Here is a 114,344-nt window from a genome sequence, read left to right as displayed (position 1 = left end):
TTAAAATGTCAAAAACGCATCGTTTCTCCTCTCCAAAATGCACCATTTCTGATTTGGCTTTAAAATGCACCATTTCTACGTCTTTAATTTACCAGAGCTCCGATAGCCACGTGGAATAAACTTCATCGGAAATCTCATTTATGTATCGATTTGAAAAAATTGATAAGGTCGTGCATGACATTGTTACAATTAAAAACACGTGATTAAATAAAAAAAAACGCCAAAAGTCAAGTATTCTTTTGTAATTAAGCCAAAATAAAATATAAAGAGTTTATTAGATTTAAATAAAAATAATTTACTTTTTATATTTGAATATTCCTTAAGATACTCTTTATTATATAACTTATGCTCTTTAAAATAAAGAGTACCATTGTGGATGCTCTTAAAATCACTTAAAGCGTCTCTGATACACTTTTTATATATGTCAAAAATATTTATTTTAAAAAAAATATCATAAGAGCATCTCTAATGAACTCTTTATATATACATCAAACTCTTTATTTTAAAAAGTCATATTATAAAATGACACTCAAATGCACTCATTTATTCTTTAAATATAAAATAGAGAGTTAATTTGACTCTCTACATTTGAAGAGCTAAACTTCACTCTCTATATATAGAGAGTCAAATTTTACTTTCTACTCTATATTTAATAAATACATTACAAGTTTCTATTCATTTGATTTAATTGATATTTGTAAATTTTATTTTAAAGAGAAATTAAAAATATTAATACTTAACAGTGAAAGAGAACGAACTAAGGAAGAAGAGAGAGAGAGAGAAAGAGAGAGAGCCATCGAAGAAATGTGTAAAGTATATATTGACTAAGTTAATACAAGGCATATATAAGAGCCTTTATATTACAGACTAATGAATCTAAAGTTGCCACCTCAGAGGATAGTTACTAATTAAAGAATAAGTTACAATTACACAACTAATCAATCTACACCAGCTATTAATTCATTTAATTTCCCTTTTTGACACTCCCCCTCAAAATGAACATATATATTGCTTATGTTCATCTTGTTTAATAGGAAATTAAATCATCTAGGATGTAAAGCTTTAGTAAGTATGTTTGCAATCTGTTATGTAGTCTTTACATAGGCCAATTCAATGATTCCTGCAACTATCTTCTCCCTTACATAATGATAATCCAATTCTATGTGCTTTATCCTTTCGTGAGACACTGGATTTGGGGCAATGTGCATAGCTGATATATTATCACAATTCATCACAGTAGTTTTGTCACATTTCATATTGAAATCATTCAGCAAGGTAGTCAACCAAAATAGTTAATGATAATAGTAATGAAATTGCATAAAAGAGTTTAATTGTTTCGTATTATTTAATTTAAAGACTTAATTGTTCTAACCTAAAATTTAAGAGTTTAATTGAGATTTAGCTAAAAATTTAAAGAATTATCCGTACTTTTTATCTTTAATATGCATTTCTAATAGTCATTTTATATTATGTATATAGTCTTATATAGTCAAAAAATGGAAACAAAGCACAAATTTGTTAAGCCAGGAGTCCCTTTTTTCACATATAGGATTCTTAATTAAAGAACGTATTTTCATGTATAAATCTTCTTAATTCCTTTTTTAATTTATCATGAAATCAAGCTATGATATATCTATCTATAATTTATAATATAATATAATTTTTAATTCTAATAGAATTAATTAGAATTAATATTTTTAAATTATAATATAATTAATTAGTAATTAATTTAATACAATCCTAATTCTATCATAATTTTATATATACTTTTGATTCTATAAGAAATTGACAAATTACTCGCACTATAGATGTATCTATTTAAATAACTCAATATAAATTTTTATAAAAATTAAAAAAATATATGATACTTTAATTTAATTTTATTGATATATTAATTTATATATTTTTATTATTATTATAATATTATATTAATAGAATTATTGTAAGATAATTACTTTATGTTATTTTCATGAGAATTCACTATAAGACAAATATTTTTTATAAATATTATACTATATATTTAATTTATTAAATATTTTTATATCATAACCTTTATTATAATAAGTTATTCGGTTACAAAAAGTTATTTTACCTTAACCCCAGCCCAGTTACAATTGGAAAACCCAAAGAGAGGGCCTAGCCACCAACGGAAGAGATGACTGTCGACTATATCGGAAGCCAACACAGGCAACACTTTCCCGGTTTCGTTTCCTATTCCAATTTCAAGAAATCTATATTAGTCCCAATTTCAATCAATCAAACCCTAACTTGGCTTAAAGGTCTCTTCTTTTTCCACGGACATAGCTCAAGCTCTTCCCCTCCCACTTGGCCTTCATCGATTAGTCCCTTATGCCGCAGTCAGCGTCCTTCTCCACATCCACGCATCAACACGGTCTCGCCTCGCCTGAACCGAACCAATTATGCTCTGCCCCAGCCGTAAGTCCAGTTTTATTTATTTTTAGCAAATTATTGATTTTTTTTTTTTTATATTTTGTTTTTGTGATTTTGGTGGTTTAGGAAGAGGAGAATATGGGGAATTTGAAGAAGCAATTAGCCAAATTGATTGCTGTTTCACTTAGAACAACACTGCCTACTCAATTCGATATTGACCCGCTCGTTGCTTCCTGCAGAACAAAATTTGGTGATTACCAATGGTATTAAATCAGCTTCATAAATTCTTTCAATTATGAGTTCTTGTTTCTATTTTGATGTCTTTCCAATTATAAATTTTTCTAACATTCTGTTTTTGTTTCAATACAATGCCATGGGTTCGAATACTCATTTAAATTTTTTCTTCTGAATGTCTTAGAAATATAGTAACTTCATTGTTATTGTTGCAGTAACAATGCCATGGGTCTTTTCTCTAAATTGAGAGGAACAAATAGCAATTATCAAAATCCTGTAGCTGTTGGACAGGTAATATTGGATAATGTTCATCCTTGTTAGGTTTTGCATTGATTGATGACATGATGATTTGATTTTGGAGCTTTTGCAGGCTATCATGAGAAATCTTCCGTTCTCTAAAATGATAGAGTCCTCTTCGGTGGCAGGACCTGGATTCGTGAACATTGTTTTATCTAACAAGTGGATGGCTGAGGTGCTTGCATATTCCCAGATTTCCTATGTTTTTCAAAATCAACTGAATTGTTTCTTTTCTAATTATATCTTTGCTTTTAGCATGTGCATTTTTCATTTTATTTTATCATTTTATGGATGCCATCCTTGCAAAATTTTATACATTATGTTCTTGTGCCTGCAGAACATTCAAAAAATGCTTGTCAATGGTATTGAAACTTGGGCACCTAAGCTTTCAATCAAAAGGGCTGTGGTTGACTTCTCATCTCCCAATATTGCAAAAGAATTGCATGTTGGCCATTTAAGATCTACCATTATCGGTGACTCGCTAGCTCGCATGCTTGAGTTTTCAAATGTTGAAGTTCTTCGACGAAATCATGTTGGTGACTGGGGGACGCAGGTATCTTTGGTTGCCGTATTAAATGTATATTTACTACAATTTGTGTTTTTCTAAAGTTATATATGAGATTCTGAAATATTATCACCTAGCTTCTATCATAATTGGTTTCTTATATGCTACAAATGAGTTCTATACATTCAATAAAATCCTGAATTCTTTAGTATAATGTACTGTGTATAAGGTTTGTTTAGTCTTCTTTCAACATGGTTGAAGTCTGGTTTACATGCTGTTTTCTAGCTATTTTACATGAAGTGATTTACATTGTAATGTTGTAGGAGTTTTTCTATATAATTGTATATGTAGTTTATCAAGCTTGAATGACCTGGTTTGATTTGCTAATTCAAATCTAATTTAAAATAGATATTGATAACTTATTCTGGTTATCTATTTACATCTGAAGGTTAAATCGGTTCATAATGTCTTTCAACTTGATTTCATTGTTAATCAGCTATTCTAATCTAACAAATTATTATTCATTTTGCAGTTTGGTATGTTAATTGAATTTCTCTTTGAAAGGTATCCAAACTTTGAAGATGTCAATGAATGCGCCATTGATAATCTACAGGTGAGTCGGGACTTTCGATAAACTCAAAAGCTGCTAAAATCTGGTTTTCTTTAGTCATTGCCTTTTTATTTAAAATATGTTGGCGACATTTTGCTGTTTGCATTAAAATTTCAATGTAAAAAATTACCAGTATTTTGGTTTACTTGCATTTTGCTTTATGTTTTATTTGAGCGGACAGAACATGTTATAATGTGTTATAGGTAACTGCAGTTGAAGTATCATTTTCCCTAAATGTAAATAGTTTTCCCTTTTCTTAAAAAAGAAAAATCCAAGTAGACATTATTAGACTTGCTGAAGTTTAAATACTTGACTCAACTAAACTTTAATTTGAGTTCAGTTGGGGTCAGTTTATGTAGAACCTTTTTCTCCATTACACGCGATTATGGTCTACATCTTTGGAGAGATGTGAAACCACTAGATTCTTTATATCACTTTTTCCTAGTTATTTTAGGTTTATCCTTCCCTTTCTTCACTTTGTCCACCTGATACTCCCACCACTATATTCTACTTTGTATTCCTTCTGAGCCTTCCTGACCACCACCTACATTTTGACATCTAAAACCACCGAGCTATTCTAAATTGTAGAGGCCTCATCTGGGTTAACTTTTGATCCTTGTATAAAGCTTAGATTGTCTTCCTCAGTTCCTTGTGAGAAGGAAATCATGTTGGCTTCTATTTTGCCCACTTTCAAAGGTCACTTGATGTTACTACCTTTCATAAAACAACTATCTGTCAGCGGCAGGTTGGTCCTGTTTAGGATTGTTGTGGATAAAAGTGCATTTCAAAATTTATATATATAAATAGAACTACTTTTGAAAAGAAGCTGGTAAATTGGTGCTTTTCCAAAAATAGGTTTGATATAAGGAGTTTACATTAAAAAAAATAAATCAATCTATTAAAATAAAAAAGTGTTAAACCTGCTTTTTCAACATAACAACAATTCCTAACAGACCCATCGTGAAGTCTGAATTATTCTTCTATTATAGGACTTGGATATTTAGTCATAAGTAGGCATTGAGCAATTGGTTCTTTTAGTAACAAGTGGTTTGTTAAGCTCCTCTCACTTATGCTACTTAACATATTCTTTGGCTCTAGATTAGTAAAATAGGATGCACAGATTCTAACATGACTTGTATTTGTATAAGGCATCAAATAGATTCTAATGGGACTTGTATCTCTAGGCATTTTATAAGGCATCAAAACAGAGGTTTGACATTGATTTTGAATTCAAGGAGAGAGCACAGAAAGCAGTGGTCCGCCTCCAGGTAACTTGTTTAACTTTTAACTGTAAGTTGGAGGGATCTTAACATTGACTTTTTTGCGTTACCTCATGTTTGTATAACTTGTAATCCTTTTTAATTATTATATGTTGAAACTTTTTGTTACACAGGGTGGAGAACCCAAGTACCGCCAAGCTTGGGCACAAATATGTGATATCAGCAGGAGGGAGTTTGATATGGTCTATCAACGCCTTAGGGTTCAGCTAGAGGAAAAGGTAGATATTTAGCATTTGCACAGTAGATAGAATGAATCATTGGATGAATAGATATTTAACTACTCACTAAAGAATCTTTTTATGTGGATCATGCCTTCACGTACATCACTTTTGTAATTAGTCATTATAACACTATTTATATAGTGATTCATAACAACGGTTATTTTCCTTAGTATTTTATATACAGTGGGGCTGCAAATGCTGTAAATTTTGTTATGCTGCTATATGAAGAACCCTATAGGCATAGTGAATAAAGGCGCGCCTGAGACATAAGGCGCACATCTCTGCTCCTTAGTACCTCAAAAGTGGGCCTTGTCTTAAAGGCACGAACCTAGGAATAGAGGTGCACGCTTTTTTTTGTAATTTGCAAGGCACAAAAAGGCATGTCTCACTTAATTAAAAAAGACATGCTTTTTTTAAGAAAAAAAAAAGAAAAATCTAATCTGAGCCTTTGATATAACAAGAGAAAACATTCACCCATCCACACCAGATTAACTAAAAAAATTAAAAAAGGTTTTAATGTTTCAATTAGAGAAAGAAAGGACAGTTTCAACAAAACAAGGGTTTTTCTCAGGGAAAAAAGAAAAGAGAAAAAACAGTTGCTGCCTAGAATAACACAAGTTTTTGAAGTCTTCTAAACTTTGTCCTAAAAGTTTCTTTTGGATTTGGAACATAGTTATTATTGGCGCACTTGAGGTGCAAGGCGCACTAGGTTCAAGCCCTTGCGCCTCATTCCACAAAAGCAGGCACTGTTACAAAGGCATGCGCCTTAGTGTGCCTTGACTTGCAGGCGTGTCGCCCTTAAGGCATGCCTTTGTTATAAATTGACTATTGTATATGTATATTCTTTAAAAAAAGTGGTGGAATAATCTGAGTCATTCATTTAAGTTTAAAAATAGCTTATGATAGGCCTAACCACACTGAATTATCTCAAATAAAATGGAAAAAAAGGCCAAGAGAAAAAGAGGACTGGTTTAAAGCAAAGAAGGAACAACCAAACATTTTCTTTTTTCTTGAATCTCAACTAAGCTCTCTCTCTCTCCTCTGCTTTAAGCTCCTTTTCTTCTTTCCCTTTTTTTTCTCCTCTACCTCTAAACTGCGATTCTCATTTCCTTTAAGCAATGCTGTGTGTCCTTTTTATTTTAGTTTTGATAATTTTGCTGCTTCTATTAGAGTCCATTCAACCCCTTTGAGCCTTGCCAGTGCTGTGTGATTTTATAGCATAATTGTTAAGAGAATTATAAGCAGCAAGCTTTTACAATCACATGTATGTTTATATGCTACTCCTTGCTGACAGGGAGAAAGCTTTTACAATCCATACATTCCTGGGGTTATAGAGGCACTAACCCAGCAAGGATTAGTTGAAGAAAGTGAAGGTGCTCGTGTGATATTTATTGAAGGTTATGATATACCTCTTATTGCTGTGAAGAGTGATGGTGGTTACAACTATGCTTCTACTGATCTGGCTGCTCTTTGGTTAGTTGGTCTTGTCTTCATTTTTACTTTAGATTATTAGACAGTCTATGCAATCTCTATAACCACTTCTTAAATTGGTCTTTGTTGTGCATTGGGGTTAGAATCATCCTATCGTTGTATGGATTCTTTTATTATGCCTTTCTCTAGCAATCAAAATTTGGGTTTGGTGATGGATGGAGGGTGATGATCAGAATTAGAAGATACATGGATTGTTCTTCTCTATTGTCCTTTCACTTTGTTTTTGTTCCTGGTTCACCATCCAAATTAATAATTTTGTTTGGATGTTTTCTGGATCCCAAATAAACTCAGAAAATTTTTTGTTATGGTTTCCGGGCATATGAATATGGAAGGCGGACATTGGTGGGATTTGTTGCATATGGTAGTGACACTAATTTTGTATCATTATTTCGTTTCACTCAAGTAAGAGGCATATCTATGTCCTTTGGCTGCTAATGAACATATAAAAAACAGAGTGCTGTCTTTGCTTCTTGATTTTTGACATTTGTTTCAAGGTAGATTTTTGTTTAACATATATTCAATATAAGTGGAGATGCTTAGTGTTTTCTTTTTGTGTCAAACTATAATTACTCTCAAATCTGAATTGTTGAGCTTCATTTGATAACATCTTTTTATATGCATTTGGGGATTGATTGCTCAAGAAAAAAGAAAAATCCAGAGGGTAAGTAGTTGTAAATTTTTTCTGATTGCTAATGTTTCTTGCTCTAGGTATCGCCTTAATGAGGAGAAAGCCGAGTGGATTATTTATGTTACTGATGCTGGGCAGAACCAGCATTTTGAAATGGTTTTCAAAGTACGTATTTGCTTCTAGTTCTTGTATTAACTTATCTTCCTCTCAATGCATGGTTTTTTTTGTTATAGAATTATTTTATCTTTATGCGCTGGTAGCTCTTTTTTTTTTTTTTTTTTTTCCCTGCTGTCTTCTAACCACTTTTTGATGGAGAAGTGCTATAATGATAATTAAAATCTGGACATATTTGCTTTATTTCATTTATAGTATTTCTAACTTGTATTTTATTTGAATTCAGGCTGCCAAACGTGCAGGTTGGCTCCTATCTGCTGATAATTTGTACCCAAAAGTTACTCATGTCGGTTTTGGCGTTCTTAAAGGGGAAGATGGAAAGCGCTTTAGAACTCGTTCCACTGAAGTGGTTCGATTGGTCGATCTCCTTGATGAAGCCAAGATGCGTAGTAAAACAGCACTAATTGAGCGTGGTATAACAGCTTGAATGATTTATTTGTCAGTTGTGATTGATGCACATTTAGTATTTGCTGCAAGATTTTATTTATGGGTGTCTTGTACTACAGTTCCTGGTGAAGTCTTATTTGATATATTCTTATCAAGTACGTATGTATAATAACTCCTTTACTCTTGATAGGTAAGGCTGAAGAGTGGACTGACGATGAGCTAGAGCAAACAGCTGAGGCTGTTGGTTATGGTGCTGTTAAGTAAGTTTCTCTCTATCCTAAGTCTCTCTTGTTTCCTTATTTCAAATCCTGTCATCATATTGTTAGGTGTAGGTTGTTTTTTTTTTTCCTATGCACTTGTTGGCTTATTTGAATAATCTGTCATCATCTGCTTGTGGGGCTGCTAAACTTGGGAAGTTATGAAATCTAGTGTTTGGATTGAAGAAGACAGTTTAGTATAAGCAATCATAATTGAGCCTGGTCAAGCAATACAATCTGGTGGCAGGAAAGTGCAGATTAAATTGTTTGTTGCAAGAAAATTTCAGCTGGCAAGACATTTTAAAGGGTTGTGTTAAATACTGAAGCAATGGGATTAGTTGAGAATTAGTATGTACCTTAAAATTAGACTGATTATGGTGGGCCATGTGAATGGTTTCTCCAATTGGGTTGTGAGTTCTATCTGATGGACCAGATTAGGTCTATTTGTTGAATCGTATGAAATGTAGTTCGATTGGAGGAAAAAGAAGATGATATGGTGATAAAAACAGAGAATTCAGAGTACACATATATCGACAAAAATATCTTGGCATGATGGCCTTACAACTAAATATATAATTGCTTACATCCAGCCAAACCAGTGTCCAAGCGAGATAACAAAGGGAAACTGACTAATACTACTAGACCCCTTAGAAATGCCAGTGAAAACCGGCACTGGTAGAACTCAACAAATAATTGGTTGAGCATGCTTATGCAACCGACTAAAGGAGATTAGAATGGTCTGATGCTATCTTGTGACTCGTGGCAGCTTGACTGAATGAATCAAGAACAATCCAGAGTGGTTGCCACTTGCCAGCAGTCCAAACATTTTTTAGCATCAAGCAACCCTCTCTATGGAAAACGATACTGCTGGCAACATTAGCTCTATCTACAGAATTCCTCACAAAATCCCTATTCTGTATCTTACTTCTATGCCTCTACAGGCAAAACCTCCTGATGTCAAAATCTGGTCTTCTTATATCCAGACTGGTAACAGCCCTAATTCCGCCCTAAGCCCTCTTCATCTTGGGGAAGAGGCAGTTTATCCTTATTTCTCTTCTCCATTTTCTTCTAATTGTAATAGTCGGATATGAGCATCAACACAAGGTGACATGCTTCAGATACTAGCAAATGTTTTATGGATTGTGTTGCTAGTGAAAACAGTAATGTAAGCAAACCTCTGATGACTGGATATTTAAGAAAACAATAAGAACACACAGATACTGGCATATTGTAATAACTAGCAAAAATAACTTGGATTTATAGAGTACATCTTTTCCTTTTGTGTGTGCTATGCATGCAGGGATGGAGGATTGAACTCAGGATGTTTCCCAAATTTAATGGTGCACACCCACTGCTGGGTTAAGCCTGCAGGTGCAATCCTATAAGACTTAATTTTGGCCTAAATAACCTAAGTACCTTAAAATTTTATGAAGGGTAGAATGAAAGTGTTTGCTTGTTCAAATACGTACTTATAATTTTTTTTATTCTATCAATCAGATATGATGTTTGCTCTTAATCTAAATGGCACAAGTTTCACACACTAAGAATATCTTAGCAGGGAAAATCTGAAAATTATTAAATGTATCTTCTGCCATGACTGCATCATCTAAACTTTGTCTAATACACTTGTAAATATTTGGTCCTGAGATTTGTATGTTGAATTGTATATTACTACATTATCTGCTTTTATTTGGATTAAATTTTCTTGCTGGTGTGTGAATGTAAATTCTCTTGCATTCACTTGTTAACTTGTTCTGGCAGGTATGCTGACCTAAAGAACAACAGAATGACTGATTACAAATTCAACTTTGATCAGATGCTTAATGATAAGGTAGGCATGCATGTGCTGCTTTAAAGCATACTATACAAAGATTTTACATTAAGTTTGCTCATTTCTAAGGCGATTGTACTAGTATTAAGATTCCTCATGTTCTCCTCATTGGCATGTGTATATTACCTTTTCATTATGCTATTTGCCCTTCTTGTCTTATGTAGGCTGTTATCTTATTATGTTTTGACTACCATAATCAATGCATATAACTTGTAACCAGGGCAATACCGCTGTTTACTTGCTGTATGCGCATGCTCGTATCTGTTCAATCATCAGAAAATCTGGTAGAGACATAGAGGAGTTGAAAAATGTAAGTTCTATTATGATGTGGCTTGCCTGATGCTATTTTTTCCTGTACCGTTTTGTTTTTCAGTTAATATATGTTTCATGTGACTAAACTGTCATGATTTCATCATTTTTATGTGCCTCTGTTTTAATTGGAGGCTACACCATTACAATCTTCTTCTTTAGTTATATATGGTCCTGGTCATGATCTAAGAGTCTTTTTTTAACACCTTTTTTTAAATTTGTGTATTGCACCCACCCATAATTGTTATCATCTCATGATGATTAAATTATATGGAAGACCCAATTAAGTGACTGTTACAACTTGTATGTTTCAAATAATATGCATCTAGTCTTGAAGATTAGTTTGTAGTGATGTTTTCTTACATCATTTAGTTTACATCTGTTGTGTGCTTTTATGTTCTTCTTAGCAAGTATTAAGTTGTCAAACTGGACTTGGTAGTTTCAAACATGGCCCAATAATGGAGCTGCTAGACAATCATATCACAATTCACAAGACCTTCTGCAATAAAATCTCAGTGACTGAAGTTCAATGGTATATTTTGCATCTAATGTCTTTTTTGGGCTATGCAGACGACTACACTAGTGTTGGATCATGCGGATGAGCGTTCCTTGGGGCTTCATTTACTACACTTTGCTGAGGTATGTTATTTTCTGCAGTTGCCTATTTATTTCTTTGGCTTGCTTGTTTTTATAACACAGCTAGCTAGTCTAACTACTGCAATCAAACATTTCAGACTGTTGAAGAGGCCTGCATCAACTTGTTGCCGAGTGTTTTATGCGAATACCTCTACAGTTTATCTGAATACTTCACTAAATTTTACTCTAATTGCCAGGTATGCTTCAACTCTGGACAAATCTTACTCTAATAATAAAACATTGATAGCATAACATGGTATCAGTTTGCTATCTAACCATATATATGTAAAAGCAACTGGTTAATATTTTGGCTGCCGGCATGCGAATCATGTAAGAGAGCTGGTGGGACTCCTCTCTCTTGCAGATGCATGCGTGCAGCCATTGCTTGTAGGAAACATGGGTTTCGTATAAAGTTATCCTTTACCCTTAGCATTGCCGTATGTATAGTGTTGGTTAGTATCTTCAGACAGATGCAATGGAACTATGGAAGACACAAGTATTTGATGGCAGATTGCAACTTAGATTTAACTTTTGTATGTTGGAAAATGGAGCAGGTTGTTGGATCAGGAGAGGAAAGAAGCAGACTCTTGTTATGTGAAGCAACAGCCTTGGTCATGAGGAAATGCTTTTTCCTTCTTGGAATTGTACCTGTTTACCAGATATGACATTGTTACAAAATAATTTATAATTGTTATGCGACTCGATTAGTGATTTTTTGTTTGGCACCTTTGAGAATTGTATATAAATTAAAATTAGTCTTGTTTTTTCTTTTGTCAAGATTTATAAGTGCCAAGAGCATCTAGAAAACCCTCCATTTCCTCGCCTAATCCTTTTGTTGGAAGTTTGACATTATAGCCCACCAAATATCGCAATAAAAAAATGAATCCCTGGCCTCATAGTATCAATATGACCAAGCTAATTAGGCATTATACCCCGTATGACAATATTGAATATAATTATGTCAATGTGAGTGCTAGCAAATAAATTAAATAATATAAAATAACAAAAATGTAAATGCAAAAGACGAGAAAAGAAAATGAATAAATGAAATATATGCATCATCAGCAATAAAAGAAGTAACTGGAAAGATAAAAGAAGCCTGGAACCATCATGTCTCGTAAGGGTGATGAGCAGTTATATATGAAGGCCAACATGTACGCTTCAATCCTATAAGGTGACTGCAAATGGTAATCTCACATACGACATTCACATGCATCGCTGCCTGAGTCTAGTATGTAAAATTAACCAAGCAACAACACTATCCAAATTCATGGACAAATTTCTAAATGGAGTTTATCAAGCAACGTAATTCTTTAAAGTTACATATAGTATATAAAGAAGCTCTTTATAACCTTTAAAATTTTAATTATACCTTCCTATATATATATATATATTTTGAGACAATTTTTTTGAAAGTCTAATTATATTTTGACACGTAGAATTTTTAGTTTGATATGTATATTTATTTTTGATACACGATGTTCAAATTTATATGTAATTTTATAGATATTTTTATTAATTTATAGATTAATAAGTTATTTTTTTAAATTAAATAATAATCTAATCATAAAATAATAGCATTTTAATGGACTTCTTACTTGAATAAGAAAAAATATTCCATGGATACACTGGATGAGGAAATATTTCCTCAGCTATGTGTTACTTTGCCACGTGGAGGGGAGTGAAATCATAGTACAAATGGCCGAGATTCAAAGCGTCGACCAGTGTATGGTCGGCACTATAGTGTCGTCTATACGCAAAGAATCTCACACCTGATGTATAGACAAGAATCTCAAGCCTGTTGCATAGACAAGACTGAAGAGCGTCAGGTTGAATGACAACACACACGATCGACACTATGACTAGCGATCATGTTGAAAGCTTCACCTCAGATTCCTGCATCAAAGCCTGCCCACCTTTTATATATATTGACTTCTCCTTTCTTTTGGTTTTGTTCAGTTTCTTTTGCTTTTATGACTTCTCTTTTCTTCTATAGCACTGTCGATCAAGAGGAAAAAGAAATGGAGAGAAGGAAAACAATGCAGAGCATAAAAGGAGAAAAAGGGATAGCAGGAAGAAACTTATATGAGGTGTGAGGTATGTCTTTTTTATTTTCTTTCCAGTTTATTAAATCATAATAATATATTTATAATCTTATAATATTTTTTTATATTTTAATTTATATGTGGATTGTTAGCACAAAAAAATAGATAAAAAGAAAAGGGTTGCGCGAGATATGTAGAGATCTTTTTACGTGAAATTATTTGTGTATATATTGGATTTTATGATGTTTTTATATTTTTAGTATTTGATTTTATTTTTTTATAGTTCATTATAGATTTTGATGTGTTGTATTTGTTATATGATGTTATGTAATGTTAAATCTTTTAGTTAAATAAACAAAAAAGAAAAAAATTAAACTAGAAGTTGAACTTAAGGTGGCCTTACTAATCAACAAATGCAGATAAAGAGACTATCCATTGCTATACATGTGCATTCATTGATGGGATCTTATTTGTTAAGTGAGCTTGAAAGGTATATTTGATTTTCCTCCTTCTTATAGAAGACTTAACTAGAGTCCATCAGTACTGCTGAAATAGAGATACTACATGTCCCAAAATATTTAAGGCCATAAAGTTGACTCTTTTTTTCTTCACCCAGAATATCAATAGAAGAGGTTGTTATCGTCCATAATCTCACTAACTTGTCCGTATGCACACGCCTCATTATTAAGTATCCTAAGAAGATTTTATATAACACCAAATGTTCCATATTTTTTAGCTATAAAATAGTAAAATGCACATATTTTAAAATAAACATATTATCACTTTTAATAATATTATTAATAAAAAAATTTATGTTGTTGTTCTTTATAATATTTAACAGACATGAAGTTACTAAATTTTTTAATTTTTTATTAACAAAATCAAATATTATAATAATACTTAGAGTTTAATAATAATTGTCATTAGCTGAAGGAGGCTGGAAACTATGGTAAGAACGGAGGAAAATAGCAACACCAGTCGCTGTAAGAAAATATGGATTTACCTATGTCCTTTAGTGACGGATAATTATAGTTGCTAAATAGTGACAGTATAACACGGTTTGGAGGTAGCAAATTTTAGCCACGCTTTTGCAACGGGATGCCAACGGTAGGTTAACGACGGGCAATAGGCCGTCGCTAATTATGGTGCAAATATCTAGCGCCAATTTAGCAACATTGTGCCGATAGGTTTAATGACGGGCCTTAATGACGCTGTTGTTAATTTTTACGGGAATTATGGCACCAATGTTTCGCATCGGGGCTCAAGCGTTAGTGATGAACGTGGCGTCACTATTTTGTTAGAAATAGCGACATTATTGAAGCCGTCACTGCCGATTCTATCGATGGTGCTGCCATTGCTAGTTGTTTATGTTAATCTTGCTTTGCCTTTAGCAATGGACATATTAATTATCGCTAAATGATGTAGTTGAACGACGGTGTTTTATAGGGTTGTTAAGTTAACCCTAAAATTTAGCGAACACCATGTTCGTCAATAAATTTTAGAACTAAATTAAATAGCCCTTTCCTTCTCTCTCTCACACACCCACACTTTCCTTTCTCCCTCACTGCTTTCCTCCTTCCTCACTGGTCGGCTCCCAAGCCTTATCACCTCCTCCGCTCGTCTCTCTACCCCTATCCCTCTCTCTCTCCCTTTCCTTTTCCGTCTCCCTCACTGCCATACCCATCACCCCCGCCCCTCGATCACCTCCTACCGACTCTAAGTGCCGCCATCAAAGCGAATGTTAGTTAATTTAATTTGTTCTATTTTAAGTTTAATATATATATATATATATATATATTGTAGTTTATATTGTTGTTTTATTTTTATATTCTTTGTGTTATGTTATTAATTATACTATGTTAATTTCAATTTGTTTTGGTTTATTTTTATATTTTATTTTAATTTTAATTAAAAAAATTTAACTTTAAATTCTTGTTTACTTTAATTTTTTTGTTTATTTTAAATTTTTATTTACTCTATTTTTTTGTTTAATTATCTGTTTATATTATCTATAAACTTACCTTTTTTTTTCCTTTTATCTTTCATAGTAGGTAAATCTTTAACTTGTTAAACAAGTTACTTTGAGTTACATTAGTCGGTGGTTTTCACTTCAACTTATCACTGTTTTTTATTATTTATTTTGGTTTTATGTATGTTTAGTTGGTGTAGATCTCATTTAGTATTTTATTCAACTATTTTATTAAAATTAAGTGGATTAAATTAATTAATAATTTAGGGTTCATGAAACTAGTGCCTTTACGAGCTAAGTAATATATTATCTAGTTTTTTAACAACACCTTTTATATATAATGTTGAGAAACCTGTATAAATCTGTCATGCTCCTGCTTATTTATCCATATTTTCAATATCCTAACAACTCATCTTCTTATAGAACTGCTTTCTCAAATTTTGTATATATTTATTATTATTATTATTATTATTTTACTGTTTCCCTTTTTTTCAGTTAGAGGTTGACACTTTGTCTTCCAAAACTTGTATATATATATCTGCGAAATTAATGAGAAAAGTGACCTAACTTTTCCAGTTTGTGTACTTCTATATTTCTTAGTGTTTTCTCACATAGTATCAAAGGAAACCATGGCCAAAGCCAATAATCAGTCAAATTCATCTCTTTTCTCTTTTGGAGGAATGTTTTCACAACTGTCATCAGTTAAATTAGATAATGATAAAATATGATATTCAAAATTCTGAGAGATCACAGACTTAGAGGTTTCTTAAATAGTGAAACATCTTGTTCAACCCAATTTGCAGTTTCTATAATCACCATTTGCGCATCTGTGGTTTCAGAAACACCAACAACAAAGAAAGAGCCCAATCCTGAATATGATGCTTGGATTTCAAAAGACCAACTTTTATTAGGTTGCCTATACAATTTGATTCAACCAAGAGTTGCAGCTCGACTGATGGATTACACAACCTCAAAGGACATATATGGAGGCATCAAACAGTATTTTAGAATGCAAGTCTCTTGTTTACCCCCAATGTTTACCCCCATGAGTGGATTGACCCTTATAGTATTTTTAGATATATATAACTGAAAAAGTAAGTCCTTTTTGTCGTTTTGGCCCCTCTACTAATTGTAGCTCCTTCAACTGAAGATGTTCGTTTTCTCTAAGCTGATGTGGCATTAATTACGGACCGTTAAGCTTGTATTGAGACCTAAAAACACTGGCATAGCATTTTTTATTCTCTTTTTGTTTTTACAGTTACTCTCTCTTTAATAATCTTCTATCTCAGCTTCAATCTAATTCTATAAACCTTAAAATTTTACATGAAAAAATTTGTTTAAGAAAAAAAAGAGAGTTATTTCAAATTAATCAACACTCTACATTTTTCTCCCTTAAGCAAATCGACATGGCTTTGTTGTCTTCATCATCTGGAAGCTCAAATGGGAAAAGTCGAACAAATATGAAGATATACTAAGAAGGATCTCAAAGTTTCTACAGATGCAGATATTTGGGCATGAAGGTAAAGGCTTATTGTTGGATATCATGTACTGAAGAAAATCCTAGCCAAAGATTTTATGGATGCCTAAAATACAAGGTAAATCTTATGCCTAATTAATAAATGAATTTTTAATTTAATTGGTTTTATGATATATAGGTTTATTGTGCTATGTTTCCATGTGCTTACTCATGGCCTGGAATGTCATCTGAGACTATTATAAATGAGGGTGAGGGAATGCATATTCAACCAGATCTTGTTGTCAGATTTCTTATTCCTAACGAGAGAGAGCTAAGACAAGCACAACAATGATCAACATATACCTCATAGAGGTCAATAAGGTCAATTAATTTCACAAGAGATGGCTTATAAGTGAGATTTGCAATAACGTTCCATTCTAGCCTCAAGTTCTGCAATGGTCAGGGGGACCAGCAATAACAGCTAGGCAATTGCTTAAGAAAGTTGAAAGAAGAAAGTCAAGTTTGCCAACAGAAACAATCAATTTTAGTATTTTATATGTAATTGCTACATATGAGCTATTACTTAGCTCTAATTTGGTTGCAAAGCCTATTTAACTATGGTAGACTCACAACAAAAAGAATTTGCAATATAAGTTTTTACCTTAAAAACTCTAGCTTTACATTGAGTAATCATGCTATGAGTTTCAACATATTGTTTTTCTTTTCTTCTAAGTGCAGAAACTGACACTTGAGAACTCATTTGCTCTTTAGTTTGATTGGGATTTGTAGAGTGTTATGATAGAGGTTGTTCACTCTGAATTCCATGATTAAAATTTTTGTAGTGGCTGGAGAAGAAGCCTGTGTCTTAGCTGAGTGTTCTGTCGATTCAGTTTTGGAGCCTGTGAGCGCGGCTTTTCAAGGTCTACCCCAGGTGTTGAGCAGCCTTATCACTGTGTCCAAGTACTATTCTTCGTATTAGGCTAGTTTCAAAATGAGCCGTTCGGTTGAGAGTCCTAAGGGATTACGAAGGGCGTTAAGATCGATTGGAGAAGGAGTCGACACCCATGAGATCGAGATAGGTTTAGAAGTGAGGATGACAAATTTGTATTTTTTATGGAAAACTTAAGTTTCTCCTTCTTAAAATTAGAGATTCTAAGTTCGAAAAGTTAGGTACAAATAAGGAAGGTTTACAAAAGCACCCCTATCCACCTAAACGGTGAAGTATAACCTCTATTAGAGCAGACGAGCCTTTTCCTATCCTAATAACATTATCTTAGCCTATTTTACCCTATATTTATTTTATACACCAACCCATTTTTATCTTTCTTACCATGTGGAGTGAGAAATCAAGAGACTATACTAAACGGAGGCACTTGGGTACCTTGACTATTTCCTAGAGGGAAGCACATTGGTGCTTTTGCTAATCCTAGTCGGGAGCACTTTGGTGCCTTAGGTTCTATCTTAGCAATGCCATGGTGTTCATAACTTCCACAATTTTTTTTTGCTCCTATTCTAGGCGTTAGATTTATTTTAGCCTTAACATTTAAGGTGAACGCATGTGAGGCGCAGGTTACTATGTTAAGCTTTAATTCTTTTTAATATCTTTACATGCAGGGTGATCAAGATAATTGCTAAGTCCAATTTTATTCATTATTTACATGTGGGATGATATTCTAAACATAAATTAAACATACATAGAAAGGAGAAGGAGAATAGAAACTAGAAAGGGATTAAGAAAACCAAGGGTTAATAAGAGGCCTACACATGCAGACAGCCTTAGAGGCCTTAATACAAGTTAACACAAATCAAATAATTATTCTTCTTAAAGGCGGTCTGATCCTTAGAGGGGATCCTCTAAAAATTATCAACTCTGCATTTCCGAGTTAGTAGTTAAACATAAAACAAATAGAATGCGTATAATGAATTAAATTATGCAAGAGGGAAATATGATTAATTATATGGCGAAATTTAAATAGGACAGAATTAAAATAAGGTAATAAATTAAATATATTAAAAATAAATAAAGTACCTTTTGCTTTTATCATTAGGGGTTGACCTCATATGGGTATAGGATCCACTCGCGAGAGGGTAGTCCCCTCAGGACATAGAGGGCTCACGATGTCATTTGAGGTGCTAACCTTACATTCTAGAAGAAAGAGATTGAACTCATGCAAATATAGGGTCCACTAGCTTGAAGACAGTCCCTAAATAAAAAACAATTAGGAGAAATAATGTCATTTTCACCTAAAAACTATTGTTTAGGTTCATGTGGTACCTGGACCCACGCAAGCAGAGGGTAACCTGGCATGAGCTTAGGGTCCAGGGTCTAGAACACACCAAACACAACACATTAAGCTAGACGATGTCGTGTTTAAGTCTCGGGCTCCCTAACCTCGCGTATATAAAGGGTGACCTCGCGTGTGCTTAGTGGCTCAAGTCCATGTGGCCTAAAGAAACGACCCCATTTTGATAGAAACGCAAACCACAAAGCATAACACGACTCAATTTATAAGGGACAGAGACTGACCTCATGTAGGTATAGGCTCCACTCGTGCGAGGTCAACGAGCCCAAAAAAATATTTAAAATAAAATTTCGAGAAGAAACATAAAATATATATGGATTAAACAAAACAACATAATAAATGCAAAGAACGTGAGAAAACGAAAATATGAATAAATTGAGCCTTTAAGCGGCTACTTTTTACTACTTGATTGAAGAAACAAATTAATTTTTTGAGGGAAAGGGAAGAAGAAAAAAGATTGTTGTCCCTTTTTTTGAAAGAAACCCTAGAAGAAAGTCCCCTAAAAAGTATTCTCTTGTTTTTCTTAATAATTTCTTTTCTAATAAATCACCATTAGAATTGATTTTCCAACCCCTCACTCATGGGACAAGGTCAAATATTTATAGTAAGGGATTAAAAAGCTTATCAGAGGGAAAAATCCAGCTCAAAAGTCCCTCAAATGGATGATCAACACGTCACCCAAAGTTGACCTATACCAGTCTGAATGCGCACGAGGCTAGAGCGGGTCCTCGCTCTATCCTTGTATGAGGTTAGTCTATACTCGTGCAGGCTCATCGTGAACGAGTGTGAGATTAAGGCCAGAGGCCCATGCTTTTAGGTCAACGCTCGCCTCGCACGGGCTTATCTTGAGTGCACGCAAGCTCGCCTTGGACACACGCGAGGCTAAAGATACACACTGAGTCTAGGTTGACTTGCGCAAGTTCAAAATGAGCTCGCGCAGAGTCATTTTAGACTCGCGCTAGTTTAGCATTGTGACATCTTTCTATCTTTTTCTTCCTCTTATTTGTAAATAATCTTTTTAGAATTTTGAGGGGTACGATGCTTTTTTCTCTTTTTTTTTTCTCGCGGCCATTTTAAACCTTCTCATCATCGGGCTTTATATAACTTTAGATTCTAGATTTTCATGATAACATAGCCTACTGGTTTAAAGAGTTATCACTTGTTTCTTGCAAGTCTGCAGACTCGGTTGGTACAGGTCCTTCATTAATAGATACTTGTTGAGAATGTATGAATTATTGTATTAAATAACTTTAAGAAAGGAAATGACCATATAGATTGAGGTGAATATGTAATGATAGTACAATTCTTAAGTTGCCGTGAATTGTGGGTGAGGAATTTTGAGTTTTAAAAGGAAAATCGATTTCATTAAAAAAATTCCTAGACACATAAATTCTATAACTAGGACTTAGACAAAGATAACTTTTATGATTATGACTATAACCCAAGAGCACACTCTTAATGGAATAAAAAGAAATATATTTTTCTGATATGGCCTAAGACAAGGACGACGTGCACAACCAAATACTTTGAGAAAATTGTAATTTGGTTTTTGACCGAAAAGAACTTGAACAAGTGACCTAAGATTAAGAATATGTTTTAATTAAATAAAATAAGGTTTGAAAAGCATGCTACCAATATCTTAAAGGTATTTTAGCATGGGCTAGGAGAGAGACCGATTTCTACGACATGTCGGTGTTTTCGCTTCACTCGATTGTTTTAAAAGGATGTGTAAGGACATGGATTCTAGAACTCAATTATGCAATTCTCTAAAATTTTTTGTAAAACATTTCTATACTTTCCTCCCCAATTTGACTTAATCTTTATCTTTTCTAAACCTGTTTTTAGTTAATGTTTTGAATTTAACAAACATTTATATTGCCTCATCTTTAGTTTTTAAGGCACAAACTCATGTATACCTACTATGATCATCCAAGAAGTAATATTTAAGACCTTCACAAGATGGTACGAGTGCAAGCCCTCATAGATCATAATGAATTAACTTAAGTGGTGATTTTGCATGATATTCAGAAGTAGAAAAAGGTAAAAAAATGAAACTTAATGTATAGGCAGGCATCATAAAAGAAATTGTTTCCATTAAAGGACACAGACTAATAACAAGACTTTAGAGTTTCTGACAAGACTCCGTTGGAGGGGTGATTAAACCTTCCATGCCCCACTGCTTTTTTAGAATCAATAATACCATACTCAAACAAAATAGGAGAATCTTTTAACAGCAAAGAACTAAAATAATTGAAAGATATCTTATGTTTGCTAACTCCATTCAGAAGCTTCAATTAATACAAACCCTCTTTAAGCATCCCTTGAAGAAGAACCTATCTCGTTTCCTTATCCTTAACAAAATAACATTCAAGATAAAACTCAATAAATATATTATTATCAAAGGCTAATTGAGAGACACTAAGCAAATTCTTCTTAATAAAAGGCACATGCAAGACATTTTTTAATTTCAACATCTTTTTGTTTAAATATGGCATATTTATAGTTAGATATGAGTATGAGAAGTTTTGAGCCATTTCCAACCACTAATTTTTCCTTACTTGAGTATTCTCCTAGATTAGTGAGTTTATTTGAATCATTCATGACATGGTTGCTTGCCCTACTGTCCATAAACCAACCAGGATAAGGTTTTGAACCTACATCAGTTATGAATGCAGTTGTTGAAGAAGAGCCTTCTTGCTTTCCTTTTCCTAATTTTGGAGAAACTCCCATGTAATCCTCATCATATCTAGTCTAGTAATAAGGGGTTGTGTGCCTCATTTTGCTATAAATTTAATACAAGAATCTAGATATGCCATTTCTTCCTCCACAATTTCTACCTCTACTATTTCCACTTATGAATTTCCTCTTCCTTATCTTCCTACACTAATTTGATTCTTGTTCTACCCTTTAATTATATTGTTATTTCTGCCACTAGAATTGATCTTGTTGACAAATGTTATTATTGGTTGGGCTATTTGCATTGCTGCCATGATAAATGTGCAACATTTAGCTGCTCTAGCCGACTTTCATAAGTCATCAAAGTTGACTATAGTTCTCCCCAAGTGATTTATTCTCTGCCTGTAATTTAAACAGCAATTGAAGTATATTCTTCATCCAATATAGCAATAAGTTAAGTGATAAGTCCTTACTTTCAATTGGCTTTCTAGCCAATGCTAAGTTATTTGCAATTGATTTGACTGTGTTAAGGTTAGGGTATCCAAAACCCATTTAGCTAGATGGGTACCGAATCTAGGGTCTAAGGTTCAAGTCTCGTAAGGAATAAAATGATGAATAATATTTTTAATGGGTTAAGAGGTTAGGGTATCCAAAACCCGTTTAGCTAAACGGGTATCTGAACTCTCATGGGGAACAAAATGATGAATAATATTCTTTAACGGCCAAGAGGTTATGTCACGACCCGATATGTGGGTCCGTGATCGTCACTGGAGAATGGGTAGGCTTAAGGCCACCGAATCTCGTAATAAGCCTTACAGACCAATAATTCCAATAAAAAGCTAATAAAATATCATTAATTATGATTGACATGCCATAAATAATTCTAACTAGTCTTTATAACATCTCACGTTCATAATGGACTAGAATAATCACAACAAATTTAAAAGTACTCTACTACAGAAGGTCTAAAGTGTAAAATAACTTAAAATATGGAAGTACATATTATTTACACAAAAAGCCAGATGAAGAAGGAGTTAAACTGTCAGAATGCCGGACGGCGAAGAACTCTAACTGTCAGTCTCGGGAGTGAGTTAAAATCAAATAATCTTATTAACTATTGCAGTCTTCTCAGAAAAATAATTATTATTACATCAGTATAACATGCCATGTACATCAAATACGAGTCATACTATAATCATACCATAAATTTAAAAATAAAATATATTTTAACACTTGTGAGACGAGTGGCTCAAGAGAACCACCGAATCACTAAACGACTTCTACCTTAATTCCAACGTCACACAGGATAATAAGATAAGCTGAAGCTTCGACTGGTCCTTTCATCCGCTTTGCCAACACTGATTCCCAACTAAGGCTGGCTACCGAGAGCATTGCTCGACTAAAGACCTTTCTCCGACAACAATTTCACACCGAGAGTAGAGGTTACTACTCAACCATGGCAAAAATCCATAATAACCTTGTTACATGTCTTTAATCATTACCGGTGCACACGCAGTCCTGATGTAACCCATCAGGTGGCATGTTCTACTATAGGCTCATCCCAATATCACAATCAACTCATATATAATAATCATAGTCTAACAAAATCATTCAACACATAAAATAAAGATATAGAAAATCGGGGAAAGCAAACATGCAATTTATGTGTCGAAATAATAATAATGATTGTATTAATATAACATTAAGTATGATATCAAAACACTAGGGTTCAAAAGCCTCTCGGCGATGCGTCGAACTGAACGAACCGCCCCACACCTGCCAGTCGGTGCGAGTCACCCAGTGGGGAGCAAGGTCGCCCGCATTTTTTTAAAGAAAGGCGTTTCTTGGTTTCAAGGAAGTTCGAATCCGAAATCGGATCGCCGAAAGCACTCCGGTAGGAGGCCAAACTGATGATAGCAGCCTCCTCACTATTGATGACGTCGACAGAAAGAAGGAAAGGGAAGAGGGAGCTGCGGCGACACAGCCGCAGAGCGGAGGGTGAGGAGAGGCCACCATAGGGGAATGAAGAGAGGAGGGAGAGGGAGGAAAGAAAAAAGGAAGGAAAGAAAAAGGAAGAGGGAGAGAGAGGAGAGATGAGAGAAAGGAAAGAAAAGAGAGAAAAAATTTCTTTTATATATATATATATAATTACTATTATTATTATTATTATTATTATTATTATTATTATTATTATTATTTTATCTTTTTAAGAAAAACTGGGTATTACAAGAAACACGATTTACCTTAGGATTGAAACAAATGAGGGTAGAGACTTCTCATCTCCTGCTTGTTCTCCCAAGTATACTCTTCAGACGAATAATTCCGCCATAACACCTTAACCATCGGAATAACCTTAGAGCGCAGTTGGTGAACTTGAGTATCCACGATCATGACTGGCTGCTCCTCATAAGTTAGATCTTCGCTTACTTCCATACATTAAAGCTGCAACACATGCGAAGAGTTCGAAATATACTTCATTAACATTGATATGTGGAATACCGGATGCACGTGCGAGAAATTTGGCGGCAAGTCCAGCTTGTATGCCACCTCTCCAATTCGGTCAATAATCTCAAAGGGTCCCACATTATTGAGGGGCCAATTTGCCCTTCTTGCCAAATCGCATCACCCTATGCATAGGAGACACCTTCAAGAACACATATTCCCCAACACTGAACTCTACGTGCTTCTGCTTCAGATCCGCATAACTTTTCTGCCTATTGAAAGTTGTCTTCAGCCTCTCGCGAATAATATGAACCTTTACTGAAGTGATCTAAACCAACTCTGGTCCTACTAACTTTCGTTCGCCAACCACTGTAAGTTGTACAATAAGCTTCTTCCAAAATCTCCTTTCTAAGATTATCCACAACGGGAACACACAGCCTAGAGCCCATACTGAGGGTGTCATCATCATTTATAATAAAATCATTAGCTCAACCTTACTGCACTTCTTCCAAGATTTTTCGTAACTATGGGTCCCGATTCTGAGCTATCCTGATTCTATCAAAAGCACAGACCTAACCCTGAAATCTGCTAACAATGCACCTGATTCCAATATCTCCATCTCGCGGCCTTGGTCGTGCGTATCGATACAACTCTCAGTCAACTGGCCTCTTCTGCGCACCGCGATATAAGCAAGACTACCTACCGAATTCCTGCTCAAGGCATCAGCCATAACATTCGCCTTACTTGGATGGTAAAGAATATTACAATCATAGTCCTTCAGAAGCTCTAACCATCTTCTTTGCCTTAGATTCAATTCCTTATGTTGGAAAATATACTTTAAGCTTTTATAATCCATATATATCTCGCACGTCTCCCCATAGAGATAGTGCCTCCAGATCTTCAAAGCAAAAATTATTGTTGCCATCTCCAAATCGTGGGTCAGGTAATTCTATTCATGCTTCTTCAACTACCTAGATGCATAAGATACTATGTTTTCATTTTGCATCAGGACATTAACCCAAACCTACTTTGGAAGCATCGTAATACACCGTGAATCCACCAGTCCCAAAGGGTAAGGTCAACATCGGTCAAATGGAAGTCATCAGCGGTCTTCAAATCGAAACAGAAAGCTTCTTTCACACATGTCAGTCCACTAAAACCTTATCTGAGTTAGCTTAGTCAAAGGTGCTGCTATTCTCGAAAAGTCTTACACGAAACGACGGTAGTAACCTGCCAATCCTAGAAAGCTACGCACCTTAGTCACCGTGGTCAGTCTCTGCTAGTCAATCACCGCTCCACTTTCTTGGGGTCCACTTAAATACCATCTCTAGACACAATGCGCCCTAGAAAAGCAACTCTTTCTAACCAGAACTCGCACTTAGAGAACTTAGTGTACAACTGATGCTCCCTCAAAGTCTGAAGTACCATCCTCAGGTGCCACGCGTGCTCCTCTTCGCTTCTGGAGTATACCAAGATATCATTAATGAATACGATTACAAAATGATCCAGAAACTGCTTGAACACTCAATTCATCAGATCCATGAAAGCCTTAGGAGCATTAGTAAGTCCAAACGACATCACCAGAAACTCATAATGCCCATAACGCATCCTGAGTGCCATCTTTGGCACGTCTTCCCTACGGATCCTCAACTGGTGACACCCCGATCGTAAATCAATCTTAGAGAAATACACGGCTCCTTGAAGTTGATCGAATAGGTAATCGATGTGAGGAAGCGGATACCGGTTATGAATCGTCACTTTATTCAGCACCCGGTAATCGATATAGAGGCGCAAAGTACCATCTTTCTTTTTCACGAATAGAATAGGAGCACCCTTCGGAGACGCACTAGGTCTAATAAAATCCTTATTCAGGAGGTCCTGCAGCAGCTCTTTTAACTCCTTTAACTCGGCCAGTGCCATTCGATAGGCAGCAAAGAAATAGGTGTTGTACCCGGTACCACGTCGATGTAGAATTCTATCTTTCTATTGGACGGAAATCCTAGTAGTTCTTTTGGAAATTCATCAGAAAACTCGTAAACCACCTGAACGTCCTCGATGTAACCTTTTCCTGCGGAGATATCCCTAAACAAAGCCAGATATCCTTAACATCCACGAAGCATCCGCCTAGCTGTAATAGCCGACACGAGATTCGATAGAGTAGGTATCTGCTCACCTTTAAAATAGAACTCTGAGTTCTCAAAAATTTGAAAATTCACGTGTTTCTCCCAACGGGCCAACATGGCGAAATGCATAGCCAACCAATCCATTCCCAAAATCACATCAAAATCCAATACATCCAATAGAATTAGGTTAGCAACCAAATCTGGACCTCAACAGCGGACAGACACGGGCGGAAACACGACATCTGGTCTAAGGCATCACAATGGCGTGGCAACATGGAACTTGAAATCTAACGGGCTAGACATCTAATCTTAAAGCAAAACTAGGCGATAAGAAAGAATGGGTAGCCCTAGGGTCTAAAAAGATCTAGCTTCAGAATAGCATACAAGAATAGTACCTCACACCACAGCATTTGAGGCTCGCGCATCTTGAGGAGTGAGGGTGAACATTTCTTGTCATTTTACCGCAGTTCTGACCTGGAACATGCCCCCAGACAGATTAGCCTCTTGCAGATCTACCTCCAAAACCACAGCCCTATTGGCCGACATACTGAGATCCACCCTGAAAATATCCCAAAGCTATAGGAAAAGCTGGTCGGGTCGCACTGGCGGACGAGCCCTAAGGAAAAGCTGGCCGACTGAAGTAGCGATGACACTATTGAGCCATATGACCCATCTCGCCACACCTAAAACAGGCTTGGTTGGAAGCTAAGCACTCCGTCGATGGGTCGGCCCCAACTAGAAGCTTGAACTCTGCCCACTACCATTGAATTCCTGACCAGGTCTGAATCCTCGGCTATCCTTCTAATTGTGCCTACCCCTTCTATGGATACGGTGGCTTCTCTATCTAGTTCTTGGTGGTACCCCGGAGTAGCCTCCGGTTGCTCGTGTACGTACATGAATGGACCCTCAACCCTGGTCTTCTTTTTCCTACCATCGTCAGTCCCCTGACCAAACCTCGCAAGGTCATCTCTATCTGTCTCGCCATGTCAGTCACTTCTAGGAAGCTGCTCCTCCTAGACTGAACCAAGGAGACAAACTTTGGATCGAATCCCGAAATATACTTGTTGTTCTTCTGCTCCTCGGTCCCCACGTGTATTATGCCGCTCACAGGTCTCCTTTAATTAGCCTTTCAAATCTCTTTCTATACTCTTGCCTTACATTAAAAGGGATGAAGTACTCCTCAAACTTGTCTCTGAACTGCCTCCACGACAATCCATCTAGAAAGGGGTGGATATAGTCTCTGAACCACTGAGATGCTATCCCTTTCAAGCAAAATCCAGCCATGTCGATGGTCTTCCTGTCAAAATAGTGCAAATCAAATACCCTTTTTCTCAACCTCGTCTAGGAAGTCCAGAGGGTCCCCAGCTGTCCTATCAAACTCCACGGGTCTTAACTTAGTGTACTTGGACATGGGAACATTGTCTGGATTTCTGATACCGGACCCACTAGCACGGCTTCCTGAACCCTGGGCAGCCTACTGCTGCTGGAAGACTAATAACTGCTCTAAGGCCCTCTGCATCCCAGTCATACCGGTTATAAATGCCTCCACTAGGATTCCACCAGCACCATATACCTCCTGAGTCTCGCCTTGATCTGGTTGGGCTGCTGCTCGAGGCCTACCTCGCCTCCTAGTACCACGGGCTGGGGCCAGAGGGGCTGTTTGAGCAGAAAACTCATCTTGGCCTTCCTGGGCCGATGCTGTAGCTACAGTCGCTCGAGTTCTCGATATTGGCAAGAGCTGAAAATAAACAATAAGCTATAAAACCCAATAGAATCTCTAACATATAGTGCAGATACTAGAATCAATGAAAGACGCAAGGATATACTCGATTTCCTAATTTTCGTAGTAGTTAAGGAAGCTAATCTAGGTCAAAGGAAAACTAAACCTAAGCTCTGATACCAACTTTGTCACAACCCGATATGTGGGTCCATGACCGGCACTAGGGATTGGGTAGGATTAAGGCCACCAAATCCCGTAGTAAGCCTTACAGACCAATAATTCAAATAAAAAGCTAATAAAATATCATTAATTATGACTGACATGCCATAAATAATTCTAGCTGGTCTTTATAACATCTCACGTCTATCATGGACCAGAATAATCACAAAAAATTTAAAAGTACTCTACTACAGAAGGTCTAGAGTATAAAATAACTTAAAATATGGAAGTATAGATTATTTACAAAAAAAGCCCGATGAAGAAGAAGTCGGATTGTCACAATGCCGGACGGCGAAGAACTCTAACTGTCACCTGAAAAATAAAATCGAGACTGTTAGTTTCGGGAGTGAGTTAAAATCAAATAATCTTGTGACTATTGTAGTCTTCTCAGAAAAATAATAATTATTACATCAGTATAACATGTCATGTACATCAAATACGAGTCATACTATAATCATATCATAAACTTAAAAATAAAATTATTTTAACACTTGTGAGACGAGTGGCTCAGTAGAACCCTAACCCCAATTACTAGCAGCCTTTTGGCTCTCTTAATTCCAACAGCTCTGGCGCCCAGAGAGCAAAGCTCAACCAGAGTACTTTCATCCAGCCTGAACACTTAATTCCCAACTAAGCCGGCGCCTAGAGAGCATTGCTCGACCAAGAACCTTTCTCCAGCAGTCAACTTTCATACCCCAGAGAGTTATACTCGACCTGGGCAAAAATCCATAATAACCTTGTTACTTGTCTTTAATCATTACCGGTGGGCACGCGGTCCTGATGTAACCCATCAGGTGGCAATGTTCTACTATAGCCTCATCCCAATATCACAATCAACTCATATATAATAATCATAGTCTAACATAATCATTCAACACATACAAATAAAGATTTAGAAAATAGCGGAAAGTAACATGCAATTTGTGTGTATAAATAATAACAATGATTGTATTAATATAACATTAAGTATGATATCAAAACAACGATATAATATCACTGATAATAATATTAAAATTATTCTCAGTAATTAATAATTAAATGAAATTATTTGTATTGCGATACTGATAATCATATTAGACATAATTTCTAAAGCATCGTATTAAATTTAAACTTGACAATAGTGCAGAGATTATGTGACTTTAACTCACAGTTCTGGCGCACTCCACAGTCCGCTCCTATGCCTCGGGTGGAGCTGGCGAGAAGAATTGATTATCTATTCACAAAAATACTCAATTAATAGACGTTCTTAAATTTTCTTTAGGCCTAGACCCTTAGATTAAGACTGCCTAAGATTAATTTAGTCTCGAGAAATCTGTCGAAAATTCGACAAAATTTTCCCTAAATTACGGATATTTACCCCCCCTATAAAGGATACAGAACCCGCCAAGGACACAACAAATATACTACGATTAAATAACAGGAGTCGGGCTACAAGAACTGTATTATTTTCTCCGACTCCGCAACACCCTAAAACACAATTAATTAAATTCAATAGATTTTTAAATTATCCATCACATGTAATTAATAGCCACAATATTTTTTTAAAATTACAACATAATTTTTAGAGTCTAAATAAAATTATATCGAGTTGAAATTATAATATTTCGCGCGTCTGGAAAGCCGGTCATGTCAACAGTGTCGGAATTCGAATCCGAAAGCGCCTACGCCAAGCTCGAGTTGCGAAGAGTCCGAAAGTACAAGAATTTCGATCGAAAAGTCACCGGAAAGCACCGGATCAAGGTCGAAAAGATGCTGCACTGGTGACACTTCCCGAGGTTGCCAGCGGGATTTTTGTTGCAAGAGAGGTCGTTCCCGGGATTTTCGAGAGTGGGGAGTCCGAATACAACGTCGGATCACCGAAAGCACGCCGGTTGGAGGCCAAATCGACGATAGCAGCCTTCTCACTCTTGACGACGCTGGGGGAAAGGAGGAAGGGGAAGAGGGAGCTGCGGTGACGGCATGAACGAAGAGGGGTAGGGAGAGGCAGCTGTCGTGGAGAGGGGGAAAGGGGGAAGGAAGAGAGGAGGGATAGGGAGGAAAGGAAGAAGGAAGGAAAGAAAAGGGAAGAGGGAGAGAGATGAGAGAAAGGAAAGAAAAAAAGAGAAAAAGAGAGAAACAATTTCTTTTATATATATATATATATATATATATATATATATATATATATATATATATACAAGAGGAGTACAAGAATGTAAGAGGAAAAACTCTCTCTCTCTAAACTCACTCTTTTCACTCTATATTTCTTCTCTTTGTAGTGAGACTTGTATAATAGAAGAGGCTCTTCTTCGTATTATGCATTCTGCGGTCTTCTAGGGAGAACTCCTATTTATATAGCGGTCTTGAAGCTTTGGATACCTTCATTGGAGCTTTGGATGCTTTTGTTAGTGGAGTAAAGGTGGATCCACTAGTCTTTGGATTTTTGCAATAATGCTTCACGCCTTTGGAGAAAGATGTCGGCCATATCTTTGAAAGAATCTTTTGCCTTTTCTTTTTGACCTTTTCTTTTTGTCTTTTGTCTTTTTCTTTTCTTTTCTTTTCTCTTTCTTTTTCTTTTTTCTTTTCTTTTTCTTTTTGAACCCGGGCTTTTGGCCCAACACAAGGAACCTTGGGCTGCCATTTCTGGTTTTCAACCCATGGACTTTTTACGGAGATTATTTTATGGGCTTGAAAATCCCAAAACAATCATCCTTGTTGGAATCACCGTCCAGGTCTATTGCCGCTGTACTGGCACTAGAGGAGGAAAATGATGCTTTTGATTTGCCTTTAGAAGAAGCAGTCTCTGACAATTATTTAATTAATTGCAAGAAATCTTCTTCTGTTTGGGCTGCAGCAAGCTTTGGAATTAAAAAAGACTTCTGTGCCAGGAACATGGTTTGTTCTTTTGGAGGTGGCAATAAGCTATTTTTGGTAAGGAAGTTTTGAATAGCTTTGAGGGATAATTTATCTTGGTGGTTAAATTTATCCCACCATTTTACTTTGAATCTCCGGGTAAGGATGATTTTACCGTCTGGAGATTGGTTGAAATGAAAATACCAGACACATACCCAGGGGAGAAAGAAATTTGAACAAAATAGGAGTAGCGGGGGATAACGCCTTTCTATTCTGTTAGGTTTGTAATTGGCTTTGAAGAGGTTAAACAAGGGCAAGACTTCTAGAATTATGGTTTCAGGGACATTACCATAATAATTCCACTATTGTTTGAACCAGTAGGGGATCTTTGAAGTTTGAATGAGGCTTGTATCGAAGTAGAAAAGGCAATAGTGGCTTTGTCCTTCGTTTTGGAGGAGAAAGGTATTAAACTAGGCTTGCTGGTAATCCCAATAGTTGAAGGAGGTATTTAGGTTTGAAGGGTAGGTTCTTTGAAGGGATGTTGGAAAAGATCTGGGAGAGTGTAAATCCATTCCCCAATCAGAAGGGTGATGAATTCTTTGAATAGTGCATGTGCAGTATGCAGGATCTTTATGGGTTTTGTTCTTTTTGAAATGTTTGAATTTGGCGGAACCAGTTATCTCAAGGATAGACTGGTAGTAAGACTGAGGCTTTGAAACATTCCAGGGTTTGAAATACCATCTTGGAGGGAAAATCTTTGAAACCAGTTTAGAGGGGCTTTCTGTACAGAATCCTTCCTCAACTGTTAAAATATTTTGAAAACTTTGTTTTTCCAAATACTCATTGGATTTAAAACGTTTTGATTGAGACAAAATAATTTCTTGAGAATTTGGCTTTGAAATACTATTTGAACTTTGAGATAGATTTTGAGGGAAAATTTCTATCTCGGTTTTTTGAAAAGGGATAGAGAGTATACCTTTACTCTTAATGGAGGAGGAGGACGACTTTGGAATTGCTTCTGGCTTTGGAATTATTTGCTTTGAAGATGGTTCAGATAGGGATTGAACCATCTGCCTTTGAATGAATTCAGGGTCTTACTGAGCAAGCCATTCCTGAATTTGTTGGGCTTGATCAGCTTTGGAAGGATCCATTTGTTGTTGAACTGGATCTGGTTGATCAATTTTCTCCTGGATAATTTCAGTCCAGGTCCTGATAGGCTTTGAAGATGAAGGGAGAATTTCCTTCATTGGGCTTTGAGTCGGCTTTGAACTTGCCATTGATTTTTCTTCTTTGGATTTGGATTTTCGCGGCATTTTTCACTCCTGTTTTTTGAAGAAACTCTCTGGTTAGAAAGTCTGGGATAGAATTCGAATCTCCTCTAATAAATTCGATTTCAAAATCAAAAACAGAAAGAATAGCTTGCCATCTAGCAAAAATCTGTTTGGAAGCTATATTTTGAACATCTTTTTGTAAAACTTCTTTAGCATATTTGCAATCAATACTTAAAAGAAATTTTTGATTTAAAAGATCACTTTGAAATTTGAAAATACACAAAACTATTGAAAGAATTTCCTTTTTGATAGTTGAGTAATTCTTTTGCGTATCATTCCAGTGTGCAGAAGTAAACTGGACAATACATTCTTTGGAATTTTAGATTTGTTTAAGAATCCCACCATAACCTAATTCTGATGCATCAGTTTCAACAATTTTGAATGCAGATGGATCAGCTAAATGCAGGCATGGAATTTCTAAAACTTTCTTTTTTATTCTTTGAACAATTTTGTATGCTGATCGGTACAAGGAGGGGGATTTTTCCTTAGCCTATCATGAAGGGGCTTTGCAAGACAGTTTAAATTTGGATAAAAATCCATGATATAATTTAAACTACCAAGAAATCTTTGTAATTGGGTTTTTTCCAAAATTCTATCTGGAAACTTTAAAGTGAATGCAAGGGATCTCTCAATTGGGGTGATGGTGCCTCGAGAGATATAATGTCCAAAAAATCTGATTTTTGTTTGAAAAAGAGATATCTTGGTTTTTGAAACCACTAAACCATTCTTTTTAACAACATAGAAAAATATTTCTAAGTGTTTGAAATGTTGTTCAATGGAATTTGAAAAGATTAACACATCATTAATGTAGACAATGTAAAACTTTGAATAAGCATTAAAAATGTCGTTCATGATTTTTTGAAATTCAGAAGGAGCATTTTTCAATCCGAAAGGCATTACATTCCATTCATACTGGCCAAATGGAACTGTAAAAGCCGTTTTGTAACGATCTTTTGAATCAATCTGGATTTGCCAAAATCCTGATTTCATATCAAACTTTGAAAAGATGAATGCAGAATGAAGTTTTTGAAGAAGATCTTTTTTGTTTTGAATAGGGTACCTAATCCATTTTAGAGCTTTATTTAAGGGTTTTGTAAGAATAAAAATATTCTTTAAAGCAATGTTGTTATTAAGAATTGCGGCTTCAGTTTTACCAGCAATCTTAATCTTTGAAGAATTGGCTGAAGTCAGCCTTTCTTTGGTTTCTTGATGATACCTTTTAGGAACCAACTCGCAATTGATACAATTGAGATCTGCTCCTGTATCAAACAAGGCGATGGTTTCTATTTGGAAATCACCAGGGAAAACAAGCTTTATCTGAATCAAATACTTTCTTGAAGTAATTTCCTTTAAAACATTGATGAAGGTTTCAAGAACATTTTCAGAAACTTCAAGATTTTGAAAATCATTTTCCTCATCAGAATCAGAATCACTATTCTGCTTGAGGATCAGGTTTTGAAGCAAAACAGAATCATTTTGTTGTTTTTCTTTCAACTCTTTGAGTTCTGTTTTGATGGCTTTAATCTCCTTTTGAAGTTGTTAAACAGTAGGAAGAGGGTTTTTCAACTTCTTCTCTTTGTCCAAAATCATAGTAAGATCATAAGTGTTCTTACTAGAAGAGGGTACAAGGGATTCAGTTTTTAAAATCTCTTTTAAAACTTGTTTTTGGATTTGAGGATCATTAATATGCTTAACAGGTTCAAGAAGAGCTTCTTGTTGCCTAGTGAGCATATTAATATTCTTTGAAAAACTTTCGGAATCTGTTTCAGAAGACTCATATGAGGTTTTGATTTCATCAATTTGAAATTCTTCCTCACTGTTTGAGAATTCTGATTCAAAGGAATCGACTAGAAGAGCAGAAATTTTTGCTAAAACTTCTTCTTCTATTTGGAGCTCATGAAGTTTTTTGGAAAATCTACAATACTTTGAAGTGTGGCCTTTCTTACCACATTTAAAGCATGTAATTTTGGAAAAATCTTTTTTGGAATCCTTTTTTGGAAATTTGGAAGAAGATGGTCTTTTGTAGAAATTTTCCTTACTTCTAGGAGTCTTTCTATTTTTAAAAAATCGTTTTTTCTTAAAAGACTTAGAAAAATTTTCTTTGCACTTCCCTTTGCAGGAAGAAGAGGGCTCTATGGGGTTATACTCAAACTGGTTACAGAAACTACCTAGTTCCTGCCTAGTCTTTTTCATCTCCCATTTGAGCTGTCTTTGGAGCTTAAGGTCATGACATATCTTTAAACCTTCTTTCTGAGTAAGGCTAACTAGCTCACCATAAGTATAGAAATCATAAGGGATCTGACCATTATGTGCTTTTCTTATGGTATTCCTAACTCTTTCACCTAGAATCTTAGGTAAACCGGCTAAGAATTTCTCTTTCCAGAAAGGTTGGCTAGAATCTTCCCTAAGCATGACTCTGGTTAGGAAGGTGTCTTTGTAGGCTTGGAAATTGCTAAGCTTTTTGCAAGTGAGGTTGCTAAGGAGCTCAGCATTTTTGTCTTTCAGAAGAGAAGGGTCTCCTATGAAATGAAGGAAAATTTTGAGGATTAAAGTTGATACTGCATCCTTAATTGGATTTCCTAATTCATCTAATATGGGAGTTCCTTCCACTGTGGTTTGGATAGCACCTAAGATTTGGAGCTGTTGTGCTTGAGTGAGATGATAATCCCACCATCCTTTAAGCTGGCCAGAAAATCCAGCTATCAGGAGCTCAGCAATGGCTCTATTAGAGGTACCGCTTTGGGTTTTGTAAGCATTGGCTGCCATGGTCATCTGCTGTAAGAGACCAAGAATATTGTATTCAGACATTCCAAATATATTCCATTCATAGACGGAGGAGGCATTGAATCTAGACTGGGTTAGGATGTTGTTCCTATTTTCAATTCCTAGATATTCTTGACATTCTTGACATTCTTGTATTCAGACATTCCAAATATATTCCATTCATAGACGGAGGAGGCATTCCAAATATATTCCATTCATCTGCTGAACAATATTCTTGACATTCTTGTCTAGGTCTTCTCCTACCAATTTGTAAGGAGTAGCTTCTATCTCACTCTCTCCATAGGGAATAGTTATTTTCCTAAGGGGAGGATGATCAGACTGGACGGTTAGGTTTTCTCCTACCTTCCATTCAGGGGCTTTGTTCCTTACTGTGACAGGACTAATGAGCTTTTCTTTGAAAGGATAAAGGATACCATTTTCTTTGCAATAGATTTGAAACCAATCAAAAAATTTGATTAGGGCTTTGTTTTGAATGCAAAATTGATAGTATCTTTCTTGAATACTATCTTTTTCTTGCAAAAAATTTTTAAAAAACCAAAGTTTTTTAAGATAGTTTTTCTTAGAATAGAAATCTTCATGCAAAAGTTTTTTATCTATTTGAAAATCTTTTGAAATCATGTTGATCTCTGCTTCAAGATTTTGGGTTATGGCTGATGGTGATGGTGAAGATGGGGTAGAGGTCATCTCTATATCTTCTTCATCTTTCTTTGGATCATTGTAAATTGGTCTGGGGATATTGCTTTGGTAATCAACATTCTGAAGTATATTGTTTGGAACATCAGATGTTGAAAATCGAGGTTGTGTTTGAGATGGAATTGGTTCTTTGTAAGGAGCATAAATAACAGAAGGTATTTTGGATACCCTTCCAATATCTATGGTCGATGTTGAAGAACCATCATCAGAAAATCTAGAGGAAGATGATTTTCTGTTGAATGTGATCTTTACCTTTCCATCTGGGAATTGGGCTATGTGTTTGAGGTTTGTGTTTGGTTCTGTTTGCTTTGGAGATGTAGGTTGGGTTGCACCTTCAAGGATCCATTCTTCTGGAAGAGTGATGTCTTTCCATTGAATGGTTTTTGGAATGGTTGCGTGGGATTTGGATAAATCTGTTTGTAGGAACAAGGTTTCTCCTTTTGGTGAGTGAAGCTTGTGTTTGGAACCAAAGGCAGAAATCATAGCTTTGTAATGAATCTTGAAAATTAATGCTATCGGAATAGATCCTTCAAGCATTTTGTAATTGTGTGTCTTTATTTGAAGAACGATGCTCTTTAAAATATTTTTATCATTTAAAGAAATCGTGATATTTGGAAAACAGTTGAAAGAAATAGGTCCTTTATTGAGGCTCAACTCAACAGTACCTAACAAAGAATCATAGAAATTTGTAAACCTAGCATCCCTAAGGACTGCTAAAATGGAAGTATATAAACCTTCTCTGATAAGGGGCTTTATTCCTACCTAGACAAGGCCTATGTAGATATACTTATAATCCTTTTCCATATGCTTTTGGAGGGTCTTTAAGAGATAAATCTCTTCAAAAGGCTTTGAAATCTGAATGTCTCTTTCTTCAGTTTTGATTGTAAAATCAGTTTTGAAGAGAGGAAACTTTGAAAACTCATAAATTTGTTTCTTTTGAACTTTGGGTATTTCCCAATCATCTATATGCTTTGAAAAATCTTCAATAGTGATTTCTTCACTATTTACTAGACCTTTGTACCTCGATGATTCAGAGGCAGAAGAATTTGAGAAAGAAGAAGATCTACAGAAAAATGGTTCTAAATTCATTTTAAAATAAACCAAAATAACTTTTAAACAAACATGAACCATAGCTCTCAGCTTTACTGCCCTATACCCGTCGGGACTTACTACTGCGCATAAAATGAACAATGCTTATTTATCAGAAATATGATGCAGTTTAAAATGAGTTTAAAATCTTTTTTATGTAGATATGCTTCTAATCCCGAAACCCAATAGGCTCTGATGTGCAGGATCCTCAGACGAGGCAAGCACAGAGCATACGCTTGATGATAAAGAAGATGATAGATAGGGAAATAAACTTTGAACTTTTATTGATAATAACAGGCTTTGAACATGAATAAGAAACAAATATACAATCTTTGAAATAAACTTTGAAAGCTTTGAACAGAAGAAAATATAAACTTACAAGAGGAGTACAAGAATGTAAGAGGAAAAACTCTCTCTCTCTAATCTCTGTTCTGATCTTCTAAATGCTTTTTGGAATCGAAAGCAACATATGGTAGATTTACCATATGAAAACGATTTTTCTGATAAGCAAATCCCTACCAAAGCCAGGCCCATTCAGATGAATGAGTCTTTAGAAAGCCATTGTAGAAATGAGATTAGAGATCTTGAGCAAAAAGGTTTGATTTCAAAGTCTAGATCACCCTGGTCTTGTGCAGCTTTCTATGTCAACAAGAATAGCGAGATAGAAAGAGGAACTCCTAGGCTAGTGATCAATTACAAACCTTTAAATAAAGCCCTAAAGTGGATTAGGTACCCTATTCCAAACGAAAAAGATCTTCTTCAAAAACTTCATTCTGCATTCATCTTTTCAAAGTTTGATATGAAATCAGGATTTTGGCAAATCCAGATTGATCCAAAAGATCGTTACAAAACGGCTTTTACAGTTCCATTTGGCCAGTATGAATGGAATGTAATGCCTTTCGGATTGAAAAATGCTCCTGAATTTCAAAAAATCATGAACGACATTTTTAATCCTTATTCAAAGTTTTGCATTGTCTACATTGATGATGTGTTAATCTTTTCAAATTCCATTGAACAACATTTCAAATACTTAGAAACATTTTTCTATATTGTTAAAAAGAATGGTTTAGTGGTTTCAAAAACCAAGATATCTCTTTTTCAAACAAAAATCAGATTTCTTGGACATTATATCTCTCGAGGCACCATCACCCCAATTGAGAGATCCCTTGCATTCACTTCAAAGTTTCCAGATAGAATTTTGGAAAAAACCCAATTACAAAGATTTCTTGGTAGTTTAAATTATGTCATGGATTTTTATCCAAATTTAAACTATCTTGCAAAGCCCCTTCATGATATGCTAAGGAAAAATCCCTCTCCTTGGACCGATCAGCATACAAAAATTGTTCAAAGAATAAAAAAGCAAGTTTTAGAAATTCCATGCCTGCATTTAGCTAATCCTATGCATTCAAAATTGTTGAAACTGATGCATCAGAATTAGGTTATGGTGGGATTCTTAAACAAATCTAAAATTCCAAAGAATGTATTGTCCAGTTTACTTCTACACACTGGAATGATACGCAAAAGAATTACTCAACTATCAAAAAGGAAATTCTTTCGATAGTTTTGTGTATTTCCAAATTCCAAAGTGATCTTTTAAATCAAAAATTTCTTTTAAGGATTGATTGCAAATCTGCTAAAGAAGTTTTACAAAAAGATGTTCAAAATATAGCTTCCAAACAGATTTTTGCTAGATGGCAATCTATTCTTTCTATTTTTGATTTTGAAATCGAATTTATTAGAGGAGATTCGAATTCTATCCCAGACTTTCTAACCAGAGAGTTTCTTCAAAAACAGGAGTGAAAAATACCGCGAAAATCCAAATCCAAAGAAGAAAAATCAACGGCAAGTTCAAAGCCGACTCAAAGCCCAATGAAGGAAATTCTCCCTTCATCTTCAAAGCCTATCAGGACCTGGACTGAAATTATCCAGGAGGAAATTGATCAACCAGATTCAATTCAACAACAAATGGATCCTTCCAAAGCTGATCAAGCCCAACAAATTCAGGAATGGCTTGCTCAGTAAGACCCTGAATTTCAAAATAGGACAAAAATCAGAAACAGATCAGAAGATCAACAAGTTTCTGATGTGCAAGATCCTCAGACGAGGCAAGCACAGAGCATACGAAGAGTTAAACTACCAAGAGTCTAAGGTTCTAAGGTTCAAGTTTAATAAGGAACAAAATGATGAATAATACTCTTAACGGGCTAAGAGTTAGGGTATCCAAAACCTGTTTAGCTAAGTAAGTACTGAATCTAGATTTGGATATCCTGTACTCATATCTATTTATATAATCGGGTAACGGGTATCCACATGTTCAAACTCGAACTCGGCCCAAACGCGGAACAGATAGTAAAATTTAATCTCAAACTCGTTCCAAATCTGTTTATTACTACTCGTATCTGTCTCATTAGGCTTCAGTCGAGACAAATATTTAGAAACACCAGCCCAACTGTCATCCCTAGTTATAACCAATTCTATAAATTTAATGAGATAATATTTTAAAATATTTTTTATTTACAAAAAAAAATATTAACTTCAAATTGAAAAATAAAGTTTACAAAAAATTTTAAAAGAATCATTTATACCAAATATATATAATAAATAAATAAACTTATACACATATATATATATTCGCTTCAAACAGAACTACCAACAAAAAATTTCAAAATTTGCATTCATCTCCAACCTCGAGTAATTATTATTGTTTGAAACGTGGAAGATGAAACATCTGTTATCTTAACTTTTCTTTTCATAAGAGTTAATATTTTTAGGTTGAAAACAATACTTTGTCCAGTATTTTAAAGACTATATATATATATTAGAAACTTGATTTTTCTATATAATACACGAATTGACTTATAGTAACTATAAAAGTAGAAGAATATAACAAAATAGGTTTACTTCCTACAACAGCGGAAGTCCTTATTTGTTGTCAAGATTGGCTTAAAAGTTCAAATAAACCTATCCAACTAGAAGAATCAATAGAGGATATTGAAAGCATAGAGTCAGGTAACATTTCTTTACTTCTTACATATGTTTGTTTATTGTTGATGCTGTTAAGTCTTATTGACGTAATTTTTTACTTTTATTGTAGAAATTATTCAAGATCTTAAGATTGGTAAGTCCCTTATGCCAAGATTAAATGTGGAGTGCTAATTTTGAGGGGAGGTAATAACATTTCTTTGCTAATTTTAGACATGTATTTTAGTGCTATATAAAGTTTGTAAATTTATTTATTTTAATGATTGCCATCTGTAAAATATTTTTATGCTAGCAGTAATATATATTTTAATGGTTTGTATTTGAATATTGAATGAATTATTGTATTTGCAAGTGATTGAATTGCGAAACAGGTTGTTCAAGAATGTGATTGCAATTTTAATTCAGATTTTCATGCTACTTTTTTTAGGTTGGTAATCATATTTTCTCTAAATGTATTTGATTAAAGATGAGATTAAAATTGTATTTTTTAAAATTTTTAGAACCGAAAATAGCACCGAACCGAACTGTATTGAACCGTAAAATTGGTACAATACGGTATTGGATCTTTTTATGTTTGGTACGGTACTTGTACCTTCAATTTTAAAATAACCAAGGTTTGGTATGGTACTGGTGATTTATAAATAACCGAATTGGACCGATCCGTGCTCAGCTCTAGCCTTGAGCTTACAGTATGAGAATTATTAGAATAAACAGCTCTCGGCTCCCTTTTGGTATCAGAGCCATTGGTGAAAGAGAAGAGAATTGAACCAATATGGCTGTAAGTTCTGAATTCACTACTCAAACTGCTACTCTTCAACTTTTCCCATCTTGTAAAAAACCTTAGCCAATAAAATAGACAATCTTGTAGAAATATCCCACATTCCTGAAACTGTCCAAATTGATAAAACTCTTGTCCCTATAATCAACCCGTACAACATTTTCAAGAAACAAACCTTGGTGAGAAGAACCTTTAACCAATTACTACACAAACCTCCTCTTACAGTCAAGGAATACATCCAGTCTTTTGCATTATCTTAATGTTTTCTAACAGCTACTACCCAAGAATAATATATTACCTTAGAAATTTCCGAGTCTTTTATCCAGCAATGGAAGAGACAAGGATATAGTCATCTCCACCTCGGAGCCATCAGATTGGTGTTATCCTACCATGGTAGAATTTGTTTACCTGTGGATACAGGAGTTTGTATTTTCGCAAGATAGGATGGAGGAGAGACTTTTTTGGAGAGTGGTCTCTCTTTTTGTAGGATTTCTAGTGCCTTTTCATAGATAGGTAAAGGAGTCTTTATTCTTGATGCACCATCCGGGTCTTGATCATTGCGTTTGAGTTTCCTGTGTGAGCATAGAGAAATGTAGAATACTTTTGGAACCAATTTAGGCTTTTTAGGTTTAGGTTTCTGGAAACATGGTTCTCCTAGTTCTTCTGCACAGTTGCATCCTGGGTCACATTTTGAAGGATCTATATCCCAAATAAAGTGGCCGTTGATTTTGGCTGGAAAGACATAGCGTCCGGAAGGCAAAAAGACATGTACCGGAAGGCCTTTTTCAGGTTTTGGAGATGGGATTGGTTGTATAATTGATGCTTGAAAGATGGACGGAGAGGAAGATGAAGATTCTTCAGTTTTTCTGAAGATGGTCTTTATAGTGCCATCTTTTCCTTTGATAAAAAGGGGATCTGTAGCTTGGATCTACTTATCCTGAGACTGGTAAAGTTTCTCATAGTTTGTTGCCCATTCAAGAGGGATAAGCTTCTCTAAATCTCATTTTTCCAATTGTCGTGGTGCCTGCACAATTGTGGGAACTTGTCCTGCATCAGCCATGATGAACAGGGCATCTGATGAAGATCGAAGACCTGGTAGTTGTAGGTTTATTGCATGATCCTACAGCCGATATACTAATTGGTGATGCAGTATTACTGCAAGGGAATCAACCACCTGGTCAGCTCCAATGATCTGGATCTGTACTTTCAATGCCGTAGAGAGATACGGGTCATTGAGTGACATATTGAAATTAGGGAAGAAGTAAGTACTACACTTCCTGTATTGAGGGTTATGACAATTATTCCAATAACAGCATGCTCATATCTAAAATATTTGGTGTCTAAGAGTGACATCCGGGCAGTGACAAGTAAACCTATTCTGCCATGGTAGGATAACACCAATTTGATGGCTACGAGGTGGAGATGAGTATATCCTTATCTCTTCCATTGCTGGATAAAAGACTCAAAAATTTCTAAGGTAACATATTGTTCTTGGATAGTAGCTGTTAAAGAATATTGAGATAATGCAAAAGACTGGATGTATTCTTTGACTGTGACAGGAGGTTTGTATAGTAATTGGTTAAAGGTTCTTCTCACCAAGGTTTATTTCTTGAAAATATTGTACGGGTTGATTATAGGGACAAGAGTTTTATCAATTTAGATAATTTCAGGAATGTGGGATATTTCTACAAGATTGTCTATTTTATTGGCTAAGGTTTTTCTATAAGATGAGAAAAGTTAAAGAGTAGCAGTTTGAATAATGAATTTAGAATTTGCAGCTATATTTTAGTATTAGTTATTTCATTTAATAATCGTGATTTAAATATGATCAATCTAATTGAAAAACACCAAATTTATTTATAAATCAGATGCCCCACAAAATGACTTTTAACCCAGCCCTATATCTAAAATAAACCCAACCCTTTGAAGAAAGCTCGCCAACATAGAAACCCTAATAACAAAACCTAATTCACATGCAAATCACGTGAACGTGTTTTTCTCATACTATAGCGTTGACCAATCATGTACCATAAGTCTCTTTCCAAAAATTTTAAAAATTTCCACTATCTCCACTCCTCGCTTCTTCTTTATACATCAATTCTAATGTTTTACTGGAGTGGTTTGAACGGGTCGCTTACATCAACTTTCAAAATTTTGAAGTTTTACGTTTGTTTGAGCTCATTTAATTTATGTTTATCATTATTAATTACGAATCATATTTTTATATATAATTATAAAAATGATATATTTAAATTTAATTATGACTGGATTTTGATACCAACTTATCATTTACTTATATGTTAGTGAAAGTGTTGTCATTATTTCAATTGTAAACTCTTGAAATATGTTAAATAAATATAATAATCATTTAATAAATAATATAGTTAATGATATTAACATCATATTTAATATTTTAAATATATTTTAATAGATTTTCAGCTTTTAGAATTTTATTAATTTTAAAAAATAAACTCTTGAATTTAAAATTCAATCAAATAAAACCTCATAAAAAAAATCACAATCACAAAAAAAGTAAAAAATAAAACAAGCTCGATCCAAAATATAATAAAAAATTACATAAAATGAAATAAGATAATAAATCCTCGTTAATGAATTCTCTAACAACGGTAACTCATCTATGTGCCACTGAATTAACATTCCTTTAATTGATGAAAATCAACGGTCCCAATAAATAGATTAACGCATATCAAAAATAAATAAATAAATAAATAGCCGACTACTAAAAGTGAAACTAGCAAGTGGAAATAGCAAAATTTTGTCTGCTACAATACAAAATAAAATATAACCGTATCATTTTAGCGCCAAATATGCCAACAGACAGCATTGAAAAGAAAAAAAACACTGCGCGCGTAAATTAATGAAACGACAAAGAAAACGGACCCACCTTTCTTTCTTTGCAATATTTAATTAATCAATCAATCAATCATTTATCATTTCTCTCTCTTCTTTTTCTTTTTCTCTTTTTGTTTCTTTAAAGCCTCCGTTTCTTTTCTTTTAATTATTCTGTGTGAATTTATGATTAATGATTATGATTTTCAAGAACGAAAGCAGAAAGAAAACCCAAATCTTGTTTTTATGTTACAGATAATATTTCTTTTTTATTTTGCGTGTAATGGATTTGCTTAAATTGAAGTGATTTTGACCTTTGCTATATTTATTACCTGTTGACTATTACATTTTTTATTTTTCAATGTCGGCTCGTCTCTTTCTTTTTCTTGATTTATTATCAAGATTTATTTGAGAGTGACTATGTTAAATTTAAGATTTAAGATTGTTTCTTTTACTTATCAATAGGCCTTTACTAAAAGACAAGAAAACGAAGCGATTTTGATTCCAATTCTTGGGATCTGCTAATGGGTTTTCACTTGTTGAAGAGTGGATAAAGATTCTTCTTGGAAAAGGTTAGTTTTTTCTTTTCTTCTTTTTCTTTTCTCTTCTTTTGTGTGATAAATTTCTGGGTTTCTTGTAGTTTTTTCTGGGTTCGTTTTATTTTTGTTCCATCTATGTTGGTTTTGATTGAATGACTTTTTTGGTATTTGATTTTTGCGTGTACTTTTGTCAAGATGGGTAATTGTTTTTTTGTTCTGTAGTGGGATTTAATAGTGATGTTCTGTTATAGTGGCATTGGAATCATTTTGTTTTGTTATGTAATGAAGCCATGGATTGCTATTATGATTGTTGCGTCTTTTTTTCTCTCTTTTTTGTTGTGTTGTTGATTTTTGGTGATGCTATTATGGCAGTTGGTTGGTGAATTTTTATTCTCTTTGTTCAATTTGAAATTGAATATTGTTTTCAGTAGTATCTATTTAATAGTGATGATAGCTACGTTACTCACTTTACCCTTGTTTCTATGTTGTTCTAATTATTGCTTACCAAAACAAGTTCTTTCTTTAATGATTTTGTTTCTGCATGTTTGAATGCCTGCAACTTTTACTGTTTTTGCATTTAATTGTGTTTACTGTTTATGGCTTCAGGTTTGATCACATAAGTCTGTCAGTTAGATTCACATGCAATTTCTTTTCTTTTTTTTCATGTTTTTGCCTTTCTATTTTCACTTCGATATGGATAGATGATTACATATTGTGCAGGTTACTGTTTTCCAGTGTATCAAGCTTTTCCAAAAGCAAATCCAACTGTGTTTTCTGGTCCTGTTTAGGCTCATTAAATTAAATGAAAAGGGAAGGGTTGTTGTTTATTGTTTATGCTCAAAAATCAGATTTGTGTGCTTTTCTTTTTCTTTTTGGGCTATGATGTTCCCAGTATGAGGTTTCACAGAAAATTAAATTCAACTTTTGTTACTATCCTTCAATGATTGTGTTCAGAGTCAGACTTCTGTCTTATGTGCTTGTTTCTCCTGTTAATTTCTGGTAAATCTTTATCTATTTATTTTCCTAATATCACATATTTATTGAATATCATAGAAAATGGAGTGTGGGATAGTCTGAAAAGTTCGGTACCTAAATGTAGTTAATTGCTATTGCAGTATCACTTATGAAAGCAGAGCAGGTAGCTTACCATCATTTTGATTGTGGACATTTTACTGCTTACTTTTGCATAAATAGCAGATAGCTTAACTAGGAACAGGAAAAATGGAAAATAGTACAGAGTTGTATATAGAAATTCTTTTTTCTTTCTTGAAATAGCAATTGTGTTTGATTTGATGCAGGTTCATCATTGTGTTCTCTTGGGAGTGTCTTCATTTTTTGGACTATTTGTTTAAAGTAACTGAAGAAATGTTAACAAAACAGCCTGTGCCAAGTGTTTTAGCAAGATTAATGGGTCTGGATGAGATGCCACCCGAGCAGCCTGTTCAAAAGAAACCAAGAGTGCTTTCTGAGAATTATTTACGAAGAGTTGCTTCCATTGGTGTCAGAGATAAATACCCAGAACGTTATTCGTTTAGATTGACTACTGAAGAGCAGGATGAGTGTAAGAATGGCTTGCAAGTATTAGAAACTTTGTGGAGAAACAAGCGTCATGTTTCAGGGCATAAGAAACTCAATGAGATGAATGACGTCTGCTTGCAGTCAGGGCATGTTGCAGTGTTCAAGTCACCATGTGCTTCTGACTGCAGGAACATTAGCATGTCCAGGAAATTTAGGACCAAAAGTGAACAAGGATATGTTAACTCGTCAATGAATGTTCAGAATGGTCATGGGATATGTTCTTCTAGAGAAGTTAGCATTGGTGATATAAATAATTTTTGCGGATCAAATTTAAAGTTGAGCAGCAGATCTTGCATAACAACCGGCATTGTTGTTCTGAAATCTAACCGGGGAAAGGCAGATACTCCTGAAAGCTATTTTTCTTTATCTCCTCAATCTCATGATACATCTGATTCAGGCAATGGAAAGAAAAGTGAGTATTTAACTTCTCACAGTTGGAATATGCACGTGGAAATGAAAGAAAGAAAAAACATTGCAAACGACATTCGACCTGTTAGACGAAGATCTAGATTTTTGAGGGAAAGAATAAAAGATGTAGGGCAGGGTATAACTTGCACGTCCCTTACAGAGCCAAGTTCTGAAATTAGTTTTAGTAACTCTTTTGTAAAAGAACCCAGGTCAACCATACCTTCTTCTCCTATTTTATCTGATAGGAAAAGCCAAGTTTACTGTTCAGATAAATTATATGGGGCCAGGGAAGCCAAGAAGCAGATCTCTGAAAGATGGAAGACAACCAAAAGGTTTCAACAAGTTGATGTGGCTAAAACTCTGGGTGAAATTCTTTCGCTTCCTGACAAGTCTGGTAAGTATAGTCCCAGTTGTCGAGGTGTTTCTGAGATTGGAGATGTGAACTTTGGTACTCATTTAGACATAAGCAGGTGGTTTGGTAAGAAGCATGAGGACGTCAGAGACTTGCAGAGATCCAGGTGCCTTCTTGCTTGCTTTAATGCAGTTGGGAGCGCTATTACCAGGACCAGTCATGAACCTCTTGAAAATGATGGATATATGGGAGGCCTCAAGTCTATTAATTTGCTACAGAACAAGCCAAGAGAGGAAGAACTTAACCAAATAGATAGTGCAGAATATAGAAGGACAGACTTCAGCAATAGAAATTCTCAAGTTATTCCTTATTTGGAGTCTGAAAAGAATTTTCCAGTAGAAGATATATATGTGGTTCAAAATGAACAGGAAAACAATTTCAAGGAGAAGGATTCAGGCCGTCAAATCTCAGTAGTTTGCAGGTCTTCTGAACGAAACAATCAGACTTTGCTGGATACTTGGATGATGCAAGAGGGCCACAAGAATGAATTCATGGAGGAGGATTTTCCTGAACAGATTCCAATAGTTCCTGAATCTTCAATGAGAAGTTCTTTCCCTATCAGTACAGAAGTTGATGCAGCGAATAAGGCAGTGAAGATATCCCCCTTTATTTGCAAGGAGCATGAGTTAGAATCAAGAAACTCAATCTTGTTAGCTGAAAAGGAACATTCTTCTTATATCCAAGATACTCCAGTTCAACAGGTCTGTTGCTTCTTGCTCATGAAATATACATAATACCTTGAAATAGTGTTTAATGGTTAGCACATATTCAGAGAAATTTGGGCCTCATCTTACTACAATTAATTTTCTCTTCAAGATATCATGTTTTTTCACCTTATAAACATGCATAAAGCCGTGTATGGTAGTGGGTGGATGAGTTAGTATGTGGCCATTTTTTGTTCAGCTTGGCTTACAGCTCTCCTGGCTTGAATTAGTGATACGAGGGCAGAGCTGAATGACAATATAGTTTATCATAGGGGGGGGTATCTTAGAGAATTCTATCCCCATTTTTGTTTTTGAGCAGACCTACCCTCAGAGACCTACCTCATGCTATAATTTTAGAATAATACATGAGGAAATTTGGTGATGTCGCACAATCTACTATTATCATCTTGTTATGAAGATGTATCTGACATAGGAAAATGAGTTATATAGCAAGTCTGGTGCATATTATGTGCAGAATTTATTAATTTTATCGAAATTGGCTAAATGATTACTTTAAAGTGTTTTACTACTGCTTTAATAGGAATTTAGTATAGAAAAGAATTTAAGGGCTTAAGACGAGTATTATGGATGTTAATCTAGATTTCAAGGAATTCATCTTTATGTTCTTCTATGCAGAACAATGGTTAATTTATTGTCTTTTCTTTTTCCTTTTTGGTAGAGAGGCAGCATGTGGAGAATGTGTTATTACACATAAAATTGCTAAATGGATCTGTTCACCTATGAAGTTTTTAGTCATTTTCTTTATTGTTAATCTTGAGGTATTTTGTTTGAATCGGCTGATAAAAAGATTTTTGTTTTAATTAGATTTAAGTAGCTTCATCTCTATATTGTCTGGAAACTAGCAGTTACATGAGTGCTTGTTGACAACAAAATACAATAACATAAGAACTTTGAAGTGGCCGTTTCTCTAGAACATGTATAATTTCATTGTTATGTACATATGTATAAAAAAAATTCCATCGTTTTTCATCACCCATGACCAAAATAAAGAATCAATTGGACCTTCATATGGTGGAACTTATTTTTAGAATTCCATTTGGGCTTTGTTTAGAGCATACTGTTTGCCTGCACATTATTGCATCTACCATGACAACTTTGTTTTTAAGACAAGGCTTGAAAGTTTAGATAAATGCTGCATTAAGCTATATGGAGTGTGTGGATGGAGCCAGTTGGGACATTTCTTCATGAGTATTTCCTTTTTGAGGAGTTTGTTTTGATTGCAATGTGCTTTTTCCTGTTTCTTTATCTTGCTTTTCATCATGGAATCTGTAAAGTATAATTTGAGAAAGAGATGTATGACTAAGCATGGTTCTGTTTGTTTCCTGTATGAACTCTTTGTTGTTTGGTATGTCATTATCATTTTTTGGATGTTTCTGATTTGTTTTTTCAATTATCTGCTCTTTTCTTTCCTTTCCTTATCATTAAGTTTCTATTTTCTTAGTTATTTCTCTCATGATATATTAGGAAATTTTCAATGAAATGTTTGAAGAAGAATCCATTTCTTCACAATACTCTGGCACAGACCCAGAATCGCTGATGAGTGCAGAGGAGGCCTATCAACCCAGTCCAAATTCAGTACTGGAACCAATATACATGAAAGAGATTTCACCTGTCTCTAACTGTTTTGAGGGTGTGAATACTTCCTTACATGGTTAGTGAGACACACATTCACTTCCTCATCTTTATTTCATTTTGTTGTTTTACCAATCCTTTTCTTTTTTAGGTTTACAAATGCAACTTGAACTTCTAAAGTCAGAGGGATTAGAATCATACTCGGAAGCCTCCAGCATGATGGTCTCTAGTGACGAAGATACTGTGGGAGGATCTGTAATCGACTACGAAGAAAAAGAATACCTAATGAGATCATTCGGAATTGAAGAGAGCAGGGCTTTTTCCTATCTGGTCGATGTATTGGCAGAGGCAGGTTTTCATAATGCAAGCTTGCATGCCGACTTTGATGTATGGCACTCTCAAGAATGTCCAATCAGCTATTCTGTTTTTGAGACCCTGGAGAAAAAGTATGGCGAGCAGATATCATGGAAGAGGTCAGAAAGGAAGCTTCTATTCGATCGCATAAATTCTGGGCTGGTTGATATCTTACAGCCATCCATGGGTGTGCTGACATCATCAAAACCTGTCGCAAGAAGGTTTAATTTTAGTCTGGGGCACGAAATGATTGAGGAAGAACTGTGGATGTTACTGGTTAACCAGGAGAAGGAGGTCAGCAAGGAATCTGAAAAGTTCTTTGGGAAAGGCGATGGATGGTTGGAATTGGATGAAGATATTCAGGTTATTGGTAGAGAAATAGAGAATTCTTTGATTGATGAGCTTGTAGCAGAGTTAGCATGAAAAGTTTTTGATAGATGGTTTTGTCATTTTTGGTATATTGTCAGAACTACATGAAGTAGGGAAATCTTTCTTTTTCTTTTGTTGTTGGAGGAAAAAAGAAAACAAGAAAAGAGTATAGTTAGAAAGATGGATAGTATATGTATCTTGTCATATCTGTTTTGGTCATTATTTTTTTTAGAACCACAAGAGAGAGACGAGTATGTATAGAAAAAGTTTTGATAGGATGAGGTCCGAAATTGTCGAGTCGATTTTATGTAATTTTTTTTTCCTGAAACAGGTTTGAGACAATATTCATGTATTGTTTGAAAAATGTTGCATTCTTCTTATACGGTGAGCAATAAAAGTTGATTTTTGCACTTTTCAGAAGTGTTCCTGAAGTGCTTTTGTCAGGATTTGCTGTTCAATCAGTATGTCTTAGTAGAACTTTTGCTTTCTTCAATTTTGTCCACAAACATTTTGGATGATGGAAATATAAAAAGATAAAGTTTAATTTGGCCAGGAACCTCTCATCTAGGTTTAATTTGGTCTTTGTCAAATTTATGTACTTTTTAGTATAAACTTTTATATATTTAATTAAAATTTATTTTATTTTAAAATAAAAATAAAAAGTGATAAACACTTTTTAAAAATAAAAAATAAAAATTATAATAATATTTAAAAATTATTTTATAATTTTAATACAATTAATATAATTAAACCATAAATAGTTATTACTATTATTATGTTTTGATTAAATATAAATATATATTTTTAATTTAAATAATTTAATTTAATATCTTTTTTATTTTTTATTATATCAACTCTCTTTATACAGAGTTGTAATCCACTCTATTATTTTTATAAAATATATAGTTAATTTAAACTAAATATATAAAAATTTAGACTAAAATTTTTATAAATTTAAAAGCTAACTAAATTGAACCCGACAATAAAGTCACTGTCCAAATTGGACTTTATTCCAAATATAAATATTTATATTTTAAAATTATTTTTGCACGTATAAGCCACTTAGGCCGAGTGAATAGTGTTGATTTAGCTGTCAACGATAACGATGAGTAGTTAACAAACTGATTAAATTAAAGATTCCATCTGTAACTTCTATCAGAGGCTGGGAAATTCTTTTCGTGGGTTAAACTGTCATCCAATGATCATATGTTCTGCTAAATGCCTCTAGTATTAGGTATGGTGGAAAGGGTTATCTGGGATTTGTTTAGGTCAACTAAATGTGCAATTCTTTGTTAGCTTGCACCTGAACACACAAACACACACCAGAAATTATAAGTATAAATTTATTCTTACTCCCAACCAAAACACTGAGAATTATTAGTGTACTAACTCCATCTCATCAACTCCTTTTCCTCAATTCAAAACTATATATACACATACTGGCAGACCCTCAGTGCATCATCAAAACAGCAAAGAAATCTAAGCTTTGTTTACTCTTTTTATCTTACTCTCCCTTCCTTAATTTTCCAAATGGAAAGCCACAAATTTCTAGTTTATTTGCTGTTCCTCACCCTCACCATTGTTTCCACTATCTCTGCTCGGATGCTCGATGAGGATCCAGAGGCCCCAGTGGTGCCTCCACAACCGTTGCCTACACCATTAGCAGCCACTCAAGCTAATCCTAGTGTGGGTGCAGGCACTAGTGGCACCACAGCAGCCAATCCTGATGGCCATACTTTAACCTTCTTCATGCATGACATTCTTGGAGGGTCAAACCCCACGGCTAGAGCTGTTACTGGCATAGTCAACAACCCTGCGGTCAGTGGTCAAGTCCCCTTTGCTAAACCCAATGGTGCAGTCCTCCCAGTAAGCAATGGGGTGCCCCAAAACAACAACAATAATGGCCTTATTAACAACAACAACCTACCTTTCCTCACAGGCTTAAGTGGCACCACGCCAAATGTTGTAGTACAAAACAATGGCAACAACAACAATGCAATGAACTTCCCAGTTGTTAGTGGAGATCAACTTCCTTCCACCCCTCAACAGCTCATGTTCGGAACGATGACCGTGATCGATGATGAACTAACAGAAGGGCACGATTTAAGGTCAGGGTTTGTTGGCAGGGCACAAGGGTTCTATGTGGCTAGTTCTGTTGATGGTACAAGTCAAATTATGGCATTTACAGTTATGTTCCAGAGTAGTCATTATGAAGATAGTCTTAGCTTTTTCGGGGTTCATCGGACTGCTGTGTCTGAGTCTCAGCTTGCTATCATGGGTGGAACTGGAAAGTATGTTAATGCTCAAGGTTTTGCCATTGTTAAGACCTTCCCTGCTACTAATCAGCATGAGACTGATGGCATTGAGACTCTGCTTGAGTTTACTGTCTATGTCACATACTAAATTTGTATTTGATATTGTAATGTTATAATGTGTGCTTAAGATTAATATTTTCCAGTTCTTTTCTTCATGAGTTCAGGAAAAAAGGAAAAAAATGCAATGGAAAATGCTTGTAACTTCAAAGTGTGAATTGCTATATGATATTAATGCAACCTGCAGCCACATGCCAGGGCATTTGGTCTAGTGGTATGATTCTCGCTTAGGGTGCGAGAGGTCCCGAGTTCAATTCTCGGAATGCCCCATTGTTTTTCTATGCTTCAATTTTAACATCCTAAAGAAGAATCACCAATCCTAAAGCAGAATCACCAAATATATATGTGCAAGAATTCAATCATTTAATGGACCAAGAATCTAAGAAAACATATATAAACAACCAACTAGATATCCTTAGCAAAAAAATTTGGCTACTGTTTTACAAATACTATATAGTCAGCCATTCAAATTGGCACTTGAGGTAAATACTTGCATGGAGAGTTGAAAGCAAATCAATATAAGGGGCTCCATACAAGTGGAGGATCATCTTCAAATAGCAGGCAATTCATGAATTCCATATCCTCATCAGGTGTCCCTGAGTCTTGTTCTTCTGCAACATTACACGGTTCAGTATTTGCAGCGATGCAGACGTCTGTCTCCGTAACCTGGCCCTCTTGCATGATCAGCGATGACGTGTTCTGGGGCAGAGAATTGACAAACTCGACCTCTTCTTCTTCGTTGTCTAACTGATGAATAGTTGCAGGCAACAATGCCTCCTCCTTGTTACAAAACAACCCATCATTGTCTAACGAGTTTCCTTGCAATTGTTGAATCTCAGGCGCAATTTGATCGATTCCTCCGGCATAAAGTGGTCCCGTTGATGTTTCTCCTGGCAGTTGTTGATACTCGAGCACAGTTTGATTGATATCTCTGGCATAAAATGGTACAGTAGTTGCAGGCAGGCATGCGTCCTCCATAGTAAATAAACCATCCATGTTTAACGAGTTTCCTTGCAATTCTTGATTTTCAGGTATAGTTTGATCAATTCCTCCGGTATAAAATGGATTTGTTGAAGAGTCTTCTGGCAGTCGTTGACACTCGAGCACAGTTTCATTGATTTCTCTGGAATAAAATGGTTCGGTAGTTGCTGGTGTTCCTGTTTCCTCCATAACACTAAACAACCCACCATGGGTTAGAGTCTCTCCTTGCAATTCTTGATTTTCAGGTATATTTTGATCAATTGCTGTTGCATAAGAGTCTCCTGGCAGTCGTTGACGCTCGAGCACAGTTTCATTAGTATCTCTGGCATAAAATTGTTGGGTAGTTGCTGGTGTCCTTATTTCTTCCATAACACTAAATAACCCATCATTGGTTAGAGTTTTTCGTTGCACTTCTTGATTTTCAGATACAAAATGATCAATTCTAAGACGTTTAAACCCGATTTTAGAGGCTTCCGCAGTCCTATCAACGCCATTGTCAGCATAAAGGGCCTCATCTCCTCCTCCTTCCGACTGTCTCGACTTTTTTATTCTTTCATTCTTTTTAATCCGACAGAGCACAATAATCTCATTGTCATCATTCCTTTTTTCCTTAATCTTGTTGACCAAAGATTGATCAAGGCTATATTCTTGCATTAACCAAGCACCATCATGAGGCTTACACTTCCGATTCTCGTACCGAAATCTCTTCTGCGTCCATTTAACTCCATTCAGTTTGAATTCCTTTCCCGAATCCTCACCATGCCAAGAACCCCCATTCGACCCAATTCTGCGTAAGATTGTAGAACCATTAGCTGCCCTCTTTTTCAAGGGAGTAAACACGTACAGAACATCATTATCGGCCTTTCCAAGAGAATCCCATATCTGCCACGGCTCCATATCACCATAAATATCAATCTCTGATATAAAGTACTGGCATGAAAGTGGTTTTCTAGCAACTCTATTGAGTAGATAATGTAAAACTAGCTCCTGATCAGTAGGGTCAAATCTGTAACCCGGAGGAAGAATCAGGGCTTCTTGATTGTCTCGTTCCATGTCCATACAACAGAGCGTCTCTGGTTGGTAATCAGAGAAGAAAACGCAAGTGTTGAGTGGCTGTGTTGTGTTGAAGAACGTGTGCCAGTGATGAGAGAGAGTGTTATATATACAGTGGATGGATGTAGTCGGTAATTAATTAGGATTAAAACAAGTAATTAATTAGGATAAAGTTCAACTTTTATTACCTCATAAATCTCTTTCCTGAAAGGAATCTCTTTCCTTATTGTCGTTGAATATCAGCCACCTCATAATTAGTAATTACCTTAAAATAAATTTTATAATGAAACAAATAAATATATATAATGTCTTTTTTTTTTAATTTAAATGAAGTTTAAAGATAATAATGTTATTATTAAAACAAAATTGAAAGTATAATTACATCAATTAAGATGCAAAATATTTCATATTAAAATAATGAGCTGTACTTTTTTATGTTATTTATTATCATATTTCCTAATTCTTATTATTTTTATTAAAGAAAGTTATCAAAAAAATATTTTTTTTCTCTTGTAAGAAAATTTATCTATTTTTATTAAGGGAATTTTATAAGCCAAAGAAAAGAAATATGAATTAGATTGGCAGAAGAGGGATGAATTCTCTAAATTTCTAAAAAATTCACCCCAATTCTCCCCTTTGTCCAGAAATACAATAGGATGTTAAATTTTAAATTTAAAGTAATTACTAATTTTCATTTAAAGTAATTACTTATTTCATTATACTTTCAGTATTTAAATACAAATATAAAAATTAAATTAAATTCTCTTCAAAGAAACACCATCATCTAAAAAATGTATATTAATATTTAGTTTTCATAACTTAATTTATTTAATTTATTCATTTTCCAACGTTCATTCTATTAAACATATAATCTTACAAGACTCACAGATATTATCCCATAATTCTTTGCATGTATTAACAAATAAAAAAATGATATATAAGTATTTTATATTATTAATATATATTTGATTATTTAAAATTAATAAATTTTCTAACTTTAAATATTCTAACAATTTTAATCAATTCTATTAACTTTTGCACAGAAAGGCATAATTTTAACAAATTTGATCATCTGCTTTTGGATTTCACAATGGTTTACGATGGCTGTGTAATTTCTTAATAAAAATGAGCCACCAAGTGTTGCTTACTTTACTTGTCTACGTTGCCTAAGCGCAGCTACCACTATCATCGCCACACCTCTTCCTCATCCTCTTCAAACTACTATGAATTCAAAACACCTAACCCAAACAAGACTAGCAGAAGAAACCGACAATAGGGAGACGATTACTGTCCTCGTCCTCAACAATGGGACTATGTCTACCATCGCCACACCTCTCCCTCATCTTCCTCAAACTATTGTGAATTCAACAAAGACCTAACCCAAACAAAACTAGCAAATAAAATCAAGAATAGAGGGACGGTTTTTGTCCTTGCTCTCAACAATGGAATTATGTTTGTCCTTATCCATTTTCGTTGTCATAAATGTTCTTAGCCTTTTGTTTCACTAAACTCTCTAAGTTGGGTAAATTGCCCAGGTAGTACCAATCCTTTGAACTATATTTCAAATTGATATAAATACTTTAATTTGAATCTAATTGGTGTCCAAACTACACGAAAGTATATCAATTTATATCAGCTCTCCAATTTTTAGCCAATTAATGTTGATTTAGCAATATGAGGAGGTATATTCCGTTTGATTCTCTGTCTCAGCATGTGCCATGTCATTAAGGGAATTTAGGGAGTGGAACCCGCTGGTTGATTGGACTGACTTTTATAATATAATACATTGTTGAAGCGGAGAATCAAATAGAATATACCTCCTCAGATTGCTAAATCAGCATCAATTGGCCCAAAAATTGAAAAGCTATCCTAAATTGATATATTTTCGTGTAGTTATAGTACCAATTAGATTCAAATTAAAGTATTGGTATCAATTTGAAATATGATCTAAAGAATTGGTACTGGCTGGACAATTTACCCTTCTAAACTTGACACCTCATACACCAAGTCTACTGAACAAATCCCTTATAACATATCTCTAATCGAGGTCAATGCCCATTGTTGCTACAAGGATCTTCATGGCTCCGGCACCAATGTGCTTAAGACTTATCCTCACATCTCCTCTTCCTCCTCCTATTTTATCGTTTTGTAGTTGCTCTAGATCTTGTATTTTTATATCGTTGTATTCATTACCTTACTTTCGCTTTTCCTCTAATCTCTTCGATTTTACCTGCAAATGAACTAGAAAATAAAAGGTTTTCAGTTTTATATATCTAAAAGTATTTATTTATTTTAAAATAAAAAACTAGCAACTTTATTACTGTTATTTTCATCTTCTTCCTGTTGTTGGTTTTATTGTTGGTACGACATCGTTTTTAAAAGATGAAGCAGTATTAGAGGTTGTGGCTGCTTGCTGACAGTTATGGGCGGAGGTAAAAAAGTTGGGGAGAAAGGTTCTTGTTTGGATTTCCATGGAGATGTTGATATATCATCGAAACAGTGTGTTTGGATGATACTAACGAGGCAGCAATTTTTTTGCTGACTCATTTTCTAAAAAGAGAAAAGAAGAAAAAAAGAACACATCGGCAACCAACCACCGCATTTTTTAAACTACGATAACTGTATTGTAATTTAAAGAGAAATTCAAAAAATGGATATATTTATGAAAAAGTTGATAAAATTTATTAAAATTATTAAAATATTTAAAGTTAAAGATTTTAAAGTAATTAAGTCTAAATATTTATCACTTATTTATTAGTTTAGAGTATAAATAAGTTATTTTCAAGTAACTAAGGATTATTCTATATTATTTGTACTATCTAATATTTTTATTTAAATATTAATCTTTCAACAATTCAAAGCGAAGTTTAACGGTCTAATAATCTATAAATTTTTAAAATTTGAACGGTTTTTTCTAAATTGTTCAATTTAATTAAAAATTGCACAGCAACCACTATTTTTTTATTTTATTTTTTATTTTAAAATTTTGGGGACTAAAAATTTTTTTAAAAAAAAGATTGTTTTTGTATACGTGGAACCAGAGAAGAAAAGAATTACAAGTCACTTGCTAACTCAGACATACTAGTTAAACATACCGTTTGACTAAAATTCCAGAGCCTTGAGATTCCCTTGTCCCATTACTAATCGACATGACCACTTTCTTCTTCCTCTTCTTCTTATTTTTTCTTCGTCTTCTTTAATCATATCATAGGATTTGACAGATTGCAGTGTCTGAGCAAAGTTTTATTAAACAAAGAATTCATGTTTCATCAATGCTTCTTCTTCTTCCTACATTTCATTTTAGACTTTAGGATTCTAAAAACAGACCTCCATCTTTTCACTACATTATCAGATACTGATGTTTATAAAGTAGTATTCGTAGTGTATGAATTATTCTTATAGTAAGAGTAAATTTACCACGAGGTCGGTTTCTCAATAAACTATAACATAACTTATTATAATGATTAATTATTAATATTAAAGATAAATCTAAATATTCTAAATCAATATTTTGAGAAAATAATATATTTATAGAACAAATACAATAAATTATAAAGTAAATATACATTATAAATGCTTATGATTTAAAATTATATGATGAAAATAATATTTAACCTAGCTAATTGCTTAGTAATCCCCTTATTTTACTTTAAGTATAGATTTAATAAAGGAGATGATGATATATCTTTTCCTTTAGCCACTCAAACTAATTATGTAACTAAAATTTCTTTTATCAGTATAGATTGAAGTAAAAATAGTGTTTCTAATACATTCAAGCTAAATATTTTCGTAACAACTACTATTATTAAATTGATATACAATAGTCAACTAACAACAATAATTTAAACCAATAAGGATATGAAGGTAAAGAAATCATTCATCAAATAAATAAATAACAAAACTTATACATAAGTAAAAAGGCTAAATGTTGTGTGTAAATTTACACATGTATTTGAGTTGAACTTCAATGAATTTGGAATAATAGTTAGCATTAGTTAGAAAGAATTTAAGTTTAATTAGGAGTTTATTTAAGTTATATTTTTATTTTTAGTATTTTGTTTACTTTTAGTTTATTTAAGAATTTATATTTAATTTTTAATAAATTTCTTCTTTTTGTAGGAAAGTCTAAAAAGGAGCCCTAGATGATCAAGAAAAATGTGTCCTGCCCATAAATAAGCGTGCTTATAGCGGGCCGTGACATTATGCCTCACACGCTGGATAAAGAATTAAGAAGAACGGTTTGACACATGGCTACATTTAAAGCCGTGTATGCCACTGGATTCTAAAGAAAAGTGAGTCATTGCAAAAATGGCCAATGCTATGTTTTTGGGAAGAAAGGCCATTATGCTCGAGATTATCAATACAAGAAGGTAGAAGGGAATATTGCAATGTCCTCACACAATCAATCTGAAAGTGAAGAAGAATGGGACTTCCAAGCCTCATATGCCACAATGGACCTAATATCTAGAGAAGATATGCTCAAGTCTTCTGAAGAAGAAGTGTCAGAAAAGCAAGCACTTGTAACGGTGGGTGATGATTCTATTAATTATAGTAAAAGATTGGATAGTGGATTTTGGATGCTCTAATCATATGATAGGAGATAAAGAGAAGCTGTCAAATATGATTGAGTATAAAGGGTGATGAGTTGTCACTGCAAACAACTCAAAGCTTCTTATCACTCACGTTGGCAAAACAATGGTGGTGCCTAGATACAATTCAAGACAAGTGCAACTGGAGAATGTGTTTCATGTGCCTGGAATGAAGAAGAACTTGATATCAGTGTCTCAATTGACATCCTCAGGCAACTATGTGGTGTTCGAGCTAGAAGATGTGAAAATGTATTGAAACTTGAAGCCATCAAGCAAGCCACTAATGGAGGGATGAAAATTAGAGTCTGTCTACGTGATGTCTGCACAAACAGAATATGTAGACAAGATAAGAAAGAACGAGACTGTTGACTTGTGGCATGCGTGTATGGGACACATATATTACCACAAGTTAAAGATGTTGATGAACAAGTCCATGCTCAAAGGCCTTCCTCAACTTGATGTTCAGAAGACACAGTGTGTGCTAGCTGTCAATATGGAAAAGCACATCAACGACCATATGAGGATTTAGAGTACAAGCAAAGAAGCCCCTCGAGTTAGTCCACTCTGACGTGTTTGAACCTATGAAGCATCCATCAATCAGTGGCTTCAGATACATGATAACCTTTATCGATGATTTCTCAATGTATGTCTGGGTTTACTTTATAAAGGAGAAATTAGAAGCACTTAGTAAGTTTATGGAGTTCAATAAGGAAGTCGAAAAAGAAGTTAGTCAAAACATTCAATGCCTTCGAACAGGTAATGGGGGTGAATATACTTCGAAAGATTTCTCGAAGTATCTACAAAACTGTAAGATACGAAGACAATTGACTTGTCTGAACACTCCACAACAAAATGGGGTAGCAGAAAGAAAGAACCAGCACTTAGCAGAGACATGTAGAAGCATGCTGCATGCAAAGAATATTCCACCTCGATTTTGGATGAAGTGTATGAAGACAACTGCACATGTGATCAACAGGTTACCATAAGCACTACTTGGATCAATTTCACCCCACGAGAAGCTGAGAAATATAAAGCCCACAATAAGTCATTTTTGGGTTTTTGGATGCATTTGCTATGTTTTTGTGCCTGATCATTTATGTAGCAAATTTGATAAAAAGGTAATTAGATGCATCTTCATGGGTTATGATAATGAAAGAAAAGGGTGGAAATATTATGATCCTATAATTAGGAAGTGCTACAGTTCAAGAAATATGATATTTGATGAAGCCTTATCATGATGGTCCCCACAAAAGGTGGCATTACCAGACTCAAAGGAAATTGAAGAAAAGCTACAAGAAAAGTTTGAGCAATAAGAGGAGATTGAAGAAAGCACTCAAGAGAAGGAACCAAAAAATGAGTTAACTAGCAGCAAGTTGCCAGAGGAAGTTAAGTCTCAATGGTGTACATAAGTACATCAACAAACACCAGAAGCAACACGACCAAGCTAGCTTGATGAAGAAATTCAACAAGTAGAGGAACCAGTAGAATATGGGCCACATTTATAGAGATCTAAGAGGATAAAGAAGAAAAATAAAAAAATATGTTAATGCAACAACTGTTAAATATAACGATGTGAAAGAAGCAACAATCTCTGAAGAAGCGTTTTCAAGCAAGTAGTGGAGAAAGGCTATGGAGGAAGAAATAAATGCCTTGAAGCAAAATCAAACTTGGGAATTAGTGCCCAAGCCCAAGGGTCTAAAGCCGATATCTTGCAAGTGGGTTTATAAAGTAAAGAGGCATCTTGATGTCTCAATTGAAAGATACAAAGCTCGATTGGTGGCTCGTGGATTCTCACAGAAGTATGGATTGGAATATGATGAAACATTTAATCTAGTGGCAAAGATCACAATGGTACGAGTTCTACTGGCCTTAACTGTTTGCAAGGATTGGAAGCTCTGGCAAATGGATGTAAAGAATGTATTCCTACATGGAGAATTGGACAGAGATATATACGTGGAGTAGCCTCAAGGGTTCAAAAGTAAGGCTTATCCAGATTATATCTATAAGTTAAAGAAGGCGCTTTACGGATTGAAGCAAGCACTGAGAGCATGGTGTGGAAAGATAGCAGAGTTCCTAATCTAAAGTGGATATGTGATGGCATCAGCTAACGCAAGCTTATTTGTGAGAGCTCAAGATAAAAGATTGGCTATAGTACTAGTTTATGTGGATGATCTTATTATCACAGAGGATGGTGTTGCTGAGATTGATCAAGTCAAAGCCAACTTGTCAATACATTTTTAAATGAAAGCCTAGGAGAGCTACATTACTTCCTTGGTCTTGAAGTTGAGCGCACAAAAGATGTACTTTTCCTCTGTCAGCATAAGTATGCTAAAGGTCTATTGGAGAAGTATGGGATGTTGGAGTGCTAGCTCATTACAACTCCGATAGAGGTTCCCACAAAGTTATGCTTTGCTGAGGGAAAAGACTTGGAGGATGCTACTATGTACAGGCAACTAGTTGGCACCCTCATTTATCTCCCTCTGATGAGGCTAGACATATCATATGTTGTCAGTATATGCAAAATCCAAAGAAACCTCATCTAGAGGCTATTCATTAAATTCTTCGATACATTAAAGGCACTGTTGACTATGGCATTCTTTACAAGAAAGAAGGGAAATGTGAGATGGTTGGATTTTGTGATGCAGACTATACTGGAGATCATGATACAAGGCGATCGACTACAGGGTATGTGTTTAGTCTCAAATCAAAACCTGTCTCCTGGTGTAGTAAGAGGCAACCTATGGTATCTTTATCAAGTACTAAGGCAGAGTACAGAGCAGCGAAGATGGCAGCTCAAGAGTGTACATGGCTAGTACAATTCATGAAGGATCTTCATCAACCAATTGATTACTTCATACAATTACATTGCGATAATCAGTTAGCTACACACTTGGCTGAGAATCTAACGTTTCATGCAAGAACGAAGCACGTGGAGGTACATTATCACTTTGTCTAAGAAAAAGTTCTGTGTGGAGAAATTAAGATGGAGTATATGAAGACTGAAGATCAAGTAGTAGATATATTCACTAAAGGACTTGGTGGTACAAAATTCGAAGACTTCAGAAAGTGACTTGGTCTGATGAGTAAACACGTATTACGAGAGAGTAACTGTTGAGGGGAAGTGTAGAAAGTTCAATAATTCTCTCTTTCTAGAATTATCTACATTAGACTTGGTTATTAGAATTATAGAAGGCTCCAAATTATTATATTTCCAGAGTTATCTATCAAGACCTCGACTTGTTCCATTTATTAGCCTAGAAAATTCTAGACATAAAAACTACCGACTAAAACTAGTATAAATAAGGCCAATGGCCATTCATTTTTTTTGTAGCAAAAAATTATGGAGTGAAAGTCCAAGAAAAATAAAAGTGAGAGTGTGTGCAGTAAGTGAGTGGCGTGAGGTTGAGTGAAAATTGTGAGGTATTACAAATTGAGTCCCTGTCTTTGTAATAGAGTTCTAAATAATAAATAGAAATTTTATTTGTTCAATTAAGTCCTCCTAATATCCAACAAGCCCTAATTATATTTCCACAATCTAACAAAATTGAATAATTGTCATTGAATAAATAACCAATAAAAAGAGAGAACTTAAAGCTAATAATAATTTCTTTTAAAAATCTAATATGTAAAGTTAGAGTGTGGATTTATTTTATTAACTGTTACTCGGATTACAGAATCTTTTCAAAATTTAAATTATTAATTTAGTCAATGATAAATCATTCAAATTACTTAGCGTCTCTTTCGAGCTCATCTAAGAATACCAAAGTTAAATACAGTCTATTTTTATGGTCACGTCAATTAACTAGGATTCATTAATTTTCTTAGTAATTTATCACCCCCTGAAAGATTTATCTACTTTCATGATCGAGATTCCTAAGTCTTACAAGTCTATGAGCTGATAATGCAATTTTCTTTGTTTGTAATCTACCCAAAAACATGTATTTAATCAAGCCTAAAATCAAACACAAGAACAATCGAAAGCAACTCATAAAATTGACTGAAAATTAATTCATTAAAAGGAAATTAAGATCCAAATAAGGAATAGAATAGCTATGCAAGTCCAAACCCTAAGAAGAGTTTAGCCACACATGATTATGGCAATACACAAAAACATAATTAAAGAAATCAAAGAAGGCAAAAAAATAATTGATTCAAACTCTTAAACCTTTGTGCAAATCTTCTTGATCTCCTTGAGTATGTCTTCAAAAGTTGTTTCTATGATTATTGTATCATAATAGCTTTTTTTTTTCCTTTTATAGCTAAGGCTTAAAGAAAATCCTAATTTGCCCTTAATTTTTGAGCTTCCAATAAAAGAAATTCTCTTATATTTCAACACGGCTTTAAGCACGGCCATATGGCGTCCTTCTATTTTTAGCATGGCTTGCCATACGCTCATGTGTGATCCCATGCTGTTCTTTCAATATATCTTCAATCTGGACAGAAGCATGCACAGTTTAGAGTACTCCCGTGTGTTCCCTGTACGTTATTTCCGCTTGATCATGCTTTAGATGTTAAGCTCCCCTTTGTTGCCAACTCCTTGCTTGTTGTCTTTTGTACCCATTCTCTCATCTTGAATATCCTCCTTTCTTTATCTTTACAGCTTGTGGATTCTTGCTCTTTTTACTACTAAAAAAAGCTTTCTCCTCTTCTTTGATTAAGACTTTAGACATTTGTTTGTCTAGAGCCTCTTGATTAGCCAGTATATTTTCTAACTCATTTAAACTTGGCTCTTTTGTCCATCCACGGGTTGCAGTGACAAGAGCATTAAACTCTGAACGCAACCCATGAATGATAATTCTTCTCATCCTTGTATCAGTGATTTTATTTTCAGGATCCAATTTTGAAATTTCTTCACATAAAGATTTAACTTTAGTTTAGAAGTCACTTACCGTCATCTCCCCCTCTGAGACTGACAATAACTCATTTTCTAGTTGTTGGAGGCTGGCATCATTTGTTCGAGCAAATAATGTGGCAAGAGCGTCCCATGCCTCCTTTGGAGTTTTTGCATCCTTGATGCGTGACAACAAATTGCTCCCCATCGAGATTGATAAAGTAAAAATTGTTTTACCAGCCATTACCTTCCACTTTTTAAGGTCTTCTTGTGTCGTTAGAGGTGTTGTTTCACTACCTCCAACAAATCTCCCATAAATCTTGACCGAGCAGATAAAATTGTATACATGTACTCTAATTATTATTATTATTATTATTAAGTTTTTCAAGCGTGCTTACCGATGTTGCCATATCCATAGTGACTTGATATTGCCCATCAATTAATCAAGTTGACTGGATCTCAGAAAAAATTAATTTCACAGTCCCAGACTGCATTTTAACAGCACCTTCTCGTACCACGATCCTGGATCGCGAAATACTCTTGAAGAATTTGAACTCGATCTCCCACGGGCTTTTGTATCGACCCGCTCTGATACCACTTGTTGGAAATTAGGAGGACTTAATTGAACAAATGAAACTTCTATTTATTATTTAGAACTCTATTACAAAGATAGGGACTCAACTTGTAATACCTCACAATTTTCACTCAACCTCACGCCACTCACTTACTGCACACACTCTCACTTTTGTTTTTCTTGGACTTTCACTCCATAATTTTTTGCTACACACAAATGAATTGCCATTGGCCTTATTTATACTAGTTTTAGTCGGTAGTTCTTATGTCTAGAATTTTCTAGGCTAATAAATAGAACAAGTCAAGGTCTTAATAGATAACTTTAGAGATATAATACTCTAGAGCCTTCTATAATTCTAATAACCAAGTCTAATGTAGATAATTCTAGAAAGAGAAAATTGTTGAACTTTCTACAGGGCTGGTACTTGATTTCAATTTCCTTATGGGAGCGATACTTATACTCATTCTATACTATTTGTTGTGATCCGTGCACCTGTAGAATTTGTCGAATACTAAACTAAACACTTATGAAACTAGCCTGACATATTCAATTCAATGGTCATTGTAATTAAATAGAAAGACAAGAGAATAAAACAGAAAGTAAAAACTCTCTTGAAATCCAGAATTCTTTAAGTAAGAAGATGATTGGTCATCACTCTCCACTTCTTAAAAAACTCCTTAGATCTTAAAATAACAATAAAAACTAAAGTTGAAGTGTTTATAAAGAACTTTAGAGGATTGCAGAAAGAAGAATAGTGGATAAAAGCAGATGGGAAATGTAGCAGAGAGCAGATAAGAGAGGCCTCTCCTCCTCTTTAGAAATAGATTTGCAAGAATATATATAGAGAAAGTCATACTCTAAGTAAAAGACTTTTAAGAGTTATCTTATACAACTCTTAATTATCCTAAATAAAATAAATAACTATTAATGGTCCATAATTATAAAAAGACTTAATTAATCTCTCTTGAACCCTGTATAATTTTGCTAGGCATATATTCTCTTCTCTTAGCTAATATTATCTGAAAATAGATAAATAAGTTTAAATGAGATATAAACATTTATTTTCAACATTTTATATATAAAAAATATATCATTAAAGCTATAAAATACTTTAAATAACTTCATTTATTTTGAATTTATCAAATAAGCCATTAATATTATAATTAGCAGCACAATCCTATCATTTTTCTTTTTCTCCGTTACCATTAAAATTGTTTTGCAATTTTTAATTAAATTGAAGAATTTAGAGAAAACGTTCAAAGTTCCGTGATTTATAGGTGATTAGGCATAACTATAATTATCAATTTAAAGGACTTCCGTATCATTCAATGCTTCAAGTAAATGGCTTATTAGCATCTATATCCAATTGATACAGTTCGCCTCAATCCCCTGAATTCTGAAATTTTTACTGGCCAAATATTTGCATAATAATTCAAATAGAAACTGTGAATAAACCAGAAAATCTTTGGAAATTACAACACTGGCAATTAATACACAAAGCATTTCTCATTCTAATTGAATTTCCTTCTTCGTCAAAGAAACATCAAATATTCATTGCAGAAATGTCCATACGTGCACAGTGCTAGAAAGACAGACATACACATACATAGAAATTACTCGGAGAGGTAAACAGTGAAATGCATTACTGTATCAACACCGTCAGTGGTGTGCTGATCCACTTGAGGAATAGTCTCAACAGTGGCATACCCTTTTGCATTCTCATACTTTCCGGTACCACCAATCACTGCAATCTGTGACTCCGGTGATGCAGTCCTGTGTACTCCAAAGAAACTAATAGTATCTCCAACAGCATCATGGTGAGCATCTCCATTATGTAATATAATACTAAAGGCCATGGTATGGCTGGTACCATCCAATGAGCTAGCTAAGTAGAACCCTTGTGCCTTGCCCAATACAGCTGACCCCAACTCATGTCCTTCTGTTAACTCATCATCTATGACTGTGATCGACCCGAACATTAGTTTTTGTATTGACCCTGCTGGAAGCTGGCCAGCGGTGACAAAGGGTTGACTGTTGCCATTGACAACATTGTTGTTGTTGGCACTGTTTTGGAGTACAGTGTTGGCTTGTCCTGGGTTTAGACCTGTGATTAATGGAGCAGTGTTTGGGTTTATGAGGTTGTTGAGGTTGTTAAGGTTTGGTAATGGAGTTCCTCCTTGGAGTGGGAAGAAGTTGTTGTTGGGTACTGAAAATGGAATGCCGTTTATGTCGGTCCGAGCAATGATTCCTGTGACTACTCTGACTGATGGTTGAGATCCTCCTAAGATGTCATGCATAAAGAAAGACAATGGAGGGGCTGCGGTGGTGCTAGTAGGATTCGCCACGGTGGCAGTTGTAGCCACAGTGGAGGAGGGTCCACTCGGAGATGTGGTGATAGTGGTAGGAACAGGAATTGGAGCAGCCACTGTAGCAGGAGGAACTATAGGTGCCGCATCATCATCAGGTGTTGCCACGGTAGCAGGGACTTCAGCCTCAGGTAGAGGTGGGTCAGCGTCTGTGTCCACTGTGGAAATGGGAGCGACAGTAGCAGCGGCAGGAAATTGGCCACTTGGCATAGTAGTAGCAGCAGAAGGAGGAGGGATAGTTGATGTGGCAGGTGGGTCCACAATGAATGGATTTTCTGGTTCCACATCATCAAGAATTCTTGCTGAGTTGGCACATGGCGAGAGAGTGACAGCTAATAAGAAAAGATACAAGGTGGCTTTAAGGGCTTTTGCCATTGTTGATTTGCTGTTGTTCAAGTAGCGATGTTTATGATTATGGAAGAGGGAGTTTGATGGAGAAGGCAGTGGGGAGCATTTGGGTATATATAGATATGATAGATTGAATAAGAAATGAGAAGTGGAGCAGCTGATGAAATGGAGTTGGTGCATATACCTTCTCTCAATGCTACTGTAGTTGTCATACCAAATATCCCTTTATGATGATATGAGAGCATATGATTTGGTGTAGTTGACTGGCATCATAATGCTATAATAATGTGAAATTTTTTATTCTATCTTTTGGGTTCATAAGATAATGAGGAACCCTTTGGCACCTGACTGAACATGATAAAAATATCATAACAAATCTTGATTCATTGTGAAATGAATAAGAAGATGTTTGAACTCATTGTATTCTCAGATGCTGCAGACTTTTACAACTTTGAATTTTGTTCTTATTCTTAAAAATTTCAGTAGCTTGTCTACTCACAAAATAGAAAATATATAGTCATAGGCATGTTCAAAAAACAGTATAAATGGGGAAGGGTAGTGGGTAACGTATAAAAAGAGATAACTCGATTCCAATTCATTCAAAATATAATTACTTCAATCTGTCTCAAATTTTTTAAAATATTTAATATTACTCGAACCAGTCTCAAACTCTTTTAAACATTTAATTTCATTAATTATATTTGTCTCAAATCCGATTAGTACTACTTGCATATTATCCAAATCCATTTAAATTCAGATTATATCTTATATTTATAAGAAAATATTAAAAATTATTAATTGAATAACGAGTATTTTGCCTGTTATAAATCTATTTATATAAATAAATTTAAATAATAGAATAGGTACTTATTTAATAAAATCATTTAAATGTGTATATCAGTAAAATAAAGGAATTAAATTAATTAAATAACCTATTAAAATGAAATGAAAATATAGATTAAACAAAATAAAAAATTTATAAAATTTAAATCAATTAAATAAAATATTAAAAATATAAGTAAAATATTAATATTAAATCATATCTGCTACTTGCGAATGTAAAATTCGAATCTCACCTGAACTCATAACGGATATCAAAGATTTAAATCTAAATTCATCAAAATCTGTTTATATAGTTTTCAAAAACATCATATTAGATTCAAATACCCAAAAATATCCCACCAGCTGTGATTCTTAATTTTTTCTTACAAATTATTGCACTGTGTTTTAATTTACTTTGTTCCGGATAATATAAGATGTTCTTTTCCTTCTTTAACCAAGGCTCAATTTGAAGATTCCATTTCAGAGTATTACGCAAATTACACTGCGGACATGAAGCTATATGGTCTAACTCACATATATACTTGCGTTAGATACTGATGTGAAAATTTTTTATTTTGAAAAAAATATTTTATATTGATTAAATTTGTACTAAATGTTCATTAAACATATATGTTGAATATTTATTGTTTAAATATTAAATGTTCATTGTTTATTAACTTTTATTTACCAAATATGTAATGACGATTTATGTTATGTTTATATATTTGTTTGAATGAATTAGTGAATATAATTTTTATTAATGACAAATATTATTGATAAACTAATGAATATTATGCCTATAAATGATGATATTTGTATCAATCATAAAAAAAAAAAATTTAATATGTATCACAAAAATAATAAAAACTTTCATAATAATCAATATTTTCATTTGAAGATATTAATTAATATTATATATACAGACAACGAACATTGCAGTACCAGATGATGAACATCAATAATTAATACTAATGAATAATACATGAAATAAAATAAATATGAATATTAACCGTAATGAATATTAAGTTCATAAATAACAAATATTTAAATATATAAAAAAATTAATTATTACCAAATATTATATCTAATGGACATTATATATATAGAAATGAACATTTTAGTACATATAAATGAACAAAGAAATTAATATGTATATGATCTAATAAAATTTTTTTGATATGTGTTACTATATTGTGACACATATAATTTCCTTTTTGATACATTTACTTATTGTTGACACATAGAATTTAAATTTATATATAATTTTTAGTCTTTTCTATTAACTTATTGATAATATTTATATTATTGTATTAATAAGATCTTAGAATATAGAAAAACTAAAAAAGATGTTAAAAATATTTAAATTATTATTATTTCTAAATATTTTAAATAATTATAAAATATTAAAAAAATATATTTAATTTATATATAAATTAATTTATATTATAATTTATTATTAAAATAATTACGACGTTGTACAACAGGTGGGTAAACGACTAGGTTTTATAAATATATAAAAAGTTTAGTCAAAATATTATTTTTATTATAATATAAATTTTAGACTCATTTTATCATAATTTAAAAAAAATTACATGTGTCAAAAATAAATATACATGTCAAAATAAAAAAACTCTAAAATAATGACAGTATTCAATATATAATTTTAATATAATATTAATTTTTATCAATTAATTTTATTATGATTTTAAAAATTTTAAAAAAATAAATGAAGAAGTGGAGATAAAAGTCTCCATATTGTATAAATTAAAAAGAAAATGAAACATGCATTTTGTTCTTTTCTTACCACACATATTTTGTGGACTTCGGTCTATATAGAATTATGAACCGTGATTCATATTATAAGAATTAAAAGTTGCAACGATAGCATAGATATTATAAAATTGGATTGCTGAATAAGCATTCCCAAATTCTTTTACTCAAAAGATAAAAATTAAATGCAAACAAGGGTTTTCAGTTTTTTCCTTTATCAGACAGTAGAGATGAATTAATATGCTACTAATTTTATTTTAGTTTTTTCTAAGAGAAAGTATAGTCTAAAAAATGTTGGATTTAAACTTAGGAAGGTTTTGACCATACCCCATTTAAGGAGATAACATTATTCTTATTATGATGATTAGACTCTAACATGAATTTCACAGTTTACCCTTTTTGTTGAATATTGAGTAGAGTAGACAAAAGAATGTTTGTCTTAGTTGTTGGTAAATGGTGATAGTTGATTAACCCCCTTACAATTAGGTCAATTTGCAGGCAGCATTAGCATCTGTTAATTAATTTCTAGGACACTTAGCAGTTGCTAATTCTAATTCTAAAGCACCAACGAGGTTTAACTCAATTGGAGCCGATGAAAATATATATTTATAGATGTCCGAAAGCTCCTTGTACATGGTATAATGCTGAAATTTAACAAATGCTATTGAAGAGCAAGAGTCAAGACTGATTCAATTATTTATTACAGTTAGAATCTTGGGAGAACAAATGGAAGAAGGTGGCTACATGTTTATGTAAAGTTCTTCAAGTTAAAACAAGAGAGAAAGGAGAGACTATTAGCTCCTTATAACAATCGTATATAATATTCTTGACATTTTTCGAGTAAATGGTTTTGTCTAACTTAGATAAACATTAAACGATAGGAGTTTCTTGGTTCTGCTTTCGTCCCCTGCAGCCTTTATTACTGCATAGCCATTAGCACCATCATATTTCCCAACACCACCAATTACTGCAATATGAGACTCAGTCACATCTTTCTTGTACACTCCAAAAAATTTCACTCCATCCTTAAACTCACCCCATCCAAAATGTGCTGTCATTGCTACCATATGGCTAGTTCCATCTTCTGAGCTCCCAACAAAAATCCCTTGTGCTTTTCCAACTACTGAAGAGCCATATGTTGTTCCTTCAAATAAATGTTCATCAATTTCTGTCACACTTCCATATTCCAATTCTGGTAGGGTAGCCCTAGCCGGAAACGGTAGACCCATGTCCGAAAAATCAAACGTATGTGTCGGTAGTCCAGTGATTGGAACAGTGGGATTGGATTGAGGTAAGGGGATGCCTCCATTGGGAGGAAAATAGCCTAAAGGTTTAGGAAATGGTATTAGACTGCTGAACTCAGTTGTTGCAGGCTTTTGTGAAGGGCGAGTAACATTTAGGACATTTTGCATTAGGAATGTAATTTTGGGGTGGCTGTGATAGTGATGATTATGGGTTGGAGCTGGAGCTAGAGCTGGAGCTGGATTGCCAAGTGTTCTTGGTGTTGAGAAGGATTTGTTGACAATGGCCATGAAGAAAAGAAAGCTAATTGTGGCAAAAATAGAAGGGAGATTGACCATTGTCATAGACATGGCATGATGGCTTGGACCATGTTTAATTAGCTTGGCTACCAACTTTAATCATTTATAAACTGAAGAAGAAGAAGAAGAAGAAGAAGGGGCTGCTTTAGGATTTAGTAGGTTTTGGTGCTGTTGGGGTTGTTAATATGGTTTAGTTGGCAGTTACGTGTAGACCTTGGCAAAGTGTCCATTCAAACGTGAATTAACTTCGGAACTCATTTTGAGAAATAGTTTCAGTTCATTAATCAGCTCAAAATCTTGACAGAAAAAGATAGTTAAGATTCAATTCCTTATTGATTCTGATGAACCAGTAATCCAGACTAGTTCAATCTTTAGAAAAATATCTAAGATTATTAATTTAGAAAAAATTAAATCTTTAAACTTATAAAATTTATATTTATATTTAAATTTAACCCAATTTTATATGAAAGTGTTGATTTTATATAAAAAGAGAAATTTGATTGAGTTTATTTCAACTGTAATGCCCCATACAAAATTGAGTTTTAATCATGATCCACATAAAAAAGTTAAACTAAATTAAATTATAACCCTTAATATTCATGAAATATATAATTATTATAATAAACATTATAAAAAACAAATGAAAGGATATTTAATAAATTTAAGTACTTTTTAGAATATCATTAAAATTTCTAATCTTTTTTCTAAGTTGGATTAGATAGAATAAGAATCAAATCGTAATAGAAATTATAAATTAATCTAAAACTGTTAATACCTTTAATAGTGAAATTGATAACAGAGTCAATTTACGGTTCAACTTTTGGAACCAACATGCACTTCAATATGGTATACTTTTTATATTTTATTGATATCTTTTTAGTATATTTTTATTACAGTTAAATGATATTTTTAATTTTATTTTAATTATATTTTCATATATTTTAAACTGCATTTGATATATTTTTAGTATATTATAATATATTTTTTGAAAGCACATCTCTATATCATCAAAACATACTAGTTGCTATAAGAACATATAAAATAAGAAATTTTTTATATCTTTTAAGTATACTTTTAGTAATTTCTTTTATGAAATTCTCAAACAATAAAAAGATATAAAACAAGAACTAAATTTACAATAATCTAAATTAAAAATAATATTCTTTAAATACTTTTTAAGCATGTTTTTAGTATATCTTTAATGATAAAATTCTGAAAAGAAAATTTATAATAATATAAGTTAAAATGTATAAATTTTGAATATCTTTAGATCTAGTTTTTTCACAAGATTCTAAAAAATAAAAGGATATAAAATAAAATTGATTTCACAATAATAAAATAATATTATTTCTGTCTTTTTTAAATATATTGTTAGTATTTCTTTCTGACAAAATACTAAAGAAAAACTCGTAAAAAAAATTAACTTTAAAATAGTACCCTATGAAATTTCTTTTAATTCTTTTTCACTTTAAATAGTAAATATTGATGTATACTAAATAAGCAACACTCTTTCTTTTACCATGCCTCATTTTCTCATTTCTATTATATTATTATTATACTCTTTATTTTAATTTTATATTTCCTTATATTGAATATCTTTTCATAACATTGAATTTATTTCTAATAATATGCTAGTATTTTTAAAATAAAAAATATCATATTTTAAAATTAAATTTTATATATATATGAAACTTTATCAATGATCTAACTTTTTATTAAAATATAAAATTTAATCCTACTTTAGTATTTATTCATATTTTAAATTATATTTCACTGATTTTTATAAAATTTAAATTTAAGATATTTTTATCATTAAATAATAATACTTTAATTTAAAAAATTTAGTAATCATATTTAAATATTAAAATTAATAATTTTATCTTCATAAGTATAAATTATGAAAATAAAAATTATGAAAATAATTAGAGGTTATGAATACAAGTTTATAAGTAAAAACTATAAACACTAATCATAAATTATCCATTCGTGGGTTAAAAATAATTGGTTCATAAATTATAAACTATAGATTCATTATACATAAATATGATGTTCATTTATTATAGTCTAAGAATTTAAAAGAAAAAAAACTACAAGTTCTTATATTAAAATTAAAATGTTCATAAATTAAAAATTATAGTTTCATTATGCGTACACCTAAAGTTTTAATCATAGTTCAAAAATTTATAATAAATACATATATTAATCACAAATGATGAATTTAATGATCATATTATTTGTAACTATAATTAATAGTAAATTCTCGATGAACCTATGATTTACGTTTAATGAATCTATAACTTATCATGTATGAATATGCATGATAGTGAAAAAATTTAATATCATAGAAAAATGAATATAATATAAATTACAAGCTCATAGGTTAAAAATAAAAAGTTAATGCATTATAAACTATAGGTTCATCACGTATACAAATGAGATTCATGTATTACAGTTTAAAAATTTATAAATTAGAAAGTAGATTCGCATATTAATTAATGAATATACAATTCAAAAATGATAGATCTATACTTTATATTTAATGAATATAATAATCATATTGCTTATAACCATATTTAACAATAAATTCTCGATGAATCTACAATGTACTGCCAATGAACTTGCATTTTTATATTTAATAGATTTACAATTTATCGTATATAAATATGCATAATAGTAAAAAATTCAATGTCATAAAAATAGATAAATATAATATTTTAGTCTAAAATTATCCTCAAAAGGCATTTAAAATTACCCATTAAAATAATAAAATCTAAGAATAAAATTTTATTTCTTTATTTTTTCCATTGATATTCAAGATATTAGAATTATCGGTAGAAGAATTAAAAGTATGAATATTCAACCATTAATGTAATTTTTCTTTAGAGAAATTAATATAACTTTAATTAAAAGAATTAAGCAAATAAAAAATATAACCATTAATGTAATTCATTTAAGAGTTAATATAACTTTAATTATTTTTTAAATACTGAAAAATAAAATAAAATAAATATAAATTTAATTATGAGTATTACAAATAAATAAAAAAGGTAAAGAAAAGTTTATTTTATTTTGATTGCAATTGGCATGTCTTCTCCTTTCTAAAAATCAATTTTTTTATTAGGAATTAAATAGGTACACTTGTAATTTATCTATTAAACTCATATGTTTTAAACAAAACAGCGTGATACATTGAATATAATTTATGGCAGTTCATAGATTCTAATTAGATAACATTATGGAGATATATTATAGAGTTAATTATTATTTACCTTATGAAATCTGGTATAATATATAAATTGATTTTTATATTCTTTTATTATATTAAAATTATTTTGAGTTTTAATAAAACTAATTATTGATCGCTTTTGTGTTAGTTGAAGGATTAAATTGACAATATTATTTTTTTAAAATTTAATCTTTAAACTTATTATCAAGTATCAAACTCGTTCATAATTAAATTTATTATCAAATTAGAATAAAATCTTATTTTTAGCACAAATTAGTTCTAATTCCTAATTAAATAATAAATTTAATATTTTTTATTTATTAGTATCTTTTATTTGTTAACATAATTTAATGATAGAAAAATCTAAACATATTAAAAATACTAATCTTTTGTTTAATATTGTTGAATTGCTATATAATTTAATTTTAAATTCTTAAATAAAATAAATAATTAATAGTTATTATTCTTATTAGGCATAAAATAAAATTATATTAAAAAAAGTATTAATTGTATTTGAATAGTTGATATAAAACTCCATTTTTAACCAACAAAACTATCATAATCTTCTTGATTAATAATGGACTTGTCAACTTCAATATTTTTTTTGTGAAACTAATTGATGTTTAGATTATTTCGCTAGATTAAGACATGACTATTTAATTAAATTTTTACTTTTTATATAGTTTAAGTCTAATGTAAATAAAAATAATAATAGAACAATATTTTAACTAGAAATATTTATTTTAAATTAATAATTAAAATTTAATTATATTATAATTTAATAATAATTATTATAAATATAAATATTTTAAAAATATTTATTAAAAATAAAAATTAGAATAAGAAAAAGAATATTAATTAATTCTTTTAATTAGACAGTAAAACTAACTTATATTAAAAATAAAATTTATTCTATTTTGATAATAAAATTAATTTTTGACGACTTCAATACTCGATAATAAATTTAAGGATCAAATTATAATTTTAAATTATTAATTTAGTATGTTCTTTGATAAATAACAAAGAAAGTAGTAGTTAATTTCATTTTAAACTCAAAAAGATTTTAATTTAATAATAAAATATAAAAAGTAATTTATGTATTAGATCAAATTTGAGGAGTAAATGATATTTAATCCTATATTATATATTTGAAGGAATATCGTTCGTGAGGTTTATAGGTAGAGATAAATTAAACTGTCATTGCCATTAAAATGACAAATTTTTATGTTGTTTACAAAATAAATCATTAAAATATTCTTCTAGGGCTTTGTTATAGTATCACTATAGTATTATTAAACGTTTTTCTAATTATAAATAAATAATTAAATATTATTTAAATAATTAATTAAGTATATATGTTATTTTATATATTTAAATATGACTTTTAATTATTTATATAATTAAAATTATATAAATAAATTTTATAGTTGTTAAGTATCATAAATTAAATTCTAAAAACAGATAAAATATATTAACAATTATACAATTACTTTTATTGGTCAAAGAATTAAATATTATATTTGATTTATTAATTTAATATTCAATTATAATTAACTAACTATAATTACTCATTTTCTTAAAATGTAGAAGCTTAAGTTTAAATCAATTTTGAGATTTCAGCTGCATCCTTCTCTTCATAGTTCTTAGCTCGTGAAAACTTTGCAGTCTCTTACACATAAAAAAAGAAAGAACATTGACCACTAATTTTATTGCTCAGATTCAGTTAAGCTATTTTTAAATTTTTTGAATATTTTAACTCAAATTTTATATATTTAATTTAAATTAGTTCTGTTTTTACAAAAATGAAAAAATGAGTTATACACTCTCTAAAAAGATAGTGATTAAAATAAATAAAATAAATAAAATATTAATTTTTATATTAAATTATTTAATTAAAAATAATATTAATATTTAAACAAAATATAATAAAAAATAAATATTGCTATAATATTCTTACTATTTCTTTTTTAATGATGACAGTAGTAATAGTGCCGAAAATAGTAGAAATAAGAGCAGTTTCAACAAAAATAACGATGGTAATAACTATTTATTATTTGATTATATTAATTGTATTAAAATTATAAAATTTAGACTAATTAGAAAAAAAAAAACTAAATTGAAACATGTGACAAAATTAGTGGCCATGCCCACAAAGTTTCTATATTAATATCAAAACTACTATCATTTTACTCTTGTAAATTCCTTTAAATTATAAATTGGATAACATAAGGTTGTTTTCAAATATTTGTCATATATTATCTTTCTTTTATCTATATATATTTATTGTCATCTGTATTGATTATTAATGCAAGACATTCTTTACATGGTGTCAAAGCAAACGAGTACCTCTTCTTAAGCTATTATTTCCACCCCCTACCAATGCTTATCATAAAGAAAATACATGAGAAATTATTTAGTTCGGAAAATTCAGATTTTATCTCAATTAAATATTTTCTCATAAATTTTTTAATTAAAATTATTAATTTTTATTACTAATTTTCTCTAAAATATTCTTATTAAAGCTCTCATAAAAACTATATTGTTAAAGTATTAAAATGTCTAAATTAGTAATATGTGATAATATCTAGGCTAATTAATGAAGAGTACATTTGATAATTATTACTAAACTAATAATTAAAAAAGAAAATAAGTCTATTTATTCTGCACTTTAGATATTTTATAATTTCTTATTTTATTTCAAATTAACAACAATTTGCTATATAAACTTTGTAAATGTTTATAATTTTTATATAACAAGAAATATAAAAGTGTGACGTGTCAAAAAAATATGAAATGCCTTCAAATTCTTTTACTCTCTCGTAATCTCACAGCCTATTCATCTTTTATTATTCTCTATTCCTCTTTTAACCAAAATTTGGTCCCTTCATCCTCCTCCTACCATCAACTTTGCTTTCGTTATTCTCTAGTGCTCTTTTTTTCTTTTACTCCCATTCTTCTCTGCTGTTCTTTTATTTTCCTTATTGATGATTCAAGTACTTTCTTCTGTGATTCTTTTATTGATTTTTAGTTGTGAAATTGTTTTTTCAGTAGAATTTTCTTTTATAATTTGTTTAAAAATTTATTATTAGACTTTTGAATTTTTCTGATTTATTTTATTGAGCCGTTGAAATTTTAATTTATTTTATTGAGTCTTTACACTTTCATTTTTAATTTTATTAGAAATTTTTTATACATATATATCATGAGATTTTTATTTATTCTATTGAGCTATTGTACTTTTATTTTTGTTTGGATTAAGGACCATTAAGTCCTTAATAAAAAAATAAAAATACAAAAAAAGACTTGATGAAATAAAATAAAATAAAAATTAAAGAATTCAATAAAATAAAATTAAAAATTTAAAGGCTTAAAAATACATTTTACCTAATTTTTACTAAGGTGATTTTGTTTTGTACAGAACGTAAATGATAAAAAGTGATTTTTATCATGATTTTTGTTGCGATTTTTTTGTGTTTTTGCTTTGTTGTATTAGAAAGATTCCTAATTTCCATAAAGAATCATTTCTTTATTAATCAATTTTGAGAATTAACCTAACTCTAAAATCTAAACTTTTCTTTTATATTTAGATGTTTTTTCGTCTTTTCTTTTTAGAATAATTATGAAAGTAGTACTTGAACTTGTTAACACTTGACAATTAAGTTTTAAAACTTTTAAGAGTTATAAATTAGTATGTGAACCTAATAAGTTTTTATAATTGAATATATATAGCAGGTTAGCAATAGGTTACAAATTATCTGTATAAGCTTTTTTAAAGATAATTATAAAATAATTTACCAACTTGTTAAAATTTAATAATTAAGTATTTAAACTTTTTAAAGTTATAATTAAGTGTGTAAAATTAAAAATTATTAATATTTGAGTGTGTAAAACCAGTCATTATATATACATATATATATATATATATATATATATATATATATATATATATATATATAATCTAATGAAAACAAATCAAATTCTATTATAATTTCATAGTGAAAGATAATATTTACATGGAGGATAAATTATTTATTTAAATAATAAAATTATTCATTTAAATACTAAAAATTATAAAAATAGATAAAAATATATAAATTAATACTATATATATTATAAGCCAATATATTAGTAATTAAGAATATAGTCAAAAGTATCATCCCAAATAATAACCGATTTTATTTTAAATATTTATAATGGTAGGTTAATATACTATACATACTCAATTATAAGTATTTATTAAGTTCACACACCAAATTATAATTTTTAACAATTTAAAACTTGATTGTTGGATTTTAATAAGTTCATATACTATTTTTTTAATTATTTAACTTTTTTATATAGGTTATTGGATTAATGCAGTTAAATATTAATAACTTATGGTTTTACGCACTAAATTATAATTTTTAAAAATTTAAATACTTTATTATTAAATTTTAATAAGTTTATACATTATTTTTGAAATTATTTCTCTTTTTAAATTATAAAAATTATTTATTCTTTTTTAATTTTTCAAATTACAAAAATTAACTTTATATTATCAAACTTAAAGGAGTGAAATGAACAGATAATTATTTTATTAGATTCATTTCACTACGGTAGCTAATAAAGTGAGAAAGCTCTATTCCACCGTTTCAAATACAAGGAGTGTAAATAAAAAAGAAAAGAAGACAACTTCAGGGGCCAATTATGCATTTTGCCATAAATAAATACCGAGTTGAATTATCAGACAATCTCCTACAACGCAAAATCCTTTTAAAATGAAATATCTTCCCTCTCAAAACCCCTAAAATCTCATCATTTCTTAACTTCTCCAAAACCCTAACCCTAACTTCCCAAAGCTAACCATGTACCTTTACAATCTTACACTCCAACGAGCCACCGGCATAATCACCGCCATAAACGGCAATTTCTCCGGCGGCAAGACCCAAGAAATTGTAGTAGCTCGCGGGAAAGTCCTCGATCTCCTGCGTCCCGACGAAAACAGCGGTAAACTTCAAACGATTCTCTCTGTTGAAATCTTTGGTGCAATTCGGTCTTTAGCTCAATTTAGACTAACCGGATCTCAAAAAGATTATATTGTTGTCGGGTCGGATTCGGGTCGGATTGTAATTCTTGAATATAATAAAGAGAGAAATGTGTTCGATAAAATTCATCAAGAAACCTTTGGTAAATCTGGCTGTAGAAGAATTGTTCCTGGTCAATATTTAGCTATTGACCCTAAAGGTAGAGCTGTTATGATTGGTGCTTGTGAGAAACAGAAGTTAGTTTATGTTTTGAATAGAGATACTGCTGCTAGATTAACTATTTCGTCCCCTTTAGAAGCCCATAAATCGCATACCATTGTTTATTCTATTTGTGGCGTTGATTGTGGGTTTGATAATCCCATATTTGCGGCTATTGAGTTGGATTATTCTGAAGCTGATCTAGATTCCACGGGTCAAGCTGCAAATGAAGCGCAAAAGGTTTTGACTTTTTATGAGCTTGATTTAGGACTTAATCATGTGTCTAGGAAATGGTCTGAGCAAGTAGATAACGGAGCAAATATGCTTGTTACAGTTCCTGGTGGTGGGGATGGACCGAGTGGTGTTTTAGTTTGTGCTGAGAATTTTGTAATTTATAAGAATGAGGGACATCCGGATGTTAGAGCTGTTATTCCACGTCGTGCGGATTTGCCTGCTGAACGAGGGGTCTTGATTGTTTCTGCAGCTACTCATAGGCAGAAGAGCATGTTTTTCTTTCTGCTGCAGACAGAATATGGCGATATATTCAAGGTGACTTTGGATCATGAGAATGATAAGGTTAAAGAGTTGAAGATTAAGTATTTTGATACGATTCCAGTAACTTCGTCAATGTGTGTGATGAAATTAGGGTTTCTCTTTGCTGCATCAGAATTTGGGAATCATGCATTATATCAGTTCCAAGCGATTGGGGAGGAAGCTGATGTGGAGGCCTCATCTGCTACTTTAATGGAAACTGAGGAGGGTTTCCAGCCTGTATTTTTTCAGCCTAGAGGATTGAAGAATCTTGTTAGGATTGATCAGGTTGAGAGCTTGATGCCTATTATGGATATGAAGATTGCTAATCTTTTTGATGAAGAAACACCACAGATATTTTCACTTTGTGGCCGTGGTCCTCGATCCTCCTTGAGGATATTGAGGCCTGGTTTGGCCATTAGTGAGATGGCTGTTTCACAGCTTCCTGGTGTACCAAGTGCAGTCTGGACTGTGAAAAAGAATGTAAATGATGAGTTTGATGCCTATATTATTGTCTCTTTCAACAATGCAACTCTTGTTCTTTCAATTGGAGAGACAGTTGAGGAAGTCAATAATAGTGGGTTTCTTGATACTACACCTTCCCTTGCTGTTTCTTTGATTGGCGATGATTCTTTAATGCAAGTTCACCCAAATGGTATCAGGCATATCAGGGAGGATGGACGTATAAATGAGTGGAGAACTCCTGGGAAGAGGACCATTGTGAAGGTTGGCTCCAATAGAGTTCAAGTGGTCATTGCCTTAAGTGGAGGGGAGCTTATTTATTTTGAGGTTGATATAACTGGTCAGCTAATGGAAGTGGAGAAGCATGAGATGTCTGGAGACGTAGCCTGTCTGGATATTGCTCCGGTTCCAGAAGGAAGACAGAGGTCTAGGTTCCTTGCAGTTGGTTCATTCGACAACACCATCCGTATCTTATCTTTGGATCCTGACGACTGTATGCAGATACTGAGTGTCCAAAGTGTTTCATCACCTCCAGAGTCACTCCTCTTCCTTGAGGTTCAGGCATCTGTAGGTAGGGAGGATGTTGCTGATCACCCTGCTAGTCTTTTCCTTAATGCTGGTTTGCAATCTGGTGTTTTATTCAGGACACTGGTGGACATGGTGACTGGCCAACTTTCTGATTCTCGTTCTCGATTTTTGGGGTTGAGGGCACCCAAACTCTTCTCCATTCTTGTGAGAGGACGGCGTGCAATGTTGTGCTTATCTAGTCGACCCTGGCTTGGTTATATTCATCAAGGACATTTCCTTTTAACACCTCTTTCATATGAAACTCTCGAATTTGCTGCTTCATTCTCATCTGATCAGTGTGCAGAAGGTGTGGTGGCTGTCGCTGGGGATGCATTGAGGATTTTTACCATTGAAAGATTGGGAGAAACATTCAATGAAACTGCAATACCTCTTAGGTATACTCCAAGAAAGTTTGTGCTTCAACCTAAGAAGAAACTTTTGGTTATCGTTGAGAGTGATCAGGGAGCATATACAGCTGAGGAGCGTGAAGCTGCAAAAAAGGAGTGTTTTGAGGCTGCTGGAATGGGGGAAAATGGAAGTGCCAATGCTGAGCAGATGGAGAATGGTGATGATGAAGATAAAGATGATCCCCTCTCTGATGAGCAGTACGGTTATCCTAAGGCAGAGGCAGAGAAATGGGTTTCTTGCATCAGAGTCTTGGACCCTAGGACAGCAGCAACAACTTGTCTGCTAGAGCTTCAAGACAATGAAGCTGCATTTAGTGTGTGCACTGTGAACTTCCATGATAAGGAGCATGGGACATTGTTAGCTGTTGGTACTGCCAAGGGACTGCAGTTTTGGCCGAAAAGAAGTTTATCTGCTGGGTTTATTCACATTTATAAGTTTGTAGATGATGGGAGAGCCCTGGAACTTTTGCACAAAACACAAGTGGAGGGCGTACCACTTGCTTTATCCCAGTTTCAGGGAAGACTGCTTGCTGGAATAGGGCCTGTTCTTAGACTATATGACTTGGGGAAGAAGAGGTTGCTTAGAAAATGTGAGAATAAGCTGTTCCCTAACAGTATTGTCTCTATTCAAACCTATCGTGATAGGATTTATGTTGGTGATATTCAAGAGGTATGTTTCTAAATTGCCAAATTTAGACAGTTCATTTTCGTTTCTCTTAGATCAGTTTCCATAATATTACAAGTTTGCTCACCTATTTATATTTTGTTTCCTTATACTTTCACTGATTACATTTCTAAAATATGCTGTATGCAGTCATTTCATTTTTGCAAGTATAGGCGGGACGAAAATCAGCTCTATATATTTGCTGATGATTGTGTTCCAAGATGGCTAACCGCATCACACCATGTAGATTTTGATACTATGGCAGGTGCAGACAAGTTTGGGAATATCTACTTTGTGCGGTTGCCACAGGATGTCTCTGATGAGATAGAAGAAGATCCAACCGGTGGAAAGATTAAGTGGGAGCAAGGGAAGCTTAATGGAGCACCAAACAAGGTGGAGGAGATAGTACAGTTTCATATTGGTGATGTGGTTACGAGCCTGAGTAAAGCATCTCTGATTCCAGGTGGGGGGGAATGCATCATTTATGGGACGGTAATGGGGAGTGTTGGGGCACTGCTTCCTTTTACCTCTCGAGATGATGTTGACTTCTTCTCGCACTTGGAGATGCATTTAAGACAGGATCACCCACCTTTATGTGGAAGAGACCATATGGCGTATAGATCTGCTTATTTTCCAGTTAAAGTAAGTCATAGCACATGGCTCTATTTGTTTAATTATAGTTGCTCAAAATGAATTCAAAATGGTCTTAAAAGCACGATTATTTTTCAGAACCAGAAAAATTTGTCTCACGTATTTCTTCTGTACTTTGTTATGGTTCTATCTGATAAGAGCTCTTTTACAATGCCCAGGTTCATCTATGTTATGAATTGGTCGAGTGGTATTCCATACATTGTAAGAGTGCTAAAAGGTCTTTGATTATTTTGCAGGATGTGATTGATGGGGATCTATGTGAGCAGTTCCCAACACTGCCTCTAGATGCACAAAGAAAAATTGCTGATGAATTGGATAGAACTCCTGGAGAGATACTGAAGAAACTTGAAGAAGTTCGAAATAAGATCATTTGAGGAAGGATACACGTGAAGGTGCATTTTATTTATGTAATTTTGGTTTTTATTTTTTATTGCAGCATGCATAGTTTTTAGAGTTGTAGGCAAAGGAAGCTTTTCTTCTAAATGTATGATGATGTTTCTTTTGACTGTTGGAAATTAAAAAGTTAAAATGTTAGAAAAATATTTTGTATAATCAAGCCCCAAGGGAAAAAAAAAATATTTATATATATATATATGTATATACATCAAAGGAGTAAAGTTGGGAAAGAGTTGTTTTCTTTTCCCATTTACATTCTCTAATCTTGTCTTACATTCTAAATCCATTGAAATTTAAAAAAAGAAAAAGAAAATAAGGAAAATACATGATGCAGGAGATAGTAAATAAGCAGAGTTCTACCGTCTGAACTATGTACAGTGAGTTGAAGGTATGAAGGTCGACTATGAATGCATAAATTTGCCTTGATATGTGAGGCTATGAAGTTCGTGAAAAGATTTTCTCCAATGCTTATTTAGATATTTTGGCTGTTGTATATTTGATGCGGGGTTGAAGTGTTTTGCAGTTCTATGTTTGCGTGTAACAAAAATTCTCGAAGTCTGTTGTTTGGTTTATATCGAAGCTGTGATCTCAATTTGTGTACCTTTTCTTATCTGTTCCAAACTACAAACATCTACTGTGTTGAAATTTCCTTTCCCTTCTTTTTTCATTTTGTGACAGTGCAAGTTTGGCTTGCCATATCAACTAAACAGAATTGAGACACTGACATCATTTCAATATTGCCAAAGTTCATTTTCCTGGAGGAAGTATGCTGCATAGTTGATTCAAAGAATTCTGAGTCCAGCCTGTTTATTTCTCTGGAAAGGGCAACAAGTTTAGTCTAACCTGTTTACATAGAGCCCATTAGGTCACACGCTGTCTGGTTTTCTCTACCACAACGGCAGCATTGGGCACTCTAGGAGTAACTGGCTAATGTGGGAGTGACTGCATGGACTTGATTTGACGATCATGATAGATAACCTACCATCCTTGTTAAGTTTTCCTGGTGAATTTGAGATGGGTAGATGAAGGGTTTTCAGGAGTTGGTTTTCTCTTGCCTAGACTTGTCAACCTCCTTAATATATGAAGGCTAGCACATGCCAACATTAGCCTTAAGCAAATGAGTTAATGAGACTTTGTAATAATGTGTTATTAGCATTGATTTTATTGCGTTTGTATGTGCAGTTGGCAATCATTATTCAGATAAGATTTTTTTATACTAATGCAGTCACTGATTTTTTATTGGTGTGCTGTTTTTAGGTTCACTATCTGAACCGGGAACATTTTTCGAAGTGAATTATCTGCATAATTATAGCTTATTCGTGAAGGAACTCTCTAAACAGATCCTTTTTATCAGTATTTCGACACCATCTCAAACATAATTTTTAACTTCAGTTGTGATGTTATGCATAATGGCGAATCTTGGCAGCGATATTGACAATGAGATCTGTCAACTGATATTTCTATGTAAATTCTTGTGTTTTATATGCATGTGGTGGGCTTTCAGTTGATCTTTATGCATAGCAGTATGAATTTGGTTCTCATGGAAAATTTCCCGTATTGTCTGTGCAGGTATTTCTTTCCAACAGAGTTCATTCAGCAAAGGATCTCTGCCTACTGTAGCTAAGGTGAGATGAAGTGTGCTCGGTATTGTCTTAGAATTGCCAATAGATGGCGGAAGACCTTAATGCAAGGACCAGCCTTATGGTTAAGAGAAGGCAACCTCAAATTCTATATTGGTTGGGAATGAAGCAGGAGTCGGAATAGGCAAAATATCAACTTACAAGAGGAATTTCTGTAGATTTAAAATTATCTGTCTGTGAATGTTATCTCTTGATTTTGTTACTTCCTATACGTGTTAAAGATTTTAATGGATAATGTAGTGAGTATGAGCGTAGATAATTCCTATTCCTAGATTCCTTCCATGAAAGGTTGCAGTGTAGCAAAGCTAAATCCCAGCCTCTTGGGGGTGTCGGCCAATTAAGAGAATTTATTTAGCAATCAAATGTTTTAAGAGATTATGCCAAAGTTAATTGGTTAAATCTTTTCAACATCAAAGGGTTCTCATAGTCTTTCAGATAAATAGATATTTCAATGAAACCCAATTTACTTGAATATGCAAAACTAGGCATTCAATCGGGGAGCTATTGAAACAAATATTGTAAGTCTTTGTCCTGTCACATTGATATAAACTCTACACAGGATTAACATTCCTTCATAATTATCATGGTCTCCCTTAGGAACATTCAGTATCCAATCCTTTTGGTAGAACTTCTGTTTTCTGGCTAAAAAGCTAAAGCACTCTTCATAGTTAACCAACTTCTGTTTTCTGCCCTTTATTTTGACATGGACAAACAATCGTTTCTTTGTTTTAGCTCTCTCTCCAACCTTGTATTTCCTTGGGTAGCTCTCTTCTCTAGCCACTCGATAATGTCCTTAAAGACAATGTCAATGTTTTCCAATGGCTCTCCATATAGTAGACCATGCCACATTCCAGGGTATAGTTTGATTGTCTTGTCTGTGCTTGAAGCCACATTGAATAGTTGTGAGCTTACAGATTTATCTGTCACTCTGTCTTCTTCCCCATGTAGAACCATAAATGGAAACGAAACCTACACAAGAAATGTTAAAGAATAAATTTAAGTAAACCATTTCTGTATGTTTTAACAAAATGAATAGATCAAGAAAGATAAACAAAAAAAGAACAAACCTCTTCAAGCCTTTTCTCTATATTCCCTGTAGTTCTCAAAAGTTCATAGCCAGTTTTCAAGCGAGGACGACCTTTGTAGCAATATGGATTTGCTCTAATCTGAAAATTTGTTTATCAATGAATTCAAAGAAGAAGAAGATCCAAAAAGGAAAAAAATTAAAAAGTGAAATTTAAAGACTTTTCTTTTGGTATTTAAAGACTTTTTCTTGGACAATAAATAAAACTCAAAAAAGGGAAAGAAACCTACCTGTTGTCTGACTTGAGGTACTTTAAAAGCAACATCAATGATATCTTTTGAAGGGATTATTCTCCAAGTTGGAATAACATTGCAAAGCTTTGTGAGAACATTGATTACCACTGGATGTGGCTTCACATCATCTGCAAGCTGTACAATAAATAATTAATCTCTTTTTCAAGAAAGATTGCATCTAAAGATTAAACATGAATCTATTTTTCTTTTCTTTTTTGTCTTATAGTTTTCTTGAATCACAAGGACCCAACAATAATACTAATAATACCTAGGGCAGTCTTTAATTTAGAGAGTGAGATAGGGATTGAACTTTAACTACCAAACCATTAGATTATTACAATTTGGGTTTCATTTCTTGTTATAAGCTAAAACTATATTAACAATTGGAGGTTTCTTTTCTATGTGACTAAATGAGAGCAGAGGTGATTGTGATGTTTCAGTTGAAAACAGCATGTTCAAAGTGCTGACTCAAAGCAAAAAAAAAAAAAAAAACTCTTATTTTAGCCTATTCTATTACATGTTTGACAATTGCAGCCTGAATCTCATTTTATTCTCTATCTACCAACTAAGGTTGAAAATTCAGAAACAAAAGTAAATAAACAAATATTGACCCAGATAACAAATTTAACAGGAAAATAAAGAATAACAGGTAAATAAACATTTTATTCTCTATCTACTGCACTCACTTGCAGTTTCTTTAATTCTTTAATTTAAGAACAATATTATACATCCCTAACTAGAAAACACAATAAAAAGAATACAAATAAAAGCAGAGCAGGTAGACTAGATCCAAATTTGCAGGAACTTCACCTAATAACAGAAAAGAAAGGTACAATGGAAAGGACATAACAAATATATACTAAATATTTTTTTTCTTACAAGAAAAAAGAAGGACAAACCAACCTTGCACATGGGTGCCACCAGCACTGCTCCATCCCAAAAATTAGGCTGTTTTCTGTGTAAAAGAAGGGCCACTGCTCCTCCCATGGATTCTCCTAGCAAGTACCTCATCTTCCCTCTGTTCTCTTTCTTCTCTGTAAAAACAAATTACCTACTGTTATGTACTGATCATAATAAACATATGATTAAATAAAATAATCAGATAGGATTTTATGAAAAGTTTTACCACATATGCTTGTGAAATGCTCTGAGCAGTCTTCAATTATTTTATCCATACTTTCAACATACCCTTCTAATCCTGATGATTTTCCATGTCCTTCATAATCTATACCATAAACTGCAAATCCTTGGTTTGCTAGCCGATTCGCGGTACCTGATTTACATCATAATTAACTGGTGTTAGAAGTATTGTATTAAGATTATACGTATAATTGATGGATAAGTAATGTGTAGATATTAACTATTCATGGTGATACTGCATTCCATGGCATAACCATGGCAGATAAAGATCAGAGCTTTTGGTTCTTGATTCAGAGGAATCCATTGACATGTGAATAGCTTCAACTCTCTTGAATTCAATATAAACTCCTGGTAAAACAAAATCTCAGGATTTTCAGTTCTGAAAATTCATCAAGCATCATGGGTAACTCAATAACATGAACATGAATTCATCATTAATGCTAACCTCATCATACTTCAGGTTTCCTGCATCCCTCGCCTTCAAATAATGAAAACAAAAACAACAAAAAACAGACGCACCCAAATAAATAAACAAAAGAATACTAAAAACACAAAACCAAGAAATCAGTAGAAACAGAAGATGATGGTGGTGCTTCTAAAGAGAAAGAAATAAAGAGTTACCATGAAACTTTTATGGTCAGAAACTTGGAAGCCTGAACAATTGAAGAGGGCTTAATTTGTATGAAAAGAGAGAATTGTTTATGAGATATATATATTAATTTTCTAGTGCATGAAAGAGATAAATATGGGATTGGTATAAAAAGATATATATATATATATATAGAAAAGAGAACAAATTAAAATAGGTTATATGTATATAACAGACTCCTATCCAAATATATACAGACTGTAAGAACAGGTATTATGTATATATAGAGAGAGAGATGCGCATGCAATTCTGAGACACAGAGTTGAAGTCCCTTCCTCCATATAAGAAGCTTCCATTTATATATATTTTTCATTTATTTACTTTGTTCAAATCTTCATATTTCTTTTTATTTTTTATTTTGTTCTTTCTTTCAGAATATTGACTCGTAAATACTTCTTTCCCTAGGGCCTACCCACATTCGTATGAGAAATCATAACATTTATATAGAAAATTATGTATTATTTATTTTATGATTGAATATGAAATTGAATATGTTATATAAATATTTAGATATAATTTAAAGTGAAGGTGAAGTGTTTTTAGACAATAAAGTGCCTCCCTTGATTAAATTAGCTAAGTAATCCTGCTTTATTAGGAAGGTAAATGGATGGCTATCATCATGATTTGCTTACCTGTATCAAATAATTTTTATTTTAAATAATTGGGATTCTCCTTTTTCATTACCCTGGACCTGCAGATTGCTTTTTTTTTTTTTTTTTCTTGTTCTTTTAGTTTAAAAATAAATAAGGGTTGATTTAAATTTAAGATTTTATTTAAATTAAACTATATATTTATTGTCAACTTGACAATAAATATGGAATTGAGGTTTTCCCATATAGGGATTGAAAATGGAAGCTTAGATAATTGTCCACTTGCTACTAAACTAAAATACCTATTTTTTTAATCAATAAAAGAGAAGAAATGCCGGTCAGTAGTAACAATTTTTCTGAATGTGACCATATGAGTATGAATTTCTTTTAATTGCGAACTATTTATGAACTCGTATGTTTAAATTCGTCAAAATCAAAATGTGACTTAGATGATCTTATAGAAAACATAAATATTTCAATGTTGAATCCAAATTTTTATAATTTGGTGAAAGCATTGAAGTATTAAATTATTATTTCACATGATAGACGCCTATTTATTTAAAATGAAAAAATCTGAAATGTTAATTTTACTATATTTAATAATATAAATCTTACCTCAAATTTAAGATTTTGTTTAAATTAGAATAGAAATGGCAAAGGATAGAGTACCCGCCCATTTAAAGTTATTCGAATTTGAACTCGATTAATATATATATATATATATATATTTGAATTTATTTCAAACCCATTTAAAAATTATTTTTATTATCTAAAGTTGTTCCAAATTTAAATAGATTTACCCATATACTATCTGAATCCGATAAAAATTCATGTAATATATATAATTATTAAATAAACTTTATAGATATTTAAAATGGTAGCAGGTATCCTACCTGTTAAACATCTATTTATATAAATATTTGAATAATTAAACGAGTATTATTTATGGACCGTTTATAATTAAATTCTAAACTATATTAGCAAAAATTAATAAAAATAAAAAAATTACAAATGCTAAACCATATACTTTTAAATAAAAATTTATAATTTAATTTTTTTATTATTTTTATTTCATATATATATATATATATATATATATATTTTATTTAAACAGGTATTAAGTACTAGATTCGAGTATTCTATACTTATATTGTTTAAATAATTGAGTTCAAATAGCATGTAATCCGAAAGTTTAAATCTGAATTCGATCCAAATCTGATACAAATATTAAAATTTAACTCAAAATTTGTCCTAAACTAGTTTATAACTACCCATATCCGTTCTATTACAGTCCGATCCAATCGGGTAACTGAAATCTCCCAAGACAGAAGGAGTGGGTGCTTATACCTGAAATGTTAGGTATTATGCAAAGGTGACGATTAACACTGTGTAGGAAGGTGACGAATAAGGAGTTAACTCTGGAAAATTTTGCTGCGGTCATGCCTTGTTGTGGATAAGGCAACTTGCCTTTTCCTGGTAGACTTGTTAATTGTGGACCTTTTTTCCTCTCTTGAGCAGCCTTAATTTTGTATTCTCCATTTACTCCTCTTTAATAGCTTTCCTGGTCAATGGACCAAATTGTCCATAGGTAAATAAAATATAAATATCTTTTCAATTTTTAAATTCTTTTAAAATAATATTATGAAATTGATATGTAATTTAGTGTTATACTTTTTATAGAATTATAATTTATTATTTTATCCATAATAAATGATTATTAGTAATTTATACGTGCATTGCACGATTGTTATTATTATTTTAATTTATAAAATTAAATTATAGATATATAATTTAATAAAATATTAATATTAATTTATCAATTATATTGATATTACAATTTTTAGGATTAAGAATTTATTATATAATAAAAAATTAATTTATCATTAAATATTATATTAAAAATATAATTTAACATGTTATTTTCTAAAATTAGAATTATTATTTAATTAAAAAATTAATTTATTAGTTAATATAATATTAAATTATAATCAATATGGCATTTTTTAGAATAGAATTAGCATCATTATCTGATTAGAAAACTATTTATTAGTTAATATAATAGTAAAATGTAATAATTATTTTTTAGGAATTAGAGTCAGTATTTAATTAGGAATATAACTTATTAAATCAATAAATTAATAAAAATATTATTAAATTATCTATTGGCTTGAAACTCATGTGTCAAAAATAAGTAAACATATTAAACAGATTTTAAGTTTCAAAAATTAATATATATATATATACTAAAAATAGATTTCTTATTTCTTAATTTTGATTTTGATTTTTACATAAAGAAGTATTTATTAATTTTTATTAATGGATTACACATTTTTTTTCAATTTTTTAGAAATCAAATCAGAGGTTAAAGCTTTAAATTTAAGATTTTTTTATTTGAAATATAATAATTTATTTTTCATTTTATATAAAAAAACTCTATTTTTTTAATATGCTAATTGTAACTTAACAACTAACATGCTAACTATATCTATGATTAAAAAAAATATATTATAATTTTTTTTAAATAATTATTTTAATCAAAATAGTGGTATTCATTCTCACATTAAATTAAATTGATACCTCTTCAATAAAACTTATTGTGATTTGTGACAGTATAAGCGGGTCTTATCACTTATGAACATACGATTAAAACTTGTTCGGACATGCACGGACGGAGGAGACCGGCGGTGTGCCACACCAGACGGCAGCTTTGACTAGGTTGTTTCCCTTTTATTTTATTTCGTCAACAATTAAAAATTGGAGGGCTAGTGAATCGCAAGTGCGCTACCACTAGGGCCAGCCCTTTTATTAAATTAACTAATTTCTGCAATGGGTCCCTGTTTTTCATGGGTACAAAATGAACTCCTCCCCTTTGTATTAGCTCATTTAGGAGCATCGAAAGGGTCTAAAAATTAGATGAATTCAATGTTTAATATTCAGTTATAATTATATAGAACGACTTCTTTTAAATACTATTTATCTTATGGGATTTTGTATAATGTATGATTTAATCTCTATATTTTTTATTATATTAATTTTTTTTAAATTCTAATAAAACTAACTGTTATTTCTTCAGATGATTAAACTTATAATTTAATATTACAACTTGATCCTTAAATTTTTTATCAAGTATTAAATTAGTTTAAAATTAATTTTATTATCAAATTAGAACAAAATCTTATTTTTAGTATAAATTAATTTTAGTGTCTAATTAAAATAATAAATTTTACTTGTTTATATCTTTTATTTCTTTTAGTATAATTTAATTCTATGAAAATTTAAATGTATTATAAATATTTATTTTTTATTTAATGTTATTAAATTAATTTGCAGTTTAGTTTTAAATTCGTAAATAAAATAAATAGTTACAAGATATTATTTTTACTAGACACTAAAACTAAACTATATTAAAAATAAAAATTTTATTCGTATTAATTTCATTTGAATAGTTGATAAAAAGATATTATTTTTAACATACAAGATTAACATGATATCTTCATTGACAATGAATTTGTCAATTTAGTATCTAGATTATTTCACTAGATTAAAATATAATTATTTAATTTAATTTTTACTTTTTATATAATTTAACTATAAAATATAATAAAAAGAACAATAGAATGATATTTTTAACTAGAAATATTTTTTTATATCAATAATTAAAATTAAATTATATAGTAATGTACTAATATTATTGTAAATATAAGTAGTTTTAAAATGTTTAAACTGCTTGAATTAAATTGATTAAAAATAAAAAATTAGAGCAAAAAAATAATATTAAATTTATTATTTTAATTACACACTGAAACTAACTTGTTCTAAAAATAAAATTTTACTCTAATTTAATAATGAATTAATTTTGAATGAATTTGATATTTAATAATAAGTTTAAGGATCAAATTATAATATTAATTACCAGTTTATTCCTTGAACTAACATGAAAGGAGATAGTAGTTAGTTTTATTTAAATTCAAGAGGATTTTAATATAATATAAAAGATGTAAGGACTAACCCATATATTAGACCAAACCACAAGAGGTAAATAATATTTAACCCTAATATTATTAAGGTGATTTCTTTTCTTTTTATATAATTTTTTCAAGAAAAAAAAACTATTCTGATTGTAAATATTGCCTAGAAATCAAATATTTAATCACAATTTCACTCTTATTCTAAAATAGTCTCTATATTTACTATCAAATTAGTACATCAATTATATTTAATGAATAATTTTGATTGCATAATAAATAAGAATAAAAATCGTATAAAATGTAAACTACTTATACACTGTAGATATATTTATTTCAAATTATGGAGTTTATATGTTTAGTTGATAGATTAAGGAAAATGGGACACAATTGGAAAAACATGATTAATTTTGTGTGTATATGATTAGTAGGCCAAATATGGCACAAGGCTTGGTGGTACCTAATGAAGTTACCCATCCAAACAAGCAAGAAAATCAAAATACTTGCTTGTTTCTCATTCTTATTTGTTATTGTTTTTGTTAGCACCTAAGTGATGATTGATGTTTACTTATTGGTCTCTAACTATTTGTTTGACATGTAAAGATTAATGGGCATTATATAGTTTTTGGCCAATAGATATTGCTAGCCTTTTACTTAAAAAAAGAAAAAAAACCCCACATCAAAGCCAATGCCAAAATAAAGATAGTCATCTTAGAAAGGTTGATGAATATAGCCAAACTTCACTATAAAGTAGAAAAGAACATGACTCTTATCACATGTCCATTTAGCAAAAGCTTGATAGAAAAGGTCAAAATGTCACATTCTTTTAGTTTATGTCTCTTTTTGTGCTCACTTTCTCACCTCTAAATTCTCAATTCAGTAGCAGATTCTTTCTTACACTCCTTGGACTCGGTTGGGTTAATTCAATCCGCGGTCCTTGACTTTAGACCTTTTTTCATTACAGACCTTAAATCTTAATTTGTATCATAAAAAATTCTTATACTTCAATTTAAGTAACATTAAAATAATAATTTCACTTCACTTGATAAACTGATTTTAGCCCTTGAATTTTTCTTATTACAAAAGTAATTAAAAAAGATCCTATTTTTGGTTTTCCACTTTGCATTCTCAAAATGAGAGAATTCAATGATAATTTTTTTATATAAGAAACTTTTATTATTTCAAAATAATTATTGTTAAATAAATAAGTATAATCTCAATTTTTTATGGTAATACAAGTAAGAAGGAAATTATATATATATATAAAGCAAAACACATTTAAAATCTATTGGAAGTAATCTTTCAAAAAATTAAGAAAAGAATAAGTATTGGAGTGTTATGTTAGTTAAAATGTCATTGCAGGATATGATGATATTATGTGATGTGGTGGTGGAATAGGTTATCTTTTCTTTTTCTGATATTTTTTCTGTTTCGTGCATGAAGTACTCAAAATTGTCTACTTCCCTCATAGGGAATCATTCACTAATTTGGGTCCATTCTCCATTGCAATAATAGAGTGAGGATGGTATAGAATTGTCCTTTCTTTCTTTTTGTTCAATTATAGAACACTAAAAGAGCACACCCTTTTCAGTATTGAGACACTGAATATGGTATCAAAATTTAAGGGACATTTTTAATATAAGGGAAGTGAAAGAAATAGCATTGTAGGTGTGGTATAAGTGAAAGAAAAGAAAAGTCACATTAAGTTCTTATGATTTAGAAGTTTGATACTTTGAGGATGGTAGTTGATTTTGTTTTAATTTAGAATCTGAAATTTTCTCTAGTCACAATCAGCTCATATTATGAGTTTTTCCAATATTAGATTAAGCTGATTTTTGATGTATGGAATACGTTTTCTTTTTTAAATTAATCAACCGCAATCACATTTTGAATAAATAATTATACTATGAGAAAGATTTGTTTACAAAGTAGGAAATAAATCAACACATTTGAAGAGAGGAGATGTTGAACTCGAAATTTTAGCCCTTAGCACTAAGTACCTGACCACAAGACTAAGTACTTTTTGTTAATTAGACTTGAATTTTATTTAAATTTGAGATTTCATAATTTTAGGGGCAACTCCATCGCTACTTATTAGTTACTAATAACCTGGCTTCTGGCTAAATTAAATGTGAGTGTACCACAAGTGCTGATCCTCAAAGTGAAGTGAGATTATCAAGGAAACCATAATAATTCTAATAACCTATGAATAGTAGGGACCAACATAGAACATCTGATATCTGAAAATTAGCCATTGAAGCCTTGGGAAAAATGATAACAGGATTGCTGAAACTTGAACTGCAAACGAAATGCTAAGTCTGAAACTTGTCATATGATTAGAATTTGCTGTGGAAAATTGCAGTTCATGCTGTGTATTATAGTTGTTGGATCTCCATATTCATCTTACATCGAAGTCCAAATCTCTCTAAAACGGATATGTGGTTTGTTTTATGATAAAAGACTATCACATGATTTACTCCGTTAACAAATTAGTGTCAAATATGGTGGTAATGCTATTTATTGGCTATGATGTGATTTCATAGTTTTACAATTTCATATCCATATTTTCACACCCTATATTTTTTTATTTACCTCTTACATATCTCAATCAACTTATACAATTAGTATTTATGATTTGATATTAATATAATATGAGTCTTCAATAATAAATACTTTTATAATAATACTACATAATTATATATACCTAAAAAATTTATAGATATATTTGAAATTAATTTAAAAAATTCTTTTTTGATTTAACTATAAATAATAAAAAATATATTGTTATCATTTATTTTAAACCTAAAATAATTAGTTAGTTGTCAAAGTACTTGAAAGTAATTATTATATTAAAATCAAATTTAATTTGAAAAATACCTTATAAAATATTTATCATATTAATTTGATTTAGCACTAAAATATTAAAATAATAATACATAAAGTATAAAAATGTCATAAAGAAAACTCATAGGGTACAAAAAAGAATATTAAACTACATTAGAGTCAATAAATGGTATTAGCAGGATAAATCACACGATAGTTTTTTGTCACAAATCAAATCATAGACCCGTTTTTGTAAATGAGTGAAAGCATAACGTAGTTTTTTGTACTTATCTCTAAAAAGAATTACAATATTTATTATTTAATAAATTTTAAAAGATAAAATATTTTTATTTTGAAAAATAAAAAGATAAAATACTTCAATGAAAAAAGTAGGGGCTCTATTTACCTTTCTCTTCTTTCCCAAACTCTCTAACCTTCATTCAAAAGTAAAACCCTAAGAATGTCAGGTTCTAATTCATCTTCTTCAAGTTGCAGTTTGTGTAACTAAATCGTGCATTGTAGGTAAGGGCTCTAATCAAACTACATTTTTCAATTACAAATTGAAGATTTTAATGAGGATCCTTTAGCGAGGGAGAAAGATGGGGTTTCTCCAAAATCAAAATCTACTTTAAATTCCTTTCACATGATTCAATGAATTGTTCTTAAATTCCTTTCTGCTAGGAGAGGAAGCAAAGAGATTGCAAAAGGTGGCCAAAGGTGATGGTGGCTATAATGGTAGTGATGGTGATGGGTGGCGATGGATTTAAGGTGGGTTTTGAAAGTTAATCTTGAAATTGCTGCAGAGATGAGTGATTGATATTGTTGTAGGGTTGAAGCAACAACGTAAGGGGTGGATGAAGAGAAATTGTGGCGAAGATAGTGTTTCAACGATGGCAGAGGCGGTGATTTTATAAGACAAACCCATAATAATAAGGCAATGGCAAATAATTTCTTTTTTCAATTTCTCTCTAATTTCTAAATTCATTCTTTTTGCCATAGAATGAAAGAAAAGAAAAACAAAGAGAAAATTCGAGAAAATGGAAAAAATATTTAATGTTATATTTTAATTTCTTTTAGTTTAGTTCACTTGCCCACCAATGTACACTTTCTTAAATTTGGGGCAAACCCATCAATTTATCAAATATATGGAGTAATTACACTAAAATTAACTTTGGGTGATTTGAACCTAACAAACGAGTTCAGGGGGCAGATTGATACTTAAATCTCTCCACATTCGTCTGTTGCTTATGATATTTTATAAAGCAGCATGAAGTAACTAATTGTTATATCATGACTCCATTATTCAATGATTTCTCCAAGTTACATCACAGAATTTTACAGTTTATCATCGAGGATACCGATACATTAGGAACAATATCAAAACCTAATATTTAGCTACAATTTCCTGATTAGCGACCATTTAATAGGGTTTGATGTTAGGTAATTTCTGTAAATGCACATATCATAATGAGTAGAGCAAATATGAATATCGTTCTAATGAGGATATTAAAACCAAGTATCAATCCTAATTGTATTTCCATAATCTAATAAAATCGAATAATTTTAATAGAATAACTACTCAATTAATGAGAAAAGAAAACTTAAAGCTAGAATAATTTCTTTTAAAAAATTTAATAATTAAAAACTAGAGTCCATATTTGATTCACTAATTATTACTCAAATTACTGATCCTTTCACAATTCAAATTATTGAGCGTAAATCACTTAAATTAATTAGAGTATGTTTTCAGCTTATCTAAGAATACCAAAGTTAATTACAGTCTATTTTCATGGTCATATCAATTAATTAGCGTTCATTAAGTTCCTTAGCAATTTATTACTCTCCAAAGGATTCGTCTACTTTCGTGATCGAGGTTCCTAAGTTTTATAAGTTTATGAGTTGATAAATCACTCAACTCTCATTGTCTCTAATTTACCCAAAACACGTATTTAATCAGGCCTAAAATTAAGTATAAGAATAATTAAAAATAACTTATAAAATTAATTGAAAATTAATTCATTGAAAGGAAATCAAGATCCAAACAAGTAATAGACTAACTACATAAAATCAAACCCTAAGAAGAGTTTCATCGCACATTATTACTCAATACACAAAAATATCATTAAAGAAATCAAAGAAGAAAAAGAAATAGTTAATTCAAACTTTTCAATTTTTGTACAAATCTTCTCGATCTCTTTCAATGTGTCTTTATAAGTTTGTCTCGTTGATATGAATTTATTGAAAATAGCTATTTTTCTCTCTTTTTATATCCTAAACTCAAGGAAAACCTATTTTTTCATGAATTTCTGAGTTTTCTCTAAAATAAAAATCTTTCTTGCTCGACACCGCTTCCAGCACTACCATGTTATATCCTTCACTTTATAGCACGGCTTGGCACACGCTCATGTATAATCCCATGCTGAATTTTCACAATTTTTCAATTCGGACATAAGCGATCACGATTTCAAGCACACCCATATAATATCGTGCATCATACTCTACAGAATTCAGAGATAGACACGGCTTCCATCATAGCCGAATGTCAAGTCATATTTTCTGATTCTTCTTCCAACATACAATATAGCACAAGCATCCTATATATATTCATGATATAGCTTCCCTTTATCATTTAGAATTTTTTAAAATTTTTCTAAAAAAAATTATTAAAATTAAATACAAATTTCTAAATAAATTAAAAATAAATAAAATAATAAAATAAAAATATAACTTAAACAAACTCCTAATTAGACCTAAATCCTTCTTAATTAATATTAACTATTTATTCATAATTTATTAAAATTCAACCCAACAGTATATGTATAATTACACGCAACATTTGACAAAAAATTATAAATTTTATTGACCTTAGGCCTACCCTTAAATCAATAAATAGAATAACTCATAAAATCCAAATCTAGTGTAAACGGTTACAAGATAAATTTTGATTGCGTCATAGATGCAACAATAAAATCATGGAGTCATATAAAATTTCTATTCATCCGGACGAGTAATGAATTATATAATAAAAAATAATTATTTCTTATTGTCGCTATAAATATAATAACATATCTAATTTTTAAAAATAAATAATTTATACCGGTTGAATTAAATTTGAAGTGTGCACTTACGAAATAATTGTGTAATGTTTTTATGCCATTTCAAGTGTGTGATATATAATCATTCCTTCAATTGTAAATCATCACAAAATAATATGACATCAAAATAAATTGTAAATAATTTGCTATAACCCTTTTCAAATAATTCCATTAAAAATCTTTTGCTGGACACAGAAGCATCTATCAAAGTCAAACACATTCAATTAATGTAATTTTGTCATTTCCACAGCTAATAAATTACAAAGATCCAGTCTACACTTATTGATGAGGCTCGATCGCGGCTTGATCCCATCCAAATACATAAAACTATCATAGATAAGATAACCAATTTAATATGGTCTAATCCGTCCAGATTTTTTTTTACATTTTTAAAATAAAAAAGTCTTTTATTAATAATGATGAATAAAGATAATTTGTGTAAATTTAACCACATTCAAGAAATACATATTATTTTTACTATAAATATGAGCTTTTCCTATAAACTTTATTGATCGTGTTGATGAATCTTGACTACGTTTGATGCATCGGCTAGAAATATATTCTACTTGATAGTTTACCGAGACATAAATCTAATTCAGTATTTGTTTGATGAGTCTTTAAACGAGTTTGATTTTTTTAAATATTAGACTCAAATTCATCTTAATTTCCACGAGGAAAGAGAAAAGAATTTCTATAAAGAAAGACAAACAAATTTTTGTAAGGAAAAAAAGACTAACTCCTATCAAGAAACACAAAATATAACACTCATACTATTCATCAATAAAATTAACAAATAATTAAGAATAGTAAAATTAACATAAGATCCTAAACAAATTTTCAACTAAATAAATTTATCTTTATTCTTGGAAAGCCATGGTTCATCTTTAAATATTAAAACCTTAATAGTCATTGAATTTTCTTCTATATATTTTTAATTTACTATTTTTTTCATATTTATTATTGAAGAAATATAAGAGATTTTGTTATTAAAATCTATAAATTTTGAGCAACTCATATAAATAAGATAAAAATGATTAGTTATTATAACTAAAAAAAGACTACTAAAAAAAAAAAGAAAAAAGAAATAACTAGCGAAAAGTTAAAATTAATTATCGTCGATGGTATAAAAACCGGCCGACAATAACGAAAAAATAGAGTCTATAGACATGAGAAATTTTATGTTTTATATATATTTTATCGTAATAAATATATATAAAGTATATATATATATATATATATATATATATATATATATATATATATATATATATATATATATATATATATATATAATGTAATTTATTTATTAATATATTTATAAATTAAGAAAAATATCTTTAAACTCTTTTAATACATATAATCCGAGTTTGAACGGATAAAGGAATCTTGGAGAATCAACTGAACCTGACCGGATGATGTTAATCCAAAAGGAAATTCAAGGTTCATACTGATGCAGCATTTGAAAGTTTCAACCAATATAAAGAATTGAAGGTCAATAATAGGAACAACATGCATCTATTATATTTTAGAGTGTATCGTCTAGAATTATAAAGAAATTAATTGTCTATCTATGCCTTAAAGCAGACCATTATTATTATTATTTCATATATATTTCTATCAATTTAAGAAATTAAAATTTCATTCTTTATTCTAAAGAAATATTATATGTATAAAATTTTGACTAATAATAATTAATATATAACAAAAATTTACAATATCACGACTAAATCCAATATTTTAAAATTTTCTTCTAATAGAATATGTAATTTTATGATTTTTTTCTTTTCTTAATATAATAATAAAATATAATTAAAATTCTATTTTTTAGAATTAAGTCGTTATTTAACTAAATAAAACTTTATTTATTAATATATTAATTTTATTTGTGAATTAATAATACAATAACATAATAATCACATAATTACTATGTCAAAATTAAGCTCATCTATCAAAATCATTAATATATATTAGGATTCTTTTAAAACTCAACCTTTATATATTAGTGGTCCACTTACGTGTTGTATATTATTATTTTAATTATATTTTTAATTTAAAATTAGAACTACATTTTCTCCTCAATATATAAATAAACTTGTAACAAGTTAAAACAATGCTGCATAATATATCTCTTAGCCACGTAGAATGACTAATTCTTTTATAGGAAAATATTTCTAGTGTTAAGGTAATGTTAAAATCCTCTTTTATAGGAGATTCATCTTTACATAAGTTTATTTATGATTTATAAAATTTGTATTAATTATTTGTGCAATTATAAGTAAATAAATTTAATATATTATTAAAAATTAAGATTCATATATATTTATAAAATATATTAATATGACTAAATAATTAAATAATATATTATAATTATATTTAGCAAATACTTTTTATTATGACTTATTCTTTTTGTTTTTATATTAAAAATTAAAAAATTAAATTTTTTAATTGTAATATTATATTTAAGTTAAGATATCTAAAATATACTTAAGCTATTATCATTATTTAGAATAAATAAAATTAAATGAGAGTCTGATAATTTACTTTTTAAAATTTTTTAAAATATGTAAAAGTTGTCCAAATTATTATAAAAATTCTACAAAACTTTTATGTCTAAATCATATCAATTATTTTGGAATTATCATTAAAGTTTAATGATACTATTGAATAAATAAATTTTAATTTTGGATTTTTTTATTCTTCATTTTTTTATTTCTTTTTATCATTAAGAAATTAAATAAATAACTCATAGTAAATTTAACAATTATTTGCGATGGTTAGAAAAATATGCTACTAAGAGAATAATAGGGCAACAATTTAATATCATTCTCTGCAAATTCATATCTTAGATTGATTTTACATTGCAATGGTTTTAAATACTGTTAAACTAAGAGTTATTTTCTTGTCTCTCTAATAAGTGTTTGATTGTCTTGCTCTTTTGGATGTTTATTTCGAAAAGTTATTTAGCTTGTTTTTGCTTAAAAGTCTTTCTTTGTACATTTAGAATCCTTTCATGGCATCGTCATCAAAACAAAAACAATTAGTAGTAGAGCTTTACGCTCGGCTGTATTTAGAAGAGGAGGATAAGGAGGGTATTGTTTTTGACACCCCGGAACAAGAAAACGACCAACACGAGTTTCCAATGGTGTCTGTTGGGTCGCTTCTTAATAGATAGAGTCTTTATATGTTACAGTTTTTCCATGAATTGTATATTGCTAGAGTAGTAATGGGGGGACTATGGAATTTTGACCAACATCTGTTGATCACTCATAAGTTGAATGATAGAGAAATCCTTATCCAGGTTCCTCTATTTCATGTAGCTTTCTGGGTGCAAGTTCACGACCATCCTTGCAGCTTTATGTTAGAACGAATTGCTAAAAACATTAGGACATCCCTAGGCAAGTTTCTTGTCTCAGATACAAATAACTTCACTGGCATTTGGAGGTCATATATGAGACTTCGGGTTGAGTTGGACATCAGGAAGCCACTAAAACACATACTAAAGTTGAAGAAGACGGATGGTGAATGGATATGGGTTACTTTTAAATATGAAAGACTTCCAAGTTTTTGTTTCTTATGTGGCATTATTGGTCATTTTGACCAGTTTTTATGAGTTATTTTACAATTTGCCTGATAAGTCTGTTGAGAAGCCATTTTATCCTTCTTTGCGTGCAACTGGACGTCGGTAGGTTCAAAACTTCGGTGAACATTGGCTTCGATCGAAGATTTCTTCAGAATTTGAGGAGAAAACTATGGAAGGTGATGCCAAAATCCTAAAATTAGGCAACTCTGGTGTCGAGGGGCATGCAGTTGATCGTGGAGTAACTTATGCAGTTTCCTTTGATAAACACGACATTAGTGGACGTGTCTCTGGTAAACTTAATAAATATGGTAAGCAACATGTATGTGAGGCTGAGATAATTTATTATACTCGCACACCAAATCTTAACTGTTAAAAATTTAAACATTTGATTGTCAAATTTTAATAATTTCATGTACTATTTTTGTAATTATTCAGCTTCTTTTATATAGGTGATTGGTTTCATACACTTAAATGTTAATAATTTATAATTTCATATAAACAACTAGTTCTTCTTAGTGTTTACACCAAACTCAGTACTTGCCCAAACCCATTAAATTTGATCAGGCCTATAGAGATAGCCTATTTAATTTTTATCAAATCCTAAAGGCCATGGCTTTTTGGTCCATATCAAGATTTCTGACTCATGAGTAAATCCTTAGTCTACTGGACAAGAGTTACTTTGATAATCCTTAAAGATTATTGACATATGAAAAATGAGAAAGCAGGAAGGTGGGGAGTCAATTACCAAGTCTTCTAAAAGCTTGAAGCATATTCTTGTGAAGTGAGGAGAAAGAAATACAAGCATCAACAATTGAGAAAATTGTGCGAAAATGAAGAATATTTAAGACAGAAAAAGTACCTTGGAGTAAAATAAGGCTAGAAAGTTAAGAAGAGTAAGAAAGCGAGCAAGAAAGATATATCCTTATTAACATGTTCAAAATATAAAAAGAAATAGTAAATTCTCTCAAGGTGAGGAGTTAATTGAGTATCAAGCCAATGATAAAGAATATTCTATAGTACCTCTCAAGTCATAAAAGTTTAAATACTTAATTGTCAAATCTTAATAAGTTTACACACCATTTGTAATTATTTGTTACTTTTTTCTTTTTTCCTCTAAAAGTTTTTTTAGTTATAATAAATACCCAAATCATATATTCATCTTATTTGTATGAGTTGGTTAGAGTTTATAGAATTTAATAGCAAAATCTCTTATATTTCTTTAGTAAATTTTGAAAAATCAAATAACAAATTAAAGATGCATGGAAAAAGATTCCTGACTAGGTTTCAACATTTGAAGATAAATCAAAACTTTCCAACAATAAAGATGAATTTATTTGGTTGAAACTTCATTTAGGATCTTTTGTTTGTTAATTTATTGATAAAATATTATGAGTCTTTTGTTTTATCTTCCTTGATATGAGTTTATTTTGTTTGTCTTCCTCTAAGGAAGTTTGTTTGTCTTCTGTCATAGGAGTTAGGATGAGTTTGAGTCAAATATTTAAAAGTTTAGATTCGTTTGAAGATGATATTCAAAAGATGAGACTTGTTTAAAGACTTATTAAACGACAATGAAGTAGATTCGTGGCACAATGTAGCCACCAAGTATGGAATGTGTTTTTTACTGATGCGTCAAATGCAACCAAGGTGTTGTATATGATTGTTCCATCAACATGATCAATGAATTTCAGAGAAAAAATCCATATTTTATAATAAGATTAGTATGTATTTCTTGAACGTAATCAAGTTTACTTGTCTGTGACAAGTTATACTTGTTAATCATTATTAATGAAAGGCTTGTTTTATTTTTTAAATTTTTTTAAGAAAAGAAAAGGCCCAATTAGCTGAGTTGAGATAATTATTTGTTAAATAAAAATATGATATTTAATCGAAGAAAAAGGGAAAAAAGAGAATTTCAGTATTTCACCTCGAATAATTTTTCTCTCTTTAATTTTCAAAATAATACAATGATAATAAAATATTCAAAATTTTAAGATTTTTGTTATATATGATATAGAAAGAACAATGGACAAAGGGTCAATATGCTCCTTGAACTTGTAGCAAAAAGTCAAAAAGACTCAATTTCATTTTTTTCTAACAATTGCGCCCATAATTTCTATTTTAATGTCAAATAAATCCAAATTTTCACCATATTCAATGCTCGCATTATACGCATTTGTCAAAGAGTGTTTATTAATAAAATTAATTTTATTAATGTTAATTGGTTTATTCATATGTTAGATGAAGACGGTGGGGTGGTAGTAGTGAATATAGAGATGCGATAATAGTGGAAGCAGAGCAATGATAGTGGCAATATTGTAAGGAAAAAAATAATTGACTAAAGAGAAAATAAATAGAAAATATAAAAATATTTTGTTATCTAAAAAGAAAAGAAAACAAAGAATAAATATTTTAATATTATTTTAATGTATCAATGGAAAGTGATATGCATGCCTAAAGATGCGCTAAAATTTGGATTGATTTGTCCCTTAAATAGAAGTTGTGGGTTTAATTATTGAAAAAATATTAAACTAATTTGATCCAACAATACAAGTTCATAGGGTATTGTGAGCAAGGCTATTTTCTCAAGAGCCAGGCCCATTAGTAGTAGTGACCATGTTAATGTGTCGAAGGTTATTTCGTCCGTACTAGACTCGATTCAAATTGAGCTGTCTGAGAAAGGGTCCCAAGGGATCACGACAACTGCAGTGGCCACAAATTATTAGAGAAGATTGAGAGTTGCTACCCGAATAAAATAACTGAAACCAATAGAGAAGGGCGAAGGATGACGGCTCGGATTCCTCACAGAGAGCCTAACTTCCGCTTTCCCTAAATTAGAGATATGGGTTTAGAAAGTTAGGTACATATTGGGAAGGAATTAGATATCCAGCACGCCTGGACATATAGTCCAGCCTCCATTAGAGTCTAAGACTTTTGGTTTCCCTAATTGTACAAACGAAGCTTGGTTACTATCCATTTTATTTTGATGACATTTTATTGTATTATCTAATCATACATAAAATGAGGCAAAGAAGTTACTAATTTAGAATCCATCTACTTATGTGGAAGGCACATTGATGCCACTAGACCTAAGGGAGGTATGTTGGTACATTAAATTTCATCTGATATTACAAGGTGACCGAATAGAATCAATTTTATTAAGCATGTAGATGCCAAGTTTATTTTATGTTTAAGCAATTAGGTGAATAAAACATGGGAGGCGGGAGACTCATATTGGTGAATTAATTTATTTTAGTAAGCATGTGAGGTGATCAATCAACCTAAGTCCAGTTTACCTTTAGCATGTGAGGTGTGATATAAACATACCAAAGCAATAATAACACAAATATAAAGCAAAGGAAGGAAGGAATTAATAGGATACAAAATGGATAAGCTTAACCTATGTGGGCTTAACGAAAACCCATGAAGGGTAAGCTTAACCTACGTGGGCTTAATAAAAGCCCATGTAGGGTAACCCCACGTAGGGTGAGGTTGCAAAAGCCTTAAGACTTCTATTTTTAACTATTCTTCAATGGAGAACTCCCAACACTCAATGAAAGCAATATATATAATAAAAATAGTGATTAATATGCATAAAAGGAAGTTAAATGTCATAGATTAGGCCCTCGGGGTAATACCCTTGATGATTTTCAAAGGGTAAAGAGACTTTGAATGAAGGAAAAGAACTCTTAAGCTCATAAGCACACCAAGGGACTCCTACAACTCCTAGACCTCGTGAAGATATCTGCAAAACATAAACTTTCAGCATGTAAAAAGAGGTGTTGTTTCTTTGGTAGACTTAGTTTGGAAATGGATGCCGAGTGGGTAAAAATGAGGTTTTTGAATATTTTAAGTGGGTCAAAGTGAGGGCTTAAGGTAGGTGGAGTGTTTAAAGTTGTTCAAATATAGCCCAAGAAGGTCTTTTTAGGGGTTTTGGAAGTGGTTTTTGGGGTATATTGAATATGGGTTGGTGGTTTCACAAGTATGAAGGTGTTTAGAGAAGTAAGGGATGAAGCTTTTTTTAAGATTTTTTATGAGGAAGAAGATGGCTAGAATTATTAAAGATGATGTAGAGATTAGGGTTTGCTATTGTTGTTTTTGGTAAGAGAGTTTGGCTAGTTGTCTTAGGATTTTGTATAGAGAATAAGATGGTTACATATGATAAAATGAGGGTTTTTAGGGTTTAAAGAGGTGGTTGGTAATAACAGTTTGCCCCTTACTTTCGCAAATGATTTCTTTGAATGGTTTTTCCTTGTAAAATCAGTTCTAAAAGAATGAGTTTGAATTAAAGTAATTATGGGTGAGATATTACCTATTGAAAACCTTTAGACTTGAATTTTCTTTTGCTAAGGCAGGAAGCACCACTTCACTCCTATTAATAAAGGTTGTTTTGCAAAGAAAACATTATCTTACCACTTTGATTGGTTAGTAAGACAGGAAGCACCACCTCGCTGTTGAGAAATGAGCCCTTATAAGGAAGACACCATCTTGCCCTAGGATAGGAGGCACCACCTTGCTATTTGTTCAAATTACGGGAGACACTATCTCACTGATTTTGTTGAAGTTGTAGGAGACACCATCTTGCTACTACGTTGATAAAGAAGTCCATGTAGAGAAGACACCATCTTGCTCCTAGGATAGAAGGAACCACTTCGCTATTACTTAAGTTATTAGGTAGAACAAGCGGCACCACCCTATTGTCTTCTTTTATTGCAAGAGACATCATGTCATTGTTGGTGTGATTGTTTCTATATGATAATTGCTTAGTAGAACATGAGGCACCATCTCACTGTCTGTACTTATTATGGGAGACACCATCTCGCAGTTTGTATGACTGCTTGTGGATGAAATATTTATTACGGGAGATACCATCTTGTCGTTTATGTGATTATTTATGATGAATTTATGAATAGTGCGGGCAGTTTTGCCCCCTTTCTTTAGAAAGTGAACAAACTGAAGTGGAACATAACAACTATCTACAAAGAAAAATTAGCCTCAATAGTGGTATCCTTAGCTTGGGTTAGTGGAAATGAATGAATAACGTGAATTTAGACTGGGAGGCAATGATTTGATTACCTGAGAGGTAATGGACTGTTTGAGTTATGCTCGTGAGGTGCTTTGTATCAAGTAATGTTTATTCATGAATGAATGTATGCATGGTATGCAATGATAGCTTAGTAAATATGTGTATGTGTGTTTGCTTGGTCAAGTGGCAATAAGAACTGCTCGATAATGGTAGCATCACTATTGTCTGATCCTTTTGTTGGTGTCTTTATTCAGTGGATGCTTGGCGCTATGTTGCCTTAAATAGATACCCTTACTTGTACTGGATTTGGGATTATCGCTTACTTAATGGCAATGAAGCATACATCATGCACAGATGCATATAAGGAAGAGTCATTAAACATATATTTTCATCAGAAATACCATTATGATTGGTAGTTTAAATACGAGATATAGCCCCTATATACGAGCGAGTTAAACCTTGAAGATGTGCCAATATTGTTTAAGCATGCGCGATGTCAGATTCTTCTATCATTGCTCGTCTGACATCAGTTAAGCTCCTATTTGTCTTGGCCACAATTTGTGGAGGAGAGAATGATTGTCTCTAATGCAAATTGCTCATTTATCAAGTGTTCATTGCTTCCATATCTTTTTTTTTCTTTTTTCTTTTTATCATATTTATTTTTTTATATTATATATTATATTTTTCTTTATGCATGCTCTAATTTTTTCCTAAATTGCGCTTTTTGAGTTTTCGATTTACCTTTATTTTTTTCCAGATTGCCCTTTTACGAGTTCTTAATCTAGCAGTCCAGCTTTAGTTTTTAGCTAATCCGTCCCTTTAGGGGTTTTCAACTTAACATGCTTTTCTGTTTGTGATTCTCTCTTTTTGTTATTACTTTTTTTTCTCTTTTTTCTGAGAGTATGGTGCAAAAGGAGTGGGAGCTACTTACTCCCTGATTGCTTCTCACAATGATTCTTAGTTGATGTTTACGATTTCTTGTTGCGTCTGCCTGCAAGATATTTTGCACTTTTATTAATTTAATGTGATGCCATCAAACTATTCATTACCAAGTCTTCTAAAAGTTTGAAGTACGTTCTTGTGAAGTGAGGAGAAAGAAATACAAGCATCAGCCATTGAAAAAATTGTGTGAAAGTAAAGAATATCTAAATGTGAAGAAAGTAGTTGAGAAAAGCAGAACGTAGAGTGAAATGTGGCTAGAATGTTGAGAAGAGTAAGAAAGTGAGCAAGAAAAATACATCATTATCTACATGTTCAAAATATGAAAAGAGACAGTAAATTCTCTCAAAGTAAGGAGTTAATTGAGTATCAAGCCAATGATAAAGAATATTCCATAGTATCTCTCAAGTCATAAAGTCCATAAATAGGCAAGGACCTCCTAGTGAGCAAACCTCAACCAATCAAACAAAAAATAGACCTAAAGTTTATAAACATTATATTTACATTTATACTTAGATTAGAAAAAAAAATAATTCTTAATATGGTCAAGAAATACTTAATCATTGATTTTCAGTACGATCGAAGCTATCAAGTGTGCCTCAACATTCAATTGCTTCCTACAAGTCATTTACTTTATACAATTAAATTCTTGAAACTTTCTAGTTATTATTTCAGTGTTATATTTATTATAATTAAGTTCTTTAGCTTATATTTCACATAATCGCTTTTAGCTTATAGTAGTTTAGCTCTTAGCTTGATTCCTTAATTTCATTTCACATTCCTAATTCGTTAATCATATATTCCTAGCTCATATTCGTATGCTCATAGCTTCATATTTATACTCTTAGCTCATTATTAATTAGTTTATCTTTTAACTCAATAATTTATTGTACATAGTAATTTGGAAAAACTATATCACTTTAGCTAAGAAACTAAAGTAGTTCAGACCTCTTTATTAATTACACAATCATCTAGATTAGAAGTCAAATGATCACGCATTTAATACTTATTGCATTTATAATAATTACTTGAGGTAATAAGCCTTTAACATGCTAAGCAATCAACTCCACATGAAGAAATCCTAACCAATACATAGACTTTATAATATGACCATTAAAAATCTTACATACGTACAATATTTCACACTAATTTTATCTAAACGTAATAGATTTTTTGCTAACTCACTAATTTTTAATTTAATAAACAAAATTCATTTGCCACATCATTTTTTATTATAAGATTTTAAAAATTATTACTAAAAAGTATTTTAAAAATAAATTAAAAGTATAGATATTTATTTTAAAATTTGAAAATAACTGAATAAAATTATCTAAAAAATATAAAATTTATGATTTAATTGGTAACTAAATATTTTTAATTTCCCTTAAAAGTTAATTGGTGACTAACTTATAGTAGATATCCAAATTATTTATTTTCTTCAACAGGGTTCAATCATTCATTATGGATAGATCCACATCCAAATCCCAATAATTTTTTTGGAAAGAAAAAAGGAAAAGAAAGGAGAATTTCTGATAATAATTGCAAAATATCAAAAGACCAAATAAATTATGGGGTTGAGGGTATAAAAATTAGGATCTCAATAAACTAAAACAAAAATTGCTGATGTGTTGTGTCACTAAATCCTTGCCTATTAATTTAATAGTTAATCAGTTAGTCGAGAGTGGTCAAATCCAAAGATATGAAGAAATCTCATGTTCTGAATCATATATTAATGAAAAGGATAATTTATTATTAATAACATCATTATCTTTTTTTCAATTTACATCATTTTCTTGATTGACTTTGATTGCTTTTTGCGTGAAAAGTACACTGTTGGATCTCAATCAAAATAATAATGACAATACTATTAAAATAAATTTTCTATATTAATTTATTCATTGATGTAACCATTATTTATTATTTACTGGCCATGAATTATTGGTAATTGAAGAGATGCTCTTTTCCTTTTCAATGTAGAATTATAATTGCATCAAAAATCCTAAAAGTGATGGAATTAGAAATCCTTACCATAAATTATAAAGATCTTATAGGATGATTTGCTTGTGAAGTAAGGAATTCATGTTATAATGACTTTCCTTTTCCTCCTTATGATTCAGGTGTCGGATTAATATGTTCAATACATTTTAACATCTATGAAGATTTATTGTGAATTTAATTAATTAATTTGTATTATTTAGATTTATGAGTAGTTCAATCACTATAAAGAATAGTGATGTAATAAGTAATCACTTAACGCATATAGCAATCACTTAGAGACCACATTTTGTGGTTACTAAAATTTTGGTTGCTTATAAAAATAATAACCACAAAGCCATGTGATCTCTAAATATAATGACCAAAACTTGTAGTCTATATTTTGCTACCTCACATGTGGTGGTTATTTAATCTCCAATTAGTCCCTATAGTACTGACATGAGAGACACACCGTGTGGTCTCTAAATAGCAACCACATGATACAGTCGTTATTTGTCTCGTTATGGTCACTAATTGAAAATAAAAGAAAATTAGAGACAAAATAAAGACCACTTAACGACCATATCATGTGGTAGCTAAAGTTAGAGACTATTATGTGGTAGCTAATTTGGTATCTGATTTTATTTTAAAATTAGTTTTTAATTAATATTTTTTTATAATTTTATATAAATTTTTTAAAACATTAATAATTTATTTACATTTTATTTTGATATTATTATATTTAATTTTTATTTTACAGATTAAAAAAATTAAATTAGTAAATAATCAAAATTATTCAATTAAAAGAAATAACAAATATACAATCATTTAAGTCAAATATGTTTAACTATCATATTACATAATTTTAAATAAAATATATAAGACTATAAAATCTCATCTCTTGTATCATTTGATATTTGTTCAACAACAAAATAGTTTAGAATACTTATAAATCACAAAATAAAAATATTACATTTGTGTTCAAACTTAATATTTTAGCAACTCAATTTAAAAATAAATATGTTCAAATTCTAATAATTTTATAATTTTTAACAAATTTTAATAATTATTTAACTACAATCGAAAATATTTTAGAGTTCTAAAAATAGCTGACTATCACAATTAAATAAAAAATTTGAAATGTATTTCATATATAGATTATTGTGAAAGAGAACAGCTATTTCCTTACACTCGTCGTAAAAGTGAAAGCTCACCTAATGAAGAGGCGATGACTAAACTCAAGACCTCCACCTTTCAAGAGCAAATCTTTTTGCTACTTAAGCTAAAAATCAAATGTATTTATTTGTAATATTCATAACCTTATAGTCTTAGAACTAAATATTAAGAATAAAATTCACCAAGCTTAAAATACTATTAGGAAACTAACATTTGAAATAACAAAATATCTTTAATAATTTAAAATATGTATCACAATATTTTTCTTTATGTTTTAGTTAATCTTGCATAAATTAGAATTAAACTCCATCAGCTAAATTCCAATCTGATTAGTATGATATTTTCAATATTTAACAATAACATTTTATATTTCAGTTATTTATTTATAATTTTAGTCTTTAAAGAATTAAACTAAATTTTATTAGTTATCCGAGTCGTTGGAATTGTGGAATTTTAAACGAGAGATATTATAATGTTTAAAAATTTCACTTAAATTCATTATTTGACTAGGAAAAAGCAGTCTAAATCCATAAATTTTAAGAAGTCTCTATTCATCAAATCTCTCATTTTTAAACATTATAATGTCCCACTTAGGAGGTGGGAAATTCTAAAATTCACTATTTTAAAAAAATGATGAATTATTATATATTTTTTTAATGTTATCCGTTATAAATTTATATTATCTTAAAATTATTTTTTATTTTAAATAAAATTCCATAATTTTATGTTTAGTTCAAACAAAAAAATATTTTAAAATCTATAAATTTTAAATTTATTAATTTTGGCTAAATTCATAGATTCTAAATCCAAATTATTAGCATGATAAAATCGATAATGAATACTACTTCATCAATTAATCCTAGATTCTCAAGGATTAAACTCAAGTCGATTACTATAATTTCACAATGTAGCTGTCACTAATTAATTAAATATTCAATTCATAAATATGTTATCTATATATTTCATGAAATATCTCATTTATATATTCTTACATTGAAAATCTATAGTATCTCTCTCTCTCTCTCTCTCTATATATATATATATATATATATATATATATATACGAATTATATATTCATTTTATATAACTAGTTTTTTTCCATGGGCACGTAAATTTAATATTTGGGCTCATTATTAATCATTTAATAGAAAATGAAATAACTAAAAACGTGAAAATTAATATGCTAAATATTTATAATACTCATTACTATTTGAATTTCATTCAAATATAAATTAGTAAATAATAAAAATAATAAATATAATTTTTATGTACTTTTAATAGTATTTATATAACAATGGCTATATTAAAATCTTAATCCAATTTAATTCTAATCCTAATAAAATTAAACTTAAAAATTATTAAAATCCTAATCCAAAAATTAGCCAATTTATAAAAATATAAATCGCATGCAACGCAGTTTACCTTTGCTTTGCTTTAAAAGCCTCGGCATCCAAGTAGCTTCAATTGATATATATAATTACAGTTGTATTAAGTACTAACAGCAATCCATTATGACAGAAAATTCAATTATGCCTTGTTTTACTATCTTCAAAGTTTCCAGTTCCAATTAATACATGCACTTAGTTATTAGCTTAATTTGCTGGTCACTAAAAATATAGTTTAGAAATTACCAGTTGTAGTCTTTAAGTGGTCGCTAAAGTCAAATAGCGATCACTTAGAAACTACACATAGTGGTTACTAAAACCTTCATCAATACTGAAAATAGCAATCTAAAATTAGAGTGATCTCTAAAAGTAACGACCATACAAAATGGCCGCTAATTAGCTATCTCGAAAGTGGTCTCTACATAGTCTCATGTTGGTCGGTAATGCACTAATGGAGAGACCACTCGGAGACCAATTAGCTTTTACTTAAGGACCACGTGCGGTGGTAGTTATATAGAGACCACTTATGTTTGGGCGCTAAAGTGGTAGCTATTTAGAGACCATATAGTATTGGACGCTAATATTTAGGTCTATAATTTTAGCTTCCAAATAATTATGGTTTCTAAGTGGTCTCTATTCAATTACCACATCAGATATCACTATCCATGGATTTGCTAATTTATATTGAAATTTTTAATATTAATTTCAATTTGATATTTTTAATATATATTTAGTTTTATTAAAATTATATTGTATATCGTTTAAGTTATATATATTACAATTATATACAGTTATAAATAAAATTTTAAATTATGAAATAACCAAATAAAAAAGGAATGTAATTGAAATTTAGATTTTTATAAAATACAAAATACTAATAAGTACAATCACCCAATAACAAAAAATAAATAAATCCCACATCACAAAGCCGATGTACAGTCAGAGAATTATAGAAATAGAAAGAAAAAGTACTAATAAACTCATGACTCGCCAGAAGATAGATCTTGCTACGAGGCGTCGCCGGGGGATTGGGTAGACGGTTTAGGGACATACTGCTGAATGCACTAAGTCATCCCCTGAACCAACTGGCGCACAGTATTCTCCAACATCTAAATCTGCTCATCATGTGGATCATCTTAAATAAAATAAAGTAAGTAGTTAATATGTCTATTATTATGCAGCTAACCCAACTTGCCTAGCGCGGTCATCCACATAGCGCCTCATTCCATCATCGACTCTAGTACTATTGCTTTGGTTCACTGCTTTAGGTATTAGCACTATGGCTTTCAATCCTTCTAGGGTGCTCCTGAATAGAGATGGAGCCACAAGTATGTGGTGTCGGCCCCAATCCTGGGCCTCCTATCTCACTCTGAAGGTTCCTGGATTGATGTGCTGCAACTGCTTGAAAGGAAGTCTCTGACCACTTTGCCTGCCATTTATGCCAGACGTCCTCTAGAATACATGTGGGTTATCCCTTACCCCTCCACTTATGCAGCACTTCAGTGTATCTCCTGGCAACTAGCTACTCCCATGCTAGTTTCACCATCTCATGAATAGAATCTTTCCACTCAAAAATTTATGCAAAATATATATATATATATATATATATATATATATATATATATTCAATTCCTCTTGTAAGTTATATTTCTTTTGTTCAAAGCTGTCATTTTAAAGCTTTTATTTCAAAGTTTGTATATTTGTTCATATTATTAATAAAATTTATCATCTTGTCTTCCATTCTTGTTTAAGATTTAACAAGCGTATGCTTTGTACTTGCCTCGTCTAAGGATTTTGCACACCAGAAACTTGTTAGTCTAGTCTCATATTTGGTATCATATCCATTTGGATTCCGGGAAAGAAACATCATTTGCATAAAAGAGAATTTAAATCATTTTAATCTGCATCATACCACTGATAAACAAACTTGTTCATTTATGCACAGTAGTAAGTCCCGTTTGGTGTAAGGGCAGTAAAACTGGTGGCTTGGTTCATGTTTGTTTAGAAAGTTATCTTGGTTTATTTTAAAATGAATTTAGAACCTTTTTTCTATAGATCTTCTTCTTTCTCAAACTCCTCTACTTCTGAGTCTTCAAGGTACAAAGGTTTAGTAAATAGTGAGGAAATCACTGTTGAAGATTTTTCAAAGCATACCCAAAGTTCAAAAAAAATAA

General features: G+C 31.7%; 8 protein-coding genes and 1 non-coding gene across 12 annotated transcripts; 5 read left to right on the top strand and 4 right to left on the bottom strand.

Moving 5' to 3' along the window:
• Positions 1-2,075: 2,075 nt before the first annotated feature.
• Positions 2,076-12,022, top strand: LOC8268601 (arginine--tRNA ligase, cytoplasmic). Of its 2 annotated transcripts, XM_002530928.4 has the most exons (17): positions 2,077-2,436; positions 2,518-2,654; positions 2,841-2,916; positions 2,996-3,097; positions 3,260-3,475; positions 3,960-4,040; positions 5,222-5,305; positions 5,431-5,535; positions 6,833-7,011; positions 7,738-7,822; positions 8,058-8,244; positions 8,409-8,478; positions 10,237-10,306; positions 10,527-10,616; positions 11,186-11,254; positions 11,350-11,448; positions 11,806-12,022. In XM_002530928.4, the coding sequence occupies exons 1-17, from the start codon at positions 2,350-2,352 to the stop codon at positions 11,914-11,916; spliced, it is 1,848 nt and encodes a 615-aa protein (XP_002530974.1). In that variant the 5' UTR covers positions 2,077-2,349; the 3' UTR covers positions 11,917-12,022. The 2 variants fall into 2 exon arrangements, 1 of the variants encoding a protein (XP_002530974.1); XR_003080609.2 differs by lacking the exons at positions 11,186-11,254; positions 11,350-11,448; positions 11,806-12,022 and adding an exon at positions 9,776-9,846 and having other exon boundaries at positions 2,076-2,436.
• Positions 12,023-24,284: 12,262 nt separating this feature from the next.
• On the bottom strand, positions 24,285-26,062 carry LOC125370336. The gene is made up of 5 exons (XM_048375369.1): positions 25,724-26,062; positions 25,539-25,601; positions 24,715-24,959; positions 24,496-24,592; positions 24,285-24,410 (listed from the first exon to the last, which is right to left on the bottom strand). Exons 1-5 carry the CDS (start codon positions 26,060-26,062, stop codon positions 24,285-24,287), a joined length of 870 nt encoding a protein of 289 aa, XP_048231326.1.
• A 17,108-nt stretch (positions 26,063-43,170) lies between these two features.
• On the top strand, positions 43,171-49,910 carry LOC8268598. The gene is made up of 4 exons (XM_002530927.4): positions 43,171-44,115; positions 45,381-47,181; positions 48,670-48,856; positions 48,929-49,910. Exons 2-4 carry the CDS (start codon positions 45,448-45,450, stop codon positions 49,552-49,554), a joined length of 2,547 nt encoding a protein of 848 aa, XP_002530973.1. The 5' UTR covers positions 43,171-44,115; positions 45,381-45,447; the 3' UTR covers positions 49,555-49,910.
• A 1,049-nt stretch (positions 49,911-50,959) lies between these two features.
• LOC8260237 (dirigent protein 10) lies at positions 50,960-52,083 on the top strand. Its single transcript, XM_002530926.4, has one exon. It carries the CDS (start codon positions 51,031-51,033, stop codon positions 51,901-51,903), a length of 873 nt encoding a protein of 290 aa, XP_002530972.1. The 5' UTR covers positions 50,960-51,030; the 3' UTR covers positions 51,904-52,083.
• Positions 52,070-52,141, top strand: TRNAP-AGG. The gene has a single exon. It is a non-coding gene; the product is annotated as a tRNA-Pro (tRNA).
• A 13,246-nt stretch (positions 52,142-65,387) lies between these two features.
• LOC8268599 (dirigent protein 24) lies at positions 65,388-66,695 on the bottom strand. The gene has a single exon (XM_002530923.3). It carries the CDS (start codon positions 66,639-66,641, stop codon positions 65,514-65,516), a length of 1,128 nt encoding a protein of 375 aa, XP_002530969.1. The 5' UTR covers positions 66,642-66,695; the 3' UTR covers positions 65,388-65,513.
• A 3,175-nt stretch (positions 66,696-69,870) lies between these two features.
• LOC8260238 (dirigent protein 18) lies at positions 69,871-70,833 on the bottom strand. Its single transcript, XM_002530922.4, has one exon. It carries the CDS (start codon positions 70,796-70,798, stop codon positions 70,061-70,063), a length of 738 nt encoding a protein of 245 aa, XP_002530968.3. The 5' UTR covers positions 70,799-70,833; the 3' UTR covers positions 69,871-70,060.
• A 7,860-nt stretch (positions 70,834-78,693) lies between these two features.
• On the top strand, positions 78,694-84,795 carry LOC8280780 (spliceosome-associated protein 130 A). Of its 3 annotated transcripts, XR_007216503.1 has the most exons (5): positions 78,694-81,832; positions 81,977-82,468; positions 82,714-82,869; positions 84,131-84,337; positions 84,443-84,795. XR_007216503.1 is itself a non-coding variant. In XM_002534469.4 (4 exons), exons 1-3 carry the CDS (start codon positions 78,818-78,820, stop codon positions 82,849-82,851), a joined length of 3,645 nt encoding a protein of 1,214 aa, XP_002534515.1. In that variant the 5' UTR covers positions 78,694-78,817; the 3' UTR covers positions 82,852-82,869; positions 84,443-84,795. The 3 variants fall into 3 exon arrangements, 2 of the variants coding, with proteins under 2 accessions (XP_002534515.1, XP_015584020.1); XM_002534469.4 differs by lacking the exon at positions 84,131-84,337; XM_015728534.3 differs by lacking the exons at positions 84,131-84,337; positions 84,443-84,795 and adding an exon at positions 83,552-84,112.
• Positions 84,796-84,975: 180 nt separating this feature from the next.
• Positions 84,976-87,868, bottom strand: LOC8280149 (caffeoylshikimate esterase). The gene is made up of 8 exons (XM_002534470.4): positions 87,592-87,868; positions 87,416-87,448; positions 87,192-87,318; positions 86,957-87,103; positions 86,734-86,864; positions 85,828-85,965; positions 85,581-85,679; positions 84,976-85,482 (listed from the first exon to the last, which is right to left on the bottom strand). Exons 1-8 carry the CDS (start codon positions 87,592-87,594, stop codon positions 85,207-85,209), a joined length of 954 nt encoding a protein of 317 aa, XP_002534516.2. The 5' UTR covers positions 87,595-87,868; the 3' UTR covers positions 84,976-85,206.
• Between the last annotated feature and the right edge of the window lie 26,476 nt (positions 87,869-114,344).

The sequence above is a fragment of the Ricinus communis genome, chromosome 6 (assembly GCF_019578655.1).
Source record: "Ricinus communis isolate WT05 ecotype wild-type chromosome 6, ASM1957865v1, whole genome shotgun sequence".
Taxonomy (NCBI): domain Eukaryota; kingdom Viridiplantae; phylum Streptophyta; class Magnoliopsida; order Malpighiales; family Euphorbiaceae; genus Ricinus; species Ricinus communis.
This window is presented reverse-complemented; position numbering and strand designations above follow the sequence as displayed.

What these genes read in the sequence shown, in the direction of transcription:
- LOC8268601 (XM_002530928.4), top strand. Translation starts at nt 2,350, where the DNA reads ATGCCGCAGTCAGCGTCCTTCTCCACATCCACGCATCAACACGGTCTC. An exon ending in AAGCAGTGGTCCGCCTCCAG is followed by an intron (nt 5,306 to 5,430) that starts GTAACTTGTTTA and finishes TTTGTTACACAG; the next exon opens with GGTGGAGAACCCAAGTACCG. An exon ending in GTTGGTTATGGTGCTGTTAA is followed by an intron (nt 8,479 to 10,236) that starts GTAAGTTTCTCT and finishes TTGTTCTGGCAG; the next exon opens with GTATGCTGACCTAAAGAACA.
- LOC125370336 (XM_048375369.1), bottom strand. Translation starts at nt 26,062, where the DNA reads ATGGCACTGGCCGAGTTAAAGGAGTTAAAAGAGCTGCTGCAGGACCTC. An exon ending in TTAGCAGATTTCAGGGTTAG is followed by an intron (nt 24,593 to 24,714) that starts GTCTGTGCTTTT and finishes TGACACCCTCAG; the next exon opens with TATGGGCTCTAGGCTGTGTG. An exon ending in ACAGTGGTTGGCGAACGAAA is followed by an intron (nt 24,411 to 24,495) that starts GTTAGTAGGACC and finishes TTCAATAGGCAG; the next exon opens with AAAAGTTATGCGGATCTGAA.
- LOC8268598 (XM_002530927.4), top strand. Translation starts at nt 45,448, where the DNA reads ATGTTAACAAAACAGCCTGTGCCAAGTGTTTTAGCAAGATTAATGGGT. An exon ending in AAGATACTCCAGTTCAACAG is followed by an intron (nt 47,182 to 48,669) that starts GTCTGTTGCTTC and finishes ATGATATATTAG; the next exon opens with GAAATTTTCAATGAAATGTT. An exon ending in TGTGAATACTTCCTTACATG is followed by an intron (nt 48,857 to 48,928) that starts GTTAGTGAGACA and finishes TTTCTTTTTTAG; the next exon opens with GTTTACAAATGCAACTTGAA.
- LOC8260237 (XM_002530926.4), top strand. Translation starts at nt 51,031, where the DNA reads ATGGAAAGCCACAAATTTCTAGTTTATTTGCTGTTCCTCACCCTCACC.
- LOC8268599 (XM_002530923.3), bottom strand. Translation starts at nt 66,641, where the DNA reads ATGGCAAAAGCCCTTAAAGCCACCTTGTATCTTTTCTTATTAGCTGTC.
- LOC8260238 (XM_002530922.4), bottom strand. Translation starts at nt 70,798, where the DNA reads ATGTCTATGACAATGGTCAATCTCCCTTCTATTTTTGCCACAATTAGC.
- LOC8280780 (XM_002534469.4), top strand. Translation starts at nt 78,818, where the DNA reads ATGTACCTTTACAATCTTACACTCCAACGAGCCACCGGCATAATCACC. An exon ending in ATGTTGGTGATATTCAAGAG is followed by an intron (nt 81,833 to 81,976) that starts GTATGTTTCTAA and finishes TGCTGTATGCAG; the next exon opens with TCATTTCATTTTTGCAAGTA. An exon ending in CTGCTTATTTTCCAGTTAAA is followed by an intron (nt 82,469 to 82,713) that starts GTAAGTCATAGC and finishes ATTATTTTGCAG; the next exon opens with GATGTGATTGATGGGGATCT.
- LOC8280149 (XM_002534470.4), bottom strand. An exon ending in ATGCAGTATCACCATGAATA is followed by an intron (nt 87,104 to 87,191) that starts GTTAATATCTAC and finishes GATGTAAATCAG; the next exon opens with GTACCGCGAATCGGCTAGCA. An exon ending in TAGAGAAAAGGCTTGAAGAG is followed by an intron (nt 85,483 to 85,580) that starts GTTTGTTCTTTT and finishes TTTCTTGTGTAG; the next exon opens with GTTTCGTTTCCATTTATGGT.